At 37.4% G+C, this 144,179-nt stretch overlaps 7 protein-coding genes and 1 long non-coding RNA gene across 18 annotated transcripts; 5 read left to right on the top strand and 3 right to left on the bottom strand.

Moving 5' to 3' along the window:
- Positions 1–15,875: 15,875 nt before the first annotated feature.
- si:ch211-199f5.1 (protocadherin-8) lies at positions 15,876–19,638 on the top strand. The gene is made up of 3 exons (XM_044132257.1): positions 15,876–18,471; positions 18,564–18,762; positions 18,952–19,638. The coding sequence occupies exons 1-3, from the start codon at positions 16,018–16,020 to the stop codon at positions 19,263–19,265; spliced, it is 2,967 nt and encodes a 988-aa protein (XP_043988192.1). The 5' UTR covers positions 15,876–16,017; the 3' UTR covers positions 19,266–19,638.
- An 8,516-nt stretch (positions 19,639–28,154) lies between these two features.
- On the top strand, positions 28,155–34,006 carry LOC122839628. The gene is made up of 5 exons (XR_006372081.1): positions 28,155–28,216; positions 28,578–28,740; positions 29,584–29,655; positions 33,516–33,587; positions 33,904–34,006. It is a non-coding gene; the product is annotated as an uncharacterized LOC122839628 (long non-coding RNA).
- A 1,295-nt stretch (positions 34,007–35,301) lies between these two features.
- Positions 35,302–42,145, top strand: cnmd (chondromodulin). The gene is made up of 7 exons (XM_044132603.1): positions 35,302–35,328; positions 35,590–35,733; positions 36,143–36,283; positions 36,407–36,520; positions 36,631–36,784; positions 37,844–38,019; positions 41,918–42,145. The coding sequence occupies exons 1-7, from the start codon at positions 35,302–35,304 to the stop codon at positions 42,143–42,145; spliced, it is 984 nt and encodes a 327-aa protein (XP_043988538.1).
- A 9,418-nt stretch (positions 42,146–51,563) lies between these two features.
- Positions 51,564–56,838, bottom strand: ednrbb (endothelin receptor type Bb). The gene is made up of 7 exons (XM_044131720.1): positions 55,731–56,838; positions 55,473–55,582; positions 55,057–55,261; positions 54,728–54,868; positions 54,501–54,634; positions 53,083–53,191; positions 51,564–52,484 (listed from the first exon to the last, which is right to left on the bottom strand). The coding sequence occupies exons 1-7, from the start codon at positions 56,145–56,147 to the stop codon at positions 52,329–52,331; spliced, it is 1,272 nt and encodes a 423-aa protein (XP_043987655.1). The 5' UTR covers positions 56,148–56,838; the 3' UTR covers positions 51,564–52,328.
- Positions 56,839–56,929: 91 nt separating this feature from the next.
- On the top strand, positions 56,930–68,262 carry LOC122839767. Its single transcript, XM_044131719.1, has 13 exons — positions 56,930–57,286; positions 57,382–57,433; positions 61,829–61,950; positions 62,064–62,137; positions 62,815–62,910; positions 63,038–63,190; positions 63,359–63,507; positions 64,968–65,014; positions 65,138–65,253; positions 65,425–65,504; positions 65,604–65,759; positions 66,644–66,872; positions 67,038–68,262. Exons 1-13 carry the CDS (start codon positions 57,019–57,021, stop codon positions 67,272–67,274), a joined length of 1,779 nt encoding a protein of 592 aa, XP_043987654.1. The 5' UTR covers positions 56,930–57,018; the 3' UTR covers positions 67,275–68,262.
- Positions 68,263–69,737: 1,475 nt separating this feature from the next.
- LOC122839766 (glutamate-rich protein 6-like) lies at positions 69,738–77,015 on the top strand. Its single transcript, XM_044131718.1, has 10 exons — positions 69,738–69,988; positions 71,097–71,197; positions 71,290–71,366; positions 71,772–71,888; positions 75,126–75,219; positions 75,313–75,446; positions 75,948–76,024; positions 76,105–76,260; positions 76,343–76,571; positions 76,676–77,015. The coding sequence occupies exons 1-10, from the start codon at positions 69,969–69,971 to the stop codon at positions 76,892–76,894; spliced, it is 1,224 nt and encodes a 407-aa protein (XP_043987653.1). The 5' UTR covers positions 69,738–69,968; the 3' UTR covers positions 76,895–77,015.
- Positions 77,016–78,477: 1,462 nt separating this feature from the next.
- Positions 78,478–97,785, bottom strand: cog3 (component of oligomeric golgi complex 3). The gene is made up of 23 exons (XM_044131717.1): positions 97,562–97,785; positions 97,163–97,309; positions 97,016–97,077; positions 96,609–96,774; positions 96,128–96,202; positions 95,813–95,905; positions 95,468–95,593; positions 94,655–94,735; positions 94,521–94,564; positions 94,283–94,409; positions 92,306–92,397; positions 91,975–92,114; positions 85,206–85,366; positions 84,505–84,613; positions 84,300–84,418; positions 84,078–84,167; positions 83,091–83,211; positions 82,713–82,801; positions 82,436–82,570; positions 82,058–82,133; positions 81,793–81,920; positions 78,939–79,037; positions 78,478–78,771 (listed from the first exon to the last, which is right to left on the bottom strand). The coding sequence occupies exons 1-23, from the start codon at positions 97,727–97,729 to the stop codon at positions 78,742–78,744; spliced, it is 2,478 nt and encodes an 825-aa protein (XP_043987652.1). The 5' UTR covers positions 97,730–97,785; the 3' UTR covers positions 78,478–78,741.
- Positions 97,786–100,008: 2,223 nt separating this feature from the next.
- On the bottom strand, positions 100,009–140,745 carry mid1 (midline 1). 11 transcript variants are annotated; one of them, XM_044132206.1, is made up of 12 exons: positions 125,629–125,874; positions 122,653–122,756; positions 118,807–119,528; positions 116,932–116,991; positions 107,045–107,140; positions 106,220–106,327; positions 104,765–104,913; positions 104,428–104,555; positions 103,748–103,891; positions 102,613–102,774; positions 102,297–102,504; positions 100,009–102,100 (listed from the first exon to the last, which is right to left on the bottom strand). In XM_044132206.1, the coding sequence occupies exons 3-12, from the start codon at positions 119,470–119,472 to the stop codon at positions 101,752–101,754; spliced, it is 2,070 nt and encodes a 689-aa protein (XP_043988141.1). In that variant the 5' UTR covers positions 119,473–119,528; positions 122,653–122,756; positions 125,629–125,874; the 3' UTR covers positions 100,009–101,751. The 11 variants fall into 11 exon arrangements, with proteins under 11 accessions (XP_043988141.1, XP_043988139.1, XP_043988137.1 ...); XM_044132204.1 differs by lacking the exons at positions 122,653–122,756; positions 125,629–125,874 and adding an exon at positions 140,604–140,745; XM_044132202.1 differs by lacking the exons at positions 122,653–122,756; positions 125,629–125,874 and adding an exon at positions 129,605–129,921.
- Between the last annotated feature and the right edge of the window lie 3,434 nt (positions 140,746–144,179).

Raw genomic sequence — 144,179 nt, 5'->3', positions numbered from 1 at the left:
GCCCCAAAGCTTTGTGAGGATAAGTTGGCATGGACAATAAATGGATGTTTCATAAATTCATCTTTATTCTTTTGTTATGAGTCATAGCTAAAATGTAACCAGTCTAGTGTAATGTGCATTCCTAGAAAACATTGGGAAATTTGTCAAAAAACATTACTAGCATAGCTACTATTTCATATTTTGCTTGGTAATGATATTATGGGTAAGAGAGTCATGTGTGACAAATCATTTGGTGCATAGAATCACACAGCTTTAGAGTAGGACACTAAGCTGTGACTGAAAACAGTAAATTCACATTAAATTAATGGAACAAAATCAATTCTTCTTTGAGAAAAACAACCGCTATGCTAACTGTTGATGCTGGATTTGTGGGGCTTTCCTCCTGCATGAAGAGACTTGATAGTCAGAAGACAAGACAGTCAAAAGCAACAGGAAGAAAAAAGAAACCACAACATGTCATAATTTTACATTTCTGTTATAAAACTGATATACTTTGCAGGGACAGCCTCCCGATTAATGTAGCTGTTAATTTTTTTTTATACAGATTGATAACAAAACCACAAAGTGGTTATCAGTTTTAAAGGAACAGAGGGAATAAAGCAACCTTCTTGAACTGTTTCTGCATTTTAGATTTAGCAAAAAGCACATGTTCTCTAAGCAAGTGTCTCCACTGTTGTGTCCTCCTACCTGTATTTTCTGAGCACTGTCACAGCCTGTTACCTCAAAATCAACCAGAGAAGTCTCTTGTCAAGCCTAATCTTTTTCTCTGATTCTTCCTCATGTTCACTGTCTTTCTCTCTTGGAAGCTTGTTTCCACACAAACTGCTGCGCGCAGCTAGATGCCATGAAATCTCTGTAGTTTGCTTCGGCTGTGTGGACATGCTGTCAGTAGTGATGTGCCGAATCAAACTGACAGCTCAGATGTGGGCTTGAAAAAAAAAAAGACGTTAAAGATCATGTGGATAAAGGGGCCGATCATCCCCAGGTTTCGCTGGTTTAAAATATCTAGAAAATACTCAAATGGGATTGGACGAAAAGTTTGTATGAACTCATATCTGTGTGCTCTCTGATGTGTTCGCTTGTAGCTTTCGAAGTGCATGCAAATCTTCCCAACACCACCAGACACTTCAAATGAATTCTTTATTGGCCTGTCAAAATGCGTTTCCTCTCCCATCAACACCAGCAAGAGTCTATCGTGATCTTCTATGCAATGGCCTCATTGTGCGGGGCATCAAGGATTCTATGGCTCCATCTCCGGGTGTGCTGTGAACTGTGAATTTCAGATTCAGACAGCCCAGGGCCCAAGGCCATGAGCCGCCAGCACTGCTGAAATACTCTGTTGCTTCACACATTTGAAATTGGCTGACATGTTTAAATTTGCCATACCTTTGCTCAAGCCTTGTGCGATTTCTACTGCGGAAGCCACGCAAAGCTGAGCGACTGAAGACCTACATGTGTCAGGCCAATAAAGCGCTTCCCACCTCCTGTTTTAGGCCACATTTTCTGAACTGCCATACATGCACATTTTGATGAGATTTATAGTGTACACCCAGAAATACTGTTGGACACATCAGCTTGTAACATGGTAATCTCAAGAAAGGATGTTTGACAGAGAGTTTCGCCGTATTCAGCCACTGGATCCGATGGTGCGGTAATCCCTTAATATCTCACCAATAACTATTAAGAATTTAATGTCACTCCTGCTCTTCTGGGAGGGGGTTTACTTGATTCACTCCAGTTTTTTCTCAGCTCAGGACACGGTGGAGATTGACTGAGCCTGTAAAATCTCTAAAGTCTTTTCTCACGCTTCACAGAATCAGCAGAGGCAGCATGTTCAGATCTTGTATAACAAAAAGTCAGGGTGACCATTTCCACCTAAGTTGGAAAATCCGTGTCAAAACCAACCTCCTTTCACTTGTTTGGATAATATTTAAAAACATGTGAGGAAGAATCTTGTATTTACAAAATGCCCTGAGAAAGTATGCATACTTCTTTACGGTTTTTAAAATTTGTTGTCCCCATAAAATCCCAAATCAAATATTTTTTGTTTTTTTAAAGAGTGTGATGAGCATGTATTTAAACTCTTCTTATAGCCTTGAAAAAAGTATAATTCAATGACTCCTCTTAGGTATCACTGAATGAGTTAGTTCTGTACAACTTAAAAAAAAAAAAAAAAAAAAAAAAAAGCTGCAAGAATAAAGTCACTGTCGAAAGAAAGCCACAAGAAGTTTCGATTGCAGTATACCACAAGCCATGTAGGACAGAGGACTCTATCCAACACAATATTGATCTGCTGGTCGTTTAGCACTGGATTACTGGCTAAAAAAATAAATATGTAGAGCGCTGACAGAACCCTATCACCCTGAACACACCTACCTACCTGATAATGACACAGGATTGTCACAGTATCTTGCTGTGGCGATTCTACTCTTCTTCAGGAACAGGAAAGCTGCTCAAAGTTTATTGCAAGATGGAAGGAACTAAATATGGGACAAAGCTGGAAGAAAATGTATTAGAGCAGTTTAGAGGGCAATAATCCTATGCATACAGCCAAAACTATAATGTCAATGTTTAGATCAAAGCATGATGTCTGTTGGAATAGACAGACACTAAAGACCAGGCCCAAATACAACTGTGAGACTGTGGCAAGAATTGGCTTTCATAGTTTCCGTCCAATCTGACTGAGTTTGAGCATTTTGGCAGGTTTGCAAACGGGAAAACATTTATATTTTCTAGATGTGCAAAACTGGTAGAGACAAAATTGTATGTCTATAATGTATTGAGATAGGAGGACTGTCTACGAATGTGTGCCATATAATTCTGATAGGGCTTTGTTAAATGTTAAATGCATCAATTTTCTCACACTACTTAGGTACTGCTTTTTCTTAGCCTGTCACACAAAATCTCATTGTGTTTAGTAAAAATATGTAGTAGTAATGTGAAAAAAACATGACAAAAGTTTCAAGGAGTACAAATACTCCTTTGAAACACTGTCAAAATGCAACCTTAATATTTTCGATTGGAATTAAGTTTTTCTTTTTTTTTTCTTTTTGCGATGTTGCTTTATCGCTGCTGATACACTGAATAAAGCATTTGCAATGCAAAGTGGTTGTAATCCAGACCCAGACGAAAGCCAGTTATAGTGTGAAAAAAATGTGGATCACACTAGGAGAGAAGGATGAAAAAAATATCTTGCGATTTTAAGGCCTCTCGAAACTTCCCCGGTTAATTTTTCATGGCCGTACCTTTTAAGAGACACGTCAGTTTGATTTAACGTTCAGCTGACAGTTATTGGTTTTTGGTGTTTACCTCTTATCACTTCAGCAAACTGGGGAGGCCAATTTATACTCTGGATGCACATGAAGCAGCATCAAAAATTAAGATCTTGACGCCCTGGAAACATTATAAAAGCTTTCTGTAATGCCACTCTGTGTGTAATTGGTGATGCTCTTTCTCCAAGTGTGTGTGTGAGGACGATAGCAGGCTAGTTAAAATTTATCAGTATTTATTTTTTTTTTTTCTGTATTCTCACTTTAGAATGACAGACTGACACTTTTTTTTTTTTCTTGCTACTGCCTCATCTACTCACTCAGTGGACCCCGGACAGTTTGCATCTGAATGATGAAAGTGCAGCATTTTCTATCTTTTTTCTTTCTTTTTTTTTTTTTTTTTTTTTTCTCCATTACTGATCCCCCAGAGTTTGCCTCTGTCAAGTTGGAGTTTTCATGATAAACAACCAGGCAGCAATAAGTGTTCGCTGACACATATTCTGGCACGTTTGATAAAGAAAATCTTTAAAATTGGGCTTACAGTGGAGAAATTGTCTCAAATGGTTCAAAGGATTTGAAGTGGAAGAAGAGAGGATTGATGTTTTTGCTGCAAGCCCCTGAGTAGAACTGGCCCAGGGTCTAATCAGAGAGCAACAACGCACCCCCACTCGGCACCCCCACTCCTTCCCCACAGCCACAGGATTTTCTCTCACTATTCAGAGGCTGATAGATGAGCCTCTCTTTGTATTTCAGCCATGCACTTTCTTAAATCTGAAAAGCCAATTCATCTTGGGCAAAAGCATAAGGAGGAGGGAGTCAGGGTAAAGGGGGGGGGGGCTTCAAAACTCATTTTTTTTCGCTCCTTCCCAGCACTCAAATGTCATTCACAGCCTCCCTAAACACTTTGTCTCCCCTTCATTAATTGTCTCAGTGCCTCGCACAAGTCACGTGCCTTGACTACAAGTGCAGAAGGAAGAGAGATCTCGCCTCGGCCCGTCCCTCCAAGGTAAATTAAAAATGCGATAAAGACACTCAAAATTTGCTAAATTCTTACCGAATTTAGCAGCAAAAGCAATAGAGCAACAGACTGTCAGAAAACTCATTAAAAGAAGCAAGGCAGACATATTGCCATCTTAACAAGATTATGCCAAACTTCCATTTTGCAAATCCGCATTGGTATTTCATCACTTCCTACTTAAATTTTGTAACCATCAACAAACTATTATTTTACTGTTAAATCATTAAATATCAATTTATTGTTCATTATAGTTCAACAACTTCATTATTGTGATAAGTTATGAAAATGTTGAAATCTCATGTAAAACAGCAGTTAATTGCTCTCCATTAACTGAAAATTTAGTGTTTTACCCAACTTTGTATTTAGTTTGGCCTGGATCCCTGTTTGAGCCAACACACTCTTGCAAAATATGACAGATTATATTTCTTGATCAAACCACAGTAACTGTGGCATAGTTTTGCTTTTTTAAGTAATACAATCATATTTCTTTGTAGTCTATTACTGACAGATGGACTCAGCTTGAGTCAGTGGTTGTCAAAGTAGGTACAAAATGTTCTCTATAGCTGCTTATTCTGAGTGCTCATTGGGTGAGAAGCTCAGTAAGCTGTGAGCTCAGGACTCTTTTCCTTTACAGTACCAGCACAAAGACAGACAATCATCCCCTTTAAATACAATTTAAAGTGGAAATCAACCTAAGACACATGTTTCTTTGACTGACGAAGGAGACTGGAAAGGTAAAAGAAAAGCAATACATTCCCAAGATCTTCTTACTGTAGTGCAACACTGAAAATCACAAAGTACCTGCACTAAATTAACAGATGCTTTCTACCTGTTAAATGCTTAACAGAACTGATCGAACATGCTGACTAAACAACTCAGAAATTCAGACTTTCAAATAGAATTTAAGTCTGTGGTTATGTGAGTGAATAAAAGCAAAACTCATTTCATGAGATTTACCTCATAAAATTGGGTGTTAATTTAATAAAAGAGACAAAGCTAAATAAAAAGTATTTTAATTTGTTTTGCTAGTAATGATGTCCCACGCCTCAGTCTTTGCTGTGCAATCTGCCAGTCTGCCATATCCTGCTGGTTTTTATTTGCGATGAATGCACAGTGATAACTATGAAATACGGTGACACTCATGAAGCATTTAGAATGCAAAAGACATTCTTGTGAAGTGAGTCAATCTGTAACCATTTCTAAAACTTCTCATAGATCCACTACAAATATGAAGTGACTTGCTTATGCCAAATAGTAAATGAGAGCCAGTTTCAATGAACAGAAAACAAACAAGTATGCTGCATTTATTCTTCTTGTCCACTTGCAAACAAAACAACTTTCTGAAATGAATGTCTATTTTAAAAGACAAACCAAGATATTTTAAAATTGTTAACAATTACAAAACCAACAGCTGTTTTGACACATGGCTTATCACCCAGAGCACCATCACATTAAGACATGTAAAACATAAAACATCACAGAAATATTAAAAATTTTAAAGGACAAAAAAAAGTGTCTTGTGGCAAATGGATCATCATCCTGTAGATCAAGAAAATGGCTCCTAAGGCAATATTCATGCAAGAACCACCACTGGATCTGGCAACCTACTTCACCTATTCCATCTATCGCTTTCTGAGCTTGAATTCACAGAAGGAGTTCAGTCTTTTTTACAGGCTTTTAAATATCTGCTCAGTGCTTTACCAATCCTCAAAATGCTTTATTGCCAACGGTATATTAGTATCAGGGTTTTTTTTATTATTTTTAGTTGGGTTTTTTTCCAATCAGAGAAAAAAAATCTTGCAAAAACAAAACAACAACAACAAAAAAACACTCTTAAAACTTCACAACATAAAAGCAAAACCTGGGATTAACGGCACACACACACAAAAAAAACTTTGCTTGGCTCGTAATGGACTGAATTAATCTTTCCCTTACAGGTACAGTGCTTTATAGACATTCAAGTAATGCACCATGTCTATGCTTGCTGTCAAACCGGGTTCAAGCAGTTAGTGGGGGCAGACAAATAACCAGTGTAATAAATCATCCATTTTTCTCTGGTGGAGCATCAGAGAAGCTGCTGCACGAACAGGTCGTTTGAAGTTTAGGCACTTTCATTACACACGTCAACAACATGCGTAAAGTTTAATGGTCATGCAGTAAACTTGGGGGCAAATTTTGTTACACTTCATGTAGCAAACTAAAAGCCCCTTTTTTTTTTTTTCCTTTTCCAAGAAGATTATTTGTCAGCCAGCGATGCAATATACATCAGAGTGTGTTTTTAATCTTGCAGCGTCTCCCTGTGCCCATGTGTTGAGGGAGAATGGGTGTCGGGTTTAATTAGCAAATTCTTACAGTGAATGTGGACACCTTGTTGACACATCCATTCCACATGAGCTATTGCTGATTCCTTTGAATGCAATTTACATAATTATACCTCATCCAACCCTCTGAAGCGCGTGCCTCAAACACCATGTTGCTCCCGGGAAAAACCGCATGAGGGGGAAAAATACAGCCATATTAATGCTTGTGGCAAGAAAACACTAAACGCTGCAGCTCCGTTTCTCCATCTGCATTGTATGAGATGTGATGGCCTCGTTGCTTCACAGACGGGACCACACACACACGTGCACGCACGCAGACGCGCACGAGGATATAAGCTCACTCTTTACCGTTAAAGACACACACAAAGACAACACAATCTCACTGCCTGGGAACGATGACCTACATTTTGTCGATGCTTTGCACTTTCTGTACATATTTATGTTGATCTATTTTTCAAAAAATGCAAAACCTCATTCCAAAACATAAATCCTCATTTACATGTACAATGTTTGCAAATGAGACACAACACCAAGTGAGCAATGTCAACGCTTCCCCACAGAACAATAAAACTTGACGCTCCCCCAAAGCCAGGAACCACATTTCCTCCTGAACCGCGTCTTGCTCATCCAATAACTTTGTTTATGTCTGCTGTGTGACACGTCTGGAGAGACACCTTGAACAGTGGGATGCGGCTCTCAGTCCAAACATAAAGAGAGTAATGAAATATTCACCCGCCTTATTGTTTCCAAACTCCTCGAGAAGAATCAATAAAACATAACGTAAGCTTCTCTCCGAGTTTAAGACTTCCAGTGGGCTTTGAAAGCCCCTTGTGACGTTACAGAGCCTTTCTTCTTGTGCAAAAAAAAAAGAAAAGAAAAAAGAAATCACAGCAGAGCTTTAGTTTGATGGTTGAATTAATCAGCAGAGACCATCTTCAGAACAAAAAGACATGATGTTGCCTTTGGGATCCAAGGCCATCTGAGATTTCACAGCCTGTATTTAAAGGCGTGTTTTGAAGAATGCATCTCAACAGCTCGTAATAAGCTACGACAAGCTGTAGTGCCTCCCGTTTGTGGTTTGCAAAACATGGATCCCCCTCAACCCCCAGCAACATAATACAAATATTCTCTATTTTCTGAGTTAGTGAAACTGAAGAACTTCAAAGAGTTGTTTAAAATACATTTGACTCAAATAAAGTTGCAGTAAAACATGTTTTCACATTGAGGTTAATGCATTGTGAAGCGTGTCCCTTCTGTACTTACAACAAGAAAGTTATACCGAACAAGATCAACATTTGATGGCACCATTAGAAGACAAAGGATGCAGATAAATAGAAAGGGGCTGCAACCTTATTAGTATGTTATCTCAAGAGAGTCTGTTTTTCTTCTCACATATACATTGTAGTACTTTCCACACTTACTGGCTCTCCTGTAGAAAATGTGCATTATGCTTAGAAATAAAATAATCCTTTGTTTCAGAAACAAAATCTCAGTGTATATTTTCTTTATGTAAAATGTAAATTGTTTTATGTTTGGCAAACTGATTATGTGGGAGGATAGAACAAACAAATGTAAATGTGTAAATGTCTTTAGCAAAACTTTTGGTGCCAACAAACATTTGCCTCCCAACAAATTTTGCAAACTTTTCCATACAGCATAAAATCAAGGGGCTGCAGAGAATTAAATGATTATAAAATTCTTCTAACCACACATAAAATTTTAAATCTACCACATAAACATTTCCTTCAAATGAGTCAAACTCACTTTACCTATTGTCACTCATACATCATTTCATGTTTTGTTCATTCATTTGCTTAGCTATTATGTTGTAATCAACTAAAGCAAGCTTCCACAACATGCTCAGAAGACACAAATAAGTTTATTTTGTTCTGGAAGTGGTTTGTCAAAGGATGTACATTTGGTACAGTCCTAATTAATACACTTTGTTCAGAGGAGTGTGCATTTGGCCAATAGACTCTATCGCTTTTGGGGTTATAATAATAACATACATTACCTGCTTGACCTGAGTAATGGCATTAAAAAAAGAGGAACGCTGCTATTAGCCAGATAAACTATGTTCGAACTGTCTTTTCCAGACTAGAAAAATGAAAACCATTGTGAAAATCAAGAATTACAGAGCAAAAGTACAGAAACGTATGTGATTATTTGGCCAACAACAACAAATTGTAACCCAGAGTGTTTACTTTCAAACAAAAGTATCAGTGTGATGACAGAGAACGATTTGAATGCATCAACACAGACCAGCTTTGCATCCATGTGAGGTTTTCTGACGCTGTTAGTTTTGAGGAAAAACATCTTGGACTAACTTTAAAATACACATGGCAGTGAAGGGATTTTAAAAATACATCATTAATTTTTAATGAACATTAAATCGAGTTGGTCGGCTGGTTACTGATGGGGCTCCAGCAATGAGTGCGTACACTGGTTCCTGAACTTTTTAAGAAGGGCTCCACGTCTGCAGTTTTTGCTTTACATCTATTAGGAGGTTTTGTGTAGAAAGCCCAGAGATGACCTTAGATACACAAAGGAGAATTGTTCATGTTATTTGCTGCTCTTCTTGTTTATAATAGCTCAGCAAAGGAAGAGTTCTGAGTCATTCCTACAAACACCATTGAGAGATCATGCCATTTCTCTGTAAATGCCAAAAATAATAAAGAACGAAAATTTTTGCCAGTTTCTGGCAAACGTGCACTTTGTGTGACATTTTTGGACATCGGAGCACTCCGCGTCTAATAGTATAAGAGCAGGAAATGCTCATATACTATATCTATTTGCCGAAGAGACTTTAAAGAGAAAAGTGATCAGATCTTCTGTATGCTAAAATGTCGCACTTCCCCAAGTGACCAAGCAACCCGACCCCAGAAAAGCTGAAGAAAATGGATGAATGAATGGATGGATGGATGGATGGATGGATGGATGTCTGTTCTCTCTTAAATGTTTCAGACCATCAGATACATTTTATTTTCAGAAAACGGTGCCCAGAAAAAAATTCAAAACACAAAATTTAACAGGTTTCATTTATTAAGGAAATAAACAAACAACCATCCAAACTCTGTATGAGAAGTTACTTTCTGGAAATGAATTTGCAGGAATTAGCTCTGTTCAAATGCGAAAATTGTGTCAACAAAGTTCACCAATTAACACATTTCTTCTCATTTTTTTTAAAGCACCGCAACAACTAATTAAAATTTCACAGAGGGTCATGTGGCAAACTATTTTCAAACAATGTGGAATTTTTACACTTGTGTGGAATTAGCAAGCAGCTCAACGAGTGTTATTAATTAGGGTGGATTTATTTTGGACAGGTTTTTGTGCTGATTACCTGCAGATTTAACTCTCCTAACTTCCCGGAGGGTAATGAGTATTTTAAAGAAGTCGACTGGAGCAACTCTTCTTAAAATGCAGTGAGAAGAGGAAATACAGCCTTATAGAAAGAGAGAAAAGTAAGGCTTCTCAGAGACACGGAGTTCTTTAAAGCAAACGATCTCCCACCAGGGCAATATTCAGCTGAACTGAGCCCCACCACACAGTAATTTGCCTCTGATTCCTAATCTTTGTAAAAAGAATGCAAAGCTAAATGCCTTGCACAAATTCGCCCAATTGTGGCATTTCTTCAGGCACATTATAGACCAGAGTGATTAGAGAACTTAAAATGCAAAAGCATCCCTTGAAACTAAATGCATTTAGAATCCCATTAAATATGGAATTGTGTCTGTGGGCCAACACTAAATTTGAAATATCTTTCCCTGCCACATTTTTCCCCCCTCTTATGTTTCTTGTTTGCAGCTAACATCCTTCACTCTCTCTGCGAATGTGTTTGAGGCTGTGAATAATTTGCCAGTAACTTTAATGGAAGTAGCTCTGCCCGGCGTAATTATATGACATTAATCACAAAATGTGGACATTTGTTGTGACTCATGATTCCGACAGTTGATTGCTTTTACTGTGAATAAATATAGTTATAAATTGCTACCTGCGATAAGATGTAAATGGGGAGCCATTAATGTAAAATGTAACCTGACTTCCTAGCCTTTCGCTGCTGTCTTCTTCCTCTAGAGGAGGTGACCTTGAGTTCAGATATTGGAATAAAATTACATTCTGGTAGATGGGTGAAAATCTCAGATATCTAGCTGAAATGTGTTATAATGAGTTGGAAATTCAATATTTCACAAAAAATATATATTTTATGTTTTCTCTGAGCAAAGTAATTATGCACTATATGTAAATGAAGCCATGGCAAATTAGGAATTCTGCACACCACAGTGAAAGCAACCATCTGCTAAATAACCCTTTTCAACCATAAACATTTACTTATCATAAATTCACATTAACTCCTCCGTGTCCCAGTTGAAACAAATGCTGCATTGTAGTATCATAATCCATCTTCCAAAACAGCCATTTGACCTGCTTTAATGCGATCGAAAGACAACCCGCCCACGCTGAATCTACAATCACCTTCATACTCATTAAGGAGAACTTCAGCCTGCAGAGCATGCGACTCTACACCATGTTAAAAGAGGCAATAACTGTGCAGCTGCAATTTCAATAAACAATGCTTCATAGTTTTCGGCTGCTTTCATTGCTCCATGAAATTACTTAATCTTACATACATCAAAGAGCTGCAGGCATGTTTTAGGAATAAAGGTAAATGCAATTTGAAAATGATGTTGGGATCAACCAGACATTCAGTAGAGAGCTTATATTTTCCATCTGACGTAGAAACCCAAAAAATACTTTGAGGGAGTAGTGTCCAGTTAATGAAGACATGATGGATGGATGGATGGATGGATGGATGGATGGATGGATAGATGGATGGATGGATGGATGGATGGATGGATGGATGGATGGATGGATGGATGGATGGATAGATGGATGGATTTTCTTTAATATTATTTTGCACCAATGTGATAAAACGTCTGTTAAAGAGTAACTAAACCTATATCTATTGCTTACCACAGCCCCCATTGTTTATTCACATTTCTAGGCAATTATCCCAACATCCAGGCTCATCATTATTGGCATAACCTTTAACAAACAAGAGTTCCCATGCAGTGCTTCAATCTGAACAAGCTGTGGTCTATGTAACCACCTAATGAATTAGAATGAAAAAGGAGGAACAGATAGTTAGATGTAAATAGTCAAGAGATGAATTGTTCTCAGTCTCTTCCAGATGCTGAGTGAAAGATGAGTTTCTCCCCATGCTTCTCAGAGATCCTCTACTTGCTGCGGGAGCAGAATAAAGAGGTGTAAAAACATAATTATTCTGCAAAAACCTAATCCAATAAGGTGCACAGGGGACCTGACAGAACATCTTAAAAGAACAAACTTCCATGCACACATGCTCGATGGAAACTAAATCAGATCCCCGAGAGAAAATCGAAAGATTTGTTCTCTTGATTACTGCCAAAATTCAGTTTGCACAGCCAGTTTCTGATACCACATTTTGAACGAGAGTTGACAGGCATGTTTGCCAACACTTTACTGAGTCAATAGCACAGGGTTATTCTTCTGCAAATTCAACACTGGTGAACCTCATGATACTCTGCTGGAAAAGGCTTTGACTGAAGGCTGGAGTCTTTGGAGGACGTCTGAGGCTGCAGATTGCAGGTGGAGTGCTGTAGTGTTCAACCTGAGCGGTTGAAAATGTGAGCAGAGTACAGTGAAATGTCAATCCGACTGATGGATATGAACGCTGTTGAAATAACAGGGTCTTGACTGAAGACCGTGTGCATTAATATACCACTTTCATTTGATCCTTTTCAGCTGCACAGTTATCGGTGAGGTCGGACACTGAAGTTGAGTGATAAGGCCTATCACTCATCTGACACTCCATATTCATCCCAAAGCTGATGGAAGGGAGGGTGTGAGAGATTTCTGCAGGTTAGAGCTCCTTAATGTGAAATTAAAAAAAAAATAAAATAATAAAAAAAGCTTTTTTAATGCTTTGCAGTTTGCCATCCTGAAAATGGAAAATCTCCACTAAATATATCAACGGGTTTTTAATCACTTTGTTGTTCAAACTGGATGCAAACAGCTCACTCTATCAGGGACACAAAGATCCTGCTTCTGAAACTAAAAAGCTGAGGAAATCAGGGAAAAAAAAAATACATAAAAACCTTTTTGTGTGGTTCTCCACACATTTTGTCACAAACTTTAATGTATTTTATATGATGGAGCAACACAAAGAGGTGCATTATTGTGAAAAAGGGGAATAATTGAAGGTTTTTAAAATAATTTACAAATAAAAAAACAACTGTGTGAAGTCCACTTGTATTCAGCTTCTTTCATACTGTGCAAAATCACATTTTGCAGCAATTACAGCATCATGTTTTTCCCCATGTATCTATAGCTGGTTTACGCATCTATTGTCATCAAATTGGGTTGGGAAGCATCTTTACAAACTAATTTTCGTATCTTGCCACAGATTTCTAGAGTGATTTAAGTCTGGACTTTGACTGGGTCATTCTAATAAAATAACATTCTTCGATGTAAACTATTTCAGAATAGCTCGGGCTGTTTAGGGTCTTTTTCAACTTCTAAAAGTTATTTTTCCCCCCCAGAATTGGCTCTTGTATGTAGCCTCCAAAAAACTCTGACCATCATCTATATCTCTGCAAAAGAAAAGCATTCCCACAGGATGAGTCTGCCATCACTGAGTTTCACAGTTGCTATGGTGTGTTCAGGTGATGTATCATGTCAAGAGATCCTCATAAGTCATTTTATCCAAGTCCAAATAAAGACTTTGATGAGCAAGTGTAAGTCAAGAGTGGAATATTTTGTTCCCAGTCAGAGTCAAGTCTCTGATGACTAAAATAAACATTTTCTCATCCAGAATCTCAACAAAATCACTGCAGTTTGTGGTTCTAATGAGACAAAATATAGAAAGGTTCACATGCTCATTTGAGGCCTTGCACTTGTGCAGCATTTTGAAACCCAGAAGAATGCAATACCCAGATTAAATGTTTGAAAGACTAAAGGCTGTTTATTCCCAAAATATTCTGCAAGAAGCTGAGCCAATCAAAATAAGACTAAGGCAGGACAAGAAAGGGAACAAACGGATACTAAGAAGAACCAACTATTTAGGGGTGCTAATGAATACCACATTGCAAGTATAATTAGAAACAGGATCAGGTGCACAAGAAGAGCAGAAAACAAGACTGACTGAATCAAATCTTGGCACATACTGAGTGATTAGAATAACTTCATAGTAAAGAAAATAAGAAGAAAGACACAATATAAAACACAAACAATCAAAGGTAAAAACAAATGCATAATATTTACAAATATATATATATATAAACTTAAAAAGGTGTAGTGTATTTTTCAGTCCACACTCATAATACGTTTGTAGACTTGTTTGGTATAGAGCATTAAATGACAATATCTATGTTAGTATGGATATCCAAACCAACCCAGATAATTATACCTGAATTCATTCAGCAGCATCAGTTGCAACTTGATTGTCAGGAGACATTTTCTGGCAGATTTGTCCCTTGAGGAATATGTTATTGTCAAGATAACTAAGAGCTCGCTCAGCTCCCCAAGAACAATTAATAGTCCCTGGAGTGCACACATATTAATATACAAAATGCACACATCCATATTTACATGCAGCCTCATCAGACAATAAAACCTACATCAAAGGAAAGGGGAAATAACTTCTGCTAAATAAATCGCTCACACTTTAATTGCTGCAGAAAGCAATAAATAAAGTGGCAGTGTTTGTTCAAGGCGTACAAAGAAATGGAAAAGGCACTCCTCAGATGGGAATCATACTGAACACACCCTCAAATTATTGTCAGAAGGTCTTTTTCATGGGCAATGATAGACCATCTGTCAGATATGGCACAGTAATAGAGGACTTATATTGAAGACTCAAATCAGTGGCATAAAATCAGTAATCCTCTAATGAAGTCCAAGGTCAGTTCACAAAAATCCAATCCAAGCTGAAGTATCCAAAACAGAAGCAAGTCCAAAATACAAGCAGGGTCAAAAAAAAAAAAAAAATCACTGAAAGACAACGTTATGATAAAGGGTGAAATGCTTGACACAAGGGATGAAGACAGCGTGACAAATGAAAGCCACATGGGGCGAGACATAAATAAATAAATAAAAATTTAAAAATCAAAGGAAGTTAATGAGACCCAGGTGGATAACATTAGGGTGGAGCAGATGGTGGTTATGGGAAAGAATCTCAAGAAGTTGTTTGAAGCTAAAGGAAGAAATTAATCCACAAATGAAACAGAAAGTTCAAAAGCCATACAAATTGTGTCAGTGTCTGCTAAATTTCAGCAAAGTCATAGTTTTTGCTATGATTGTGTAAGCCATGAAATGTTTTATCTTATTTTTTTTATTATTTGAATTACTGCTTTGTACCTGCATACAAACTGTAAGCACAACTAAATGACTTCTACTTATAAACATACTATTGGAAAATTGTTGGAAAATTGTAATGAACAGCGCAAAAATATCTAAGGTAAATCGCGAAATTAGCATGATTAAGGAAAAATTATTTCATTTGTAATTTGGAAAACGATGGTTTGTCTAAAATTATAATTCTTTGTTTCAGCAGTCATCAGTTGCGGGGTTTAATATGTGACGGACAGATCCCACAGTTCAAGAAAGGACATGCTATTACTATTGACAAGCAAAAGTAGAAAGATGAACTCTACTAATTCTGCAGGGTTCCCTTCATCATTCTTGCGTTTAAGATTGTATTACTTTCCATTGAAAGTTGTTTTCCTTCCACATAACTTTTCATACCTATGCGTGGATACAGCTGAACTCCCAGCTTTTTTCCAACAGCCAAAGTCCTCCTGCTTTGTTGTGAAGCGTGTCAATAATTACTTGGCAGTAACACTTTCATATCATTGGGTACTCACTTGTATATATGTTTTTATAAAATAAATTTTTTATTGGTCTGACGCAGCACATTGATACTTAATTAAGCCTCATATCAGTTTCATTTTTTTATGAATAACCTAAATTAAATTACTTTTCAATTCTGATTTATTTATTCTGTTAATACAACAGAATAAGTAAAAAAAAAATGCATTTTCCATACCATCATCTTTGTACCCTTTTTTTTTCTGTTGTGCAAAGAAAGAATAAAGAGCTCGGAACATATTTTTTTTTATTATTCACCCTGTGTGGATGTATTTTTAATTCTAAAGCGAGGGATTGGTCACACTTGGTCTCATTAGCATGAGGAGCCGTATAAACCCCGCCACTGCAGAATTTGGAGCTGTGTTGAAGGCGAGGCTGCGAGCATATCTGGCTGACTGGCTGACTGCGCGCACTGAAGGACTAACTTTCACTTTCAGCACAGTTCAGTTCGTAAAAGCGGGGCGCTGCATGGAGAGCTCGCTCCAGATGTGAACCGCACACAATGAGGCTACTCAGCGACGGGAAGACCTCTGCAAAGATGATTGTAACTTATTGGCACCGGTGGATTGTGGTCGTCTTTTTTCATCTTTCTTTATTCGCCTCTCGGACTGAGTCTGAGGGAAATACAGTGAGGTACCAGACCAGAGAGGAGGACGCACCGGGCACTGTCATCGGGAACCTGGCCAAGGACATGTCCTTGAGTGTGTCCCACTCCTCCAAGATCAATTTCAGGATGATGAAACAATTTAACGACTCCTTTATCCGGGTGAGAGAAAGCGACGGGCAACTCAGTGTCGGGGAGCGAATCGACAGGGAGCGAATCTGCAGGCACACTCCACAGTGTCTGATTACTTTTGACGTGGTTAATTTCTCCAAAGACCGCTACAAGCTGATCCATGTCGAGGTGGAAATAAGGGACGTCAATGACAACTCTCCGGAGTTTCCAAACAGGGAATCTTTGGTGGAGATCTCAGAGAACGCAGCGCTGGGGTCCCGGATCCCTCTGGACCCCGCTGTGGATGCTGATGTCGGGTCAAATTACATACAAAGCTATCAGATTTCTGTGAACAGTCACTTCACCATAGATGTGCTCCAAAGAGCGGATGGGGTTAAATATGCGGAGCTGATCCTGATGAAAGAGCTTGACAGGGAGACTCAGCCCTCATATAACATAGAGTTGGTGGCAAAAGACGGAGGAAGCCCCTACAGATCCGGGTCAACTAAGATAACTGTGAGAGTGACTGACTTTAACGACAACAGTCCAGTTTTTGACCAGAACAGCTTCTCAGTCAGCCTCCCAGAGGACGCGCCGGTTGGCACCGTGATCCTGGACCTGAACGCAGTGGATGCTGACGAGGGTCTGAACGGGGAGGTGGTCTACGGGTTCGGGAAGCAGGTTTCTCACGAGATCCGCGAACTTTTCCAAGTGGATAACAAATCGGGCCGCGTGACCCTCAGAAGTCCCGTGGACTTCGAGGACAAAAGCACCTACGAGCTGGACGTGCAGGCCATCGATCTGGGCGCAAATCCGATCCCGTCCGTGTGCAAAATCATAATCCACGTCACGGACGTGAACGATAATGCCCCAGAGATCAGCATCACCCCGATGACCTCCATCGCAACGGGTGTTGCGTACATTAGCGAGGCGGCAGAAAAAGACAGCCTGGTGGCGCTCATCAGCACCCTGGACAGAGACTCTGGCGTTAACAGCCAAGTTCACTGCACTTTGTATGGCCACGATCACTTCAAACTCCGGCAGGCCCACGAGGATAGTTACATGATAGTCACAGCTGCCTCTCTGGACAGAGAGAGGATCAGTGAGTATAACCTAACAGTCATGGCTGAGGATTTCGGGTCACCCCCGTTGAGAAAAATCACCCAGTTCACCATCAGGCTGAGCGATGAGAACGATAACGCACCCCACTTTGCGAGGGCCGTTTATGAGGTGTCAGTGGTGGAAAACAACGCCCCAGGCGCCTACATCACTACGGCGGAGGCCAGCGACGTGGATCTGGGTAACAACGGAAAGATCACCTACAGGCTTGTGGACAGTGTCATCATGGGGTCCCCTGTGAACACCTTTGTGTCTCTCAACTCCGTGTCTGGCTCCATATATGCGCTGAGGAGCTTCAATTATGAAGTGATGAAACAGCTGGATGTACATATTCAGGCTAGCGATGGGGGGTCGCCCCAATTGCAGAGCACGGCCATCATCAGGTTAAAAATAGTTGATCAAAATGACAACCAGCCTTATATTGTGGAGCCTCCACTCTACAAGGGGTCGGCTGAAATTTTCCTACCCAGAGATGCACCTCCAGGTTACTTGGTGACTCAGATCAGGGCCAGTGATGCTGATGAGGGCATTAATGCACAGCTGTCCTTTAAGATTACAGATGGGGGGCACTTAGGTTTCTCCATCAACAAAGACACTGGAAAGGTGCTAGTGAATCGAAAGCTCACGTATGACCTCACAGACAGTGTTAAAGTCACGGTGGCGGTCAGTGACAATGGGTCCCCCCCTATGACGTCCACAGCCATGATTATTTTCAGTTTCATAGAAGGCACCCCACCCAGCCAGCCTTCCTCGGCTCAAAATAGCAACGAGGAGCTCTTCGAGTGGGACATGTCCATCGCCATAATCATTGTCCTGGCTGGAAGCTGCTCTGTTCTCCTGCTGGCTATCATTCTCATTGCAACCATCTGTAGCCGCAGGAAAAAGGAGACAAGCGAGGGGGTTTATGAAGAGAAAGCAGAAACGCCTGATGTGGAGAAAGCTGAAAGTAGTCGTATGGATTCATTGATCGTCAATCACAAAGGCAAAGCATTTGATGCCCACCCATTTCCAGAGGGTCTGCCTCTGGCCAGCAGCAACACAACAGAGACCAGCAGTGAGGACAGCAGGCAGACAACAGGAATCTTTGAGCCGAACACAAGGCCAATGGAAGCCAAGTTAAAGGTAAGCAGATTGCCCCCCCTACATTTAAAAATTATCTCCTTTATCTATTTGAGCTTTCTATTTTAAAATAAATGTGTTTGACATCTTTACAGGGTTATTCCACACTGCCAGGGTATGGCAAAGAAACTGTGAGGCCTATAACAATATGGAAAGGCAACTCGTTCACTACTATCTCAGCGAGGGACCCCCAGATTAGCGGGAAAGACAGTGGGAAAGGGGACAGCGACTTCAATGACAGCGACTCTGACATCAGTGCAGACGTCCACAAAAAGGAATCACCACCAATGAACAGTGAGTGTCAGAGATAATCAAGGAATAAATTAATCAACCCACCACATCTAACTTGTATATTCATCAGTACTCAAGAGTTGTTATGATTGATTCAGATACAAACTAAATTTCAATTGATTACCCTGGGTTCTCCTGTCCTCAAACATTCAGAAGATCCATCCGTTATTTGCTGTGTTTTTCCCTCCTCAGGTCTCTGGGCGTGCACCAGTGAATGCAAAGTGCTAGGACACTCGGACCGCTGCTGGAGCCCATCAGCCACTAGGCCTAATACAAGCTTGGCCTGCGGACCTCACCTGTCGACGTTCTCCAAGACTGCCACGCTTCCCCGGGATGCCAGGAGGGAAAACTATTACCCTCCCCATATCCCTAAAACCAGTGGTCTGCAGAGCGTGTATGAAAAGGTCCAACATCAGGAGTTCGATTACATCCTTGTCGGTCCACCTACACCAGCCAGGATACAGGAAACGGATGAAATATCCATCCCTGAATACACGAACTCTTAAAAGGACATGAAACGTGTCTAACATTGTAATTAAAAGACATTTAGTCTTTGTACTGTACAGATCTTTAATCCAAATTGACTCCATGTTGGATTGTTGACGTGTTCAATAGCGTGTCGTGTGTGTCCTTTGGCTCATATATGACTGTTCATTGTATCATGTGTAATATGCAAGATTTTTTAACGATAATATATTTTTCATAATGATTCAATGTAAAGAGGAGTTTTATTATGACTTTTTAAAAGCATGTGTTACTATTTAAGGGCATGACTTTTAGACATTTAGGCCGAAAAATGGCCTCTCTGCTGTGGAAAACAATCAGCCATGTTTGTGGTAGATTTTATCATGATGTTGCACAATAAAGAGTTAAAATCAACACTGTTTTGTTGTTCAATAGCAATCGAAATGTAAAAAATAAATTGGGAGTTGTTTATGGTAATACAACCTCAATTAACTGCCTGTTTGCAGTTTATTTGCCTCAAAGGCTTGTGAGCTGCAGTAAATATAATGTAGTTCTAAACTGATAGTGAGCGAAAACCAATCTCCTTGTCTCCTCGATGTGCACAATGTGGCTTGTCTGCCGCTCCAATTTGCATGCAAATATGGCACTGCTGCTCAAATTCTCCCACAATTGCATATTTTTCAAAGGTCAAAGAAATCACCTTGTGTGATTGCCTCCAAGCTTACCAATTATCCAAAAAATGTAATTTAATCTGTTCCTAAGCAACCGGAGCGCAGCACATTTGAATCCTTTTCTTCTTTTTTTTTTTTTTTTGCTTTTAGGTTATGATAAAGACCGAGAAAACTTGACCGTAAAACTTGAAATCAGAAAGTTCATAATTAAGCAAATATTATGTCTCTCTTTCCTTCTTGTGTGTAACGTATTCAGAGTGTGTACCATCTTCAGCCTGCTGTCTGAATAAATAAACATAAGAATAATAATATTTACAAGTTTGACTACAGGTATAGTGCCAGTTTTCCTTCCTGCTGACATTTTGGCAAACAACTTAAGGAAATATGCAGCAAGCACATAAAAAATGTATGACAAGGTAGAGCTTTTCACTTCTGCCTTTGTGCATAAATTCCACATACTGAATCGCATTTTAACACAAATCTAAGTAGATTAATTTCCACGCATGTGAGACAAGATTACTAGTCAGTACCTTGCAGAAGTATTAATACCCTTGAAGTTTTTGACATTTTGTCATGAAAGAAAGACAAATTTTGATGTGTTTTATTGGGCATTAATGAGGTAGATCAACACAAAGTAGAGCATATTTGTAAGGTAGGAAAATTATGTGGTTTTTTGTTGTTGTTGTTGTTTTTTGTAAATCAGAAATTTGAAAATTTGTTTAGACCATTTACAGTAATACTCATATTTGAAATCCTGTCTGACCAGTTGCTTATTTAGGCAATTTAATGTGTGCACTTTAATCTCAGTAGAAATACAGTTTGGAAGTTGTTGTGGATCATTAGCAAACAAACAACATCAAAGAGAGTTGATTTTGGATTTTTAGGAAAATTATGAGTGCATTGAACACCCTATGCAATATGGGAAAAGAACTGGATGAGGTGGAATATGGACGTGTTTTTCTGGCTTGTATTGGAAATACCTCAGTGATCCTGCCTACCAGGACCACTTGAGGATCCTGTATTTCTTGAAGAAGCTCTGGTCCTTTATTCTTTGCAGCATGGTGTTGCATTTCTTCAGAGGCTGTTCTAGAGAGTTTAATCTTATCTTTAGCCATCTGTTGGGGAAGCAGCATCGGAGCCAGTGACTTAAATAAAGCCAAACAAAGAAGAGCAGCCCTGTTTTGTGGACGGAACAGAGACAACATGGCATTTTATTCATCCACTGAAAAGAAGGATTGTTTTCTGTAAACCTATGAAGTTAACCTATACTGACAAGATTAGGTGTCATTTTAATGCTTCTCAGGGCATTAATCAGAGAGTTAGCCAATAGCAGACGGTAACTCTGGAGGAGCTGGAGATTTTCAGACACAAATCTGTTGTAAGTACAATTGGTCAAACGCTCTACAAATATGGTAGTGGATTCATGATGTGGGAATGTTTTCTTCAGCAGAAACTATGAAACTGGGCAGAGTGGTGAGACAGACGGATGAAGCTAACCATGCAAAAATCCTGAAAAAATAATTTGTACTCAAAAAGATGTGCAAGTATAATTGAACTGAAATTCTCTTTGGTGACAGTATGCTGAATCCTTGATGTACAAAGAAGAATTATTGCGGGCCCATCCTTGCAGCTGTCAGTCTCTACAATCCTCACTTTGTTTAACAAGCTTCACAGTTGTGTACAGTCCTGCTGTTTACACATTTCTTTACTTTTTGTGAATATTCTGTTGTTATGTTGAAATGCACAAGCTGTCATTTTGTTAAATTATCCCACTCAATTCCACATTTCTCTTTAACATTGAATGCTATTTTTAAGAAGTGTACAGTATGATTGATATATATATATATATATATAAATAAATATGAATATTTTTTTTTTCTATTTTCTTCAATGCTTCTTTGTATTTCTTTTTTCTTTTTCTTAGTTTGGTACCAGACGTTTGGCTACTTGTTGCTTTGGGGAAACCTCAGGACCCAAGTAACATTCTGATGAAGAATTTTGCAATTTTATATTAACCTTACATCATTCACACATACCTGTCGGAAAGCCTTCTGGCGGATAACCCAACTTCCATAAAGAGAAGCAACCAGAGAGGGAATTACAGAGGCACAAGAGAGGGATTATGGAAAAAGTGCAGAATTCAGCTGGTGGATCCTGCTGTGCTGCGGTAAGACAAGCTCGGATTTTTGATCAAAACCATTACTGACATCTTTAACGTGTTTGTTAAGCTGTCAAAGTTATAAAGTCTTAAGTTTTACTCAGCAGTGTTAGTCTTGCCTCAGTCATTGTTCAGCATTTGCTGTGTGTGTGTGTGTGTGTGTGTGTGTGTGTGTGTGTGCGTTGGTATATGTGATTTAGCAGGACATTTCGTCAGAATACACACCACACTAGAAGGACATTTTGAATTAGCAGGACAGGAGCGGTGTCCTGCTAAAACAGAGAAAAATCTAAAAACGTAGAAAGGTTTCTATTGGTCTATTAACCCCAAAAATGCAAAAAAAACGAGATGTCCGCTTAATACACATAAACCTGATTTTGTGTATAATCTGTGTATCACCACAGTGCCCCCTATGGCAGGTTTGTGTAATAGCAGGACCTCATGAATATTCACACAAGGTCTTAATCTGATTGGTTGTTTACCGGAAGGTCCTGCTAATTATTACAGTGTCCTTCTAATTCACGTCTTGCAATTTACACTGGGGATGAGTTGGCAATATGATTACTCTGTGCTATAAGATACAGAAATGAATATATATTTTGGTCAAATATTGTTTATTTAAAATATTATGACTAATAAATGTGTGACATAAGTGCATGGATTAAAAGAAATATAAACCATAAGAGAGCCATTTTTCACCAAACTATTTATACACTCCACTGCTAACATTTTGTTGATTCTGGCTTGCTCTGCATCCATAGAACCAGAACCAAGCATTTTGAAGCAGAATTTAGCTTCAATGCACCACAAATCTTGAATAAAGCTTGAAAACAGCTGAAACAATGAATTCCTTTAAATCAAGGCAAAAACACAACTATTTACAATTGTTTCTGAATCTTAATCAAAGGTACATGTATCATTATATTTGATGTATATGATTTTAATTTTGATTTTACTTTGAATTTAATTTCTTTGTTTTTTCTTTCTTAAGGTGAATGCACACCATGTTCTAAATTATTATGCAAATTGGATTTAACTGTTATAAAGATTACATTTTTTGTTGTGCTATTAAATTTATAGATGGTATTGTGTGTCAGGGCTCTTTTAATCACTATAATTAATTTCGGATTAGTTTGTCTGGTGAGCTTAATTAAAGGAAATCTACTTAAGAAGGATGTTCCACATTATTAAGCAGGCCACAGCTTTCAAACAATATGGGAAAGAGAAAGGATCTCTTTGCTGACCAAAATCATCAGATAGTGTAGTGCTATATGACAAGATATGAAAACATCAAATATTTTAACTGAAACTGAAGCATTATTGTACTGTGAAGAGATTTGTGGCTGATTTAGAACAAAGATGGGTTTGTATAGATAAAGGCAGAATGAGGAAGGTTTCTATTAGACAAATTCATCAAATTAAGAGAGCAGCTGTTAAAATGCCCTTGCATAGCAGCAAGCAGTTACTTGAAGCTGGAACCACAAGGTGAAGGGTCCTCCAGAGGCTTGCAGTGCATGAACCTACTATTTGGCAGCTCTAACCAGAGCTCACAAGCAGAACTGGTCGCAGTGGGCCCAACTGTACATGAAGATTGATTTTCAAACAGATTAGTTCACTGATGACTGATGTGCAACCCTGGATAGTCCAGATGTTCGTAGTGGATTGATGATGGATGGCCACCAAATTCCAAAACAGCTGTGACATCAACAAGGAGGTAGTGGAGGCTGAAATCATGTGGAGAGAGCTGGTCAGCCCCTTCAGAGTCCCTGAAGGCTTGAAAATGACCTCAGCAAAGTATATGGACTTTCTGACTGATCACTTTCTTTCATGGTTCAGAAAGAAGAGCCATACCTTCCATACCAAAATCATCTCCATGCATGACAATGCATCATCTTATGCTGCAAGGCCACTGTGTATAGGCATGAAAGGGGAAAAACTCATGGTGAGGTCACCATCCTCCTCTGATCTCTGACCTCAACCCTACTGAGAACCTTTGGAGTTTCCTCAAACAGAAGATCTAAGGGTGGGATGCAGTTGATATCAAAACAGCAACTCTGGGAAGGTATTCTGACATCCTGCAATGAAATTCAAGCAGAAACTATCCACAAGCTCACAAGTTCAATGAATGCAAGAATTGTGATGGTGATATCAAAGAAGGGGTCCTATGTGAACACGTAACTCAGTCTATTAAGAGGTTTTTGATTGAATTAGGTTTTGATTTTAGTACTTGTGATGCTGCACATTCAAATATTGATTAGTTCAGAGAACTGTTTGCAGTTCTTTATAATCCATAAAATGTTTAGAAAATCTGCTGTGCATATTAATTTGGAACAGTGCATTTTGAGTTTCTTTTTGAAAAATACTGTTCTCCTTGGGAGCTTTGTTCAGTAAAATTTTATTTATACTGTAGTAGTTCTTGACTTGACAATCATACTGACCATCATTTCCATTGACCATTTAATAAATCTGAGAAGATATCAGTTACATAATAATTTGGAACACAGTGTATGTTACTTGTATGACTTCTTAGTTCTGTGTTTCTTTGATGTAAAGCACTTTCAACTGCCTTCCAGCTGAAATGTGCTATACAAATAAACTTGACTTGACAGCAGTTTTCAGATCTTGCCAAAGATTCTCTGTTGAATTTATGTCTAGACTTTGACCTTGCCACTCTAACATGAATGTTTTTAAACCATTCCATTGTAGATCTGGCTTAATGTTTAGGGTCATTGTCTTGCTGGAAAGTGAACCTCCGCCCCAGCCTCAAGTTTGCAGACTCCGGCAGGTTTTCTTCCAAGATTGACCTGTATTTGGCTCAATCCATCTTACAATCAAGAATGAAGAAAAGAAATGTTTGTCAGTGGGGAAGGTGTGTTCAGAGTGATGTGCAGTGTCCATTCTCCACCACAAGTAATGCTTTGCGTTTTGCCAAAAAGTTCAATTTTGGTCTCGTCTTATTGTTTTTGCTGTATCCCAACATGGCTTCTGGCAAATTGCAAATGGGACTTTTTTATGTTTAGGTGGATGGCCTTGTCTTGGTAGGTTCACAGCTGTGCCATTCTCTTTCCATTTCCAGATGATTCGTGGAACCTGTTTATAACCTAAGCCTGCTTTAAGCTTCTCCACAACTTTGTCCCTGAGTTGTCTGGTGTGTCCCTTGGACTTTGTGATGCTGTTTGCTTCCCAATATTCTCTTAACTAACCTTTGAGGCAGTCTTAGAGGAGTTGAACTTATACTGAGATTAGATTACACACAGGTGGACTATTTAGTCATTAGCAGTCATCAGGCAACTTCTGAAGGCAATTGGTCGCAATTAGGAAAGGGGCTGAAGATTTTGTACACTGCACTTTTCAGCTTTTATTTGCAGAAAATGTTTTGAATCATGTATAGTTTTGTTTCTACTCCACAACTATATGCCACTTTGTGTTTGTCTTTCCCATAAAATTCTGTAAAAAATATGTTTGCGGTTGTAATGTCAGAAAATATGGAAAAGTTCAAGGGCTATGGATACTTTTGCAAACTACTGTACCTACAATAAGTAAGGCAAGTCCAATGAGAGAAACAAGGTCCAGCAATCAACAGCTATGCATTGACAGTTATCAAATACCATGCTGGAATGATAAGATGGAAAAGGAGGAAACTCAGTCCACTGATATAAGAATTCAAATGCTGCTGATGATGAATGGAAAATTGTGCCTCTCAAGGTTGTAGCACATTGGAGTAGCCCTGTTCTTTCATTGAGAATTTAACTTTTAAACTTTCATTCCTGCCTTTCTGGGGAAATATAGCTTTTGTTTGGACAAAAGTTCCTTCTTATTTTGGATACTGTGTATTTGGACTGATTTTGTAAATATTTTTTATACTTTGCTATTTTGTTATGATGCATAATCATAACAACAGGGTGTTTACAATAGCGAGCAAACAATACTACCAATGGACAAAAGGCTTAGACTGAAACACAGCACAGAGGTGGTATTTATGGTGGCACACAAGCAGGTGCCTAGTACCGTAGCAATAGAGGCCAATCCACATAAGTGGATGACTTATTTTGGGCTGTCTAGCCCACAATAATAAATTTAGCTCTACATGGGATTGGGTGTCCATATGTTAGGTCATTATTTTATGACTTAGTGGTAGTGGAAGATTATTACATATTACAGGCTAGACCCAAGATGTTCAGTGTTTATTGTTGTGGTGTAAGTTTACAAAAGTTGGCAACTGTAGAGATTTACCATGGTGCTAAACATGGTGATTTAAAAGGAATAAATATTTTTCTGAGAAGAATTATGTCCACATATCATGTAAAAAGATAACTCTTTGTTTTTGGAATCATTAGGGCCCAATCAGCCCCAATATTAAAGATGAATTAATAATGCATGCCATGCAAAAGGTTAAAAAGAGTGTGGAAGGTGTGGGCAACAGTAGTGCCTGTGGTCACTGAAACCCTTGGGGTAATGACCCCTAAACTGGAAGAGTGGCTCAAACAATACATCATCAGACCTCTTGATACAGAGAAGCACACCTTTGGGAACTGTTAATATACTGTGAAGACCACTCACACTCCAAGGCCTGTGGTAGAGGACCCAAGCTATTTTTAAATTTAATTTCCTTTTTAGGATCAATAAAGTATTTTTGAATTTGAAAGAAGGGATAACCACTCATGGAGTAATACAGAATTACAAATATAAATATAAAAAGCATTTATTTAAAAATATTTAAAGTGCCAAAAATATTATGATTACTTATGTTACTGTTAGCACAAAACTTTAGATTGATATTTTGTCATTATCTCAATGTCACTACTCTGCATACATGCAGATTGTCTAGGTAGTCTAATTTGTCTGTAGGCAGGTACATAAGACAACCTTTTTCTGCTGGTGTTGTCTGCCATTAGACAACAGTTTTGTTTTTATGATTTAAAGTGTTTTGAACACTTTATATCATAAAGTGATCTAGTGTGTATATATATATATATATATATATATATATATATATATATGTGTGTGTGTGTGTTGAAATGTGCTATAGAAGTAAACTTAAATAATTGATTGAACAGAAATGATTAAAAGAAGTGACCTTCCTGATAAAAGATTAAACATTGCTGGTGAGAGATACCATCTTACTGTTGTTTCCTAATTAAAGAAAGATGTATGATAAACTATTTAACTTTGAAATATTGAATGAAAGTTACAAAATATAACTCAAATAAATTTGTTTTCTTGTTTCTGAAAAAAAATCTGACCTTGTGTGCTTCAGAAACAAAATGGATTTCTCCTTTTGTTGTACCCCTCCTACTCTATCAACATGGTACAGTCCATCAAGGCCAGGTGCAAGCCATTAGTATTAATTGAACTTCTTTTGCGTGGAAGAAGAGGTAAGACTCATACAGAATCTCTTAAGACATTTAAGTACATATTGATTTGTAATTCTGAAGAATGTTGTAGGTTACTTGATGTTTGGATGCACCAAAGCATCTGATTTGCTTCAGTTTAGCTAGTTATCACCAACCATCTTAGTCAGTGTACCAGAGTTTAAAGGGAAGGTGGCTCACTCCAGAATTAGACAAAACTGTATTTGGACATTTTCTGTGCATCAGTGAGTGATATTCTTTCACAGGCACAAATTATCCTTTGTAATAATCATTACTATTAAGATAATGTTTTAATATTTGAAGGTTTTGAGAACCTGTCAATAGAAAGTCAATTATGTAATACTGTGTACTTCAGTACAGGTTTTTCGCATACAATAAAATCAAATCATATTGTGTACAGCAGAGGTGTCAAACTCAAGGTCTTGAGGGCTTGTATACAATAACTTTTAGATGTGTCTGTGATGCCACATGGCTGGATCAAATGAGGTGGTCATCAGCAGGTCATCAACTTGACTGCCCTTAGAAGCTAATTCAGTCATATAATTCAGGTGTTTTGGACCAGAGGAACATCTAAAAGTTGCAGTACACTGCCCCTCGATGCCTGGAGTTTGACACTCCTGATGTACAGCATCATGTTGTTACTCAACAACAAATTACTCTGATCTTTGCAGGAGATGTCAGCAACAAGGTCTCAGAGAGCAAAAAGAAATCCCAAACATGATGCCAGCTATTATTCTCCTTGGGTGAAGATAAAGAGGGATTTGATGTAAAATACATCAATTCATTTAAAGGTGAGTTGTGACTTTTTACAGGATTCCAGAGTTTATTAAAGGATTGTTTTTGTTTACTTTTGTCTTGCTTTTTGACTTTTAAACTATTTTTATACTGCACATTAGCATAGATCATATATATACTGTATATATATATATATGTATAAAGGAGGACTGTGTTTTGAAATTCCAAGTATAAAAGAATGAGTGACATTTAGAAGCACCACTCAGCTGACAAACAAATGTTCAAGTAACACAGAAAGACCTCAAATTAGATCAATTAACTGATTTTGAAAATTTTTTAATAATCTCATTTGCTACTATTTGAAAGATATGCATTGTTTAAAGTTTATTCAACCTTACTCATTATGTTTACCTGCAGGTCGGGGTGTGTTCAGCTGCCAGTGCTTTCAAAAAGGAGATTTCCTTATTGAGTGCAGAGGGGAAGTCATAAGTAGGAAGGAACAAGAAAACCGATTGAAAATTTACCATGATGCACTCCAGGCTTTTATGTTTGATTTCAAGTTCAATGGACAACAGCTTTGGTATGTGACTGTTTTAATGTTGTTTTTTATTTTATATTTAATCAAAGTGATGTAAACATTTTCAGCTTCATCAGTAAAAGTAGTTTTAGTTGGAGGAGGAATATTCTTCTGACATGCAAACACCAAATATGCAAAATCATTTCCCTTGCATGGTATAATTATTCTTATAGCATACTTAATATTTTAGTGTTGATGCTGCCAGAGAACATGGATCATTGGGGAGGCTGGTAAATGATGAAGAGATGAACACAAACAACAAAATGAAAGTTACAAGGGTGGATGGAAGACGTCATCTCTGTTTGTTTGCACTCAAAGATATTGGTCCAGGGGAAGAAATGACTTATAATTGTAGTGATTCTGACTGGCTATGGAGAAGAAGGGTACTAGTAAGTGTGAAAATACTATCACAAGTCATTCTACTAGCCATCCATCCATCCATCCATCTTCTTCCGCTTATCCGGGGTCGGGTCGCGGGGGTAGCAGCTTCCCCTACTTCATTCTACTAGCATTGAAAATATTTTTGAAGGAAATGTCAAGTTGTAGTACAGAGTTTCATTATAGTTGAAAACAAGAAGTGATTAGCAGAGTGCCTAAAACCAGATTTTGGAGAAAGACTTAACCAGACCACTATTTCAACTTTTTCAGTGCTATCCTAAATGCTAGAAAATGTCATATGTAAATTAATATATTTTGACCTTATATTAATGAACATTTTATAGCAGGAGACATATTTTGCAGTGTCAATACATAAAATGTCTGTTTAACAATCAGCTGGACAGGTTCATTAAATAGGTGGATTTTATTTTTCTATGGACTCATTCAGTATACATCTCTTCATTTCAGATTTCCAAAGATGAATTGTGTCAGGCTGGTGATGTGGAAACATGCGGATCCTGTTCAACCAACCCTCCAGAGGTAATTTTGGTGTCCAACGACCAACATATTATCTAAAACTAAGTCATTGAAATGATATTAAGTACTGTTCAAACACACAGGTATTGTCTAGTACTTGATATGTAAAGCTGCATTAAAAGGTAGGACAGAGGTTTGAAATTACAAGTACAAAAGAATGAAAGTTGCATGTAAAAACGCCCATACACAGAGGTCCTGTGTAATACTCATCATGTAAGGTTGCCAGAATAAGGAGGACATAGTTTTGAAAGAATGAAAGTGACATGTAGAAATGCCTATACACGCAGGTCCTGTGTAATACTCAAAATGTAAGGTCCCTGAATAAGGAGGACTGTTTTCTACATTGGGAACAAACTCGCATTCAATGAGTGTTCTTTACATTTCAGATTTCCAAAGATGAATTGTGTCAGGCTGGTGATGTGGAAACATGCAGATCCTGTTCAACCAACCCTCCAGAGGTAATTTTGGTGTCCAACAACCAACATATTTTCTAAAACTAAGTCATTGAAATGTTATTAAGTACTGTTCAAACACACAGGTATTGTCTAGAACTTGATATGTAAAGCTGCATTAAAAGGGAGGACAGAGGTTTGAAATTACAAGTACAAAAGAATGAAAGTTACATGTAAAAACGCCCATACACAAAGGTCCTGTGTAATACTCATCATGTAAGGTGCCAGAATAAGGAGGACATAGCTTTAAAATTACAAATACAGACGAATGAAAGTGACATGTAGAAACGCCTATACACACAGGTCCTGTGTAGTACTAAAAATGTAAGGTCCCTGAATAAGGAGGACTGTTTTCTACATTGGGAACAAACTTGGATTCAATGAGTGTTCTTTACATTTCAGATTTCCAAAGATGAATTATGTCAGGCTGGTGATGTGGAAACATGCGGATCCTGTTCAACCAACCCTCCAGAGGTAATTTTGGTGTCCAACAACCAACATATTTTCTAAAACTAAGTAATTGAAATGATATTAAGTACTGTTCAAACACACAGGTATTGTCTAGAACTTGATATGTAAAGCTGCATTAAAAGGGAGGACAGAGGTTTGAAATTACAAGTACAGTTGTGGTCAAAAGTGTACATACACTTGTAAAAAATCATAATGTTATGGCTGTCTTGAGTTTCCAATAAGTTCTACAACTCTTATTTTTCTGTGATAGAGTGATCGGAACACATACATGTTTGTCACAAAAAACAGTCATAAAGTTTGGTTCTTTCATAAATTTATTATGGGTCTGCTGAAAATGTCACCAAATCTGCTGGGTCAAAAATATACATACAGCAACAAAATATGTCAATTTTGGTGATGTAGCGAGTTGTGTCAATCAAATTGGCTTCATGTCATGGCCTCTTCACTTCTTCTAAGTGATTCTGATTGACTACAGCTGTTGACTTCTCATGAGCCCATTTAAATAGTGCTCATTTGACCCAGTGATTAGACTCAGCTACAAAAGCTACAATGGGAAAGTCAAAGGAACTCAGTGTGGATCTGAAAAAGCGAATTATTGACTTGAACAAGTCAGGGAAGTCACTTGGAGCCATTTCAAAGCAGCTACAGGTCCCAAGAGCAACTGTGCAGACAATTATACGCAAGTATAAAGTGCATGGAACAGTTGTCACTGCCACGATCAGGAAGAAAACGCAAGCTATCACATGCTGCCGAGAGGAGATTGGTCAGGATGGTCAAGAGTCAACCAAGAATCACCAAGAAGCAGGTCTGCAAGGATTTGGAAGCTGATGGAACACAGGTGTAAGTCTCCACAGTCAAGCGTGTTTTACATCGCCATGGACTGAGAGGCTGCCGTGCAAGAAAGAAGCCCTTGCTCCAGAAAAGGCACCTTAAGACTCGACTGAAGTTTGCTGCTGATCACATGGACAAAGATAAAACCTTCTGGAGGAAAGTTCTCTGGTCAGACGAAACAAAAATTAAGCTGTTTGGCCACAACACCCAGCAATATGTTTGGAGGAGAAAAGGTGAGGCCTTTAATCCCAGGAACACCATGCCTACTGTCAAGCATGGTGGTGGTAGTATTATGCTCTGGGGATGTTTTGCTGCCAGTGGAACTGGTTCTTTGCAGAAAGTAAATGGGATAATGAAGAAGGAGGATTACCTCCAAATTCTGCAGGAAAACTTAAAACCATCAGCCCGAAGGTTGGGTCTTGGGCGCAGTTGGGTGTTCCAACAAGACAATGACCCAAAACACACATCAAAAGTGGTAAAGGAATGGCTAAACCAGGCTAGAATTAAGGTTTTAGAATGGCCTTCCCAAAGTCCTGACTTAAACCCCATTGAGAACATGTGGACAGTGCTAAAGAAACAGGTTCATGCAAGAAAACCATCACATTTAGCTGAACTGCACCAATTCTGTCAAGAAGAGTGGTCAAACATTTGACCTGAAGCTTGCCAGGACCTTGTGGATGGCTACCAAAAGCGCCTAGTTGCCGTGAAAATGGCCAAGGGACATGTAACCAAATACTAATGTTGCTGTATGTATATTTTTGACCCAGCAGATTTGGTGACATTTTCAGCAGACCCATAATAAATTTATGAAAGAACCAAACTTTATGACTGTTTTTTGTGACAAACATGTATGTGTTCCGATCACTCTATCACAGAAAAATAAGAGTTGTAGAACTTATTGAAGACTCAAGACAGCCATAACATTATGATTTTTTACAAGTGTATGTACACTTTTGACCACAACTGTACAAAAGAATGAAAGTTGCATGTAAAAACGCCCATACACAAAGGTCCTGTGTAATACTCATCATGTAAGGTGCCAGAATAAGGAGGACATAGTTTTGAAAGAATGAAAGTGACATGTAGAAACGCCTATACACGCAGGTCCTGTGTAATACTCAAAATGTAAGGTCCCTGAATAAGGAGGACTGTTTTCTACATTGGGAACAAACTCATTCAATGAGTGTTCTTTACATTTCAGATTTCCAAAGATGAATTGTGTCAGGCTGGTGATGTGGAAACATGCAGATCCTGTTCAACCAACCCTCCAGAGGTAATTTTGGTGTCCAACAACCAACATATTTTCTAAAACTAAGTCATTGAAATGTTATTAAGTACTGTTCAAACACACAGGTATTGTCTAGAACTTGATATGTAAAGCTGCATTAAAAGGGAGGACAGAGGTTTGAAATTACAAGTACAAAAGAATGAAAGTTACATGTAAAAACGCCCATACACAAAGGTCCTGTGTATTACTCATCATGTAAGGTGCCAGAATAAGGAGGACATAGTTTTGAAAGAATGAAAGTGACATGTAGAAACGCCTATACACGCAGGTCCTGTGTAATACTCAAAATGTAAGGTCCCTGAATAAGGAGGACTGTTTTCTACATTGGGAACAAACTCGCATTCAATGAGTGTTCTTTACATTTCAGATTTCCAAAGATGAATTGTGTCAGGCTGGTGATGTGGAAACATGCAGATCCTGTTCAACCAACCCTCCAGAGGTAATTTTGGTGTCCAACAACCAACATATTTTCTAAAACTAAGTCATTGAAATGTTATTAAGTACTGTTCAAACACACAGGTATTGTCTAGAACTTGATATGTAAAGCTGCATTAAAAGGGAGGACAGAGGTTTGAAATTACAAGTACAAAAGAATGAAAGTTACATGTAAAAACGCCCATACACAAAGGTCCTGTGTATTACTCATCATGTAAGGTGCCAGAATAAGGAGGACATAGTTTTGAAAGAATGAAAGTGACATGTAGAAACGCCTATACACGCAGGTCCTGTGTAATACTCAAAATGTAAGGTCCCTGAATAAGGAGGACTGTTTTCTACATTGGGAACAAACTCACATTCAATGAGTGTTCTTTACATTTCAGATTTCCAAAAAGGAACCGTATCAGGCTGGTGACGTGGATGCATGGGGATCCTTTTTAACCAACCCTCCTGAGGTACTATTGGTCTCCAAAGACCAACTTATTTTCTAAATGAAGTCATTAAAATGGTATTAACTACTGTTCAAACAAACAGGTCTTGTGTAATATTCATCATGTAAGATGCAGGTATATAGAGGACTGAGTTTTGAAGTTACAAAAAAATGAAAGTTACATGTAGAAGTGCACAGACACACAGGTCTTGTGTAATATTCAACATGTAATGTGCAGGAATATGGAGAACTGTTTTCTACATTGGGAAGAGACTCACCTTAAGCGAGTGTTCTTTACTTTTCAGTTGATTAACCCCATATTTTTTATATGTTCTTTTCAGCACAAAGTAAACACAGATGGTAAGGGGAAAGAGAGAGTCAACAGAAAACTAAAACAGAAGGACATAGAGCCCCGCAGAAAAAGGAACACAAATAAAAATTCTGGTAAATCACCACACCTACACAAGTCTTGAAACACCAAGCTAGTTAAGCTCAAAAGCACAACTGAAGCATGGTCAAAAGTAATGATCTACACCACTGAAAGGCAATAGGGTGACCATGTTCTTCTTTATGCATGATATTTTGAGCAGACATTATCCAATATGTCATCTGGCTTAAATTACCACACACATACCATTTAACTGTGCCTTGTATTAAAATGATAATCTTTCACACAGCCAATGTTCAGATGCTAGAAAATCTAATTTGGTGATCAGTAATGGGACTGTTTATACTACTTTCTCTATCCCAATCTTAATCTGAAATACATTCACATATTTATATTTTTTCAAAATATCAAAGCACCTAATAAGCAAAGTAATCAGAGTATATCTTTAAATTTGGTTAATTTTAAGATATTAACCAAATTTAACATCTAAAATTTGATTAATCTCTGGTTTTAGGAAACCAGAGATCTCAATAAATGGCCCTTTGCTGATGCTGCACCTGTACAGAACCTGTATTTTGGTGGAGTCAGTGAGATGGTTCAGAGGGGGATCTCCTTCACTGGAAAAAAGACTAGGCACCAGCATTAGAAGGAGGAACAAGTCTTTTGGCTTTGGATGGTTCTTCACCAGCTGCTGAGGCCTGTTTGTCAAACAAATGCAATTTTAAATTATGAAAAAAAAAATTTTTTCTAGAATTCCCTCAAATAATTAATCATACATACCAAGCAACCATACCAAGTGTTAACCTGTTTGGCATTTGCAGAAATTAATTTTCATCGATGCAACCTACATGCTCATTTCTGTAGCTTCTCCCACTAATGTATGTTCTTTATGAATGCTTATTTGAAAACAGGCATTACATAATTTATAACCAAGAAAAATTAACAATTGGAGTTGGTTTTCACTAATGAATTATTTCTTTTTCTAGCATCTATGGAAAGTGCTAGGAGAGCAAAAGCATCCATGATCTCCTGGAGATTGCTGCAGTCATGGGGCACTTTGGCGAACACATCAAGAAAGGACAACTGGCCACTATAATAGAATGCCAGCATTATCTTTTTGATTTAACAATAGACCCGTAATTCATTTAACTTTGCCATTCACAGATTTTCCTTTATGTTCACAAACAGAATTGTTGCTCTAGTTCTTAGTGAAGGTGCTGTAAATAAAGTCCACTTTCTGTGTAGCCATATTCCATATTTCCATGTTTGGACTTAATACATATATATTTCATGTTTGTGTATGCTGTGGTCCTGATAAATAAAATTGGCCCTGACAATTACTGTTGGTATCATGGGCGGAGCCAAGCACCTCATTATCGTCTGTCCTTCTAATACAGCATTGCATCAGGTTCTTGTATTTTGAGTTCTGATGTGTGTATTGAAGTTTTCAAGTGAGATCTATGTTGTGTAGCTCAAACAAGATTTTTTACAACTTACTAGGTCTTTCTAGCACAAGTGGAAAGGGGTGACTGTTTAGTGTTGCAAAAAACTGGTTTGAAAAAATTGTCCCTCTAAACCACCAAAACCCGTATGTGCGTGTGTGTGTGTGTGTGTGTGTTTGTTTGCTCTTGAATTTAAGGATCAGGGCACATCCAGCACACCACCTTCTGCTGGAGTCAGTCATGTGCTGAGATTTGGAGTTGTGGCCCTTATCGCTGGTGCAGCGTTCCTGTTGTGCACGTTTGTGGTTTCCCTCTACATGTGGAAAGCCAGTGATAAAAATGTAAGTGAATTGGGATTATATGTTAAAAATGTTGACAAGTGTGCAGCATTTCAAACTGCAAAATTAAATCTTTCCTTCCGACTTCAACACTCAGGCTGCTCAAATTGATTCATTGTGCCCTTCCACATTTTATACGGAACAGCATAATGTTTATTTGTGTTCTAATGAGCTCACATGTGGGGCAAACCACCTCAGTGGGGTCTGCAACAGCATCTCCCGTGGTGCTTTACTCAAATTCTCAGTGTGTTAAAACTACAGAGGATTTTGTTCCATGGAAATGTCTGCGAGGGGGTAAATAACACAAGCAACACGAAGCTTGTTCCTACCTCTGCTGTTTGTGTTTGCCACTTTGAGATTTACATAACTCGACTAATCAGTCATTTTAACATGTCGCTTTGAATGCTGGCAGGTTTATAGCGTTCGCTACAGCCTGAACATCAATGGGAAGGTGAGAGAGGGCTCCATGAAAATTGATTCTGACAACAATCTGCAGAGATTTCAAACTGGGAGTGAAGCTGGGGAGGCTGTGGAGATTCATGACTTTCAAATTGTGAGTAAGTTTGTCCTTGTTCTCACTCCCCCCCACTCCCACAGCTCAGCTGAGACCTTCTGTGTGCTTAGCGAAGTAGCAAAGTTGTGAATGTAAACATGGCATCTCTGTGATTTGGTGCAGGGAATAACTGGAATCCGCTTCTTCGGAGGAGACAAGTGCTATATAAAATCCCATATCAAAGCAAACCTCTCGCTCCTGGGAGCACACAACAAAGAGGCGTTGATGTTTGACCTGGTACGTGTGCAAGTTCTTTGACATGCAATGTTGAGAATTTGGAAAGAAAGAAAGATATTGCAGCATTAATCTGAGTAAATTCAGGGAGACTGTGTTTGTTCTCTTGTCAGACAGATGAATTAATGCCTGTGAGGTTCGATGAGGACTTCCTTGTATGGGTTGCAGCAAAGCAGCCGCTGAAGAGCACCACATTTTTGAGCAACAGAATTCTGGATCTTTGTGGGGAACTTCCCATTTTTTGGCTCCAACCCATTTATCCCAAAGGTTCTTCCTACTTTTTCCAGATTCTGCTTGCGGTCGTAGGAGGGCTTAAGCCGGATTTAATTTGTGGTAGATTTCTGTTAACTGTGATGAATGGGGGTAATAGCAAATTAAAATCCCGCGTTCAGGACATTAAATCTTTTTATAGATCACTAAAAGAAAGAAATATTTTATAGTTAAAAAAATAAAAAATGTCGTAGCCTACACAGTCATGGAGAGACTTTTCCAGCACACAGTGATTGACACCCTACACAAAGACAATAATCCACAAAAGGTCACTGCTAAAGAAGCTGGATGCTCTCAAGATGCAGTATCCAACCAAATTTATGAAGAGGAAAACATGTGGTAGGAAAAGGTGGTCTGGTAACCCCACATCATTCTTCGCTGTCTTTGCATGATTTCTATTTTCTGAGAAATTAGAATTTTGGGTTATCATTTGCCATAATAGTTCAAATTAAAAATAAACGCTTTAAATCTATTGCTCTGTATGTAATGAATCAAAATCTGCTTCACTTTCTGAATTGGACCATTAAAAGAAATGAACTTTTTGTTAATATTCTAATTTACTGGCATCAGCTTAGATATCTGTGTTAGTCAACATGTCCTTTGGGTATTTTTAATATTTTTGAAACCCAGAGGCTTGCAGGGGCCCCAAGGCAGCCACAAAGTCTGACCTGATCCCCCTAAAAGGAAAACTGCTGTTCTAAAATACACTGTAATCTATTTTAAGTTGAGCCATTTTACTTTTTTCATAGCTCATTAAAATCTTAGCTGTGATTGCTTTTCTTATCTGCTGACACACTTGTAATATTTCCTGCCTTAGCTTAGAAGTTAGTGAAACACTTGAACATCTTGAACATACACTAAATTTAGAGTGGAATAACAAAGTCCCGTATTAAAAAAATAATAAAATTGAAACATGCAGCACTGCTTGATATCACTGCTGCTAAGTGAATTATTTAAGACATCTGAGACAGCTCCCGCTATGTAGGATTGAGCTCTGAGGACATGTATGGCATCTTGCGGATGTTGACCCAATACTGTTCCCTCTTGTGGATGGAGTAACAGATGTGGAGAGGAGAAAGAGAGGCATGCGACGAGCCAAACGGCAGTTAGACATGCAGGACATCAAGGCGTCCACTCAGGAGAGGGACCCGGAGAGGCGCGGTGAGCAGGAAGCTGTGGATGAAGGACAGTCAGCTATGGGGTCAGGGTACAATCCTGAAAACCCGTACCATGTGAGTCATCATTTCATCAACAACATTGTTTACAGTGAACAAGTTTCCACACGTGGTTAATTTTTGATAAGGTATCAAGAGGCATATTCAAGGCCTTGAAGCAATCCTTAAAGTGTTGTTTTGAAATGAAGTTTTGCTTTTCACAAGTTACTTCATCACAGCAGTGCTAAAAAGGATGGTTCCAGATGTTGTGAAGTGGGTTTCAGTGAGGGAGTTATCAGCAGTCAGTATTTTACCAGCAGGAGACAGGGGTCTTAAAGTGTATTCTAACTGTAGTCCAAAATCAAAGAATTAGCTTCTGTGCCACTTTACTATGCAATATGTTCCTCATTAAATTAACATAGAAAGCACTATGTTCTGTTTTTTAATATTCTGCTTTATTACACCACAACAAAGACTTTCCAGTTTTCTCTCGAACTCTTTGTTCCATTTGTTAATAACCCAAGCCCTTGCTTTGGATGGCAAGGATGAAAAATCAGAAGGGTTGTACATGTGCTATGCTAACACTGACAACACTGCAAAAATTTGAAGAATAGTGTTGGATGTCATACACTTGCAAAGAAAAAAATAATAATCTTAGGCGACAAGAATATTTATAAGATGCTAGGTAAGGATTGAACCCAGGAATTTCTCTAACTGAGGAAATTGTATTGTCAAAAACATGCAGTAAGAGGAGTTCAGTAGGAACAGGGATTGTTTACTTAATGCAGTGGATCCCTAAGATTTTCTGGGGGGGTTTATTCATTCATACTGCTTCCCACACCCCCCCTGCAATTTCACTGCATCTTTATTCTGGCATCTTTAAAGTGCACTAAAAACTAATTTTTAAAAAAGCATAAATGACATATGTTATAAAGTTATATCTTCAGGATCTCATTGAACTATTAAAATGATTAGAACTGTAACTAATAATGAATGTGCAAAAATGTTACAAAGCCATATTATTTTTTGTAATACGGTACTTACAAATTCCTGTCACCGTATTGCTCATCCAACTTCATTTTCTGTATGCCATCCATTATTACACCCCAGTACCTTGCCCAACTTCCAGTCCTTATTTCAAGCCCCATAGTGGCAACTCTGGATGGTATCTATCTTAAAGACAGTGGAATTAGAAGAAAGAAAAGCTGTCTTTGTTTATTATCATTTGGTCATCTTTAAATAAGCAGGGCATTCAGCACTTTGCATATTAAAACATTTGTATGTCAATATGTTGCTTTTGCCCTTGAATAAATCACATTCAAAGAAAGATGTTGTTTTAGGCTTCATCTTGTGATATTTATGAGAATGACACAACAATCTGCTATTGCAAAAGTTTTACAACCCAAAACTGGAAGACATAATTCACAAATCTTACTTGTAAGAATCATTAAATGATCCAAATTTGTAAAAATGAAAAAAAAATATTTATTTATTTATTTTTTATTCCACTTTTTTCACATTAGAAATTAGTGACCTGATACATAAAAAGTAGTACAGAGACCTCACTCAACACTTTGCAATGTAACCTGGGCTGACTTATAATGCCAAACGAAACGTCATCAGTCAAATGCAAATATTAGCACGTCAATGCTAAATTTAACATGCTAATGTCAACCTTGCAGCTAATTGTGATTGTTAAATAGATCGTCTCCTCTTTAGTCTGAGCCTGAAGATCTGAGAGAGTCTTAGCAAAATGCTGACTGAAACAATCTTCAAAGCAACTGTAACGATTTAATATTAAAGCGTCATGTTGAATTTGAAAACAAGACTTGTAAACCACATCAGGTGGATATTGGAGTTTTTGATAATTTGCATACATGCTACAAGCCAGTATAATGAAAGCAGAAAAAATATATTCTTATTTTTTGAGCCTAAAAATCAGAAATCACTGGGTCATAAAAATCATATGACCCAGCTTTCCACCAGCATTTAGACGCACCACTTACGCACAAATCTGGGCTGCGCTAAAGCGTTAAACGAGTCTCAAAAATCTTTGTGCATTCATAACCAGATCTATGCATAAATGCAGTTTTGTGTGTGTGTACCAGGTGATTCGTGTGTACTTATTTAGTTTGCAGGCGTAGGAGAAGGTTTGGATTCATAATTATCAGATTTGCAAAGTTGTAGTTAAAAGGTTTGTAGAAACTTAATGTTTGCAGAAATTTTAATTTTGTGTGTGTACTTTTTTTTTGTATTCATAATTATGACCACAATTGTGACCACATATTTACAAATACCCAGAGTTTTTCTTTTTAGAGTTTACAAATCATCTTTCAAAGATACAACTATCCAAACTTAAATACAATGATCCTTGCATGAGTTACAAATCCAGTATTACACACGCACAGATACTTTTACACGCACACATTTTTGAGATTATTTTCACTCCTGGACTCAGATGGGGACTGTTTGTGTCCTCTGATGAACACAATGAGTTGAGATGTTGTGAGAATATTTATTTTTCATGCTGTATTACTTTTACATCTGAGTAGCCTTAACATTTGTAAGTATCTCACATGATAATTGGGATATAACAATAAATGAATGAGAATGGAGAACACTATATATGTCACACTGTAAACTGAATGTTACAGAACTAGAGTGCATAAATAACTGCAGTACAGTGGCTCCCTAATAAAAAATAAATACAGTGCATTAAAGGATATGCAATAGCTTATGGCACAAAGATGTAACATTGTAAAACCTGTACCCACAATGCTCTGTTGCTACCATTCAGGTTCACTTGGTTGCATAAGGCAAAACTGTGACGCCTCAAGAAAATTGCCTAGAACAAACCAGTACAAATTTAAAGGCAGTACAATGTATAAATAAGACAAAGTAGGATATGGAATATTTAATTAATGTGTTTGTTTGTTGTTGTTGTTTTATTTTATTTTTTTTACATTAATGTGTTAACTGAGAAATATGACTGTATGAATTTGTATGAACTGGACATACAAATGCATACATGGTGAGCATCCACAGAAGGCATATAACTCAAACCTTCTACTGCTCAACTTAACTACTAAACATTCAAAGAACAACTTGTCTTGAACATCCTCATAACGTGCATAAACTGTAATCACCTGTTGCTTGACCAGCGAAACTAGTCCCAGCTAGACCCACTAGTTCCAGCATGTGTGTGATTCACACAGTGTCTGAGTGAATAGTGAACAGTGTTCCTGAATTAGTTTGCAAAAACCAAACAATAGTGTTTAAGTTACCTTTGCACGTAGGTATTTCAGTTTTCAAGCTGCATTTTTTTTTTTTACTATTTTACAAATTCTTTCATAATTTTTCATGAATAAAAACATTTTTCTTTATGAAAAAAATTGCTAATTGGTGGCTCTTCATGAATACTGAATAATGAATAGGTGAGGGTTCACTGTTTTCAGAATGCTCTTTCATTTAATTTCAACTGAGCAAAAGTTCAACCACTAAATGGCGACAAAAGGCTTCCAATACAGTTTTTGGTGTTTTTAAAACCTGTACTGTCAGTATTGTACTATACTGACAGCGTCTAAAACACCCCACAGAACTCCATTTCAACTAAAAGTCCAAACTATCCCTTTGATATGCCAACTTTCTTCAAAATCTACTTTTTCAAACTGGAACTCAGTGAGAAAATGCATTAACTTCAAGCAGACCCTTTTCTTTGCTGTTGCTGCTGCCATTGTTAGGGCATCAATCGGACATCTGAATTTAAGGTCAAAGCAGCCAGTGTGTCTTGGTGAATTTCTGAACCAATGTAGAAAATTCCCACCTCTTATAAAAATTTACATTTTCCACAAAAAAAAATAAAAAATCTGCTTTCTTGAGATTATTAAAATATTTAGAACTTGTTTGAATTGCAAATATAGATTTAAAAATCTGATGTGCTACTCTTGAACATTAATCCTCTTTAATGTAACCACAGCGCAGCGGAAAGGCCAGAGAGGAAAGCGCCATGACCTTTGATAGCATGCTGGACCACCAGGGAATCTGCTGCTCAGAATGCCAGCGCAGCTACACTCACTGTCAGCAAGTATGTGAGCCTCTGCGTGGCTACTGGCCTTGGCCCTACAACTACCGAGGGTGCCAGGTGGCCTGTCGAGTGATCATGCCTTGTCGCTGGTGGGTGGCACGGATTTTGGGTGTTGTGTAGCCTTGTTGTTTAGAAAGAAAAGTGTCTTTTTTTCTTTTTTTTTTTCGCCTCACCAAAGATCTTAAACCTTACTGCTTTTCTGAGCTACTCTTGACAGCGCAACTTGCATACTGTGAAAAAAGTTTTCAGTAAATGTTAGAAATCTCCACTTCTCGAGACATACTTTTCCTCTTTTGTTCTGTAAAATTTGAATACGTACTGTAGATGCAACTCCAGCATCACAAATAAGCACATCTTTTCGCAGCTAAATGCTAAAGCTGTAGTGCACTGTACTGTGTTTAGTAGAAAGGCTTGGGACCAAATCTAAAATGCTCAGCAGATCATGCCCCTTTTTTCTGACTGAGCAGGCTTTCAATAAATTCTAATTACAGTATGCCTGCTTTGATGTTGATGTTTTTCTGTGTCACACGCTGTTTCCATGGTTCTACCGGGTGTTTTCTTCTTTCATTTTGATAAAAACTGAAGTGACAGCAACAGTTGCCATAACTTCCATTTACAGCTCCGATTCAGTTTGAGGGCAACACAATTTTTGTGTGCCGACATCTGCATTGACATGTGCTAATGCGGGCTCAGTGTTGTGGCAGTGATGGAAAACATTTCCATCAAAATGACAGTTTCTTTTAATTATTTTTTTTTATTTTTTGCTAAGAGGACACTGCAAATAAAACAGGTAGAAATTACGATCCCCAAAAGTTTTCTTTTTTATTTTCTTTAATTTCTCATTTTGTTTTATTAATACTGCTGCTTGTGTTTTCAACTGTAGCCTGAATAGCTCACAATCAATAGTGATCTGACTGTTATCTCGAAAGCCGTACGCTAACTTTTTAAATAACTAAACGCAGCTATGTTGTGATGAAGTTGATTTCACAGCGGGTTATCCAGGCACATCAAATTACAACAGATGTGAAATTGCTCCATATCTGCCTCTAAAGCTGCATTGAAACTCTGAAGCAGTGCGAGGAGGCAACACAAAAGAGATGCTTGTCTTTTTTTCCGCGTGGAGATTTTTCCTGGTTTTCGCGCGGGTAGAGGTGCTTATCACATCTGCAGCGCTGATAAGGCGGCCTCCGTGCTTCCGTAGGCTATATAATATTAATCCGTCTCCCACGTCTGCAGATACACTTAAAGGAAGGTGACAAGCATGACATATCCAGGACCTCCTGATGGCTCGTGCTCTCGAGTGCAGCCGCTAAAAGAGCCCCCAAGTACCCTCAAGTGATGTAAATTTGCAAGGGGAGTCCAATTTCCATCACAGTGCTGTCACTGCCATGGTCATTAAACTAAATCATCCTGCTGTGTGTCACACTGCTCCTGTTTTAAAGGCTCCTCTATAATGGAGTTATACTTGGACTGCAGATTGGAGCACAACAGTAAAATGTCTGACCTGACATCACCTGTAGGACTAACCAGAATATTATATTTTTCCTCAACACTTTGGAGGATGAGGGGAAATGTGAAATAATAAAAAAAATAGTACTTTATTGTGCAGTAGTCATATGTTTAACAAGACAAAGTAATTATAATAAACACATTTACTGTGCTGCTTTGGTCTGGCAATCTGTCCAGGACGTACCTCGCCTCTCGCCCAGTGACCCCTGGAGAAAGGCACCAGACCCTCTTGCAACCCTGCAAGGATAAACAGTAAATGTCCATGGATGGATGGACATTTACTGTGCTGTACTGTCTACTGTCAAACGATAACCACAAATGTGCATATTTCTAATTGTATGTGATAGAGCAATATTAACTACAGTTAAGTAGAAAGAAACTAAACTTTTATACTTAAAACCTTAAAAAAGTGCATTCGTATTCAGAAAGTCTACTCTCGTACTCCTAAATAAGATTCAATGCAATCAACATCAGAAGTCACCTGATCAGTGAGCAGACTCAGAGTATAAACACAAGTGCTCTGTGAAAGCCCCGGAGGTTTGTCAGAGAATATCAATGAAGACAAAACATGGCAGACAGATTGGATATCAGGTTATAGAGAAGTTTAAAGCAGAGTGAGGTTGTAGAACAATATTGCAAGCTTTGAACATCCACTTAAACTCACAGGAAACCATTGATAAACAATATTAATAATCACAAACTTTATATGAATTACATCTAAAAAATTAGAAGGCACAGTGTCTCATAATATAAGAAAGAAGCAATGTCAAGTTGTCATAAAGAAGACATTTTCAATAATGTCAACTATGTATTAAAAGTGTCATGATTTACCAAATGACACTTTGTGACAACAGTCATAAATATTCATGAAGACTTACTCATGAGTTCATAACTGGTGTTATATCATGTTTATGATGGTGTCATGACAGTCTTATTCACAACCCGTCAAATAAAGTGAACCTAAAATTACTGTGACAAAGTTAAATAAAAAATATTGTTAAAAATTATATTTCCATGGAAAGAGTCTCCTTAAAAAACAATTTAAAGGGATTAAAAAGTGAATTTGGCTAAACTGATCTACTCAGGGAGTATAGTTTTCTAAATTGGTGCTCTGACCAAAGGAGCTCCCTTCCTTTTAGTCTTAATACAGGATCGTGGTATAGTCATAAGAGCTTTGTCCTATGACTTCAGATTTCAGCTGTGGTGTTAAGAGATCAGAGATGAATTTGGCACAAACCCAAAGTAGGCCTTGAGGGTTAGCAATAAAATCTTAAATTAATCCTAAAATGAACTTGTGAGCAGTGAGGAGCCCATAAAATTGAAGTTAATATGTTCCTTTTTATGTTCTAATAAGTAGTGTTTTGTACCATCTGTAGTTTCTCAGAGGTTTATAAACTGTAATAATTAATTTGAGAGTAGATTAAATGATTAAATAAAATTAATAATTAAATATTATTTAGAAAAAACTGATTTAACAATACTGTCGAAGTAGCATGAACTATGTTTGAACCACAGAACTGACGTGCTTATCAAGGCTAACGTGGACATCAAAAACCATAAATTAATCAGAATAGCAGCACCTTGTAACTGTAGAGGAGCTGCAAAAATCCTGAGCTCAATTGGAGGAATCTCAACAGATATTTGTCATGCAATCTACAAACCTGCTTTTCATCTAAGAGTGGTTGGTGGTGGCTGCATCCTGCTGTGGGGCATCTTTCTCTAGAGCACAGCCAGGGAAACTGATCAGATTTGATGGGAAGATAAATGAGACAATGCTAGAAAAAAACCTGTTAAAGGCTGCAAACAACATGAGACTGAGGTAAAAGTTCACCTTTTACATGGACAAAAACCTTAAATCTATCTCCAGCGCTACAGTGGTATAGTTTAGCTTCAACCACAGTAATGTAATAGAATGGTCAAGTCAAAGCTCAAACCAAAATTTAATTGAGGATCTGTTGCAGTACTTGAAATATTTTGTTCAGATCCCATTCAATCTGACTGGGCTTCAGCTACATTTCAAACAATAAGAAACAAAACATTCAGACACTTGATGTGCAAATCTAATAACCCAAAACACTTTCATCAAAAGTTGGTTCCTTAAAGCATTTATCTTCCTCTTTATGTTTATAGACTACATTATGCTAGTCAATCATGCAAAATTCTAATAAAATACATACAAGTTTGTGTTTGTTGAATTTTGCTGAAGAGAAACTTATTTGTTTTGTGGATTTCTTTTTTTTTTTTTTTTTGGGCATTCGGTTTCACTCCTAATTTGTTGGCAAAGAAGCACAGAACAAAGAGCTCTAACTTTAGACTAAAGGAGATGGAAAACAAAAATCAGAACGACAGATCCCAACACCACAAGCGAAAACCCAATGTGGCATTTAAACCGAGAAAAAAAAAAAAGAATTCTCAGAACAACGTCAGTTTTCTTTTTCCTTTTTTTATCCCGGGGCCCTGTTTCGAAAGAACTTGTCTCTTTTTGCCATCCCTCTATCTCCTGAAAGGAGAAATGCACCCCCATTGAGTAGAAAGACGAATGTGTTGGAGATCGGCTTCAGTGTGCGAGACAGTGGTGCCTTTTTCTTTGTCTCTCCCTCTGGAGTTGAGCTTACCCTGGGAACCCTGCAGGCCAGGGAACAAACAGAGCTTTGTGAGCACCGACCCACTGTGCCCAGCAGCCACACTGCAAACCTTCAGCTCCTGTGCTAATAAGACGCCACAGATGAGGAATGCGCTCAGCTGACAGAGGAGGGGGCGCTTTCTCGCATCCACCTGTGCTTTCATCATCGCCCATCATAACAAACATGGGCAGGCGGGGTGTGTTGTGGATGCTGAAAGCTCTCCTCACCTATCCATCCTCTTGCCACTAAAACCAAATACGATATATTTAGGAGAATTGATCTTTTGCTGGAAGAATTAGGACTAATCACAGCCATGCAGTCACGAGAGCTCCGTGTAAATATGTCAGTAGTCTGTCATAAATTTGAGCGTTGTTGCCCAAGAGGCACAAAAAGTGTGAACAGGAGTGAGAAGTGAACCACTCTAGCCGACGTGTCCTACATTTGATTGCATGTTTTCCATTACACCCAGACATGAATGCAATAAATAGTACTGACAGTCCATTTTGCACCCTAACGATGAACACAGAAACCCTTTTAGGCTTGCTCATTATGTTTGTCTGTGAAAAAGCACTGCAATACATTTATAGATGCTGGCACTGGAGAACCTGTTACCCGCAGCTTTGCACCAGCAGAAACAAGCCAAGCTAGGGAACATTTGTCTTTTCTTTTCTCCTGAATGCTCAGAAATACATGGCTGGATGAAGGGTTGTTCTGCTACAAGGCTTAAATGCTTTTTAATCCCATGGTTGAGTGACCACTTGCAGTTCTGCCCAGTACTCTGCCTGCCATTTGTAGGTCCCTCTGAAGTTTTTCTGCCACTTGCTCGCCTTTCTCTCCCTTTCTCTCAACACCCCACCTCCTGTTTTGTATGCGAGTCCCAAATGGTTTTTAATCAAACGCCTGCTAGTACTGCAGAAAATAAATAAATAAATAAATAAATAAGTAAATTTTTTTTTAAAGGCGTGACTTGTTTATTTCACAGAGTTAAAACTGCAAATACCAGTTATAGACCTGCCTGACTTCAGTGAATTATTGTCAATGTTATGAAACATTATGGCAATTACTCTGCACATACTGCAGGGATTTTTTTTTTTCTTTCCGCGTATTGCACTTGGTTGCATGGTGTCCTTGTTACACTTAAATAGAAAACCTGTACTGTGGTGTGGGTGTAAATTGGACACAGTACTGGAATTTGCACCACTGCTCTGCGAAGGACAGACTCTGCGTGTGTGACAGTTATTGTGGTGGTGCTGCAGCAACCTGCACTGGATGTCAAGAGTTGTACTAAATAAGGTAAGGCAGTTATATTTAAATCATAACACGAGATGTGGTCTTGGAGAAGATAACGGGAGAATATTGCACATTTGAAATGAAAAATTATGTCCAAATCATAAAATAATGCTAAAAGGGTAGTTCAAGATATTTGACGTTTGTTTCTGATAAAAGGTAATAAGAGGTTTATATAAATACAGATTAGTTGGCCCCAGAAGTGAAAGTCGCCAGCTCATCTGAGAGAAACCAAGACCAGAGGGTCCTTTTAATATACTGAAGCACATTCAGTCTCAAAACTGTCACAGTAGTTAGTGTGAACATTCAAGTCGATGGCAGAGGTTTTTTTTTAAGTGAATAACCAGAATAAAGTAGACCAAGGAACACAGCAGACATCTCAGAGATAAAACTGTCCTGCACCATGCAAGGTGCCTATAGTAAAAGCATCGAAGTGCTCCGGTCAAAAAAGACCAAAGCTGAATCATTTGGTCTTATTGCAAAACATTATATCAGGCAAAACCTCTGATAACCTATGAAAACAGATATCATGTCCATCCGATGTAGGAATGCAACAAATTTGGAAATTGTGCTGCAATTTCTACAAGACTTTTTTCATAATTAAAATCTTCAAGGACTTTTAAATCACTTTTCTACAAAAATCTAAATTTAATTCAAATGTTATGTTTATTGCTTAGCAGTAAGAAGTCAACAAAATGTGTTGATTTTTCATAACAAAAAAATACAAATTTATAGTTGATGTGAGCTTTTCTAAAACTATAGACTATAAATTTGAAAATTATAGTTCATGTGAGCTTCGTTGCTCACATAAACTGTGAACTTAATTGTTTTGGCTTCTGGGGCAAATAGTTTGGGCACCACTGATGTTCAGGTAAGAAAAAGACCTGAACAGCATCAGATCCTAAGAGAAGATCTGGCAAGATTAGAAATATATAAAACAGTTTTCACATAAACCACTATACTTTTGGCATTTTATTCCGCTTCACTTTTACCTCCTTCAACCCTAACGTGGTGATACACAAATTCCTCAGTTGAGAAAATGGCCACAAATTTAGAACAGTGTCTTATGAACATGTATGTTTTTAATGTTTGCTAATATTGTGTTGAATCCCATGAATATGTGTATATCCCAACTAAGCTACTTCAATTGCTAAAATCAACTAAACCTTTTCAAGTTGATGTTAGATTTACACCACTATGAGGTTTTATTTACCTTTCATGTTGATACATAATATTTGTCTGGGACTAGTAATGGAAACAATTTCACAAAAACTCACTTAAAAAAATCCCTTTAAATGATAGAAACCTGACCAATCTTTCCAGCTCTTCAGCCTCTGTGTCCAACCGATCTGGATTTGTCCAAGAGAAAATATATCAATCAACTCTGAAAATACATAACTATCCCTTTAAAACATGCCAAACGAATAACTGCTCTGAGATTCCCTATCAAACGGTGACTTTCATTTCTACTTAAATCCTTCAAGTAGGCTTCCCAGAAGTTACGCATCCTTTTCCAGAGTAGATTGAAATGAAGTTATAGATAGCTCAAAGCAAAATCAAATGAGGACTTCACATCTACAAACTGCTGGGAAGAACATAACAGCTCACTCACAAAGCAATGTCAAGAGGTTTGCCAGATGAAAGTAAAAGTTGCTTTGAGAGTTGCAGGAAGTACTGACAAAGTTTATGAAGAAGAAAGTAAATGTCTTTTTAATCCTCAGCAGCAAATGCAACAATGAGGGAGCCTGCACGCTTAGATATGTCACCCCCGGGGCAGGCTCTATACTTAAGACTTACAACAGCCTCATTATCTCCCTCAACTCACATCAGATCCTAGCAGCAGTTTGTCACAGGCAGGCTCCTCTCTGCCACCAGGCATCAGACCAATTCTCCTGCAACACTACTGTACATAATTGCCATATGGACAGCATTTTGGAGCCAGACAGAAGACTAAAAAGCCCTCCAGGCAGATTCCCCAGATAACTAAATGAATATTTTATCTCATTTCCATCTAATTTGCACTGCATTATAATACAGGAGCGAATTTTTTAATTAATTGATAGAACAGATCAAACATAGGTTTGCACTTTGATTTTTTTTTTTTTTTTTTTGGGATGGAGCTGGTATTTTGATAATTTCCATGACTTTTTTCCCATGCCAAGCCCTTTAATCTCTCGGAATTTCGGCATGTCTTTATAGCCACACTATAATAAAACATACAGCAAATTAATAACTGTCAGTGTGCATAAAATGCCTGTCTTGGTTGTGTGAGCACTTCCAGTGAGAAGTTCTTTTTTTTTTTTCTTTACCTGCCACCCCACTGATTAATTAATTTCACACTGTTTAATTAAATCCACAGTCTGGGGAGCCTGGGCAGCACCACAGGGAGCCGCATGTGAGTCTTGTGCGCACAGAGATTACTAAAGAGGGTCTGAGACTCCTGCTCCCTGGCTGATGTTGACGCTGACGTCACCCTCTGGATACCAGAGCCTGATTGTGTCAATGTCATCTTGCAGTTGTGAGCCTTTTCTGCCGGGGACATGATAGCATGGCTCCACGTGTGGATTTCCAGCTTACATTTCCACTAGCACAGAGAAGCTGAGCATTTCACAGTATCATCCTGAAAGTAGCCTTGAGATTAGACAGTATTTTGAGCTTGTGGTACACGGTCAGCGTACAGAAGCTAAAAAATTACACAGATTTGTTTCTGTATAGATAAGAACCCGTATCAATATCAAGATGGACTGCTGTGAGATTTTCACAGCTTTATGACGAAAATACAAACAGTTCAAGAATAACCAGGAGCTTAAAGCTGCAGTATTTTAAAAAGAATATGCTTCTTAATATTTGTTAAAGCTGTCCCTAAGTTATGACTATATATTATAAGACAGATAATCTGTAAAAATAAATAAATACCTAAAAAATTGAGCTCCTCCATCTCCTCTCAGAGTTACTATTGCTGTTTGCAGAAATGCACCGTTCCCGGTCAGAAACAACCCATAAAGAGCCAGGAAGAAGGTCTTGGCGCTGTGGGTCATGCACACGTACTTGCATGAAAATCATTTATCCAACATCATCTGTGGCCATCCTCACTAGCCTGAGCATTCAAGATAAGCTCAGGTGTTGGAAGAAGCTGAAGAGCTGCAGAGAGCAAGGGTAACAGAGTGAACACAAGCTTGATTGACTGTGCTAAGATCCTCCTTCAGGTTCTGATTGGTCGTTTCTGACTGAGCTGTGTATTTCTGCACTTAGACCAGCGAACACTGGGACAAGGCAGAGGAACTCGATTTTTTTCATAGATTATCTGTCTCAAACTGTGCCGTCACTGACAGTTATAACAAATATGAAAAAAAACTTTTTTTAATAATAATTAAAATTACATATTGCATTTTTCAATACTGAGGCAGGTGTGCAAAATGACAAAAGACCCAGAATAGCTAACCAGAGAGAAAGTGGAACAGGTGTGGTAAGAAGAAAGCAGGGAAACTGAGAAAAAGAGGATAATTATTACAAAGAAAGATGAACTCCAACTCAAAGAATCTACAAAGCAAAGGGGAAAAGTCCAGCAATAATCCGGGAGACATAAATTCACATATACAAGAAACAGAGCATGAGAATAAACTCAGAGATTAAACTCAAATAAATGAACTATGGCAACAACGCAGAGAAATGGACTGAATAGGACAAGACATGTTGAATATAAATAAAGAACAGAGAGTTTTATTTTTTAATTATGTGACTTGTCTCATGAGAAATAAAGAATTAAAATGGGAATGATTTTTACTAAGACGAGCTTGCAGACTTGAAATGGTAATTTTAATCAAAAAGCACTTCAATGCAGTTTACAGTAAAAAAAAAAACAACAGAATCACAAGCCACACTTTTGCGTAAGCATCACAAACATCTCCAGTATTCACACATTTTTATTCAAGCTGCAGAGTTTACTGAGACGTGATAAACTTTTAATCAGCATTCCTGCACGCAGACTGATACAGCATAAGCTCGGGGAGCGACGCGCTGTTTGCGCCTGCCTTGTCCTGTGACAGGAAGACCTATCAGGTGCTAACCCTCCCTCCCCCGACCCCCTAACTCCTCCAACCCCCCACCTCCATCCCTCCTTCTCTCGCTCTCTCTTCTCCTGACCTCATTCTGTCATCTTCGTTTTCCTTCCTCCCCACTCTCAGGTCTTTCGTAAAGTGTCTCCATGCATTACACATTTAACAATGTATTAAAAATAGGCCACCATCAATCAGTTCTTTCAGCGGCAGAGACTGAATCTACTCGTGGCACCAATTTGATATGTTTTTCTCCAGGTTCAAGGAGGAAATGACAGCGGTAAACTTTTCACATACTGCTCATAAAGCTGGAATGAAAGGAGCATTTAAGTAATTAGAGAGCAATTGGAATTCATATTTCCCTTAACGTACACAAAAACATACATACATACATATATATATCTGTCTATATATTATTATTCATGCATGTAAGCCTTAAGCTGTGACAGGATACATGTTGATGGGTGCCAAGTTAACACTGCATCCAAAACAGTGATTTAAGGAGTGTGATGCATGATACAGAAAAGGTACAAGGTGAAGCCTGATGTAATGGTTGGAAGCGAGTCAAGCCTCAGGGGCAAATAATAGTGTGAACAGTCTCACTCCAGGTTGCTCACGCCAAAGCAGATGTTCAGCTGACGACAGCATTACAAAAGACAGTGCCCCATGTTATTCAGAGGCTCCTTGCGTTATCGGGTTGGCATGTCGGAGGCTGTCGAGCTGCAGACAGGAGGCCCCAGTTTGGTATTTGTTTTCAACGCCATACTTATTTATTGAAGAACTATAGACAGGATCAAAAAGTATTTTCTCGGTTCTACAGGACTTTTGTTAACACAGTAAGGTGTTAACAGGTGGAGGCTCCTTGTGAGCTTTGATGTTGCTGCTTTGCTCTGAGGCTTGATCCTGCATTCTGGACTTCAAAACAGACTGTGCTTCATCACCGGCACGGGCTTGAAGAGGCAGACACAGACTGCACAGACATGCCTGGAGGACCACACGGAAAAAAAATTTCAGCTAGCACACGTCAACATCACAGGGAGAACATCTTACTCCTGTCATGTAGAACTGATCCGCAAAACAAGACTGAATTAGTTTACAGAGGTAGATATTATAATAAAATGGATCTTTTTTATTTATTTATCTGTAGTATGATACTAGCAGTGATACAAAAAAACAAAAAACAAATAACAAATGTTAGATGTGAACTGTTGTGGTAACCTAATGTAAGTCAAAATGAATCTGTGAATATTTCCAATATCTTCCTCTGCGCTTGTAGTACAATAAAGAGCTTTAAATGGCTCCTCTTTAAAAAATGCCTGCAAGTCACATTTTCTTCTTCATAGCACGTCAGTTTGATTCACAGGCTATCCGGTAGATTGCCAAGTGACGTTTTTTTTCTCCCTGATAATGTTTTTCCAGGTCATTTTCACTTATTACCCCCTGAGGTGTGCAGTCTAACAGCAGTCTTTACAGACATGACTCCATTACCATGTCTCACACACGCACACGCACAGCTCATTCAACAGACACCTGCAATGTTCTTCACATATAGAAGTCTTGTCTGAACCGTGGCAACACTCACCTTGAAACATCTCTTGAATCTTTTGCTGACGATGTACAATGCAATAGGGTTGATGCAGGAGTTGAGCGAAGCCATGTTAATGCCGAAATAGTCAAGGATGAGGAAGACGCTGGAATGGAATGCATACTTTAGGAAAATGACCTGCAGTACCTTGCATAAGAATTTCATTTCATGTCCCTTTAAACTGCTCCGTAGGTTTTCATACTATAGTCACAAACTAAACAGTATTTATTGAAATTGCACGGGATAAACAACATAAATTACAGAGCAGACATGAAAGAAAGAAAATAGGTTGTTTTAAATATGAAAAGTTTAGTGTGAAAGTGTTTTGATTTCGGGAAATCAAAACACTTTCCTCTTACAACTGAACAGTAGATATTTACAGCTCTTTCAGAGTTATCATGGGTTTCCTGGTTCTTCCTCGGAAAAGTATATTCCTTGCTTGGCCTGTCAGTTTAGCCATGTTTTGGTAGGTTTGCAGCTATGCCATACCTTCTACTTCATCAAATAATGGATTGAACTTTACTCTAAGAATTGTTTGAACCTCGAAACGCCATTTTGTGACCTATTCCTGATTAAACTTCATTGCAGCGTTATTACAGTTTTGTTCCAAATTGTTTGCTGTGATCCTTGGTCTTTATCATACTGTTTCTTTCAGTAAAGTTCAACAGCAAATCTCAAAATATGTGTTTTTACACTGAGCTCAAATAAAACAGGCTATGTTACTTTTGATTGTGTTGGATTTAAAGGAATATCAGTCTAAAGGGGATGCCACACTTTTCAGATATTTACTTGTAAAAAAAACAACTATGAATTATTTACTTTCAACTATTTTGTACTAGATTATGTTGGTCTATGAAATAATGTGTATTCAAGTTTGTAGTTGTTACTGCGAATGAATATTTTTGCAAAGCTCTTCTAAAATAATCAGGTCTCAGTTATGTAGTGAGTTTATTTTAGATTTGTGTAAATCTAAAATAACCCCTATACCCTAACCATAACCCATACATGTGTGGTTTAAAGATGACATCAAGATGACACGGTGGTAGTACCATCATGCTATATGTATGTATTAAATCTGTGGCTAAGTCTGAGCAAAGTTGGGCAAAAAACTCTGTCTAAATGTCTAAAGCAGTGAGAGACAGCTCTAAAGGAAACATTGCATTGCATATTGACGTTTGCCACACCTTTCAGATTTTTATCTGTAACATATTTTGAAAACAAATTATCATTTTTCTTCCACTTCAAAATTAGTCACTACTTAGTGTTGTTCTATCATATAACTGTATATATTTTATTATTTTCATCTTTAATTCTGTGGTTGTGTGACAAAACGCGACACATTTTATAGGTTATGAATAGTTTAGTGAGTTACTGCATTATAGCTTAAGTTTCAAAAAAGTAACAACAATGCTCACCTAAGTAGCTGGCACCTGTTAGGATCCTTCTGATCATATATGGTCCATTTCAGGATTCTGCTGAGGTACAGGGGTAACCAGCACAGCGCAAACACAGTAACCAGGCAGAAGACAGTTTTGGCAACTTCTCGTCTCTTTGAAAGGAAAGATTTAATATAAGTTCAAATTCAAATGGATACTATTATAGGTTACAAAATAAAATTGAAACTAGAGGATAATCTTATAACCTGTTTAATGTGGTCACTTAATGTATTCTCTGTGTTTCTCAGCATCTTTCTGGTCATCAATGTGTAGAAAATTGCAGTCCAGGTTAGTGGCATGCAAAAGTAAAAGCCAAAGAGCCACCAGTCCTTTATAGATTTATAGAACTGTAAATTAAACAAAACACATGGCAGAAAAACCGTCATTGTCCATGGCAATGGGATAGAACCAACAGTACAATACACATATGTATAGGTCAACGGGGACATCAATAAAAGCATACTTGACATTTCAAAGCTTGTATTTGCTAAAATTTGAAATCTTTATTTTGTGCTGCTGAACAGCACGACATTACCTGCATGAACTGTGTGGTTTGGATGGGGTGAAGCAGACATATCCTTAGATGCTTCTCTTTATAGTCCATTGTTATCATATCAAAGCCGACAATTTCAGGGACAGCCAGCAGGATGGAAAAAACCCATATCAGGGTTATTTCAATCATTGTCCGCACAGAAACCCAGATGCCTTTGATTTGATTCCAGGATACAACAGCGCGGTATCTGCAAAATCAATGAGAAAATGTCATGGCTTGGGGAACTTTTTGTCTGCAGCAATGAACATTTTTTTTTTTTTTTATTTCCATTTTTTCTAGCTGAAGAGCATTTCAAGGACTACAGCTGAACAAAATGTGTCTGCTTGATGAAATACAGATTGTAGCCTCAAAACACTATTCTCATGGAGGCGACAAAACAGCGCAGCTTATCTCCCTACCTGTCAACACTCAAGGCACATAAGCACAACACAGTAATCCCAACAGAAGTTTTTTGGATGAAGGGGACAAGTTTGCATATTAAACCGAATGGCCAATCCTCTGCCAGGAGCTGCAACAAAGACGAGGACAATTCGGTTAAGAGAAAGAAGAAGAATATCAGGACTGAAGTCTTAAAACAGAACAGAATGCAGAAAAGCAGCATAGGGAGCAATGGGTTTTTCTCAATGTTATTACACAGCATATGGCAAATAACTCACCCTGTATGAGTTGATTGGAATGTCTATCAGAATGTGGATCAGATCCCCTACAGCAAGGCTCGCAATGATAATGTTAGGTCCACTTCTCATGGTTTTGTTTGCATATATGACTTTCAGTAGAGCAGAATTCCCCACTATTCCAACAACAAACACCACCACAGAGACCATAATGTTGACATATTTGAAGGCGCCTCTGATTCCAGCAGACTCTAAGCACATGGGGGGCTGTGCATTTTTTCCTCCCGTTGGTTGGGTTGGAAGAACCGAGATGTTGGATTGCTGTTTTTCCAGTGCTGAAAGACCAGGGGAAGCTGTTTCATATGGCGTGATTACAGGGAATGGGTCTGAATGCTGATGACTGGCCTGTAATGCTACAAATATATTTCCAAAACACAGAAGGAGAGTCACGGTCCTCATTGTTTTTGATTTTCTTAATAAAATCCTGAAGGGTTTTTTTTTAAATCTGGGCTAAAAGAAGAGAAAAATGCAATAATTAGCATATATTGCCTTTAGATTTGCAGCAAAGCCATTGAGGTAATGGAAAAGGATTAATTTAATTTCCTGATCAAAAGGCAGAAAGAAATCATCAAACGGAGCTGAAATAGTGTGATACAGTGAATTATTTCAGCCTACCTTCTGTTGTACACATTCTGTGTGAAGCAAGTCGCTGTAAAACCTTAAGAAAAAATAGACTTTATATTTAACACAAAAGACAGCGCTCTGTTGCTGTGCCTGTTATAAACGTTCATATCCAACTGAGACAAATCAGGGTTTTATAGACTAAAGTATTGTTGTCAGCATTACTCATCTATCTGTCAGTAGTGACTGTAATTACTCCCCTTGATGCATCACTCTGAATGAAAGGGTGGTGGTGAAATGTACTGTCTGTTATCCAGGAGTGAGATCATTTCAGTTTCCAGTGGGTATATAATTGTACAGTTTCTCCATCTTACTTTTAGCTAAACTTGGGGTCCAATACCCACTAAAATAAAGTTATTTAATTTTCACAAAGTGCTCCAAAATGTGTATTTCAACCTTGTGAGAAATCTGTCCTCAAGCTACAAAGCATTCCACACACTCTTTCAGGTCGTTGTAGATTAAAGTAACGAACAGAAGGGGAAAATAATCTTGTGAAACTATGTGACATTTTTGATGATCTTGATGCACAGATACTGCCAGGCAACAGCGCTTGAACAAAAACAAATAGGATGGGGGATTGGAACTGTACCGCGTTCAGTCAGCTTTCTCTGGAGACTCTGCTTCGTTTGACATATCACGTTTTGAAAACATGAGTCTGTCTCCGTCCCAGGAAGAAGCTGCCTCTTCCTCTCCTGAGAGTCCCAGAGAAGGTGACTTCTCCTCTCGACAGCTTTCTGACAACTTGGAGAGCCTGGAGGAGCATGAGACATGTGACGACAAGAGAAGCCCCATTGTTAATAACGTACCCGACAACTACTCCAGCTCCCCTTCGGAAGCTCAGATCTGTGCTTCGCCAGTGACAAATGACCTTGAGAATGTACGTGGTGGTATTTCTTCCGAGGAGCAGATTGAAGAAAGTGAGTTGGAAATGGAAAAAAATATGACAAATATATTGAGTCAGTCTGTCTTTATGCCCTACATGAATCTAATTTTCTGTTTCTTTGGCGGGTAGGCGACTCGAGAGAACCAGAAGATTCAAGTACATCATTGTTAGAAGAGAAACTGTAAGAAAGTAGTAATATAGAAATGTTTTTTTTTCCTCTCTTTTGCTCGTTGAAGGTGTATTGTTTACTGTCATTGTCTTCCTATAATTGTTGTCAATCACCATTAGATTTATTTTAAACTTGTTTAAAACTTTTTTTATATATCCTTAAACGTCAAACACTTACAGTGAAATACATTCAGATTGTCTTGAATCGTGCAATAAGGGCTTTAGATACCCTTTCTCCAATTTCACATGATCCGAATTCTTCACAACACTTATGTTGCATACTTGTAATCATTTTGCGCTTCTGCCATTAAATGATGTATTATTTTAATGAATCATGGAAACAAATGTTCTTCAAATACTGAAATTTCATGGATAAATGAATTTAGATTTCAAATTATGGCCTTATTTCTCTTAACTGTGATTCTGATCCCAGTTTGGGTCAGGCAACTCATGAAATGTGACCCATAGTTATAGAGCACAAGACATGCAAAAAAAAAAAAAGCCTGCTCAGCCATTTTAACAAGTTTGATTGTTGGAATGCCAATAATGATTATTTGCACAGGTTTCTAAGAAGAATATGAATCAGTAAAAAGTATATTATCTTAAAATTAATACTCTAATTTACATAGTTAATTTACATAGTTTTCTTAATTCTTTGAGAGATCATTTACCATAAAAGAACAAACTTATTGGTGGAAAACAGATTGTTTTAACTCTAACTATCCAAGTTAGAAATCATTTCTGGTTGAACTGTAGATGAGTTGCCATGGTGTTAAATTGTTAATTGTACAGCTGCAAAAATTAGCAGTTGCACTAATGCAAATTTGTAAAAGATTTTAACCATAAATGTACTAATTGAACATTATGGTACAGCACAAAAGAAGATGTGCACCCAGACAGTAAAAATAGACCATAAATTGAAGATGTGTCCTGGAACTAAATTTTCAAACTTTTTAGTAAATGTATTAAGGATACACTGAAAATTTATTTTCAGGAAAAATAAATTATTTTAACAAATGGAAATTTGTAAAAACAAAACAAAAAATTATAATAATTTGAGGTTCAGTGTTTGTGCATTCACCTATTCACAGATTTTTCTTCGGGAATGTGACACCAAAGTATTTATGAATTGCTTTTTTATTATTTTTCGTTCAGCATATCTAAGACCGTTTTTGAATACGATCTAAAATATTCGAAAGAAAATGGGGCATAACACGTATGAGCAATGCTACGCATGCTATTGGCTAACAAATCCAGGAGCGTCATTTGTTTTTCTTTGGTGGTGATTGGCTGTAGCCCAAAGAGCGGAGAATTCACGGTCTGCATCCTTCGAAGGACCCGTAAAATGCCGAGAATAAACCGGAAGAGAAAATCTGTGAATTCGGGCAGGTCTAGCCTTCGGCCCTGTTTACACGATAGTTTCGTGTAAACATAATATGCAAACTTGTCCCCTTCATCCAATTTGCGTTTGTAGTGTGCATTTACATAAAACCACCGAATGTTTTCTCTAACAACGGCACAGATTGAAAACGGGTTCCAGGGTGTAATGTGTCTGAAACGTACCAGTGTCCGTTTTCATGTAAACAAAGTAAATGGATCTTTTCTATCAGGAAATCCCTAGCTCATGCACAGTATGACGCAAAACAAAGCTGGATCCTACAATCCACAGAAGAAGAAGAAACTACTGAGAATGCTGGTGTTACTACAATTTGTGTTTCCCCATCACAAGCGGTTCCCTCGGCGTCTTTTCCCGCACAGCCCAGGTGGCAAAATACACGTGTTCCTGTTAAGCGCTCTTATCTAGAGAACGACGGACACCGTGAAAGCTCAAACAACGTGTTTCAACAAAGTTATCCCACTTTTTTCCAACTGCGCCCTAATCCGACGCACTATGGGGAAACGCTGTTTCTGCTCCTGGGTCAAATCAAAACGAGACTGGGAAAAACGCGAATCGACGTGCTTTCAAGTAGAACTTTTTTAAAACACGTTTTCGATGTGTACCGTTACTGTGTAAACAAAGATTGTAATTAGAACATCTTCATGTAAATGTAATAATAGAAACGGAACAAAAATTCAGTTTTTGTTGGATCATTGTTGTGTAAACAGGGCCGTCAGCTAGCTGTCTAGCTTCCACCGTAGCTCACGTTGCCTAGCAACCATCACAGCGTGAAGCGCAGAGAGCGGCAAAGAAAAACAAAACGGAGGCGTAGTTTGTTTTTCAGCCATATACTCCTGAAATCTGTATTATTCTTCACCTTTTGTAGTAAAGGCTGTTCTATAGTAAATAATAATAATAATAATAATAATAATAATAATAATAATAATAATAATAATAATAATAATCAATATGAGCAAATTATTCATTTTCAAATATAGTCTGCAGATTTCAGATAAGACATTACATTTAAATAAAACTATTATGTTTAAAGACCTAATTTTAATCAGTAAACTTCATTTTGTCAGGAATAAATTAAATACGAAGTACTTGTACTTCGTTACTTCCCACCACTGGCTGACAGCTGGCAGTTGGATGTAGCATTAAATACAAGATTAAATGTTTGATGTGTCTGGTACAATGAAAATTAGTTTTGACAAATTTTCAAATATATAATTATGGTAGTTTTTAAAGATAGTATATTTATTTTTTTATCTTCTGTTTTACTGTAGCATGTATTTTCTCTTCTTCATTTCTTGTACATTGGCTTTGTGTTAATTTTTTTATTTGCCCACACCTGTGTTTTAAGTTGTGAATAGTCCTTTACCAGTGCTTTAGTCATCCCCCCTACTCTACCTGAACTAAAAGCCTTTCTTTGTTCTCTGGTAGTCATTTCCTGCTTTATACCTGTACAAACAGGCTTTTTAGGATTTATTTTTTTATTGGGTATGTGTATAGAAGGCAGGTCATACGTGCCTTCTTTGGCAACCAATGTTTTAACACTGTATCTAATTTTAAATTTAAAGGAGGGTAACTGAGTCCAATGAGTAATATTAACCTTCACATTGGTTAGATCAACGACTATAATATTTTATTTTAAAGAGAAAGGTCCAAACAAGGATCAGAATCTCAGTCAATCTATAGTGTTATATAGAGGGTTAGGTTTTCAAATAAAAATATTTAGAAAGTAGGATAGAACAAAATGACCATCTATTGGTAAAAAATAAATAAATGAATTTAAAAAATGCAGAAACAATTTTGCAAACGTTTGATTTGACCTCAAATTGTTTCATACCTTTTTACTAAACTGTTGGAACTTTGCTGAGATCAACTATTGTAACTAAGAGTTTAATCCACAAATACTCTACACAAATCTTATATTATAGTGTTTGTATTATTAATTAAAAACTAATAATATCTCATATTTCACACACGGGCCTCTGATACTTCAGTGTGATGGACGTAACATATATCTAGTTAATTAATTGTATGTTATTTCAAAAAATTAAATGAAAATGTCCTATTTTCATTTATTGAGGTGCTGATTCCCCAAAGGGAACATTTGAAAATATCCTCCCATAATATCAAAGCAAACTAACACATTTCTTTACGTGTGAAAATTAAAAATAACTTTAACTCTGTAGTTTTTAAATGAGCACAACTCTTCCTTCTCCAGGCATTATAAGATTACACATGAATGCTATAAAATGTCTTGTAGCAATTGGTTTTTTTTTTCATATCCAAGCCTGAGATAAACAGATCAAACTGCAAAAGTGAAAATTGAGATGGAATCCATGTCTAAAAGAATACAATATGTCCCTGAACTCCAATAAATAATGATGACTGATGCCCTTTCTGTCTTTGCACTTTCACTGACCATGCTTCTGCTCCTGGGTCAAACCAAAATAACTTTGACTGACCTCCTTTTGGTGCATATGGTTTATTGAAATTTCGGAAAGGAAAAAAAAAAGAAATATTACAGGAAACTAAGCAGACAAAGCACTTTATATTGTTGGTGGTTTGTCAAAGTTGGTAAAAAAAAAATTTCCAAAAGGGTATGAACTCATGCATAATCAGTTGAAAATGTCACGTGGAAGACATGAAAGAGTTTGGTGTGAAAAGAGAAAAAATGCAACACTTTGAAATCTCCTAGGCTAATAATATATATAGTAGTAAAAAAAATGACATGTAGTTTAGCTTTGTCTCAATTTTAACCAGAAACAATTCTAACTTAGGAGAGAAGCTACTGCAATGTGACCAGACTTAAATGAATGTAGAAAATAGATTGAGTTTGATCAAATACACTCAAGATGTTTTATTTTTTCTGAGGTAGACAGAACACGTCATTAGTGGCCACTACAGCTGATCTGCATCAGCAAAAGATGCACTTTGCATGCTGACATGTTGCTTTAAGTATTGCAGACAGTTGAATGAAACTGTAGCTGAATCTTATCCTTCTGTTCCTCCACGCAGCTCAGACTCACCACATTTCATGGTGGTCTGCTCACTGGATGGAAGATTTATTACTCTGGTGAGCACTGAAACACAGACAGATTGGGAGAAGGTGGAGCAGTGCTTCTCTTGCACCTGTCAAGGTAAGCTGTGTCATCAGTTTTGGTGAGAAAGGGTCACCTGTTCCTACTCCCATTTTTGCCTCCCATGACTTATAGACATCTGTCAGATTCCTAATTATTTCTCCGTGGTGCAGATCAAGAGGAAACAAGGACTTTCCAGATATGGCAAAATGAAATGTACAGGGACGCTGTCGTGGTGTATTTGGAGGTAGGCTGCTCAAATCAAAAGATATCTGGGTTATGTAAACAAGTCAAGCAAAAACGCATGCTTTTGTTCAAATAAACATGCATGAAAAATAAGATCTGCATGCAATTCTCTGTATTTTGAGATCAATCTGTATTATTATTATTTTTTTTGCATTTATGCTGTTAATGAGATACACAATATATGCATTGCATGTTGTTTAATTACCAAATTGTTGGCGTTATGTTTATTTCAACAATTAGCAGAACCACACTCAACAACTTTTACTCAAAAGCAGGCTTCAGCACAACAATCATCTATTACACTTATGCATCAACCAAAACACATAAACCAAGAAAACATGTTGGAAATGTGTTTTAGTGATGCAAATGGCAGGGATGTTTTGATTTTTTGGCTCTACAATGACCTACAAATATTAACATCAGACTGATTGGTTCATTGGATTTAAATATCCCATATTGAGTGGGTAACAATAAAAGTAATTAAAAATTCAAAAAAATAAAAATCGGCAATTTTAGTTATTAAAAATTCTTACAGCTTTGTGGCCTTGATTACTCTCAAGTTGTTGATGGTGACCCACGTTGCACAACATTTGGACGTCACTGATTCAGATTATTTGTCATTTTTGATCAGCAATCGATGTGTGAATTATTTTGTTGATGTTTTTTGTTTCATATTAGGATGCAGGAGAGGGGGAGTATGATAGAATTTGTCTGGGACTCCCTCGTGTTCTAGCATGCAGACGAGAGCCAAAATTCCCTCCTCGTGTTTTCCAGGTGGTGCCAAGCAAATTTAGTGCTTAGAAAAAACAACTACTGTCTCTTTTTTTGTTGTTTTACCTCAGTAATAGTGTGGAGGCTGTAATATCTGAGGTGAAAGGTGATTGTGAATCTGTTCTTCTAGCTGGAGATTCCAGGAATTAAGTTTAGGAGGAGGAAAATTCTTCCTAAAAAAACTCCTGACAAAACTCTGTGTGAGTTCTGCCAGCAGCGTTATCAACATTATCAGTCCATTTCATTCTTCAGATCACTGAAAGAGGAGATCCTCTTAGACAGAGTGAGTGTATCTTGTTTTATTTTACATCAATTTATAAGAAATGATTACATCACAGATAACCTTTCCAAAATGACAGGATCATTTCATTTGTGGTTTGACAAGGTTCACTGGTGAGTAGCACCAGCATTGAAAAATGAGGGAAATAAATGTTGAAATTGTTTTATCCAGGACATCTATTATGAGGAAACTAAAGAATATGAAGACATCCTGCAAAAGGAAAAGGAGAGACTGGAACGGAAATACTCTGGATTGATGACTGATCAGGAAGAACCTGTATCTATGAACAAACAGGAGTGGGAGACTGAAAACGAAGGATGGTGAGTGGTCCAGTACTCTCTTTATACTGCAATTCATTGGATGGTACTGTGTGCAGGGTGTACAGAACCGTTTTTAAAAATATTAATGCAAAATGTTTTTCATTCAGATTTTACCATGTCACAACCACAAACTTGAATGCATTTTTGGGAGAGTTGATGTGATAGGCCAAGACAAAGTTATGAAATATGGGGTTTCAATTTTTTCAAAGGGTGGGTGGCCTTCGCGATGGGTATTCTGTAAAATCAATGTTTACGAGCCATATGTCACAATATATTAATCGCCATAGCAGGGCGTGCATAAACAATTGCAGATGCAAAGCCCCTTCCTTGCTCACTTCTGCCAGACTAGTGGAAGCAGCAACAAGCAAACACCTGGTGGAAATGCGTATCTGCTGAGCTTCTCATGCAATCTGAGTTTCAGTCCCAAGCTCTTAAGAAGAGTTACAAATGGCATAATGGAGAGGCATTGAGCTGAATGGTAGAGAGCGGGAGCTTCTTAAAGAGACCAGAGGGCAATTTCAAAGCAGTCAAATTGCGAAAGAAAGTTATCACACATAACTTTCTTTCAAGTTACATGTGATAGATTGCATCTGATAAATGCAGAGAAAACATCTAAACCTTTGGCTTTAATACATAGAGATCCACAGCAAACATTATTAATTCTCTCCACAAATTCAGCCTTTCCATAACAATGGCAAAAAATATAACTTTGTTGGTTTAGCAAGAAAGACTTGCATTTTTCCACATCAGACCAATATAGAATACTGGGGTGATAATCCATGATGGTGACTGGATTATGCTGTTGTCAGAGTTGATAGATGAAGCTGAGCACAAGGCAGTCCTGGAAGAAAAGCTGCCAGAGACTCAAAAACTTGAGACAGGCACCAGAGATTAAATTTACAACAGGACAATGGCTTTATACATATGGCATTGAATTAGAATAGGTTTCATCAAAACACAATTATGTGTTTAAATGGGCCAAAGTCTAGGCCTAAATCTGGTAAAGGATCTGTAGTAGAGCTTGCCAATCCAATCTCAGTGAGATTAACCTATTTTGCAAAGAAGAATGGGCATAAATTTCAAAGCTGGTACAAGTATACCCCCAAAAGACTGGCAGCTGTAAATTTAGCAAAAAGTGATTCAACAAAGTATTAACTGAGAGGATGCTGAATAAAAATGCACACTGACCTTTTCGGATTTATGTTTTTAAAAAGCAAAAATGTGTATCCTATTCCACTACTAGAGATGTCCAAATGTTGTTTCCACTACTATGCATTACCATGTGTTGATCTACCACAAAACATTAAAAAGGCCATCAAGTGATGGTAAATCTTTTACCACCACCAATCTTTTACAACTACATGTAGTGGTTGTTGTCACGTTTTACACTATATAGTGGTTGCTTATATTGCATTGTTACATCTGTTGTGTGAATAAACGATGTGTATTTTCTAATGTAGGATGAAATATTTGCATCACCAGAGAAGGAGACGATATGAGATCTCAGGTATGCAAGTAAACTTAAGGCTCCTTTAGAAAAAGAAGCCAACAAGATTCTGTGAAGCACATTGCTTACTAAACCTCTTACTGAAGAGATGCAGTAAATGAATGTTCCCCTTTTGTTGCTCAGGCATGTTTACATTGCCAAGGGATGTAAGATATGACCTTCTTGGTACTCCAGAGAAACCGCCTTCATCTACCTTTGTTATGTCAAGGTCGCAAGAAGAGCTAACTGGTGAACCGAAGGTATGTATGTTGTATGTGTGCTACAGCTCTACTCTTTCCAAAACAGTAATCAAAAGTGAAATTGTGGAGAAAAAAACAAAACAAAATGAGGGAAACGGCTAAATATAAAATTTTGATTGTCGTATTGTAAAATATATTTAGGGATATCTAAAACTGTGTATTGTGTTGCAGACAACCGGTGTAATACAAAAATTGTACAAAACTGGGAACATTTTCCTGATCAAGTATCCTGATGGATCAGGTACTGTTTAGTATCCTTTGCATTCTGATAAAAAAAAGAAAAGAAAAAGAAAAGCAGATAAAAAGAAAAAGTTTGAACAGTGTTAATGTTTCTTAATGGGAAAAAAAAGTTATCCTTCTGGGAATCCAGCCATCGTAATATGCCCGGCAGAATATCCTCACTTCATTTACATAATCCTAGAGGACAAGGTCAAGAAGGCCCGCATGACAGGCATCTTCACACCTAAAGGCTGCGCTACGTGCTACAGTTCCAATGGATTGATGGGGTAATTGTTTTTTGATGAATTATTTTGAAACATAAATTAATTTCTATATAACTTCCAAAATGTGCTTTGCTGCCATCTTTTGCTGAGGTATCATTACATGTAAACAAACACTCTGTTACAGAACAACCGCAGGTAAATAAAAAAAGAAAATGTGGCAAAATAAATCTTTTCATCTTTAATGGGTTATGGTTGACGTACCGTTCCCTTATTCTTTCAAATCTGAGGGAATGACTTTTTTATATTTTTATTCTTTTAAATCATGGAGAGAACTATGGGAATATTTATGGGAACCGTCAGTGGTACGTTGATAATGAGGTTAGAGAGGTAAAAATCTAGATATCATCTAATAACAGGTACTTAATGATTATGAAAGGATGTACCCAGATAACTGGTTACTTCTACTACCCAAAACCATACATGATTCACTCTCAGTGGTGTTGTTAATCCTCAGATGTTTCTCTGGTGTTTAGTTGTTGCTCAAGCAGCAGGCTTTGGATTTTTCTGACTTTTCTTAAAAAGGGGTTTGGTGTTGGGCTCACATTTTGATTATTCAGCCATATTTGTCTCGATTCTTTGTGTGCTGCTAATTTGATTTGCATTATTAAAAGCGTAGCCACAAGTGGTGTTTCAAGTACAATGTTTTTATTCCCAAGCCACCAATCAAGAAGTTACTCAAATATTAATTGGGATGTAGGAATTTATGTGAATTTATTTACGACATTACCACGGAAGATAAAAGAATGATGGACATAATCATTGACGTTGTGATATTTATGCTGAACTTCAGAGTAAAACTATAATTGTTAGGAATTTTTGCTCTAGCATTTGAGAGATATTCTGCTTTTTTTTTGTTGTTCTTATTTTTCTTTTGCATGTTTTTAAAGGTTGAACATAACCCCTGTTGGAGGTTTGTGCTTCGACGAGATGGGCGATGTGAGGAGGCGTTGGAACTGGTTGTATTTTGACCCACATGTGCGCAACCTTCCATTCAAGCCCCTCTTCTTCCCCATGGGGTCATGCATCTGTCTCCACGTACTTTCGCAAGAGTATGTGTATGTTCACTTCTCATACAAGGAATGCCATGTGCGTTTCAGCGTCGGCTCAGAGGTTAAGGTGGGTCAGCACAGATGCAAAACGCATTATACATGTTTTGATAAGGTGTTTGCTTCACTGTAAAATGTGTGATGAAGACACCGCAGCCATGGCTTACTGATGAAAAAAACAGTGCATTAAAGAGAAAAGTAGTTTTTTTCTTCTTCTTTTTTATCTTAAATGCAGCTCACTTGCCCAGAAAGCCATGGTACGCCAGGCCAAAGCATTTTGGAGAAAGACATCCAAATACAGAAGACAAAGATTTTCTGTCTGCTTGACCAGATGGAAACCTGCTTGTCCCACCCGTTCGCAAACATGCAGAACATAAAGCCACATTACCGTTTCATCGCCCGGCTGGAACAGCTTACCAAGCAAGTGGAAAAAAGGAGGTCACTCCAAAACATACAGCCCAATGCAAATTAAAGGAGCAATACTAAACCCGGTTTTATGATTTGTGACAGTACTAGAGTTTACAAGATTTCAATATGTTCAATCTTTTGAGGATCTTGTGTTGTGGATTTTCTCAGTAGCGACAAAAGCAAAAATGCCACCAGTCACACACATAAAAAAATATCTATTATTTATGTATTAATTAACAAAATATTTTTGTCTGTCTTTTAAATGAAAAAGCAGTTGTTTTTTATCTACGGTAATATCTGCCCATCTACATTCTGCATTCTGGATGAGACTCACTATTCTGACATGACATGGCATTTTGTTTAATATAATAGTAAAGTTAAAACCAGATATTTACAACTCAGTGTATAATATGTAAATACCATACATACCATACTTTGTGGTAAATAATTTGCTCAATTAATTTCAGCTATCAATTTATCAAGTAATGCTCATTTCTACCACATCTAGACAAAATAAAACCGCTTACAAAATTCAAGTAATTCACAAATTGGCAAGCATCAAACAGTGTGCAGTGAACATTGAATTTCTGATATAGAATTATGTATATTTATTTCTGTAACATGTTCCAGCATACAGTTGCACAAATTGACAACATTATGGCTTAATATGCAAGCAAGTCTTAACTGGAGTCAGGTGAGTTTCAGTTTATATTACAGCCTAGTCTTCAGTTTCAAAACAACAGTTCACATTTTTAGAGAATAAACAATGTAAGACCCAAACTGAACAAGTGATCTCCTTACAGGAGACTGCTGTAAAAACCTGTCATAACCAGTTTTGAGCTGCTTTTTACTGTGTCAGTCTGTTGCAATTTGTCAGTGTAGACATAACCATGATGAGAAATTATTTTTCCATTTTCTTTGCTTAATAACCCAAATGTTTAATGCCACTTTTCTTCATTGCTATGTTTGACTTTTTGTGTTTTTTGAGATGCCAACAATGTCTGTATTTCTTATCATAGAACAAAATGAAAATAAAGAGATTCTTTTGATGACTAAATATTTTATCATATAATTTTATAAAACAGGCACGTCCTGGGTTTCAGCACACGTGGGTTTTTTTGTCTCAATTTGTAATTATATTGTAACTAAAGATTCAGTAAATTTACACTGATAGATTAAGATTTTAAAAGATCAGCCTTAAATTAATTGTAGTACGATTTTAAATTGCCTGAAGTTATTGCGAACATTTGTTTCACTGTATTATATTTTAGTTGTCTGGTTATAGGCAGACTATGGTGATAAGTCACACTCTTGACACTCTTGAATTAATATTTCTACATCTTTAAAAGAAATAAAATTAAGTACCTGATTAAAAAAGCAATTTAAGATGGAAAGAAGCTAAATATGAGTGATATCTCATTTTATTATTGCAGAACTAGTTTGACAAAACATAACTGGCTTTTGCAAATGAATATTTTACATCACTCACTGAAAGTTTGGTAATTAGTGTTCTTCCCAGACTCTTTAAATAATTAAGCTCACACAAATACTGATGGTGGGCATATACAGTAATGGTTAAAAAAAGGACACCCTTGATTAGTTCAAGGATATGCATGTTTAAAATTCTAACCTCAAGTGTACGAAAACCACACACCATGTCATTATTTATTAAACAAAGATGAAGTCCAAATGAAAATGTTTCTGAAAAATTAAGTTCATCTCAATAAAGCTAGAATTTAATTAGGGTGTGCTTTTTTCACAGTTACACGACCTAATTCTAGAGGAAAATACATGAAAGGCACAGTCTGTAAAACTATCCATTAAATCGCAAACAATTTTTCTTTTGAAATCCTTCTGAAGTTTTTTTGGGCAAATAGTAATGTCTACCATTTATATAAACCCACTTACACTTTATACACCTCTTAAATTGTTTGACACACTTTTGGGGACAGATTGCCATTCTTATTTAGACACTTTTCAAAATAAAAGTAAGAAACTCTGAAGAGAAAAAATGGTTGTTTTACTGAAGATTTCATTGACAGTCATGGGAGTTTCAGAGTTCACATGGTCCACTTTAGAGGAACTGATTTTTTTATCCATAACCCTGGTATTTTTACCTCTTTTAGGGTTCCAGTGTTAATGTTTTAGACATTAAATAACACAACCATCTACCCTAACAACCGAGGATGTAGGCCTGATTTACTACATCTTTGTCGTTACAGTTTGAGGTGGATCTCTACCATTGGCAGAAACCTGAGCCCAACCGAAAATAATGAGCAGTAAATGTAAATCCTTCAAAGAACTGAATATACAATAACTTTATTCCAAATGTTTATTTGCCTACATGAAGCTTTACTGCACCACTGGTGCAAAGGTAAGCCACAACAGGATGATGAGATTTCAGGTAAAAGAAGTCTTCTTTAAGGAACCTTTGTGTGTATTTCTCTTTGTGTCTGCTACACACACACACACACCCGCGCACGCATACACGCGCACCCATGCAGCTCCGTTATTGTTCTCTGGTTGCTAAGTTACACCAGGGGGCAAAACAGGCTGTTTTTATTTGACCGTATTGTGCCTGATGCAACTTTTTGTGGTTTCTCTGCTCACCCCTGCTTCACAATGAGTCAAGACTATCACAGACATGATGCAAACACCCGGCTCGCCAGGCAAATCAACTGAGATGGAGAAAAAAACAAATCCTGGAGACGTCTGGAGAGAACTGACCCAAATCTAGAGTTAATGCACACAAGCTAATATGGAGCCAAACACGAGCAGGTCAGATGACATATGATGAGACTTCATTTACATCAATTTATTTATTTAATGAAGCAAAAGTTGCATGTTATGTTATCTATTGTATATGAGTCGCTAAAACAGATATTCACATACACTCTTTAAAGAGACGCCATAACCATATTTTGCTCACTCTCACATTAAATTAGGATAAACTTTTCCTGTCTGCCATGAGTTAGGATAGGCTTTCTAAAGCCTGGAATATTTTTGAAGTTTTTAAAACCTCTTCACAGATAGAAGTTTACATATATTGACATAATGTTTAGTAAAATTTCATTTTAAACTGTACAATATGCTGTATCAAACATTTTTGAATAACTTTAAGCCTCTTAAATAACTTGCTGGAATTTAGGCTCAATTATCTTGACAGAACTTGTCTTTAACAGAGTCGGGAATGCAGGACGTCATTCCCACTCACTTTTTTCAGCGCTGGCCAAACAATTTCTTTTAAGATGAGGACTTTGTGATAGCTACCACAAAACAATTACTTTTGATGGTGTTTGATCGACGCTAGCTTTTGCTTAATATGGATGTTTCGCATAAACATGTTTATCACCCAGACACACATCCAGCCTCCACCCTGAATTGGAAGATGGCTAGACATTCCCAGGGTGTTGATACTTGTGTAAAAAGGTGGATATGGCACCTTCAGTCATGAGGAAATTGTTCCCATGGATGAATAAAAAATTGTGATAGTGTATGGTTTGGTTTATATATATATATATATATATATATATATATATATATATATATATATATATATATATATATATATATATAGCACCACTACCATTCAAATATAGATTTGTCTGTTAACAAATATAAATAATTTTGGTGATACTGACACAAATTTGATGATTTGATGTCAAAAAGTAAAAAAATAAAAAAATAAAAAAATACTAAGGATCATATTAGACAATGTGTATAAATTATAAATATTTGTCTTCAATTTTAAATGCGTTTTATCCCCAAGTGAATTGACTTACTTTGACTGAAACTACAGAATAAACAACTGCATTGAGTCAGGCTTGAGTTATGCTTTGAATGTTGTTGGAGTGATAAAAGCGTGATAACAAAGAACTGGTTTCAGGGAAACCTCACCAGACATTCTCACAATCCTCACATATGATGGGAGGACTGTCACCAGAATCAATGTTGCCACACAAACAAGCAGCAGATTTGAAGACCTCGGTAAGTTTTCCTTTCATTCTTTGTGTTAGAAATCTTATTTGGTAAATAAGTGTACTTTTTTAAAGATGCTTAGTATTTTTTCTTGTCTGCAGGCTTTATGCCGCAATATATTTTTCCTAAGAAGAAAGAAGATCATTATGACAGTTCAGGGCAGAAAGCTGATGATGAGGTATTCAGATTTGTAAAATATGTCTCCTTGTGAATGTCACTGACAGAGTCAAAGATTTGTTTGGACATCCTGAGCCGGAGAGGGTTTTTCTGACACCGACTCATTAATCTAACAAGTAAATAATACTTTGTAGAGAGCCAATAGGAAAAAAAACCTTGGCATAATTGCCCTATCTGAAATATTTTTGCATTGTTTAGAGACATTTCCTTCTTTTGCCAAAGTAAAAGTGAACTTGAGTTTTCACAGCCTTGTCACATTGTAAGTTTTATGTTTTGAAAGCTGATATGACATGGTATCCAGAGACAAGGAGTTTCACGGTTCTGATTTATTCATGAAGCACGAGTTAAAGACCTCAAAGAATTTAATAAATTATGAAGAGTCTTTGTTTTTTTCCTTTCACTTCAGAGTGAGTTGAAGATATCCCCAGATAATGAAATGTTGGATTTGCACAGCAAGGGAACTCCCCGCTCTCCTAGAGCCTGCCAAGAAGGAACAGAAGAGACCTTAACTAATCTTGACAAGGTATAGAAGAAAATGTCACTTATAAACTCCTCATTTTCCTTTTCTGGTTTAAATATGAATCCATTTGTGGAACAAGCAATTAACTCAGATTTGTTTTGTGACAAATTAGGCCTTTCATCACTTATTCATCTACTAAAGAAATGTAAGAAATTGAATTAGATTTTTAATATTTGATTTGCAATTGCATAGTAACAGTTCCATGTAAAAGTATTTATAGCTGTTAACTTTTCCACAGTTTGGGATATTCCAAAAAAAAAAAAAAAAGAGTGTTTAATTTTGCATGTATGTCATCAAAACCAAGTTGTGGGAAAATTGCGAAGGAGAAAGAAAATTACTTGTTTTTTTTCTTTGAATCAATTTTTTAAAATCATCTTTCATTTCTATTTGACCCTCTATAAATAAAATTAAATTAAATCCAAATGATGCTGCCTGATGCCATCTGCAAAATTGTTAGTCTTTTGATAAGCTGATAGAACAAATGTTAGAGAAAGGTAGTTATTTCACAAAATATTGATTCAGACAGACTGAATATGTCACACATGTCAGATTTAATTTGCAAAAAAGCAACTAAAATCACTACTCATTTATCTTCCATTTCACAGAGTTTTGATGCAAAAGTATTTGTGCCTCGTGACTGTAAGTTAAAAGTCAGAGAAAAAGCCTGTAGTTTTGTAATTGTAGATTTTTTTTTTTTTAGTCTTTCACAAATACAAAACAATAGCTACAGTCCTTCAAATTCTTAATTACAAGTTCTTCGAGTCACACTTTAAAAAAATCTTACACTTGTAGATTTGAATCAAGCGGAGTAGAGTAGGAAGGACATGGCCGAGGCTGGCTTTGCACCATTTGTCAAGCTGAAAGTGGAGCAAAACATTTTGTGTCTTGTGGTAACATGTATGCCTGAACTACCAACGTGCCAGTAAGGAGGTATTTTTGCTCAGAGAACAGCCAGCAGTTTATATATAAAAAAAAAAAAAAAAACTCCAGTGACCAGTGTTCTTATAGCCTATAGTGCTGAGCTAAAAGAGGTGAGAGTGCAGCTCAGGCTACTGTTGACATGGAGGCTCACTCGTGTTAAAAGGAACAAAAGCTCCTGTCGGTGTGTGCAACTTGGAATTGAACTGATTTTTAAAACAATGGGGAAAAACGGTCAGCAGTATTAAAATCCACAACACCTGACTTTTTACCCATTCAGACAGACGAAATGAAACTGTCATATATGCAGCAGAATTTATATTATTATAAGGTATTACAACAAGAAATGAGTAGAATCCCTAAAAATCCCAGACCTGCTATTTCAAACCTCTTAGCATTTTGTCCGTGCTTGCAGCACAGCTCCAGGGTATGGAGATGTCAGTTAGTCAATTACTTGCTCCAATCTGAAATGTTTTAAAAGTCAGCAGAGGATAGACAAGGCAGACTTTAAAGATCTCCTGCATTTGCTCCGATATCTTTACGAAAGTAAAATTTGAACTTCACTTTAAATTATTTATACTTTTGTAGTTAAAAAAAAAAGGAGAGAAGTTGCCTTTGAGTTGTTAAAGTTTCTGTGTCACAATCTATTTTAGGAACAAATGTGGGTTAAATTAATAACATTCCTTTCACCCTCAGCTCTACTTTAAGCTGAAATGGTATGTCAGATAAAAATTTTAAGAAAAAAAAAATCCTTTTCATTATTACTGCTGAGACTGTCAATGTGCCCAGTTTCAGTATTTAGGTCACACTGAGCCCAGGAACAGCTTCAGAGTCCAGAACTCAGACAGCTATTTGAGTATTTATATTTTATTTTATTCATGACTTGGCACATTTAGAACTCCAGAGTTCAGGTATTCTAGGACGAGTATTAAATGCCGACCAGAATAAATCAGAATAAAGTTACAGATGTAACTGCATTCAAAAGATGGAAAAGGAGTCCTGCGTAGACTCGTTATTTACATACATTTAACCGAACTTGTTAGATTATTCTTAAAACTGAACAGACACTATTTGTAAAACACAACAAAAAGACAAGTTTGTATCAGTATAATGTATTAAATAAGATAAAATTGTGGAAACACAAACTTTCAACATCATTATCTGTGAACTTTACAGTGCAGAACAAACTACTGTGTTAATATTCTGTAATGAAATTTTCAGAATAAAGGGAAATATTAAAAACACTGAAGAAACAAAATCTTGAAATATGAACCTGGAAAATAAGAATTTTGAAGAGTTAATATGTTGGACGACAATTTTTTTTGTTGTCAGTCACATTAGTTCATATCAAGTGGACATGTTATGCTTTTAAATCCTTCATTACATTTAAGTCATTCAGTTGTGGTCTATATAAAGGTTAACTCCAACTCATTTTGGTACCGTCTCTTTAAATGTAAATGAGACACTTCATCACAGAGCATTCTACTTTGCCCCGTCCTGCCATTTTTGTAGTTTGAAAAATGTGAAAATCTAGCAGTTTAATACCAAATTGATCAAAACATTTCAACAATATTTTAACACAAACTACCAGGTAAATTTTAAAACCATGAACAGCATAACTTAGGATGCTGCCAGAGGGTGACGCTCAATCAGAATCAAACAAATGCTCCATGTTGCATCATAATAAAAAATAAAATGAAATTATACATAGATCTTATTCAAACATCTAATTTATGCATTGCTGGGGAATGTATAAACCTCTTCTGAACTTGAGGTAAATTTAAGTTCCTACTGGCCAAAATGCCAAGAGCGGACCCTAACCAACCACAAAATCTGCTTGTACTTCTGGCCAGCCTTGACTGACGTTTTGCATGAAAACAGAATTTAGAATATTTCTATAATTTTTTTTCTTATTAGTTTTTCTGCAGCAAAAATGCCTCATGAAACTCCACTGCAAAATCACAAATCGCAAGTATTTTTGGTGTAATTTCAAACGCAAATGTCTTAGTACACTTAAGAGTAAGACAAAATTAACCTACAAGTAACTTTTCACCAAGAAACATGAAATTGTTTTTAGGAAATAATTGCTTAAGATTGAGTAAAAGCATAAATTGGCAAAATTGCCAGTTGAGCTACTACTCTTTCATCAGTATTAACAAATTATCAACTTCACACAAGCTCTTGTGTCTTGCTTAAAAGTGACCAGTAAGTTAATTTTGTATTATTTCAAGAGTACTGAGATATTTGCACTAGAAACTAGATCCTAAGTTCTTGGTAAGATTTTGTCATTTTGTTGTTGTTTTTTTTTTTCTTTCTTTCCAGGGGGTGACTGATGGAGAGTCAGAAAAAGATGAAAGGTCAGTACACATCCACAGTGACCATGAGCTGAAGTCGAGAGAGGATTCAGATGGATCAGGTTGAACATACTTTGGATCATATTGCAAGCAAATTAAGGTTTTACCATCATTTCCTTTAATTCATCAGTGTTGTAAAATCTTTAACATTACAGGACGCGTAGAAACCACCTCAAGTGGTTTATCGGATTACGATTCATCCACCTCAGGAGAGTTTGCACTGGAGGGTGAAACAGAAATGAGTTACAACAGCATCTTCTCTTTCAAAGTGAGGAAGGAGAGACTAAAGGTGATGTCACATGTTAAATGTTCAAATCACAGTAAAAAATCTGTAAAAAACCTTCAGGTGAATTTATCTCTTGTAGGACTAACACAATCTCACACTAGGAGCTGAGTGAGGGGGAGAGTTGCTCTGTCAGGCTTGGGTGGAAAAGGCAAGCTTTGTGAAATAGGCGGTGCTTTGTAGGAACAGCCATATAGGCTGCCATGTGAGATGGATTAGTAGTTAGACATTCTGATCAACGTAAACGTAGAATCAAAAATGAAGAAATATGTTATTTGCGTTTACCTTAAAGAGATTGTTAGGAGTACAAACAATTGTGGTACTGGTGGGGTTACAAATAGACGTGCAGTTTTTAACAAGATTTTATAATGCACTCAAATAAGATCTCTTACTGCTCCTGTTCTATGCATCTCCAACTGAACATTAATTTAACCTATGATTTTTCACACAGCGGTATAAACATGAACAAATTAAGAATAAGTGAAAAATCCCTCTTTGCATCAACAGAAGTTGCCGCTTATCAGACGCTACAGAAATGGCAAATTATTCAATTTGGTCTTACAAGATGGAACTGGACAGGTGTGGTATCCTCTCATGTGAGGCCTGATGATAAATTATCGCATTAATACGAGTAGAACATTGTCTCCTTAATCATGCTGGAAAGCTATCCATCGGGAAGACTAGCCATCCTTGTGGCAACATCGCATTCAACCAACTCGTCTTGTGTGGTGGTTCTGGAGAATAAAATCGATGAGCCACAGATTAAGGCGCTTTTCACCAGCAGAGAGCAGACCTGCTTTCATGAGAATGGCAACATTTGGTAGGATTTTCTATTTTATTTGCAGAAAAATCTGCATCCACGAGTCACTAAAATGTTTCAAGCCATTCCCTTTCTACACTAGGGTTAATCTTACTTCAACAGGAGGTGCGTTGTTCAGTGAGACGGGAGATCTGAAGAAACACTGGAAGTGGCAGGAGAATGAGCAACATGTTCATGCTCCCCCCTGCCAGCCCATGCACCTCAGCCTAAGCCCTTTCCTTGAAGTCCACATCAAATCCCAGGAAGACATCAGCATCCTTTTCAACTCCAAAAAACACAGCGTGGAGGTCACCAAAGAGGCTAGTGTGAACGTAAGTTATTGTGTGGCCCCAATTTAAGACCTAAATCACCCCTTCTGCTTTTGCATTTTTTTTTTCTCTTATTTGTATTTATTTATTTTTTTTGCTTTTTGTAGACAGAACATGTCAGAAAGCAAACGCTGCCAGTGGCTGACTCGCTTCATTCTTATCTGAAGCAGAAGTGTCCAGAGATCAAGGCGCTGCTCCAGAACATGCAGTCCCTCATCCCCTATCAAAGCAGCGCAACTCCATCGAAGGTCAGCCCTCATCCTGCAGATGGAGAGGCAGCAGCTGCCAGTGAAACGGCAACACTCTGCCAAGAAGACCCCCCATAGCAGACAATGTCCTTCAATAGGATTTTCTCATTTGCGTGAAGCGACTTGAGCCGTGGCGTCCCTTGAATTTGAATTTAACGACTAAGTGCTTTTTAGAAATAAAGCCAAGTAACATTAATAACCTCTTTTTTTTTTTATTAAGAATGTCCATAAATAGAAGACCTCTACAAACTGATTTACATGGGACAAACCAAAGCATAGAGTACACTGATGACACATCCATTCTTCATGTAAGAGCAAAATATTATACTGTGTGAGAGTAAATGCTGAATTTACCAAGTTATAAAAGAAGTATAAAAACACAAGTTTTCAGTTTTGCTTTCCAAATGTGCAACTAAACGACAAAAACATTCAAAATGGGGGCTGTAGGTGAGAAGGTTTGTGGAAACATCCATCTCTGCTTTGATTAGAGAGAACAAACATGTCAGACCTGACTCACCCATAGTAAAGGTCATCATTTGGCTACACAGATGGAGACTAACAATGCCTTGCAAAAGGATGAATACTCCTTTCACCTTCACATTTTTTTCACCTTGTAACAACAGACTTCGGGGCATTAAACATATTTTATGCACCAACAAAATTCTGTTCAATTGTGAAGTGGAAGGAAAAAAACATTAACATGCTTTGTAAGATTAAATCTGAAATGTATGACAAGCATTTACTTTCCCTCTGTAATTTCTACCAGTAGTGTTCATCTAGATACTGATATTTTCACCCAATTTTTCTGTACAAAGTAGTTCAAGCTGAATCAAGAGAGTCTGTGGACAGTTCTTTTTGAAATTTAAAGCAATAGATTGTACATTGGATTTAGTTCCAGTAATACATGAAGATGCTTTGTTCTAAGCTATTCCACCATAGTCCAGGCTAGATGTTTAAGGTTGTTGTTCTGTTGGAAGACGGACCTCTGCCTCCCCTCTTGGGTCTTCCCACTGCAAGATGCTGCAACCACTATGAGTCATGGTAGAGATTGAATATTTTGGATATTTTGCATGTAGTGAAAAAAACAAAACAAACTATTGTTGCTGTCATTTAAAACACAACAGCTTCTACAGATTTGGTGCATCCCTACCAGGTCTTAAAACAAACTGTACAGGACTTCTTTTGGTGTTTTTGCAACTCCTTTGTAAATGATAGAGTTAAGAAGCAGGTGACAGATTCTCCAGCTAAGTGGTGGATTTTACTGCCTTTTACCATTTTTAAAAGAAAATATGCAGGTTATGTATCATTGTTCCCTCCACTTCACAGTGATGCACTTCCTCGTCTCAGTCTACAAAATAACTGAAGGTCAGTAGTTGCCATGTGATGAATGTGAAAATGTTTAAAGGGTATTAATATTTCTGCAAAGTGTTGTATAAAGACTTCTGCATGTTAAAATAAAGAAATAAAATATTTTTGCAGCATTTTCCTTCCAAACCAAAGAAGGGAACTGGGCATATGACGGTGATTTACTGACCATCAGTTGCTAACTGACTTTAATAAGTCCGCCATGTCCTCGTTTTTAAATCCATACCCTATCTTTATATTACCACCAAAACTGGTCCATATTAAGAGATGCAACGGCGAAAATAAACCCACAACTGTAAGTAGGAGTAACCCTAAGACCCTAATTTTTGCGCAATAGGCTGACCTTGAAAAGTCCTTCTCCTATGTGGAGTTCAACGCGAGTACCCAAACCTTCATCTGATACATTTTTTTTTTTTAAAACATCCATCCAGCACTCCCGTCCCAGCAGGTTAGCACAGATGCAGGATCTTTTCTGGTCATTCCGCCCCCTCAGCCTCCCGGTCATGACTGAAGCGCCGGCTTCACGCCGCCATCGAGATGGTGCATCGATTCACCGAACATTACTTATTCACTGACAGCAGCAGGTTAATCTGAAATAAAGCCATGGAAAGTGATGAGCGCTCGCTGGGCCTGAGCTGATTCACTTTATTAAATGTATCTTTCCTGAAGTTGGCTTGAAGCACTTTTAGAAGCTGGAGCATCATTATTTAAAATATCTAAAGCCCCTAAAGGCTGTGCTAATCCCACAGAGCTGTACCTGCTCCATAGATGGACATGCGATGATTTGAAGGTCTTCTCCACTGTATTCCTCCTGAAGCGAAGTGTGCAGTCTTTGGAAAACCTGCTGGATGTTATTCTGTGTGGAAAAAAAGGAAAAAAAAAAAAAAACATCCTATTACTGAGAGCTGGAGGGAAATTAAACCACATTTCCATCTGGCCTCTGTCCCCTTACTATCCCTGTTTCCATGTCAACCAGTGAATTTTGTTTCTCTCATTCAGCCTCACCTGGCACCTTGATGAACAGTACACAGGCAGCACAAATATTTCTCTATTAGAGTTCAATCACACTGACAAAATTTTTGGCGAGAGGTTCCATCTCTGTGCCACATTAAAACAAAAACAGTTATCCTGAGAGTCGGCAGCAAACAAAGAGCTGCTGTCGCCATCTCTCCAAAAATTCAACTACGGTCCTCTTATCTCTGCAGCTAATTTCCACGAATGAATGAATGAACAAGAACACGAATAAGACCTAGCATTATAAGAGGTTTGTTTACATGACAGCAAAATTTGCACAATAACAGAATTATATAGTGCCAGTAAATACTTCAAAAACACTCAGAATTAATGTCATATTAATTTGTGTGCTCTTAATGATACATTTAAACAGTTCTTTTTTCCCCCCACAACCACCTTAAATAATATCTTTATAGACTAGGCATAAAGACTTGTCTACATAGGACGTTCTTCATTCTGGGTTTTATGTAACCCGCAGAGATTGTGTGTCAAAATTACTCATAACTATAAAAATACATCATTACAAATATTGGAATAAATGTCCTTGAAGAAGGTGTAGAGAAACCACATGTTTTGTAGCAATCATCAACCTTCTAGCCAACATTTGACCATGATTCTCATCAAATCATTTAAATTAGCTGGATTCCTGACATGGTCCTGATTTCTAGATAGAGTCCATAACTTTGAGGTTAAGTGCTTCCACCTCTCTCATAACCCTCTTTTGTGTCAAACTACTTTCAAATAAAGGCCACTAGAGCCAACAAATCCTTTAAAAATAAAAAAAAGTGTGCTTCCAGAGACTTAATGTTATCCTGCTTCTTCTATTCAAAGACCAACTGGGTATTCCTGTTAAGAACCATTGTCCTGTTGGAACACCCAGTTGTGTCCACGTTCCAGGCTTGTGTCCAAACCCACAGTATGATTCTGCCACCTCCGTGGCTTCCTTGACTCCTCCTACAGACATACCTCATGTAACTGTGTCAGAATAGCTGCCTGTCTTACCTGACTAAAGCTTTGTGCACTGGCCCGTTTATGTCAAGGTTGAATGTGTCGATTTAATAGCAGGGACTTTTTTCCTTTTTGGTCAGCTTACTCTTAAATCAAAATCAAATCAAGATCTTAGTCCACACTGATGTAAAACTAATTTTATTGTGGACAGTGACAGTGGTGTTCTAGCATCTTCTAGTTTCTGATAGGCTTGCACCTTTGAGGTTCCTGGATTTACCCTGATCCCTCTGACCAACTGCCATTCTTCTACAGGTAAAATTTTGGACACAAAAGTGATAGACTGTATTATATATTCTTTCTTATGTAATAACAAACCATGTCCTCAGCATGATTCTGCCAAGACCGTGCTTCAATGGTTGCGTTGTGTCCTTAGGTTAGAAAGCCTCACTCTGAATCCCTCCAAAGATAATTGTTGTCATTTCTGCAACAATTGTTTCTTCAAACAAGAAACAAATATACTTGGTTCTTGTCTGAAACTACAGCAGAAGGCATTTAGTTTGCCAATGTAGGGAAGTGTAAATTGCAGTGAAGCATAAGAGTTAAATTCCGATCAGATGCATCTTTTCTGGTCAGCATTTATCAGTTCATCCTGATGTGAAACATGATGTCCTATAAACAATGATAGTGGTGTTTCATCTTAAGATTCATAGACTTTCCTTTCTTAGTTCAATGATGCCTATGAAGCAGGATAAAGTAGGAGGCATTTTTGGAGCAAAGGGATGAATCTTATCAGTTGATGTGCATCAACTGGTGCGTTTAACACACTTAAGATGCTTTGCATTGAAGTGCTTGCAGAAAAAAAAAGAAAAGAAATCACTGGACTCCAGCTTTGGATAGTCCAATGTGAAGCCTCACTGCTTCTGAACAAAACAGCTTCAGAAAGGATCGCTGGGCGCTCTGCCTCATAGCCTTGGGTGGTGACAAGCGACGAGACGCAGCCAAAGTGGATTGTTTGATGGAAAAGAATGGGGCACTTTTTTTTTTTTTGGCACTTTTTTTTTTTTTGGCAGATGACTGACACAGCTGATCTGTGTTGTCGTTAATAGTAATGTTCTAGAATGGCTCCAACCCCAATTGATTTTGTTTAAACGCCAAGGCTATCCCTGGAAACCAACTTGTTTTGAATAACTGTGGCCAAACACTTGAACCAGGACCCAGATAGGCCAACAAAACACCTGTGGTTTATCTTCAATTAACTGAAGGACATTTGCTAAACATTGCTCTGTGCGCATGCACATTATAGCCTATAAGTATGTTTTTGACTGTGTGGATTTAAGAAAATCCACAAAAAATTCTGACTTGTGCATCCAACTGCAGTTGGATCAAATATTCACACTCATGATGAATGCACAATAGTATTCTCTACAATAGCAGAGAGAAGTATTGTAACTTCAGCAATCTGATGACACTCTGTAAATAATACAATCTTATGTAACTAACTGAAATTTAAATTAAACTTGCACTGTGACAGCAGGGTAAAGCCGGACAGTAAATAAGGAAGCAAATAACTTTTTTTAAGCCGTTATAATGACTTAAAAAGAAACCAAGTCATCCAGCAAATGTCAACCCTCTGCTTTTCTGCCACCCACCCGAACAGGCTTAAAAAGGATGAACTCTGTGTCTCTGTTGGCCAAGTACAAGGACATGCTCTGTAAAGTGCTCGGCAGCTTGCTCTTCATCACCCGGTATGTGGCCATCACTATATCGTTGATCTTTGCTGAAAAGAGAGGGGAGAGAAGAAAATAAATGTATATGCTGAAAAAAAGACAAAGAAAAACACTGGCATAACCTCTAGCATTTGCCATATGGGCCTTGATGAATTGCTTCATGGTGTTTTCCTGAGACAAATCTTACCTGGCTGAGCCCAAGGTTGCTGAGACAGGCTGTAGGTGGGACCACCTTGGACGGCCATCGTTTTCAGAGCTGAAACCTGAGCAACGGCACAACAAAACATTACAGCTCGACAAATAGCAGAGCTGCCAACTCATCTGTTTTTGTTTTGAAATAAAGGGGAAATAAATGAAACACTTACCCCAATTTAAACAAAAAGACATATTTAAAAAGGCATTATTTCACATTTTTCACTTAGGTATGAAGACCTTCTGTGGCAAGTGAATAAACAATTGATTACAATATATATATATATATAAAATCGAAAGCTGAAAATAAAAATGAAGGTCAAAATGAGCTGGTTTAGCCTGAGGCTAAGTCTGCCTTCACTCTAACCATTACCTTGGTGAGAAACTCCTCAAGGTTCCCCACAAAGATCTGAGTCTGCTGCTGGATAAACTGCTCACAGCTAAACTTCAGGTGTCGGTCCACATCCTTCTTTGAGTCAATGTAGTGCTCTTTTATCTCTGGTGTTCCCTGGGGGGTCATAGAAAAAAGGATTTAGTGCTATCAAGCAGAAGCTCCCTTAGGCGGGGTGCTATCAAAGCACATAAAATGAATAGTATGTTTAGTATGAAAGGTGAAGGGAGACATAAAAAAATAAAATAAAATACTCTACCTCCAACAGGAATTCAAGTATGGCATTGTGACTATTGAATCGGAAGAATTTAGGAACAGCCTTGGGGTTCAGGATTTTGAAGGCAGCATCTTAGAACAAAGCAAGAGAGATTAAATCTGAGTTGGTGCAGAATTAGAGTGCCATCTAGTGCTGGAAAACGTAACAAGCCAGTTAACGGAGATGAGGGTGATAGGCGGAGCCACTTTTGCCCTGAGAGGCATTGGTTAATGTACGTTATGTTGCTGGATTACAATTTCCACATTAATTGTTGCCACCGGTGCATGTGATAGGCACAAGTTGCTTAATGAGCGTGAAAATGTAATGACTGGCTTTATGGAGCTGAACACCAACGTTCCCCTCTGCCTTTAATTATCTTACCTCGCGTTTTTTTCAGGTCCAGTGAGATTTCCTTGATGGCAAAATCAGTGTGAAATGGGGCAATCTGTTCACGCAAAATCAGCAGGTGCTTGATCAGGAAGAGTTGCCCGTCTATTTGAGTCTGCAGGAAGGGAAAGCACAATGATACATCTGCTGACTGTCTAAGCTACATTGAATACAAAAAGACACAAGAATACAAAAAGACATGACGATAAGCGAAACAACTGATTATTAACTGCTGATTAAACGTAGCCAAAATATCAATATCACTGTAACAAATAAGGAAGTTAAAATCATGTGCTGCTCAGACAGCAAGTAAAGCTTTTGTGAAAGAAAAAAAGAAAAAAGAAACATCAACAACATTGGGTGGGAACACATCCCCTGAGATTGATGTTGCTGCTTTAATTTAAAGTGGAAGGTTTGAAATGCCACTGAGCACTAGATACTGACAGCAAATTTGGAGGTGAGAAAAGCCCATAAATAAATAAGGATGGGTTTGCTGAATTCACTGTGGAGCTTCAGAATGCCTAAATTATTAAATTAAAAACATAAATAATTTCCTTTATATACAAATAATATCTACAATAAAAAAATGAGCAAAACCAAAAAACTAAAAGGTAAACAAACTAAAATATAGTAACACTTAAACAAAATCAAAATAAACAACAATTCTGAGAAAAATATTAAAAAAGCAATAAAACAAACATTTAAGTAAAGTGATATAAGATATGCATTTACCAAAGTACCACATAAAATAACTCAATTTAAAGGATTTTACTGTAAAGCCAAGGATTTCTTTAACTAGTCATAGATTTCACAAGCAGCTGAATTTAAAGGTTACGCTATGAGTGAAACATTCATCATGGATGTCCAAACTTTCAAAGTTCACAGAAAGAAAAAGTTTTTTTTTTTTTTTTTTTTTTGTGAGCTGATGTTATCATTATAAAAACCTATAACCACATAATAAACTTAACAGAACATGCCAACCTTGTTTTTAAGGATGATATCAGAGGCTTTGAGCAGCGACTGGATGCAGGCAGATAAGGCTTCTTGAGATAAACCCTGAAATACTGCTCTCTAGAAAAAAAAAAATACAAAGACTTGGTGTAAAAAAAAAAAAAACAAGTAGATGAAATGGAAAAACTAAAAGTAAACACTACAAATCCCGCAGCACTTTAAATTAGTTTCCCATAAACATGGAAGTCTTACATCAATGCATCTGTAGAGCTTGGACAAACAAACCAGGGTTCGCCTGACAGTGGGGTACCACATGCCGTGCAGATCTGCGGGAGACACAGATGTCTGAAGACGGGAGGGTTCCACGTTGCCTATTTTGGTGCAAAAATGAGAAGACATCAGGTAAATTATAGCAGTCCATGTTGGGAAAATAAAACCACAACCTGAAGAAACAGACCTGCATTGCTGTTTCTTCTTCTATCGGCGTCTTCAAGCTGAACATCAGAAAACACAGCCTCTTGTGACATCTGCTTCATCTGTTCCTCCTTCAAGCTCTGGGCAATTCTCTGTTGTTGACGAGAAGAGCAAAAGACAAGAGTTGATACACCGAATGTAAGAAAATACAATTCTGTAAAACTAGTAACAGCTTTTAAAAGCTAACCAAAGTAAACCTCAGCAATCAAATCCCTGTACGTTTTAGCAGTCAAAGACAGAATCGAAAGTTTTTCTCATGAAATGTGAAGATATTTACTCCTGAGGTTTCCCTACCTAAATAAGGGGTTAGGGGTTTTAAGAAAAAAGGAAATAGAAATAGAAGTTGGAGTTAGAATTTTTCTCTTCTTTCTCTTCATCTTTATGTCAGTTTTTCCACAGGAAAACTGACATAAGATGGAATGCATCTGAGAGAAATAAAACAACAGAGAATAAACCAAGCAGACATCACAATACTACAGAGGCAAGAAGTGAAAATGCTTTGCAGCCCGGCTCATTTCAGAGTTTCATAAAACTGCTTCCATAAACGCTAAAATCATTTATATTAATCAAAAGGAAATTGAATGGACCACATCATTTATGAATTATGTTTGCCTCCAATACGGCCTAAGGGCAAGATGTTTAGAAAAAAAAAAAGGCTATACCATTTCAGAAAACAAGATTCACCTCCATCATTTCCAGTTTTTCAGGATAAGCCAGATCACCTGGAGCTGGGTTGTAACCTGTGATATCAGTCTGGATGTAAATGTGAGTCCTGTAGACCAGCCTCTCCTGAACGTCCTCCAGCATCTGCTTCACCACGGCATCAAAGGCACCCAGCTGGGCAGCTACAAGACAGAACATGGGGTCAGTTTAGCCGATAGCAAAACCGCAACAAATTTATGTGTATGGTTTAAAGTTGCAAAGCAGCTTTGGTTTGCATTAAAGCTTCAAAATGTAAACATAACACATCAGGAGTCAAAAGATTATGCTAAAATGTAATCATTCAGTAACAAACGTAAAATAAAATGCCACAATGTTTCTCTCTAACAAGTATCTGTTAGAAAAGCTGTTTAAATTCCCAAGACAATAGTAATATATTAATTTATTTCTAAAGCTCATCTTCAGAGTCAATCAGGTTTATTGCCATTTCTTCAATACACATGATGCCCAAGAACTTAAAACAAACTGATTAAAATTATATTTAATCATCAAATACACTCCAATAAAATGTTCGGATTTTGATCCCATTACATACAGTACAATTTAAACAATCAAATTTAGTAGACTGTAATGAAAATCAGAAGCGTTCTGCCTAAACAAATGATGAGAAAGAAAGATTTATGAGTGGCATTAACCTTTAAGAGAGCTGTCAATTTTATACATGACCAAACCAGTGGCGGAGCCAGAGGGGTGGCAGGGGTGGCATTTGCCACCCCCAACAGAGCCTTTGCCACCCCTACTGCCACCCCACTGGAAATGGTCATTTTAAAATATAATACTTATGAGATCGGCAAAGATTTGCCAGGAAAACTGTAATGTCCCTGAAGGCAGCCCGATGCAGTAGCAGCTCACAGACGCTGTTCATTGGTTAAGCTGACATGTGGTTCCTGTTTGATCCAAAACACACCCGTGGCTTTAGAGTACACCGTTAAGGAGTTTTGCAGGTATTTACAACATTTTACCGCTCAGCGGTAACCGCTGTGTTACCTTCCTAATGAGAGGCGGCACTTGTCATACATTTCTAAAAAGAAAAAAAAATGGTTGTGCACCGCTCCGTAGTGCCTCGTTTATCATATTAGCCATGCTAGTGCTGATAGATCGCGTTTTAGACAGATTCTTTTAACATGTTTTAGTGCACATGCAGCCCTGTAATGTTTTATTCATTTGGCCAGGATATATCTCCCAGCTCTTGCTTGAAATGTGTGTGGTAAGAATATGTGAAAAACCATTGTTAAGTTTTATAATGACTGAAATGTAAGTAGGCTAGGTCATATGAAAGCTTTGAATTATAACCCAACCAGTTATATTAATTAATTCAATTAATCTATTTTTAATTTAGTATTATTTTAGCTAGCTACAAAAATCAGAAATCCCGCCCGCTCCAAGGTGTCCTGGTTTCCCAAATGAAAATATGGTCACCCTATATATGGACCCCTCTGATAAAGCCTTGCTCACCCTTTGGCCACCCCTTAAAAAAAAAGTCTAGCTCCGCCACTGGACCAAACTGAACTAAGAACAGCTCTTGGTGGCACAGTTAAACAGAGCTCAGCCAAATAGTGAATTAAAGATGTAACTTTAGAACCTTTCGGGATAAATACTAATCTCTTCATGTAGAACCATAGCTGTGACATTTGCCCTCAAAGGTAAAAGCTTGTTGACTGCTGTGTCATTGTGCATGCGTAGTTCAGACTTCTGTTTACTCTGTACATCATTCGTCATTAGTGATGTTCAGCTGCTCCCTGGCTTTAAGCTTCTCCAAAACAATTTCCTATTTAGTTGAACTACAACAACATTAACTGAAAACCTTGGTAAGGGTTCAGTTAACTCCACCTAGTTTCTATTGTTGCAGCACAAAGTATTCTGTTATGGGAGAACCAATGAAGAATGAAGTTGTAGCTTAAGGGAGTCAATTATAACATTAAACTATGACCGTTATAGTTAATCATAGACTAAACAACTTTTGTCTTTAAAATGTGAGAGGTCTGTCAGCACATAAAACCAGAAACAAGATCCAAATTTTTGACATGTTTACAATTAAAACATGGAAATATGTACAATAATCTACTTTACAGCGCATTCTGTGTGAGCAAAGAGAACAGAAGACATTATACTGATATAATTAAGATGGGAAGAACCAGGTTGAAAATGCAGGATATTTAAAAAGAACATGGTTATCAATGTTTGATGTCACAATCCTTGCATTGATTAATAAATAAATTAAAATGTGTTTATTTTGGGACTGAAAACTCAGCCCAGAATATTTAGGTACCTAACAGTGTTTTCTGGACTGTGATAAAGCTGCTGATAAAATGCAAGCTGCAAATTGGTAACGTTATCCAAGAAAATCCAGCCGACTGAACTACCGTCACTGACTTTACAGCAATCTTGAATAAGGACTTGAGAAAAAAATAATAATTTAACAGAAAGAACCTCCAGCAGAACATGGCTCAGTATAACCAGCCATCTCTAACAAATCACAGTCTGGGTTCATTTGAATATATTATGGTAGTCTGTCCTGAGGTTGTTTCTAAAAGGAAAAAAAAAAAAAAAGAAGGCTAAACTGTATTTTTTTTATATACAGTTTAGACTCTGTAGCAGCTGACTAAAGACTCTCAATTTGTTTGTGTATTTGTTTTCCTTTTATCAAGTTTTTACTTCTCTGGGCATTTTGTAGGGTTTTCAGTGCAATCCTGTCAAGAATGTACCTGCTAAATATTTTAGTTGACCAATGTTTAACTTTCCCCCCCCCCGTCTCTGGTAACAGTTTGTTCTCTAGTCTTTAGTCCGACGGATGCAGAGCTCACAGCAGTAAAAATTTATGCCCCTCTCATTTTTTTTTCTGTACAGGTTAAACTAAGACTTTTCTGACAGTAGTATGTCTGGCCTGCAGCCTAATTAATGTTTGTCTTGATTTAAGGTATTTCTAATATAATTGCAACTGCTTAAACTACCAATGATCAAAGTACATGTAGTCAGTAATATATTTGCAAACAGCTGGATGTTTGATGGTGTTTTGCATTAAAATTATATTCTCCTCCAGTATAAAAGCAAATATTTCTATGGAAATCAAAGAGACAAACAGATTTAATTTCTAAATCATGTTTCTCCCATTACTTTAGGTGCTTTACAATGCAGTAAATGTTGAAAAACAGTCGCTTTTACTGAATTTGCCGCAACACACACAAGAAAAATAGGGACAATTTTAAAGATGTGGGTGCAACCATTAAACCGTGTCAACACACACACTCGCAGAGCTTTGAAAACTGAGGAAATAGCTGCAGGCGGAATACTGGTAATTGTGACAGCAGCATGAGAAAACCTGATAAATCTGCACTCACTTACATTTTAGATTCCTCTTCCACAGAGGTGTTTTATTTGAGCGAAGTGTTGTGCAGAGCAAATGTGGAATATGAAATGAGCAATTGGTATTACAGTCTTTATCCTCAGCAAAGTGTAGTTACATATTTTAGGTTAAATGCATGCCACTCTGGCAGGAAGCTGCAACAAAGACATTGAAGTGGCTTAAACAGTCATACAGCTGTCTCTTTTTTTCAATCTATAGTGCCTTAATGGCTTTTAATGGGGGAAGCCTTTGCTTAGACTAATATCTCTAAGGGATGAAACTAAATGAGCCGTTGGTTCTCTTCTTTGAGTTTAGTTCAGCGTCTGTGTAAAAATAATTTTGCTTCCAGGCTCAGAGTTAGAGGGTGCACCAGCAGCAATGTTGTTTAGTAAAAATGAGGTAGATGTAAATCACATAAGTAAATTATATCTCAGTTTTCATGTTAAAGTTGCCATACCCCAGTGAGTAGCTATAACTTCACAGCCACGTTTCAATGGATTTTATCTGAACTTTCATGCAACAGACTAATAACAAAAGATTTTGTAAAATGAAAATAATACAAAACTTGCAATTTTTGGGGGGCGAGGTCTAGAATGTCTTTGCACTGAGCACCTTTATCCTGGTAGATTTAATTAAGATCCAGTGCAACCAACTAACGTCAAGAGCCACATATTAAAAACAACATGATGGTGACGCTATCATGATGTGGAGATGCTTTCTTCAACAGGTCAGTAATCTAAACACACAACAATCATGAATGAATCCATCTATTCCTGAAGTACATCTAATTAAAGAAAAGAAAAAGTGGTAGCAGAAATTTACAGGAACCAAGTAAAATACAGTCCCTTTCATTACCCCTCACTCCTAGGATGGAGGGACTCCCCATGGTAACTATGGGCACCATGTGCTTTCCATGGGAACCAAACATTTTATAAATTAGACAAATTTCACAACACATTAAAATTCTTGAAGTACAAAAGTTTTTACACTGTTCTATAATGGTGATATAGCCATTGCCATATCACCATAAAGCCATTGCTTTTTATTCAGGGACATTATGCATTATTTATATATAAAGACGCAACTGTAAAGCAACAAATCTATAGTTTGTTTTGCATTGTCGTTTGAACAAAATCTAAAAAGAAACTATGTACCCTCTCCTTCCACTTTGAAATAATGCACTAATAATATTTTGTGCTGCTCTGCAACAAAAAATCAATTCAAGTTTCTAGATTTTTTGTGACAATAAAATTGTTCTAGGTATAATATTTATTGGAATATGAAGAACTGGATGAAATTGCGTTATTTTTGTCTTAGCTGTATGTCACAGCAGTTAAAGGTAACTTTCATGTTTGTCTATTCATTATCATTATTACATACGGAATAACGGGTTTTTTTAAATGCTAATGTGTGCAAGACCAGTGCACCAGTGTATCAATTTGCTGCACTAAGAAGAGGGAGTTGCGTCAGAAAGAACAACTTGATCTCCCGGCAGCAGTAAAAAGTCAAACAGGGAAAAGTATTGGGATGTTTTACAGCTGAAATTACTGCTGGGCAAGAAGTGGAATTTAGATGTGTAAAGTATCTCAGCAGCAGTATCATATTCCTTCCTATCGATGTTTTGGCAACAGTTATTCCTAAAATTTATGAAGAGGTATGACAGGGCATTATCAGAACTGCCCATAAATTTTAATCATTTAAATCTTTTTGGGTTGAACGTTCAGAAAAATGGTATTCAGGACGGCAATAACCATTTTATTTTCAAGATAATGTGTTGTTTTTGTTAAAATGAGTACAGTTAAATTTAGATACACTTTATAAATGGCACACTCGTTCCCCTCCCAGTCAAACAACAAACCAAAACATTTCCTGTTTTAGGTCTGTTGCGGTCACCAACATTTAATTTCAATTTACATTCTTCTAATTTAAAATTTTACATGCATTTCCTAAATCATCTTTTAAATTGTGAGATAAACATTGATTATTTTTCCACATGTTTCTTCAGCTAATTTGCCTGAATATAATCAATAATATCCAACCTAATGTAGATCAACTAACAAAAACATTTAAATAGTTTATGGTGAAAAAAGAACACAAAACTATCATTTTGAAACTACAGACCAGACTATTTGTAATCAATAAAAGTTATTAAGAATGGTTGATTAACGGTGGGAACATAACTGAAATAGAAAACTGAAAAAAAAAAAAAAAAAGATTTCAAGGACTGCAGTTTTGAAGAATAAATACCTCTGCTGTAAAGAATGTTTTCATTTTCTGAGAAACAAAATTTTATAATACTAGACAATTCAAAACAAACTGACCCACATATATTGTTTTTTCCCTCAAAGTTGTGTTCTGTTTGCTAAAACCAAAAAAAGCGTTGTAGTAAAGTTTGAAAAAAAAGTCAATTTTCTGCATAAAGTAAAGTAATTAACTGAAGAAGCACAACAAACATATCAGAACTGCCAAAGACTTAACATCACAGCAAAAGTCACTCGTATATATTATTGAATATCCTGTCCTTTTCATTTACTGGAAAAAAAAACAAAAACTTTGGTGTTTTTCTTAGTGAGTGGTCCCCAACCCTGGTCCTCAAGGCCAACTGTCCTGCACGTTTGAGGACTTCCCCTGCTGCCAAACACCTGACTTAAATGAATGGGTGATTAACAGGCTTCTGCAGCAGCTGATGGTATGCAGAAGCCAATCATTTCAATCAAGCATGAAGAGCAAGGTGACCTCTAAAACGTGAAGGACAATGTGCCTTGAGGGCTAGGGTTGTGGACCACTGTTCTAAATTATTTCAGATTCTCCTTTGTTCCAGAATAATGTGCTTTGTACCTGCTGCCCTCAATTCCAGACTCAGAAAGGAAAGAAGAATGTTATCCTATGCAGATGACACTAAGGTTTAAATGTGGCTGTAAAAATGCTAAAAGACTGCCTTTAAATAAGTCTTCATTTTTTTTTATTTCTTTGAAAGAAGTACAAGAGTCTATACTTTTGCTTACCAATGTTTCTTCATGTTTGGACATGGAACCTCCAACACATTAAAGACATTTTAACATCACAAACATGGGTATGGTGGTGATTTTAGCCTCAAAGGTCAGAAAGGTGCAATAGGGAAGCAGTCATTAGAGGCAGTTGGCCAAAATAGGTCAAATCTCTCAGCTAGCACACTTGCAGTAGAACAAATTGGTTGATTAGGTGACACTTGATGCACTGAACACACTGCAAAATATCAGAGGAGGGATAAGGCTGCTTTTGAATGTGATTGGTTGTTTTCCCTCCAAGGAAATTTGTTCCATTTCCTGTTACATGCAGGAAACTAAGTCCAAATCGTGAGCACAGTATGCCTAATGATGAGTTTTAAAAAGAGAAAGAGCTCTAACCTACCGTTGTTTTGAACGTGGTCTTCCAACATCTCATTCTTTAGGATGCTGCACAGCTCAGACAGGGTTTCGAGGTGTATGACATGGATAATCAGCGGCCGGAGAACATCGTACAGCGACAAACACAACTTCTCTAAAAGTTCTCTGTCAGAGATTAAAAATTACATTAGTGAAAGACTAAAACATAATTTTTTTACATTCAAAAGTTGAAACACTCAGTCAACAATTTCAAATTTGTGGAGTGGATTTTAACGAGCTCCCACTCTAAGCAAATACACAGTTCCTGCCCATTTGCTACTGAAGCATTCTGTCCATGTTCAGCTGCTACTACTCACTCTAATTTAGATGTAGGCTGGGTGAAGAACTCATTAAACAGCTGATGTTCATCCTGACACACATGAACCATAAAGGCACAGCCACTTCGAACCTGCAGACACAATTAGCCCATGTTCATAAACTCCAAATACAGGTCATTGCAAAAGCATGCATGCCCTATTAAAATATTTTACAAGCAAAAACATCAATTTATTATAGTAGGGCTGTATCGATTCCTAGAGTGATTCGAGTACCTCGATTTTTAAAACCTATCTGCCTCATAGCTTCGTTAAATTATATTTTATTATTCAACGCACAGTGTTCCGGCCAGGTTATTACTTCCGCCACCCAGCGCTCTGACTTCCACCTGAGTTGTTGACGAAAGCTAAGTGTTAGTAGCATAACATTCAGTTTTCAAGTTCGGCCTGGGAGAATTTTCTTGATTGATGACAATGTCTGGGTCTTTGTCGTTTTTCGGGGGACCAATAAGCATCCTTAAAATGACTGGCGCGATGCCTGGAGCACAGTAGCTTTTCTCCTCCTTCAGCTGCTGCCTGGTGGCGGTTCAGAGCGAACAGCGGGGAAGAGCGCTGCAGGAGTATTTATGGAGGTGAGCGGATAGACTGAATACTGCGGGCGGCTGCGCATTAGATGATTAACTTTAGTGTAGCTTAAAGGACCACCCGGAAAATTTATTTCACATCATCCCGGTCTCAATAAATGGGTGGCGAAGCTCATCGTGGCGGCACGTAGCTGGTAGATGTGTTTCTGTGTGTGATGAACAAAGGTGTTAAATCCCGTCGCTAACATGGACACAAAAGCTATAAATGTCTGGGCAAGGTGAAAGTTAATCTATTAAACTGATTAAAAATGAATACATAAACCAAAAGCTGTAGTATAGACATTTTTTATAAACGTATTTGTGAACCTGCCTCTTTATTATTGAACTGAATATAACTTCAGATTTTTGTATAACCTTTCTTCAGGTTAACTTGGAAAGTGAGCTATTATTGTAACAGGTTAATTTTCTAAACTACAGAAAAGTTCAATAACTTTGAAAAATTGGACTGATGTTCATATGCGATAGTAACACTGCTGTTATCTTAGATTTACCGATGTTTTATTTGATCTTTTTTTATCCGATTACTCGATTAATCGTAAGAACAATCGGTAGATTACTCGATTACTAAAATACTCGTTTACAACAGCCCTATATTATAGCTTGTATGATAACACGTAGTGGTGAAAATGAAGGTAAATAATTCGAGCTGCAATTGGTGGGCTGCCGGTTCGATTTCTGCTCTATCTGAATCTGTTGTTTTGTCCTTGGGCAAGACACTTCACCTGCCTTGCCTGCTGGTGGCAGTCAGAGGGGCCAGAAAGGCCAGTACAAGGCATTTACCATAAATGTGATACAAAATAATGTGCTTTGCATATGTATTCATCCTCTTGACTCAATACTTTGCAGGACCACCTTTGGCATCAAATACAGTTGCAAGTCTACCTGCTCTTCATATCTAGAGACTGCAGTGTTTGCCTATTTTTTTCTCCAATCTATTGTGTAAAATTTCTATAAAATACATTAGAATATGTTGTTGCAATGTGAGGACATGTAAAAAAGTTTAAATAACTCGAGTACTTTTGAAAGGCATTCAGCGCTAAGCAAATTGAGAAAAAAAATAAAATAATTATCTATTTCCGTGCCTAATTCTAGGTCAGGCATATTCACTCACAGTTTGAAAATGAAATATGTTGGAGGATATTCTAACAGGATTGTGTTTCTGCCAATAAATTTACTTGAACGAAAAGATCAACTCTCCTGACACCTGCTGTACACAATCTGAGGTCATGCTAATTTATCCAGCGCGTGGCTTTCTGCCTCCTCAAACACTCCAGAAAATATCCCTGGGGCCGCATGCTGTCCTTTCCACGTAAACTAAAATGTCATCTTCCAATATCTAAAGGGCACCTCTGGCTTTGAACTCTCCATGGCTTACCAGAGCACAGTGGTCTTTGCTGTTTTGCTTGGTCAAGTCAGTAATGGTGGATGTAATGCAGGGACTGAGCAGCTGCTCTCTCTGGTCAAGATAGCACTGATGGATTTCATCTAGCAGCTGCTGGTACCTGCTCAGGTTAGGAGACAGAGAAATCAATTTAGAGTCTCAGGAAAATAAATTTATAAAAGGTAGCATGAAACCAGTGCTTTCATGAAGAAAATAAAATAGTAATACTTACTCTGGAATCTTCTGTGCTCGCTGCTCTATCTGTTCAATCAGAGACTGAAGGGAGGAGATGTAAAAGTAAAATGTAATTTATTTACAGAAAATAACCAAACAGGTTGAAAATATTCAGGAAATGAATATACTCACTCTAACTTTAGGCGCAGCAGCTCTAAATTTCACATAATAAAGTGTAAATGCATTATCTGCATTAGTGAGACCCATTGGATCCTAAGAAAACAAAACAAAGTATGACGTGAATAACAATGTACTAAAACTTGGAGACTTTTAAAAGTTTCAGCAGTGAATATTTTAAGCTATTTGCATTCATCTATAAAAAAAAACACCTTTACATAAGATAAATATTACACATCTTGAGCTGTTTCACTTTCATCGTTACAAATTACATGTAGCGACAGAGTTTGCTAAAACCTACCAAGTGTCAAACTATGAAGACAAGGCATATTTATGCTACAACCTCAAAGTATATAAGAATATACAAATAAATAAAATAAAAAAAAAATAAAAAACATGGTTTACTTTTTTCTACTGAGGACAATAAAACTGGCAACGAACATATATTCAACTTTAAGATGCAAATAAGTAACAACTCTTTAAAGCCTTATAATGAAAATGCTAAATTTGGATTTCTTTAAGATTGCAAAACCTACATATGATTAAAAAAGCAATACTGTGCTTATATGTGAATGGATAACAATAAGGAAATGTCTTTTTATAAAAATAGTCCTTTTTAAAACAAAAGGTGAGGAAACCGATATATTTTATATTTGTTGGCATCATTGTCCACATTTCAAAAAAGGATGACCTTATGCAAGTATAGCAAAACTAGAATGTCTACAAGACAAAAGATACATAATTTAAAAAAAAAATTAGTAAGGAAGGTAAACACACAGGCTGACATTCCAGTCATAAATCACTTTTAAGTTAATAATTTATCCTTACCCTTTTTGTTAACTGGCTTGTAAGAGATTGCATAGTGTTTATGATGTAGACCTTCATGAAGTGCATAGCTTTAGAGAGACATTGTTTAAATTTAGCCAAATAAACTGGATAATCCTTGAAATTAGGCTGTAACAAAAAAAAAAAAAAAAAAAATGATTTAGAATTAATTTGCACAGATCACTTCAAAACAGATATTTTTGGTTAAAATATGGATTTTGAACACCATCACTGAAGACATCTATTATGTAACACAAGACCACTCAAACACCAATTATTGCATGCAGTCATGGATTAAAGCATATGATTCTGGATTTTTATAAATATAAATTGCTATACATTACTTACGTGTGATGAAACATATTCTATGCAATCATCCAATTTGGACAACATTGGTATAAAACCTTCACTATTTACAGATAAAGTTGAAGAATTCAGTTTCTGCAAAAATAAAAATAAAAACAATTAAAGTCATTTAAATGCAAAGTATTTGTACTTTTATTGCAGTTAGTCTTGTCTGTGAGACTAAACAAGATAGGAGGCTACTTTATTTTTTTTTTATTAAGAGTATTACACACCAAATTTACATTTGTAAACTAAAATATGATTCGTGTAATGCAGTGTATGTTTTTGCAATGTGCAGAAAAAAAAAGCCCAGCCTACTGTGTTTATGTTTTCCAGCTCATTAAAGTATGACAGTTTCTGCTGAATGCTTTCTGCCAGGTCAACAAGCTCTGACTGCAAAGTGAAAAACAAACAATTAAAACAAGTTAGGAAAAGTGTTCTTCCTATTTAGTTTGTGCACCAACATGCAAATATGAAGCATGTTAAAACATATATTGAAAACAGATTATAAATAAGATCTCAGAACAGCAGACCAAAATATTTCCCTTTATCCTTTAACCATGTAAAACTGTGGATCTTCACAGCATATAGTACTTTCAAGACTTCTACACAGTCACTTTTGAGTATCATCAATTTATTTACACAATTTCCGCTCAGTTTTATTCATGTGGTAATAAATTTAAAATTATGTTTTTCAAACTTCAAAAACTATAGAAAAACAACTGAAATGCAATTTACAGACACTCTATGGGCAAGTGATCCATCTAAAAGGCTTTAGTGAAAACAGATTTTTCCTTACTTGTTCTTTGAGCAGCTGTTCACAGGCCTCATGCAATGCCCCGGTCTTATTGGACACAAATAGGTACTGTTTCTGGAGAGAATCCAAATGGTCAAGAGCTGCATTCACATCTTTGAGGATAGCATCACATTGTTCTTGGTAGCTGTTCAAATCATCTCTTGTTCTCCTAAATGAAAAAGAACACTGTGATTTTTTTCTGAAAAAGTAAACAAAGTTATGGAGGTCACACTTATTGTAGTTTAACAGAATTTGTGATGTGTTACTTACAAAATTTACAAATACATTGTACTTTGAGAACCAAATGAGAGAATATATAGAATGCACATAAGGACATAATATTTGTAATAATAATGTTTATTATGTTTTTAACGGTCTGTATAAAATCTTAAATTTTTGTATTTCAGCACCTGTACTTTGCGCTCTCATCCAAGTCCATGTTCGTCTGTAATTTGGCAAACCAGGCAAAGAACTGGAGGGAAGCAAACAGCATCATATTACACCATATAACAATATAGGCAATGTTCGCCGGGGAAAGTTTAACTGGCTAAACTTACCTGCTGTGCAGTTTCTATTCTGTCATTTTCCATTTCGAGCATTTGAAAACCTTTGAGTAGGACGTCCTCTGTTGAAGCAGGCACAGCTGCTGTGAAAGGGGACTGCAAGGACCGAGACGACAGGCTGCACAGGTCCTCAATGGGCAGCTGCACAACAAAACAGCACTCACTGACAAGGTTTCGGCTAACTTGGAGGATAGCCTGTTTCAAACAATAACTAAAGCATGCTAGCAGCTAGGCTAAATTAAGCTAAAGTCAACTGAATGGAGCTCTAAAATGCAGGAGAACTATTTCGATCTCATACAGATGCAAAGTAGTTGTAAAGTTAACTTCTCCAGGCATTTAGGAGTGGAGTTAGCATCCATGTTAGCCAGCTAGCTGTGTTGAGTCTCCTCTCACCTCCGAGGGAACAGACAGCGTTTCAGCCGCAGCTCGGATCTCCAGGACAGAGTCCATTTGCTTCTCCGTCAGGGGGGCCGTGGCATCCGTGCGGCGGTCCCATAAAGACAGTTTTTCTCGAGTTTCCTTGTCTGTTAGATCCAGAAGCGACAGATCTGTGGACGCCATCGTCACTGAGACAGCACCAACGTCAGCAGCAACAACGAACAGGTTCCTGTTCCGGGAGTTTGGGCGGGGCTTTGTGAAAGGCTACACCAATAGGAATCGAGAAGAAAGTGGGTCCGTTCTTTTCCAGTCTGTCGGCAAGTGACTCGGTAAAAAGTCGGGTAATGTGTAGTTTCCTTTCCTAAGTACAGAATACATCAACTTAAATCAAGGGACTGCCTGACAGTTGGCATCCGTCACTAAAATAAAAACCTTTGTATTGCTTTTATATCAATCACACCCCTCTACCGACTGCCGTTGTTGAGTGTGACAAAAGCTGTTCGACACGCCGTACGAAGTGCAAACTCCACCTACCGGTTTCGCTCCTCTCCGGTGTGTAAATGGTGCACAGCCAGCGAATGAAAAATAATAGACAGTATTATCAGGAAGTGTGGGCTATCTACTTGACCATTTATTAATTCATCCCGAGCTACATTTGGTTTATACAATTATACTCCTGTCACAAAGTATTTTTAAAGAAAATAAGTTCCTTTCTACTTTAATGCTTACCTGGAGTTAAGTTACAGACTCACTAAAGTAAACAAAAGAAATCAAGATTTTTTCTTTAATGCTGGACATTAAAATCTTCTAAGTAAGAAGCAGTATGTAACATGCAATATTTTTATATCTTTCGAATAGAAAATTTTGTAAATGTTCAAATAACCTTAAAAGTCAGCAGATATTTCTACAGAATCCTTCACTCCAATCAACATTTGCATGGAAATGGGGAAAAAAAGACTCACTTGTGTGGTCACACAATATTAACTATCTGTAATGTGTTCACAGTTTCAAAGTTTATAATCCATTGATTTTTTTGTTCGTTTGTTTGTTTGTTTTAACTATTCAAGGAGTAGCTAGACTTTAATAGATTTAGGACAATAGTTTAGAATTAAACACTGTTCTCTTTAATTATCTGTTATTTTGTCACATTCAGTTGTTCGATTATTCATTCAATCCGTATTTTGAATAAGTTGTTTTTCTCTCTACACATTTTTTTTCTAATAATGTTAATTCATTTTGTTATAAAACTTGCTATAATTAAATAAATAATTCAGTTATAATAAATGACTTGAAAAGCAAAACCACTTTATATCGTCTTTAAATATCTATATTTAGAAACTGGCTTATATTCTCAGACCTAAGCCTTCCTTCTGATTACAAGAGGAATAAAAGCAAAACAGAAATCTAAATATTTTAAACATTCATATAGTCACAGAATTGTTCTGAGAGTTAAAGAGTCTCTCGCCATGTACAGTATCTATTACAAAAATTTTTTTAAATCCAGTAGGTGGAGCCCTGGGAAATTTTTTCTCATCTATTGATCATAGAATTTGGGCCATTTATGTCCTCAGTCTCTGAAAATGTAATTTTAAGGTTTTCTGATATCAACATACGCTGCCCTAGATTTTAAAGCTGCTGAGTCTGTGATTGGTTTGTCTTTTACATTGGAAAGCAAAACATTAAGCGTTTTTTCCTTCATACGGGAACATCCTTTTGTCTCATGAAGAGAAACAAATACTCGACAATAAATACTTTATGAAAAAAGCATTTTTGCACATTTTAAAAACATGTGCAACATAAATTTTGTTTTGTCTGTGCCTCTTTTTTTGCCTCAGAGGCATATTTTCTTTTTAAATGAATATGTAGTGACAAATGTTTTTAGTTCCTTAAAACTAAATATTTCCAAAGCTGTTACTTAAAAAAGGGCTTTTGCAATTTTGAATGTCAAATATAAAAATTAGGAAAACTTAAATAAAATCTCTTATAAAGGAGTCTCAACACACAAAAATGAGCACATCCCCAAATGGAAGGCTGGTGGTATTACATGGATGAGGAGGTGGTGCTTGTGTATTACAGCTTTGTCTGCGGGGTGTCTCTTGGGGAGGTCATGGAGAGTTCAGATACTCTTTTTTTCTCCCTCCCCCTTGTCTTCTTTGTTGAAAGGAGACGCTGCAAAATTCAGGCTGCATTACTCTGGCACAAAAAGAGATGTCAGAGCCGATTTTGTCAAAGGCGGTATTTTGGATCAGTGTGGGTCAGAGAAGATCCTGGTAAAGCAGTAAAAATTGACACGTCGCTCTGTGGTGCAGGTGTTGTGAAAACACGATCGAGCAAAGATGGGAAATCCCACAATAATGGCTGTAAACAATAAGTGCTTATTCCATGAAATTACCAACTTTGTGGGACTCATTTGTAGTGTTAGCTGAGCATCACAAAACAAAAGGATAAGGTCACACAGATGATCGCTTGGAGTAGGTTTTTAATTCGCCTTTATGAGAATATGTAAATGTGAAAACTGTGATGAAGCATTGAAGCTGCTGTAGTGAGGAGATTCTAAACTGTGATCAAGCAACTACAAATAGTAAATACTTAAAAATGTTGAAATAAATCCATTAAGAATCAGATTTTCTGAGTGAAACTGCGCTATTCTGATTAAACCCATCTTTTTCTTAGAATGCAAGGACAACAAAAAAAGTATTCTGACAGAAGTTGGCTTAGAAATTCATTTCATAGTGACAGATTTCTTATCAAAGTGCTGGCATTTAATACAAATCAGTTACACTGCAATAAAATAGTCTGACTTAAAAAAAAAACTGTGGATAAAAAGTTTTTTTTGTGCATGAATGTCCATCAACATCGTCAATGAAAAATAAACAAAACAATAAAAAAGAATAAAAAATTCTCCTGAGCCCTTTGAAAATATTGCCTTGAACTTTAGATTTTAACAAATTCCTAACTTAACCCCACAAAGTATTATACATAATTGTGCAAAGCAAAGAAAAAGTATTCACCAGGGCCTGAAATGTACTTAAATAATTTCAATAAATTGTAACAAAAACTTAATTCAGTCCTGTTTGCTTTTTAAATCAGTTCATCTCACATGTATGCACTTATTTACAGTAGTTTGCAAAATTCACTCCCCTTAAACTTTTCCACATTTCTTTAATATTACAAACATAACACAACTTCAATATGTTTACAAAGAGTCTGTGGAATAGACAAAGACAAAAACGTGCACAAATGTGAAGGAAATGACGCATAGTTTTCAATTTTCTGCCAAATAAATACCTGAATATTTTGACATTCTTTCGTGTTCAGCTCCTTTTCTCCCATAACTGTAAACAAAATCAAGTGTAACTAATTTTCTTCAGAAGTCAACTAGTTTGTAAATGAAGTTCCCTCAGTGAAATTTAATGTATTTATTCAGCCACTGTGGGGAAAAAAAGTAGAATGTGCACAGTGTATCAAAATAATGGAAAAGGGTTTGCAGGTCATATAAGACCAAAATTGAACTTTTTTTTTTCTCACATGTAGAATGTGTACACATTTTATCACCCCCACAATGAAATGATGGTTGTGGCAGACTCATGCTGTGGGGATAATTTTCTAAAGCAGGGACAGAGAAGCTGATCAGAACTGATTGGGAAGATGAATAGAGATAAATACGAGGCAATCCTGGAAGACCTATGAGAGGCTTCCAAGCCTACTTTCTGCAGGACAGCCACTCTAAACATTCAGCCAGAGCTACAACGGGCACTAAACCATAGAATGCAAGCAAGGCTCAATTAATGTCCAGACCTAAATCTAATTGATATCTGATGGAAAGAATCAAAAATAAATGTTCACAAATGCTCTCCAATCCAGGTGACTGAGCTAATCAATTCTTCTCTTTTGGAAAAAAGAATTGACGAAGATTAGACTTTCTAGATGGTCAAAGTTGGTAGAAACGTAGGTCCTAAAAGAGTTGCAGCCATCAAACATTTTTCTAATAAGCATTTTTCTACAAACGCATCCCATACTTTTAAGATTGTTTTCTAAAAACATTTGAAAACCATGTCTTATTTCCTTTCTGTTCACAATTATGCAGTTCTTTGCGTCTGTCAGATTAAACCCCAAGAAAATATATTGAAATTTGTGGTCATACCAAGACAAATATGGACGTTCAAAGGGTATGAATACTTTTGCATAGCAATGTATCAACATCATCAGTGGTTAAAGTCTGTGCTCTCTAAATGATCGGGTATGGGCAGTCCACTGAGGACTGTCAAACATCTATTCCAAACATTGAACACCGGGCAGACTGGATGAACAAAATCAATGTCAAATGTGTACAAGTGCTGCGAGGCCACCGCATCGTAGAAGGAGAGCGATCCTGAATCATAATCCAACAAAATCCCAAGGCGCCGCAGGTGGGGCGAAGGCTCGATGGGGATTTCCTTGCTGTTGTGGCGCACCACCCACGAGTTGTTGCAGCGGGAGAGTACCCAGGAGGCTGAGTTCTTGCCAACCCACTCGTGTCTTGGTGCAGACTTGTAAGCAATCCCCACAGCAAACCTGAGTGTGTGAAAAGTGATACATTAAATTTAATGACTGATTTAAAGTACTATAGTACAAAAGAAACCCTGCTGAACGCTATAATGTGTGCATCATATAAGTATGTTCCTTCTGTCTTAAGACATACTTCACACCGGACCAATCAGCAAGACTCATTCCAAGCTCAGTGATCCAAATCAGTGTAAAATATTCTTACCATGTGCTTCCTCCAATCAGAGCTTCCCAGTAATGGCGGCCGCTGTCTATGTATACATTCCCAGTAACCCCGTAGCTGCTGTGACTGGAGAAGCGCTCCTGACTGTGGCTCTTTTTAGATGATGTCTCATCTCTCTCCACCGTAAGGTTATCGTGGGATACCCTTAGCTTCCGATGAGCAGACTTTGGGTCCAATTTGAATGGCTGACCTTAAAAGAAATCAGAAACCTTGGTAAACTGTTGTTTTATTCACATATAAATTGTTTTACTCATTATTAAAACATATCAGTAAATATTTGCAGCCGATGATGGCCTACTGTTGGTTTTGAGTTTCCCCGGGGCGCTACTGCGGCTTCCAGCCTGGTTTATGGCCTTCACTATGAAAATGTAGTTGGTGCCACATTGGAGTCCATGCACGGTGTATTGATTTTGCTTAATGTTTGGGACAATCATCCAACTATCAACAGAGTTACACAGACCTGCAGTGCAGACATAAAGAAAGTCACTGATGAGGAACAAGCAGTTAATCACAGGTTTAGTTAGCAGAAATCACAGCGGTAATTCAGTCTGTGGGTGCTTCTTTTTTCTTTTTCCTTTTTCTTTTGACTCATCAAGCATAATCTCATTAGCACTCATGTGAGTGTGCAGGAGCACTGGGGCAGACAAGAAAACATTGTTCGATTGAGCATGTTGCAACCACATTAGGGTGATCAATTCCAGAGGTCTGCTGCTCATTTCCAACCTGGCACAATATCAAGCTACTGTCGCCATAAATGTCACACAATTTATATATTTTTTTTTTAGCTTTTTTTTTTCTTTTTTAAACAAATTACTGAAATGAAATTAAACAAATCTAAAAAAAAAAAAAAATCCCAGGTGATAGGGTTAAAGACAAAAGTTTCACTCATCAAAATAAACTGTGGACTTTTATCAGTTCAGTTATGCTGGGTTTCTTCTAGCTTGTTATTGTCAACACAATAATGAAGCACAAACTTTAAATTTATTGAAGATTTTAACCCACAAAGGTCAAATCTGCTCATGCAGAGTGAGTTGTATGCAATGCTCTAATTGTAAAAGACCTATTATTGTTGTACCAACCCTCCAGACCACTCGGGTTTTTATGTATTTACTTACTTACAAATAGCATATAATCAAGGAGGAACTTCCTAAAGGACAATATCAAATGCTTGTGGTCCTGTGGGTTATTGGTGATGTATGTTGTTTGATTATTTCTCCCTAGAGAAAGAATCATTTTAAGACATCATTAAAAGAAGAGCATATTAATCTGATACTAAATGTGACTGACCAGAAGAGCACATCTTTGCTTAAAACACACTCTTTTATTTGGGTGTAATAATAAAGTCCTGGGCTCAATGTTTTTTGTTATTTCTTTTAAGGAATTGCTTTCCATCACACAATAAAGCTCCAATCAATTGTACATTATACACTTACTGACAACATTAGACTGGCTGGTGAAGATGGCATACTGAAGCTCATATGAAATAACAGAAAACTCATCGTCTGATGTCCAGTGAACCGTGATGGTGTCGTACGAAGCTGTACACAGTTCCTCACGAATTGACGGTGGATTTGGTGCTGCAGAAAAGAACCAAAAAGCCTTTTTTTTGTTTTTTATCCAAAGAGACTAATGGATGCGGAGAGGATTTCATTCCGAACACAACATTATCAAAAAAGACAAACCAAACAAATGTATCATAGAAAGCAGTGGAGGATAACCAGCACCATCCATTTGTGTTTTCTTTCAGTCTGACAAGTGTAATTAATCTACACTGGAGTTCCTCCAGCTATTACAACCACAGCCCCCATGCAGTGTTACATTTTCGCTTCACAACAGGGGCTCAGCATAAACAATCAAACCTCTTTCATTCTGCACAAAATAAGGCCACTGCTGCCAAATATAGTGAGCTTTTTATTCTTCTGCCACTTAACATTACAAGTGTTGAAATTAAAACCACCTTATTCATTACAATGCATAATCCATGATTTAGGCCTCAAGAGTGGACTATTTTCAGTTCAGGAAATCAAGACGTTAATAGCTGGTATAGTAATAAACACACAGTCATCAAGCATAGCAATTAAACATTGACTTTCATAAGAATAACTTCACTCACCTGTGAGGTAATCCAGACTTTCTAGCATTTTCTTTTCCCTCGTGAAGTCCAAAGCAAACGTATCGAATGCATCATTCAGGTTAATTTCTGGTAACAGTATCTGAGAGGATGCTGTTGCCATAGAGACTCTGTTATAAAAAAAAAAAAAAAGAAGAGTCATTAATGTGTCATCAAAGTGGCAAAAATGCATCCATTAATTGTATCTAAAATATTTACAGTGCTTTGTAAAAATACAATGAAATGCATTTAGATTTTCGGTGGTGATTTGACAAAACATGAAAAAGGTATGAATTCTTTTGCAAGGTATTATATATTGTTGATGTTTGGTATCTCTTACCTCTCACAGATACTTTTAGCTGTCTGAAGGAAGCGGGCGTGGTCGCTTTCCTTAAGGGTTTGGTCAGCCTGAGTGATGAGGGAGGACGATCTCTCGACGCACTGCTTGCAGCCTGCTATCTGTTGAGCGAGCTTCCTCAGCCTCATGGCCTAGGCAGAAAACATGACACGAACATAGATGATTATTGTTAAATAACCAATAAATCCAGTGTGATGTTTAGCTATGTCAGTCACAAAATCCCCGTGGGAAAACATCTGATTTCCTTAATACTGTGGATTTTCTTTTTTCTTTTTTTTTTTTTTTTTTGTCAAACTGAGCTGTACTTGCAATGGAGGGCATATTTGCAAAGCTTTCCTAACAGCGCTGTCAGAAGCACAACATCCTCCTAACTGGCTTAACAGCCAAGAGGAAATTCACAACCTGTCATGAGGCACAAGGTGAGAAAGGAAAGAGTCCTCAAGAGAAGAGCTTCTCCGAAAGCAGGGCTGATCTTATGCTGACACTGAACAAGGCACAACTAGATATAACTTCTCTAAGGGAGAGGTGATGATTCCCAGCAATCATGGAAAGGAATGTAAACAATATTTTAAATAATTGCAGAAGCTCTGACAAATATATGAATTCTGTTTGAATTGCCCTAACCCCACAATTTTGGGTAGAGCATGTAGTCTTTTTGGCACTTTCGATAACTATTTGGGAAATAGCGGCCTCAGCTCACACAGTTGCACTTAATCAGCATGAATCATTACCCATCTCTCCTTTGTTCTGAATAAAACGCTGACACGCAGTGAGCACGTTTCCGATGTTGACAGCAAAACTCGAACTGCATGTTTTATAAAAAGTGTAAAACAGTGCAAAAATGCTGACAGGTTCTTCTTTCAAGTTTGAGACTGGTATAAATATTTCATTTAATGAAACTGATATGGTTTTTAACCCAAACTTGGGCTACCCATGCATCATCCCAACCTCATCCTGCTTATCTCCAGCTTCTCTGCAGAAACTATGTATTTATTTTCAGTAAGATCTTAACCAAATTTTCATTAAGGCATCTTGAGAAGTAGCATTAAATATATTACGTTTTTTTTTTTTTTTTTTTTTTTTAAGTTTTTATTGGCTCTAGTGGCCTTTATTTGATAGTTAATTGAGAGGAAAGTGGGTAAGGAGAGAAGGGGGAAGACATGCGGCAAAGGTCAACAGGCCGGGAATCGAACCTGCGACGGCCGCGTCGAGGACTAAGGCCTCCTTATGTGGGTTGTGCTTAACCCCTGCACCACCACAGCACATCCCTAAATATATTACGTTTACTGTGGAAAGTCTTTACCATTTCAAAAAGGCTCACACATCTCACTTCTGTAGCGAGACTACAGTTTTTCCAACAACACAATGTTCGTGGTCTCAGGAGGCAAGGTTATCAATGTAAACAAGGTGATGCACATGTACAAAGAACAAGAGTACCTTTCCCTCCTTTATCTTTGTTGCTATTATTTGTCTTCGATGCTGTATGATATTAATCAGCAGGTCACACTCCTCCTGTAGCTTGTTTTCTTGCCGCGAGGCGTTTACCTGGACAGAAGAGAAGTTTGAGATAAGCAAAAGTAAAAAAATAAATAAATAAATAAGTGGTGCTCATGCTAGCATTTGCTTTGACAAAATGTTGTGCTGCAAGCTTCTTCATGAGAAAATCGGAAATCTTTACAGGAACCCTTATGAGGATCACATTCAATAGCATACAAGCAAAATGACGCTGAAAATCAAATGCGATGATTCTTCTTCCGTCTCACAGGAGGCAAGATCATAATAAATTGATTTTGTGAGGGATTTCTCTTCTTGTCCCTTGTGTTCCTCATCAACAACTAGTTAAACTTTTATATCTCTCTGTTTGGTGACAAAAAAAAAAGTTTGGTAAATCAGCAATAAACAGAAAAATTACAACTTACAAAATTTTATGAACTAAGAATGGAAAATAATAAATAATAAATTATTATGACAAAATAAATGAGCAAGTTATTATTATTATTATTTTTATTATTATTATTACTACTAGTATTAATAATATGAATAATAATAAATTTTTTGCTCATCTATGAACCATTAAATTCAGGTTTTTGACTATTTACTCTCCATTACTTTGTAATTAGCAAAATTACATAAAACATTTTAGAAACTATTATTGCAAAAGTTGTAACATAATAAGTGAGTTTTGATGACATGATCTACTTTTAGATCCGGTAATTCATCATGAGTACCGTAAGAGTTTCCAGATGGATAAATAAATCTCACCTCCACATTCTGGCAGGTTTGGATGAGTTTCCCCATCAAACTTTCTAATTCACTGGTCCGTTTGATTAAGCTGCTGAGGTTGGAGTCCAATGCTTGCTGCAAAACATAATAGAACAAAAATCAGCATTTCATTATATACTTTTATATCATCAAGCCATAAAGCAGCTGATCAAATACTGAAGAGCAGGTACAGTATTTATCGATATACAGCATGTCAGAGCCCAGACGTAAAGAATAGTGGACGTAACTGGATCTGGCTGTCCACTTTTAGGCTCTGATTAGCGCGAACCCCCACAAAGTCCTCCCTGTGGTGTGCCAAAGATCCCATCACCCAGCCTGCTGGGGCATGGAGCTTAGCAGAACATCTGTCAGTGATTAAAACAACTAAACCCTGGCTGTGTTAATCACTTACTGAGATCAAAGGCTTAAATCTCAAACTTAGTCTCTTGACTGTAATTGTGTGGCATGAAGATGTTGTGGTCTGATGGGAAAAAATATCATCTTATATGCTGAGTATTATCCCTCTAACATTGAAAGACAGATTTCAAGATGAAATGGGGCACAACAGTTCATACTTTTTTTCTAGAATTTTTCATATGAATATATTTTAAATGTAATAATGGAAAATAGTTATTAACCTGCAACATTTTTGCACTCCATATTGAATTGGTAAAATTATTTCTATGTGATAAAAGCTAGTAAACGAGACTTTTTAGGAGAATTTCCCTCAGTGCGACATGGGTCAGATGTTTTGAGCGACCTTCCACAAGCTTCTCACATGGATCTGAAGTGATTTTTCCCCATTCTCTCTGACAGAGCTGGTGTATCTTGCACATATTTTTTTTTTAGATCTATCCAGCAATATTCTATAGAACTGAGAGCAGAGTTTTGTGATGGCCACCTCAAAATCATGACTTTGTAATCCATACTCCACTTTGTCTCATAATCGACTGCTACTTAGGGTTGCTATCCATTTGTAAAGCTCACTGTACTCTACATAATGCTGCCACTCCCTACTTCACAGTTCAGATAATACTCTCAGGCTTGAAAGCATCCACCTTTTTTTACTCCAAATTTCCCTTTCATCAGGCCTCTGGACAAGTCTCCAAAATCAATGTCATTGTCACTAAGTGCAGTGGCATTTTACTTTTTATGTTGCTTTTGGAGAAAAGCAGACAAAAGTAGGCTTTCAGCTCATTTTGAACAGGACCAGTTTCACTGTGCATTTTGAAACTCTCTGAACAGCTTCAGCCAGAATCATTACAAAGTTGCAAACTCCACAGTGAAACACATTCACTCCTGGACCAAAGGAACAGTCCTAAACTCTCTGGTGGCTGGATGTTTCCCAGCTGTTTAAACATGAATATAATTGTTCAACTAGATGAACATGACTCCATCAGGCATTGAATTAGTTTTCAATGATGAAAGAGAGAATTTTGCTCTCTTCTTGATATCTTGGCTGACATCTCTCTCTCTTTTCTCTGTCTTTTAAAAATATAGACATTTTTGATCACTCCAACAGACCCAAAAAACTGGAAAGGTTTAGTCAAAGGTGGCATCAGACAGTGAGAAAAGGTTATAAATCTTTTTTATACAACATGTGTAAATACTCCAACTCGTTTTGTTCAATCTTCATTTAGTAACAATGCTGGATTGTTAACATGCCAACATAGCTTGAAGATTACCGGTACATATTTCTCTGAACTGTGTACCTATTTATATGCATCATTGGTGGTCATGTGTAAAGTTATTATGCCATATGGTCTAAAAATGGAGTCACCAGCAAGACCAAGTACTAAGTTAGGGAGGTCATTTTACCACCTGGTAAGCTGCCCTGGGACATCAAGGGATACTCACCGGGGCCAGGCGAAGTCCCCACAGCAACAGCTGGGTTAGCAAATTTCTGGGAGCCATAGGATCATGGAAACCCATCCAACAGGAGCTCATCACTCATATTAAGCTTACAGTCTAATTCTGAACAATTCTTCATTCAAAATCGTTTAGTACTTTCCTGTGGTTTTTAAATCGCTGAACCACCACTGATGCAATGCTTTGTGTTTTGTGCTCTTCTGTAGCTTTTAAGAAGTAATAATAACTAGAAACATACTTTTGTAGAGTTTCCTTTTATAAGCATTCAATAAAAGATCAACACCACTCTTCCACTGTTCTAGTGGAGGAGTGGTGTTGCACTACCGCATAACAGCAAAACTGTTCTGGTTTCAAATCCCAGCAGGAGATTTTCTGTGTCAAGTTTTCCGAATTCTTCTCCTGCTCACATTAGTTTTGTCTCCAGTTTTCTACCAAATCTCAAAGAAAAACATGCATGTTAGGTTAAGGTGTGCACATACTGTATAAGAACCAAGTTTAGTGTTATATTTGTTCACGCAATGTAACAAGAATGGGATACTTTATACAGCTCAAGAAACTGAGGTGCAGACCTCTTGGGAAATATTCAGCAAAAGCAAAAGGAAAAAAAAATCTGTTTTTCTCTTTTTCTAAGTATACTGACTTCAAAGCTCTGCAATTAAACAATGCTAGTCTGACACCACAGACGAAAAACTGTCAGGATGAGGTGCTAAGAGTTACATGCAATGACTCCCAAACCAGGGCTGCAGGAAAAGAATACCACCTATCTTTTCTCTTTTCTCCAGGGAGAGAGGACGTACATCAGCTCTTGAGTAATGTTAACAGATTTTAAATTATAGATTCTAACCAGCATCTTATGTGTGAGTGTGAGAATAAATGGTTGTTCTCTCTGTGATGTGTATAACTGCTTCTCCTCAGTGATTACTGCAGGCAACCAACAAATAAAGGTTTTCCAAAATTTGAAATAATGTTTTTTGGTCAAAGCACTACAACATATGGCGTAGAAAAATGAGCTGCAAGTCCTTAAATATAGGCAGTAGATTTTAATTTAACACAATTAATTAATGAAATACAAAGTTAACCTACCATTTTTATCAAGATATGTTGCCACTCTATTTGTACTATGAACCCCTCTTCTCCATGTCCCCACTAAATCCTGTTTTTTAAATTATTTAAAATGTAAAAAGTATACCTTATTTTTTCTACATTGATGTAAAAAAACTGGTTTTGAGGGACCACTCTTGAAGTCTATCTCCATATAATGATTCCCCATGTTAACAGCTGCCTCAGAGTCCCAGTTAGCAGCTATGACAGCAGATCTAATTTGTCATGGTTAAGAGTACATTTAATGAAAAATGACTGAAAATCCCGTTGGTTCACACTGTAGTTTAAATCTATCCTAGGCAATGAGTCTAAGGATTAAATAGAGAACCAGGGCTTTAGGATGCAACACTGAATATAAATAACACACAGGAGAAGGAGCAGTGCTGTTCATTCCTGGTATCCAGCTCAGTGCTACAGAATACTACTTAATCATTCATAACTACTCACAGCAAAGGATTTTGGAACAATGCCCAGTTCTACAGCAACATTGAAATCACTGTGTTATCTGAAAACTGCAAACGAAACATCAGCTAAACTGACCATTGCAAATATTTGCTACAATTTTCTCTGATTTTGAAACTAACGACAACTTGAAAACATAATTTTAGCCTGTGTTAATTTGACAAACCAGTAAAAGAAACAATTTTCTTATCTAAAAAAATCAACAAGTATTCAGTGCTCATTTCTGTTAGCTGATTTGGCATAAACAATATGTTATTGCGGCTGCACATTGAGAAATCTAAAAACAAGGGATCAGAACTATTCCTCCGAACTATAAATAAACATATTTATGTTTGTAATTTTCTTGTTTTTATTCTTTGCCTCACCACACAGTTAGCCTTAAAGCTGCAATTAGTAATAAGCTCCGAAAGTTCAAAGCCTGAAGCAATTTAAATAAATTAAACTTATACAGCCTAATTTATTAAAAATACAAATCTTTAACTCATCTACATTTTCTACATATAGCTATGATTTATTTATACTGAAAAGAGTGTGATGAAAGCCATTCCAGAGTCTGTGTTGCTGGTACAGGCGAGGTGAATTCATAGCTTCAAAAAGTAGAGCATGGAGCATAGCGTACTGATCAAAGTAGCCTAAAATACAGGCACATATGTGTGCTTTTAGGAAGTGTTTGATTATCTCAAGTGAGACGCAAATAAAGTCATAAAGAGGAAATGGGAAAAATATAAGACAGCAGGCAGCATCAGTCATAAAGTGAGTTCATGTCATGGAAACATTTTCATCTGCTGCTTCTCTGAATGTGCCTAAAATATAACTTCTTTGACAACATCAATCTTCCTGGCGTGTTTGAATAACTTTCTCCGAACTGAGAACTCTTTCCTAAAATCATTTAAACTCGATGAGAGTAAAGAGTAGCAGCTTCCTTTTCTACTGGAATGCTTCTGGCTCCACACCTTTGCTTTGGCCAGACGCTCTTCCTTCCTTTTAGAGTCCAAGCGGGTCACTGTCAGGATCAGGAGTTATATCCTGTGTCAACATTAGGAATTTAATAAATTGGCTCCATATTCTTCCTGTGAGTATTACAGGTGCTGTTAGAAATGCATGTAGGACAAAGCAGATGGAGACATTGGTTGGATAGAAGACCATAGATCCAAGAAGAGAGGAAGTATGTAACAGATCCAAAACTTCCAAGTTCTGATCAAGCAAAGCACTAGAGACACAACAAGAAACCTGATGCAAATGGAGCACAACGCGTCCCGCGGGGTTTAGGGGTGGGAGGAGAAACCAAAATAAAACATTTTTGTATTCATTTGATACAGGGTTTTAGTTATTTTCCATCTTAGATTTCTTTTTTATACTGATGCTTAACATTTTTCTGCAGTAGTAGTAGTAGATCAATCTATTGATCTACATCTGTTTTGTTTTATTTTTTTAAATTTACTGGTGCGTTAATTTCTTTAGTCTTTCATTTTCTAATTATTTTAACTGTGACCGTCTTAGCTGTCATTAGCATTTTCTTTGAAGTAGCAAAACTCAATTAAGACCAGATTTTTATATATTTATGAAATATCAGAAGGTTTGTGTGAAAGGACTAAAAATAGAAATCTGTTTTGAATCTAAAGTTTCTATTAAACTTCTGAAGTTTATAACTACGTTGTAATGTTTGCAATATTTGCATATGTGGACTAATGGGTATGATAATGAATTCATGCATTAATAGAGTTTGGGGGTTTTTACAGGTTTTTTTTTAATAAAAATGCACGCTGAAAATTGTTTACCCCATTTTCAATCATCAATTGAAAAACCCTTATTGCAAACAAAACTTTCTTATAACTGCTGATCTGCTTTTTGAAACCTTCCACCAATATTTTGACATCCTTGACATTGGAAGACCTCCTTGCCATCACGCTCATTTTTAGCTTCCTTCCACATATTCTTATCCAAAACATTAATAATGCTTTTATAGAGTAGAAAAATGTTGGCAAAAAATTTAAATATTGCTAAATCTGCAGGGGGGGACAGGGGATTAAATGAATTTGGCCTAAACTATAACAGTGCGATGGAAAGTGTGAAACCACGAGTGCATTGGCAATTCTTAACAAATATTGCAAAAATGCTGAGAACTGATCTCCACCGGGTTACATTTTGCATATGTGGTTTTCTCCAAGTACTCCGGTTTCTTACCATAGTCCACAAGCATCCATAATATTTTATTAAAATCGAAGTTAAGAGAAAATAGAAAGTTGTTGATTCTGCGTCTGACTTTGTCACAAACTAGCCCAGAAACCTTTCGAGGGTATATCCAACTTCTCAAACATTTACTGATGGAAAACAATCCAGGCCCTAATTAGAGCAGGACAGAGACAGAAAATGGACGGGATGCCGCAAAGAATATGTAAAGGTCACAGGCGAAGTCCCAAATTTCAAGTTCTGCTCGGATATCTATGGGATACGTCTCATTATTTGTGATAAAAACACATGAATGAACCACAACCTTTAGAAACAATAAAACCTTAACATCCCAATACTAGACACCTTGCTCCACAAGTTCTTTTTGTATTTCTTACTGGGACAAATTTATTTAGGGTTAAAGATTTATCAAACAAGTAGCGTAAATGCTGAAGCTCACAACTAGTTTTATCATGGTTGACTTCATTTTATGCTGTTTCTCCTTGATTTTTTAAAAATGCTTTTAATTCTAATCTACTTTAACTCAATGACTTACATATTTAGGTTTCTATTTTGTTTTTTGCAGTCTTGGTAGTCTATTGCATATCAAGATTACTGTTCTGCATTTCACAGTATTTCAATTATTTCAGACTTTCATTGCCATATCAGTGTATCAAATTATTTTACATTTAAAAATTGTTACGTTGATATTTTTGATAAAGTAATTACTGTGTACATCAATAAATGTATTATTATTGTTCTTCTCCTTTCTTTTATTACCATTAGCATATTAACAAAATTATTACACAGTTCAGCTATTTTTTATTGTTTCTATTTTTGCAGTTTTACTATGTTAAAAATATTAAGTCTTTAAATTCAAAAAATGTCTATTCCAATTTTTTGTAGTCTGAAAGATTATGTTGTTCCCTTATCACACCTCTGAACGCCGTAGTGGAAAAATCTAAAACCTGAAGAAAATTTATTTTGTACATTTGTAAGTAACCACTATATATTGTGCTTTAAATTGTATTTGTCTATACATCTATTTTTTATTTCCTTCACAATGAGGTAATACTTTTTAGGGGACTTGACAAGTCATGGATTGACTTAAATATCTGCTTAATAGCTTTGATATGCTGTACACAAATATACCGATTGTCCCGCTTTTTAAAAATGATACCTCAATTTTGTATTTTTTTTGTATTTAACTCTAATCTCTAATCAGAAAAAGCATCTAAAGCTTATGAACTTGTAAAGCAGTAAATCCATTGAGAATACTTTTGTGGATCTTCCATTCTGCATCCATAAGAGCATTAAAAATACTAGCATTTAATCCCCCACCTAACATTGTCTCAAATTCTGTGAAATCATGAGGACAAAACTCCAGAGAGCTGGACCCCAGTGGACTGCAAGTTGTTTATTTGGGGTTTCTAAAGATACGTTGGTAACTTACCACAGCCCAAGTTTTTAAGAATATTATTACACTGAAGCTAAGGGGGAGTATCGCTATTGTTCAACCCTGTAATACATCTGACTGGAAATATAACCAGGATGTTCCCAAACTCTAGCACTTTTCATGCCGAAATAAACGCCAGCCACCACTGGCTTTCACCATGTGACCCTGAATCGGACAAAGCAGCTACAGACAACGGATGGATAGTCAGACAGAGGTACTTAAATGCAAAAAAGGACACAGACAATGCATCTGAAATCCCACATTCTGGTAGAACATAGACACTCCATAAGCGCCAGGACACAAAGGCAACAAACCACAACACTCTGCAATGCCAGATACTACAGTTCCCAAGAGTGCTTCCATTCATTTCTGGGTTTGAGTTATTTCTGGTGTAGATTGAAGGTGAACTTGTCTCATAATGGTTAATTATCAAGGGTTGTATTTTATAGATGAGTACCACACTTACTGTCATTCGCAGTCATTTTCATAGTAATTGATTTATTGAAAAATTTATATTTGTAATTATAATAATACTGGCAGTTCAGCACTGCACCTAATGTAGCAATACCTTGAATAATTAATTTAATTAATCTTAGTCTTTTCCCCTATACCTTAAATAATTTCTGAAGTTAATTTTGAACTTGTTTTTTTTTTTTTTGTTTGTTTGTTTGTTTGTTGACTGTCCATTTCTGTGGGTTCCTAAATTGTCCCTTACAGGAAAAAATATGTTTTCCATAGAGAAGCTTTTATCCATTATATCCTTCCAGACGTCTGTCTTTATTAGTGGTTTGCTTTTCAGCTAAAGATATTGTGACCCCTATGAACAATAAAATCAGACTCCAATCCCTGAAGTATTATTCTTGGGACGAGTCCTATATCAAGATATTTCAAACAAATTTTAAATAATGTCATCCAAAAATATGTGGAGCGTTGCACATAGCTAAAAAACCTGACTGCGACTGGCGCCCCATTGCCATCAGGCCTGTTGCTTTGTGCCCAAATGTTTGAATTTATTTTGAGGCATGATAAGAAAACGTTTTCCAGCTGAATTCCCTCCATATTTTAGAGCTGGCTGTGGTCTGCTGTGTCCTGCATGTGGAATGCCAATGATTTCTGAGCAGGGGTAGAAGTGGAAACAAAGGTAGATTGTGACCTGAGAAAAACACTTACATAACCTTTACATTAAACATATAAAATAAACTGTTTTTAACATACAGCTGTGACAGGAATAAGAAAACCAAAATCAGCATTAGGTGGAATAACCCTGATTTGTAATGGCGCCTTTCATTTGTGTCTCAGAATGCTCTCTACCAGTCTTCCTTAATACTTTTGGGTTCAGATAATTACTAATCAGTTCTTCATTAGGCAGAATAATATGTGTTTGCATTGAAATTCAAGAGAAGCTGACATACATGCAGAGATGATGTTTAAAGAAAGAAATGGTTTCCAGAACTTTACGTTTAATTTCCTGTAGTAGTCGACGTCATATTGTGTCAATATTTTTACACGTCTATCACATTTTTTGTTTCAATGTACTAAGCGACGTCGTTATTATACAATGCACAAGGAAATTTACTGCTCTATCTTTTAAAATATGTTAATTCAGACTGGTATTCCTGTAAATAAAAGTTCAATATTTGAAAGTATAATTTTACTGTTTGGAAAATGAGAAGAAAATTTGAGTGAAAGTCATTTCTACAACGCTCTATATAATTCAATTCAACATGGTTTATTTATGAGGCCCCAATTTACAGCAAATGTCATTTCAAAGCACTTTACAAGATAAACAGTTTGAATTCACATACAGTTATATGGAAGGATACAATGATTTCTGTTTACTGCAATTATTGCACGACCACATAAATTAAAAGTGGAATTTACTGTGAATAAGTGTAGCACTGTCCTACTGTCACCATAACATCTGTTAAAGTCTTAACATTATCCCAGATTGTTTGCTTGGTTTTAGATTAGCATCTTCCCATGGTTTAAACAGAGTCAATTTAATTTCACTTCAAAGTTTCAGTCTTTTGCCTGTTTACATATAAGCTTTGGGATTGACTGGAAAACTCGTATTCCTTAAAGCAGCAGTCACTCTCTTTGATCATTCGTAGTGAAATATTGACACAAAAATGTGGCAATTATGATTTGATCTCAGCACATAATGATCCAAATATTCAGCAGCACACGTGCCTGTGCAATGTCACACAATTTTCTTTATGTGGGACATTTTGAAACACTTTGATCAGGAGAAAAACTCTATCAGAGCTATTCATAAGCTCAGCTGAATGCCACCTGGGTCCTGGACTGCATGCCATATGAAAAGCCTATTTTCCACAGCAGTAGGAATTGCTATTTCCTCTTTCACTTCCGACCTCAAACAGCGGAAGTAGCTGCATGTAATGTGAAGTCCATAGGACGCAGAGATAAATAAAAAGAATAACATCAAAAATTACACCCAGCAAGTAAATACTTAACTCTGCAGGAAGATTAAATGGAAAGCCTTTATCTTCCTCTTTATCCGTAACGTCATTAATCACTTAGACGATGTTATTAAGCCACATTAGTGCTCACATTAGTTACTAGATGCAATAATGAAAACACAACAGGCTCATAAAACTGAGCACTATACCTCATACATTAGCAGCTGCCAAGGTCACATTAGCATGTCTCATTAGTCAATGCCTTAGACCCGTGTTAGCTGTTTCAGGAAATACATCACTTTATCTTCACAGATACTTTTCATCCCTCAGGAAGATTACGTTCAGATTCAAGGAAGATCAATAAAACAAATCTGTCCCGATTGTTTGATTAAAGAAATGATGCTGATCACCTGGTCCGCCTCCTGGTATGATTGATCATTCCCCGCACAGAGAAGGCGGCCAGGAGACGTCTGCATGATGACAGCATGATCAGACAAAGGAGAGAAGTTAACACCAATCCTCTGAGCTAAAAAACATCCCAAAAAACTGCTTGCATCCAAATTCCACTGTGACCGGCAAGCGTAAGAACTAGGACAGATGCGGTATGGATTGATTTTATGATAAATAAAAACATCTGTTTGTGACTCATGCATGAACATTGTGAATGTTGGTGAAGAAAGTGGATGTTGTTTTCATGCAGCCGTTCATTTCAAGAAGAAAAGGAATGGTTGTTTTGTTTTTGTTTTTAGAAAAGAATAGTTTCCTTCAAAAAACTTTGACTATATGTCACGTGATGATCTGAAAACTTCCCAAATTACGGAGCCAGGAATGGGTATAACAGCTGCTATTAATTAAGTTTATCATTCTGTTACTGAAAGGTAGCCAAACTAGTTTATGGCGTTTTCTCAATAATCACATTTTATACTGAGAAAACCAGATTTTTTTTTTATTACTATGCTGTTGATATTTGGCAAAATGGGTTAACTTTGATTATCCTCTATGCAAACAACTGAGTTATAGTATTCAGTATTTTGCTGTGGATGATGCCCCTAATATTGCACGACAATGTTAGTATACCATCTGGAGGTTCATCCTGCATCTATTCTTTTGTGTCCATTCTTTTCAACACAAACCTATAAAAAAAGCTTAATCGCATGATTGTTTAAGACATTTTTAAACGATTTTTAAAAGCAATTTAATTTTCTAAATTATAATGAAACTTATATTAATAAGGTTTTATTAAATTGAGATAAAGCTATATTTTACTGATAATCTTGAGGTAAAGGGGAAAAGAATTAAAATGACAAAATAAACTTTTTAAGGTGCGTCATCTGCTGGCTTCCATACTTAAACCGTTGATTATATTTTTGTTTTCCTTTACTAAAGACCATTTTAAATGTGATCATAAAATAAACCCATATAATTCCCGAAGCTAAAATAAATCACTAATAACACCGGAATTTCTGCGAGAACTGCTCATTTAAATTTACAATGAACTGAAAGCAGAGACACCCTTTTCATGCTCCAGCTAACATCATCTCTTATTAATGCCTGCCCTGCTGTTGAAAGTGAGCAGTTCCCCTTAGGGTAAAGATGTCAGTGCCTGGTCCAAGTGCTATTGCGTTCTGGAATTAAAAGCAGAGTAAAAGGTGGTTTTCTTGCATGACATATTGCAGCACAGTTAGTTCTATAAAGTTTATAATGCCTATAAAAATCCCCCACCGTGGACCTGACTGAAAGAGAACACTGACTTCACAACTGATTACCAAGAAATCCAGAACTCATTTCTCATTCAAGGCAAAATACATCTGTCTTTTGTTTATGTAGTTTTTTAAGCCACAACACAGAATCTTATTTTACTGAGAAAGAAGTCGATCACATCTAAGGGAAGACACCGTTTGGTCAACGTTAACTCAGATTAACTTCCTAAACATTATGAAGTACACTTCAAAGAGATTGAGATGTAATTACTCGTTACGTCTGCATGCATCGCCAAGCTGCTGATCATTCAGAAATATTTCATAGGAAGGTAAAGTGCAAAGGACAGTGTTTTCTTTGTCTGTTTTTTTTTTTTTTAAAGAAAATTGCTGATAAACTTTGATTCATGTGACAGTGCATACCATTAACATCATGCATTTGTTGCTTGATGCAAATTTTAATAATTTTACTATCATATTGTGCAATAAAGTACTTCAATAAGTGAAGAGAGATCTGCAAGAAAAAAAAAGTCTGGAATGCTTGAATTTTAAATTATCAAGCATTCTAATAGCAATTCTATTTCTTACCTTGAGTTTGTCGTATCGGTCGCTAAGGGCCGCCACTTGGTGGTCTCGATGTCGGCCGACAAGTTTGCACAAGGCACAGATCAACTGTTCGTCTGTTACACAGTACATGTTGACTTTCTCGTCCTCGTGCTCCAGACACATGAGTCCCCGGAGATGGGAGTCCTGCAAGGGTTCAATCAGCCGGTGGCCCGTGAAGGGTTTCTTATTTGGGTGGGTGGCCTTGAGGCATTCCTCGCAGTACGATACCTCACAGGTAACGCAGGTCTTCACTGCATCCTGAGGGGGGTCCTGCTCGCAGAACTGACACTGCACTCGGTCCGCAGGAGATGTCATGGCTTTGCCTTCTGGGATCACTCGCTCACGACGAGTCTCACTAGGGGAGTTGGGTCCACTTAGAGAGGCTTTCTGGTAGCGGTCGATGATGTTCTGTAGGGTCACGTTGCGTTTGAGTCCCTCTAGGCCTCTCTGGTTGAGAGTAATGACATAGCGACAAGTTGGACACTGGAAGGCGCTGATAGACTGGATAGGCTCGCTGGGGGTGCAGTGGGAGACCAAGATACGATGGGCACAGTTGAAACAAAGACTGTGAGCACAGGGCAGCAGCAGTGGGTCCTCAAAAAGCTCCAGACAGATTGGGCAGGTCAGCTCAGACTCTAGTGTTTCCATTTTCAGGCACAACAAAGAGGGATTGTCAGCGAAATCCAGGGAAGCCGATCAGCTATCTATGAATGACAAAGGAAGAAGGCTCAATAATAGAAAGTTGGGGGGAAAAAAGAGTTTAAAACTAATTAAATAGATGTTGGAATGATTCAATTCAGCTGTCCATATTTAGAAATGAGTAGAGGGGTATAAAGATCAGATATGGTAAAAATTTTTAATCAGAAAGCTTAATCACAAGAGCTTCTAGATTTCACAAGCATTAACACTTTTATGTGGAAATTGGTAGTCAGGGAAGATGATTTGAAAATGGGTTATTTTCAGAATTAGTAAGGTGTTTAAAAAATGTCAATGGAAGCCCAGAAAGGTAAAAGCCAAATTAAAAAGAAAACTGTATTTTCTAAAACATGTAAAGACATGTCTGCAGTTCATTCAGGCTACAAGAGAATGTAGCAAACAGCAGGAAGTTTGAACAGATACAGTTTTTAACCGCAGTCGACTATGGAAGGTGATTGATATCATAATGTTGGCAGTCTTTTGGAAAGTGTTACAGAAGGGCTGCTTATTTTCTCAAGAGAAAATACGCAGCAGTTGCTGTTTCAGAAGCAATGTTAGCCAAAGGCGATATAAAACGTCTTTAAAATGTCTTCTTACTTTTTTATCTGTCATAAAGTATGAGTAAAATAGTAGTTTATGGTGACTGAATCTCCATCACAAACACCATACAATTGTTTCTACTGTTAATATATTTAAATAATGACTGTTTCCAAAAGAAGTGGTAGAAAAAAAGTGAATGATCTGTGAATGATCAGAGCCATGACAACATAAGTCATCTGAAAACGGACTTGAAAATTTACTAAAATTAGTATCAGCAAGGATTCGGGATGGTGCCTCTCTAGACAAAATACAAAGAAAGCCTGAATTAAACAAGACTTTTGCACAACTATGTGTAAGTTAGGATAATCCGAATGTATTAATTCAGTCCCAGCTTGAGTTTTATTTGGCTTTCCTTTGCAAGATCAATTCAAAAACATGCATTGTGTAAATATTTGTGGGACAGTTAGGATAAGCAGGTGCTTGCTACTAATAAATAACCCTTTGCGTATTTGGTCGAGATCTGATTTGCTGAACTTGAAGAATGCAGCTGCAGCTCATTTTAATTTGGCTCAACGGGAGCCTGCATGAGTTCCCCTCTGCACGGTCATCCACTGGGGAACAGAGCAGCGAGGACTGACAGCTCAGCCAAGCAGAAGTCTATTGGCCTGCTTGCTGAAGGCTGGGGCTCCACACAGTCACAGACACTAAGCCTTTGTTCCCTGGTCACTCAGACACCCCCAGCTGCAAGTGGACACACTGGACTTCACAGTATCTCCCTGTGCGAACTTTACCTCCACTCATTAAGTGTGAAGAGGGCAAAAGCTCATTATCAAGGACAGTTGGCCACAAGCAGCCCCTTGAAAATCATGCAGGACGCCACAATCATCTCAGAGCAAGTTTGTGTTTTCCGTTGTTCTCGGATCTCCAGACTTTTGCTAATCTTACTGTGGCTACAACACAAGAAACAATTGTTGAGCATGTCTCTTGTGACTAGGAAGCATCTTCTGGCCTTTGTTAGTTTGTTACTTTATTCTTTACACACAAACCTGCCAATGCAACCAATCAATTATTTTTCTGGTTTAAACATGATCTCTCCTCCACCATTGTTGACAAAAAAAAATCTTAAACAGAAAAGCTTTCATAACACATTTTAAGGGTATTTTATAACATTGTCTCAAGAGACATGCTATATGTCTCAGACTTTCTAATTTAATTTCAGTGGAAATCCTTGTTCTAATTTTACTTTTTAAATATTTTTGACCATTTCATTTATCAAAGGTAACATTTTTGAGTATTAAAACTACAAAGCAATAAAAAATTAAAAACCGAAAAAGAAACAAAAACATTGCAGACTACATTAGGTTTTGCAGGTCTTGTCAAACAGGTTCACCTATTGGAGCATGCAGTCTGTGATAAAAACAAGACAAATAAAGAGCCGTTTTAAATAAGCACAGCATGAAGATGTGACTATTCTGATGTCATCACCAGCCTGGACTTATACAAAAGCTTGTAAAATAACACTGTGGCAAAGAGCCACTCCATACAGCCCCAAGTATTTTCTGCATTCCTAAAAGTGCTCCCATTCATACAAAGTTTACTTTACCCACCGATGGATTTCGCCCCACTTTGCACTGCCGAGACATTTTTGCTTCAGGGAAACCTCTGACCTGAATCATGAAAATCTGTTTCAAACAAATGCAATAAACGTGGAGTCCGGCGTGCAGCACGCATCCAGATGGCACAAGTTTTCCTGACCCCAGTAATCCTGCTGCAGAGCTGTCATTAGGCGAAAGATTGAGCAAGAGGTAGCAAGCACAACAGGAAAAGTTGCCCGACAATTCCAGGAAAGCCAGCTCCACCTACAGCAGGAGCTCCGGCCAGAGCTTGGGAGAAGAGGAGGAGAGCGGACAGCAGTGAGCGGGGAGAGAGGGAGTAAAACGTTGAAAACAAACGGAGGCGCGGGATTGTTGCGGAAACCTCGTCCTCACAGGCAGGTCAGTGTCCTCGCAGCCCTGCCCATTCAGAAATTCAAAGCATCAGGATCAGTTTCAGCTTTCTTTGTGCAACTGTTCCCACTGTTTCATACAGCACAATGCTGTGGACTCTAACTTTTCCTGGCACTTCTATCAGGGACTCAAGGGTAAAAGTTGACAACACAAGCTGAGATGAGAGTTGGCCAGGCTATACAGCAGGGTCATGACTCTTTTTGCAGCCAGTGAACAAGTGATGAGGACCAAATAATAAGCCCTGTTAGAGGCAGATCCTCTCCGGAGTAATTCAAACTCCAGCATTATCGTACAGCTTGCAAAATATCTGCACAGTCTCAAAGGAGAATGTTCAATAAGACTAGAAAATGAAGCCAGACATGACTTAACATCATCGGCAACATCCACATCTGTCATAGCTGGCCCTGATGTGGCGAGTCACTGAGCAGCCATCTGCTTACCATGTGCAACTATTTCCGAACACCCCTGCTGGGTTTCGTTTTGATCCTCCTGTCACTCAAAGTGGTCCCCCGGGAGGCTCGCCGCTCTCAGAGACAGACAAGAAGCTGTAAATATTAAAAAAGCTCTCGCTCAAGTCCAGACAAACCTGTAGGTGCTAACTTCCAGGGAGAGAGAGACGTGAAGGGAATGTGACTGGGATTCCCTGGGTGCTTGCTGTGCAGCCTCCAGCGGGAAATAAATTCACTCGCCCTGGAGCAGAAAAGGGAACTTATCCATTTGTTCAGTAAAATGATGAAAGACAATGTGAACATAATAACCTTTGTTCACATTCTAACTTTAAAGCACATACTAGTCAGTTTTACATAAAAATTGGGAATTTGATTGACATGCCAATACATATTCACTTCACATTAAACTATCTGTGTGCAATTTAATCTCAAATAAAGCCAGCTGTTCTGTGAATCACTTACGAGTTTCTTAAAGCTCATTAATGTACAAAAGCATCATGAAAGGAACACGTCTGACAGCTCAGCGGTAATATTGGAGTGCAGTTTAAAACAATGTCACAAGCTTTGATTATGTAGAAAGATCATGGCACCACTGCATACCTGCCAGTGGCATAAAGAAAGGCATTATTGAGAGAGATCCTTAAATCCAGTTTGCAGCCTTCATGACACACACACATAAGGAACCAGTGACGTGCGGTGAGGTTCATAGCTGGTGAGGCACTGACGTCATCAGAATCAGATTTGCAAATAGATGCATAGATTGACAGCAGTTTACAGGTTATGTTTCACTTCTGCATCCTTACACATACAAACTGTAGCTCACAAAACACACATTTCCTTAAAAAACAAAACAAAATAAATGTTATTACTGTCTTACCTTACCTAAAAAATCACTATCTCTATTATAATCTATCGCTGCACTTGACTTGCTTCCCGAATCGTTTAGCCTAGCTCGCTGTCACTTACTCGGCAGTTGAGGAGAGAACAAGACGAACGTCTGGGATCTTGAGCGCCCCCTGCCATGAGGCAAGAGAACTGCCTGCCTCACCTCGAACCTGTTCTCTGCCGTTTATAATCGCTCATTACACGAAACACGTTACACAAACAGTTGGTGACAAAAAGCACTGTACATTATATACATAAGCTAAATTATTGGAAATAAGTTCACATATTAAATTTGTTTAAACCATTTTATTGACGCCGTACAGCAACAAGCTCTCTCCGCTTAGCAGCCAGCGCAGAGCCAGGGGTTGCGCAATCCAAGGTGAGGCAGAGCTCGCTGCTGCCTCACCGGCATCGCTTCCAAGCATTTGAATGGGAAAATAAGAAAATTCAGCGATTTTGAACAAATAAAAATCGAAATTGGTGAAGCTACATGAAAAATAAATATGTTTTAGTACAAACCACCGGATGAATATAACAATTTAAATTACTTTATGATTATATATTTTCTTTCTTTCCATGATGGCTGGTGAGGCACTGCCTCACCTGCCTCCCCTGACCGCACGTCACTGTAAGGAACACAGTAAACATGTTGGAAAATGGGTTCACAGATGCCTTAATTGTCTCTCCTAAAACACTTACATGCAAGACAAAGGGTCCACGAGGATACCCATACTACAGTGAAATGGTTCAGAAATAAATTGTGTGTTTAAAAGATAACACTCTGCATCTATCTGAACATACTCCACTGTAAAACATGGTGTTGGCAACATCTGGGTGTGGGACCTTTTTTCAGGGACAGAAAAGCTGGTCATAGTTGATGGAAGATCATAACAAAGATCCTGCCACTGAAGTGGTATTCCTATAGGATACAGTAATCCCTCGTTTATCGCGGGGGTTACGTTCCGAAAACGACCCGCGATAAGTGAAATCCGCGAAATAGAAAACTTTTTTTTTTTTACAATTAGCAACTATTACATGTACTGTATACAAATACAGTGACTCACGTGAGGCGTTTCACTGCTCTTCAGACTGCTGCATCCTGACTGACTCTGCAGTGTTCTCTTCTTCAAATTACAAGATAATTTGGCCTTAATGTTAATTTGCCAAGCTGTTTTATGTATACACATAACTGCATAGACGACAAAATGATAGCACAATTCGTATGTTTTGATACAAGCGGGAGTGAGTTTTTAAGCGAATCAGAATGCAGAGCACAATGCAAAAAAAACAAAAAAAAAACAACAAACCATTATGAAAATCCGCGAAATAGCGAATCCGCGATAAGTGAACCGCGAAGTGGCGAGGGATCACTGTAATTGTCCAAAAGGTTGAACTAGAGCTTCTTATTTTAATGTGTAAAAGTTCACTGGGGAAAAAAAACAGACATTTTTCAGGCTGTGTTAAGGAAAGCTTGGTCTAAAACACTGGAATTCAGCCCCAAACGATGAACCAAGATACTGAAATGACATGTGGAGTTACATTTTGATTAGGAAGTAATGGGTCCTTTATAGATGAAACAATTAAAATGTCTTTGATATGAGGGCAATTTCCTGCTCAAACGCTCCCTAATCCTTTTGGTTATGGTCTTTTATCACCCTTAATGATAGTCCTGATCCATGTAGGCTATTCAGACTCTGAAAGATTGTTATTGCTCTCTGTCTTCTTCCCCGGGCTGACACCTAACATATTTATCTGTAATCCTGTCCTGGTAGCATGGCTGTGACCAATGAAGGGGGCCAGGGCTGGAGGAGCAGCAGAAACAGCCGGCTCTGCTCAGTTCTGCTCAGCTCAGTTCTGCTCAGCTCAGCAGCGGCCCACTCAGGCCTAATGTGATTTACAGCTGCGGTGGCACCAGCCAGCTGATTAGACTGACTAATCTACCTGATCTGCAGCTGCACACATTACCCAGATCATCGTTAATGGAACATGTACGGCCGAGACACAGGCTGTAGTTTAAATGATTAAAGAGCGCAACCTAATTACTAACCTTAGCATCTCTGCGACTAGAGTTTAACCTCATCTGTACATGTTGGAACTGGAACGGAGAAGTATAATGGTGTTCCGGGCTAATAATAAGCTTCATGTGAAAACCGTGGCTCTAAATGTATCGTTTCTGGCATTTCAGAAGTCGGGTTGTGCTAACAAGGTCACTTGGTTTTCTGTCTTACAATCTGAGAAACGCAGGTCATCCTGGTCGGCAGAAACTTCTCATTTCCTCTGCGAGGCTTGGCAGGTGCCATCAGCGGGAAAACACCCTATCCTTTCCACGACCACAGGAACTTCAAGGAATGTGACTTTCCAAGCATGCAGCTGCCACCCGCTTCCTCCAAGTTCAAACAGGGTTAAAACTACTCTGATACTCGTTGAGTTTAAATGTCAATGTACTCATTTAAGTTTTGAGTTTTAAGTTTAGAGAAGTCGTTTAGGATTGACGACCTCCAAGTGGCGAAAACACGCAAATGGCGACATCTTGTGGTTGTTTTTCATAACTGCATACAGGAAAGTATTCACACTGTCAGACTTTGGCAATAAATTAACAAACATTGGATCAAAATATGAGAAAATATACCCGCTTTAACGACGGTGACTTTCAAATAACTTCTCGTAAAAATTTAAAAACTTTTCTTACGAGTAAGAATATCTCGTACATTTCTTCGAAAGCTTTAGTTGTTCTTGCTCTGAACTTTGTCTCTTGAAAATTTAACAGCCGTTAAAAATGTTGATGGAAGCAAAGAACACTAAAATTTAAAAAAATAAGATTTTTGAGGTCATACTGTTTTCACAATAAATACAGTTTTACTTCTTTTGAATGGTCCATATTTGGTCTCAGAGACTGAAGGTGATGGACTGGAGGTGATGGCTAGTCCAAGATGGGCAAAGACCAAAATAGATTTTTGAAGCGTCATTGTTTTTCCAGACGCTGTTTTGTCAACATTTGAATATTCATCTAAGTTGCACTTTGTTGGAATAAATTTACCTAGAAAGTAATTAGTTGCAAAGAAAACTGAGGTAGGAGACAGTGTGACATCAATGTACTCGCTGTTTTAAACAAACTGAAAACTTTGAAGAAAACAATGTTACTATCTAATTTAAGATGGCCAAAAAAGTCCGATATAATAGCATTTACATGAACAATTACTATATTGGAATTTTTTTGCACTGAATTTTCTACCAGATACTTACAGTGTCAAGAGATGCATTACCTGTTCTGTTTTCAGAAAATGATTGACACAGGAAGGTCATTGGTGGTGCACCACCAACTTTATCTCCAGTGTAAATGACTTCCTAATTCAAACATGACAATGTGTTTTAAAGTTGTTGTTGTTGTTTTTGTAAATAGCTTTTATGCTAAAGGCTAAGGTCGTGTTTTTGACACTGGAGTTGTTTTGATTCTACTCTGATTTTAGTCCCTCTTAGACTAGCTTTTACTTTAGCCTCCAGAACCTACTCCTCTGGATTTGTACTAAACAAAAGAGAGTTATCTGTTATACTGTAGGTTAGATATCAAGTGCTTATAAAGCCTAAACAGAAAACTAAAACAATTCTTAACAATCCCTTCAAGCACTTCATTGGTTCAATAAACCCTATAAAGATCTCCACATGTGTTGCCATGGGGACAGCTTGTTGTCTACTAGTCACAGTAGTGATCAGAAGCAGTGTGCTCATTTGGAAAGGTGCCTTCCATTTCTTTTTAAAACAACCAGTAATTAATTAATAGGAGCCACATGAAAGTGTATTCTCCTCCTCCATAATGAAGTGGACCGTGACATCTGATAATGATTTTAAAAAAAAGGATCTGTTGACAAAAGCGCAATAGTAAAAGGGAAAGACCATCCTTTTGAAGCTGCACACTCAAAAATAATGCATCAAACTAAAACAAATATGCCAAAGAATATTTCATTCAATTTCCAGAAAACCTGCAGTCAAGAATGTGTTTGAAAATGTCTCAAAGCTGTTGCAAATGACTGTTTTTACACAGGAAGTCTGCTGTAGCCTCAACCCACTCATTTTTGTGCTGTTTAATTCCGGAAATTCCCTTCAGACCTTGCTTAGTCATCACACCTCTCATGCAATCTAGTTCAAAACCTTAGGAAAAATAACATAGCCCGACAACTTTTGCACCTAAAAAGATCCCTGCCTGGAGCTTTGGAAACACATTATGACTCATGTTCTAGCAGGAAAAAACTCCACAATGGCACAGTAACATTACACACTGACTGTGTTCTGAGTGACCTCCTGACTTACCTGCCTCATGGTTCCAGCCGTAAAGAAGCAAGGGAAAGTACAGAGCCACCTCCACAGTCATTCACTGCTGATATTTAGTCTCTGCGAAGCTGATCCACTGCTGCGGTCTGAACTTAAAGAGTAGTGACTCGCCTCTCAGACTCTCTGTGAGTTTCTGAGCTCTTAACCCTCTCCTCTGAGCCTGCGGGAGGATCAAAACTTGCCACCTTTTTATCTACTCTGACTGAGAACCATCCCATCTAGTTGCAGTGGGCTGCAGAATATTGGTGAAGCCAATAGTGTGAAAGGGGGGCAGGACATTTGCTTCTCTGCACTATAACTTGAGGCAATCAGACATAACTTGGAGCAAAGGTTTTCCAAACCCACATAGACGCCTCCAGCTGAATACCAGAAACAAAATTAAACTGTACGATTCCATTACCATCATCCTTAACCTCATTAAGTTTAGTTGAAAGTATTGGAGCTGAAAATTTGCATCATCCTCGCAGCAAGAATAACTGAAGCCAAGCAATATACTGCTACTTTAATACAGATGCTAGCTGTTAGCCATATTTCTCAGATTAAACACAGGAATGTGCTGAGATTTGATACTGCAGACTTAAAAAGTGTTGAAAGTTCTCTCACATTGTTGGCGTCTGTTCACAATTCCTCAGTTGCTTAGAAAATAACTAACATGTGGAAAGACTGACCTGGTTGGCACCTGAACAGTGAGAGAGAGCGAGATCACATCAAGTCCGGTCAGTTTCTCAGCTGAAAATTGAGATGCTGTTACTTAAGACAACTTTGTCACCGACATTGAGTGTGAGGATTTTTTTTTAGAATTGGATCACTGTTCAAGATGCGTTTTTTGTTCTTTTTTGTTAAAAAAATCAAAACCACAGAGGACATAGTTTCACTTGGATTACAAAGCAGCCACATTCCCATGCCCAGGAGTCCTCATATTTCAGCTCAGCCTGCTGCATCCGGAATGGTGCGAAAATAAATAAGAACAACTAAATCACTAAACTTTTGACACAAAGCAGGAAAGACTTACCGGTACGCTTTTGCACTGTTTGAAATATTTTGACTCTCAGCTAATATGAAGTCTAATCAGACATGGAAGCATTTTTTTCAGTGTTTAATTTGGTGAGCCTCTGATTGTGGTCCCAGTTTCCTGCTCTTTGCTGACAGGAGGGTCACCCTGTGTGGTCCTCTGCTGCTGAAGCCAATCTGCTTAAGGGTTTGACATATTGTGCCGGAGATGCAACTCTGCATATCTTGATTGTAACCAGTGGTTATTTCAGCTACTGCTGCCTCTTCTGTTATCACAAACCAGTCTTTCTATAATTCTCTGACCTCTGATGCCTGTAACCTGTTTTTCATCCAGAGAAATGTGACTTTTTGAACCATCCTCTGTAAACCTGAGTAATAGTCTTATGTGAAGATTTCAGTAGATCAGCAGTTTCTGAAATACTCAGAAGCCTGTCTGACACCAACAACCATGCCACATTCAAAATCACTTAAATCCCATTTCTTTCACATTCTGATGCTTAGTTTAAAGTTTAGCAAGTCGTGTTCGCTATGTGTAGATGCCTGAGTGCTTAAATGCATTGAGCTGCTGCCATCTGATTGGTTGATTCACTGTTTACCAATCAATCAAAGAGGTGTATGTAATTAAGCACCCCTTGAGTCAATGGATATGAACAGGTGCAGAAGGCCACTGAGTGCCACTAGACTGCTTGTTCATATTTAACCTCCTGTTCAAACAATATTTGCATCCTAAATGCAAATGTTCACATAATAGTTTGAAGCAGGTTAAATCCGGCAGACCAATACACTGTCAAAGCTTAAACAGAAACTCTTATTCTTTCATCTGGACTTTTTATGCATCCTTCTCCAAAGATACAAAGTGTGTCTTACCTCACAGCCTTAGTCACTCAACCAGACAGTCCAGTCAGGGTGGCTCAAAGATTCATAGAGAAACCAAAGATGAGAGTTTTCTCAAAATTGTGACTTTGCTCAGAAGACTCCCTCTACTTTTTAACTATCTGTCTGGGTGCTGCCACTTCATCTGTTTTCCTCCTGTTTCTGAAAGTCTTCTCACACAAGCCTCTTTTTTCCTAATCCTCTCCAAAGGAAGCCGAAACTGCTCCAAATGGTTCAACCAGGCACCCACTTCTCAGGCTTTTCCCTCTTTGTGTTATTTTGTTGGCTGGGATCATTAACTTGGTCCCATGAGAACACAAGGAGGTAAATAACCACCCCCTCCTTCCCGTGGAAACTGTCAATCACTTGTGATGATGAGGAGGTGAGAGGCTGCTCTTAGCCTCTAAGGAAACACTCCTGATTGGTCACAAGGGAGCAGAGGTACCCGGCATGACAAATGGGAGCTCTAAGATGGATAGGATTGCTCTGTTAGGGTTACATGCACAGCCATAATAGACTTTTACACAACTCACTCATTTGCATGTCATTTAGAATAAAGCTGCAGACTTGTCAGACTTGACAGCAAATGTCTCTGCATCTGGATTTGAGAATACAAAAAATCTTCGTTTAATACGTTGGCAGTTGGGTAAATGCTAGGGTCAAGCTGAAGAATGTTGAGATCTTTTAAATGACACTTTAGTACAGTCTGGGCACTCAGCAGGGGGGACTACGAGGGATGCATTAAGCTGCCGTTGCTATGGTAGTTTGGCAGGAGCAGGGATGCATCCTGCTTCCCGAGCCAAATGCCATTCTAATCTTTTCACTGGCCAACCCTCAGCTCTCTCTTCACAGATTGTTTGTTTCTTCGTCAAGCCTACCACTGTCTGTTAGTTTCCTCTTCCTCCCAACATCCAATGCAAATTTGAAGTCAACAGCATTTTGTAAGAAAGTGAAATGTGCAAAGACACTGAGACTGAAACAATACCTGAAAGAGGTCACTCCCCTCACAGGACCAAGACTAAACGCTTTAACTGCCAAATGACGAGGAACAACAGACACATTAAGCATGGCTGTGAATCTGATGCCTGTGCTTGACTCATTCTGAACACTAATAGATTTGTAAACAGCGCGCAGCAAATCCATTTTCAATGCCCAACGCACAGAAAGCGCTGAAGTAATTAAAGTTTATGTATTGCGTTAAATCAGTTCAAAAAATTGAAACATCCGTCAGATAAAACACCCGCAGAGATATATTAAACTTACTTCTGTCAAGATGATTATGACATAAAATTAAGTAAAAGACAAAATAAGATGAATATAATTACATCAGATGTAATTATACTATGTAAAACATTGTTTTTGCACTCAGTATTTAATGATGGCCCTTTTTACAGGAACTTCTGCATCTATGCGGAGGGGATCACCCTGTGGTTTTGATGAGCTGTTAAGAAAGATAGTGTCCTTTAACATGTCTCCAATGTTGCTCAAAGTTTTTTCAAGTTTAAATTTATTCTATACCACATATAACCATCAGTAGTTGACAGAAATACTGCATGAAATATAAAATCAAAACAGCCCCACCCTCCCAGCCCCCAATAAAAATGGAAATAATTGCAAGTTCTCTTATTAAAGGGCCTGCAACACATCTATGAATTCATTTCGCACACAGAAAATTATTCTTTTGCAACAAAATGACATAAAATCATAGCTATTTACTTTGCTTTAAGAGACAAGAAGATATGTGAGGCCAATGAAAACTGGTTTGTTCCCCTTTCCAAAGGTCACATCCTTCTCAGAACTGTAAAAAACATCAAATAAAAAAAAAAGTCTGTTTTTGTTTTTGTCTTTCCAGAAAATAAAATTTGTCTGGGTTGTGGTTTCCAGTAACCCGTCCCCACCTCTCCCACTGGAAACTGAGGCTGTTCCTTGTTCTGGTTGAACAAAAGAAAACAATGACCCATCTCACATTTAGAAGAATATTTTTTTCTAGTAGACAAGACAAAAGTGGAACTTTTTAGAAGTCATCCTGTTGCATCCTTCATAAGACATGTAACTTTAAAAAAAATATACATAATATGATGTTTGTAGAAGAAATTCTTTGGAACAGGGCAGTCATCCGAACACCAGGAAGTTCACTTCTGAAGGGCTAAAACTAAAAACAAAATGGTGGCTTTGGAGTGGCCTTGCCAAATCCCATTGAGAAGATGTGGAATTACCTAAAGCACATTCTTCATGCTCGAAAACCCTCTAATGTCCCCAAGGTAAAACAACTCTGCAAAGAACCAATATATTTCCACGAAGATTAAAGACTCATTGCCAGTTATCATGCCAGTTGTTGCTGCCAAGGATGTTACCACCAGTTATTAGGTTTCAGAGGCTTTTTCTAACAAGGCCAGGCTGGTCTGGATAACTTCATTCCACTTTCTCAAAGGAAGGAAATTCTAAAGCTGCACTTTGTTTTCCCACATAACTCACAAATAAACACATGTCTGATATGAAAAGTAGTTTAATGCTATAAAATAACAGAAGGAATAAGTAGGGGAGGAAATACTTTTTCACAACACCCTATCTTAAGTGACCAAAGATGCCATAATGTCAAAAATGATTTCTTCCATTTTCTGCATTTGTATCAGTGGCAGTGAAGCTTGCAAATATTCTAGAATAGTCCCCATATAATTACAGCCTAAAAAAACACACATATATTCCCTTATCAATTAATAGCATAACTGTCCACAAAATTATTCCAAACAAATGAATATTCATCTCCATTAAATGAGGCCATTTGCAGCCTAGGGCGGTCCTCTTGATGATGGCTGGCACATCAAGCTGCATTAATTAGAACAAGACCTGCAGAGGGCCAGAAATGCCCTCCTGAAAAGTAAGATAAGTAGTTGGAGCAAAACAGGCCATGAAATTAAATATTACATAAACATTAATAGTTGAGAAAGAAGAGGGAGGACTTTTTTTTCCTTCAACCTGCATAGTCATCATGTCATAAGGTTAGCTATCAATTTGCAGTATAAGCAGTTCCACAAGAAAATCCATGTCATACCAAACAAAGAAATCCTAATTTATGCATACAAACAGAGATGGTGCAAATAAGATTTTTCAAATAACACATTTAAAATAATTAGTCATTAGATAGCTTTAAAGCAGCCAAATATGCTGAGTAAGGTAGAAACAGTTTGAATAGCCTCAAATGCAAATTCATTTATCTTCAGCAGCCGGGAAATAAACAGTAAAATCAACTCACATGCTAAAGTCCTGAGAAATCTTTGAGATTATTTTCAAGCACAAGACAAAAAGGAATCTCCCATTGAGAGCTGAGGTCTCTATTTCAGTAGCACATTGATGAGAGAACAAACAAAACATACAGTAGCATCCTAGCTGCTCTGTTTTCCACACGCCCTCCTTCATTGCTGGATCTCCCCACCCAGCCCCAGCCCCATCCCTGTCTATATGCTCATGCAAGCATAAATCATGACCAGCAAGCATCACGTCCACCAGGCCATTTCATGGATGTGTTCTTCATTAATGCACCCCCATCCCCTTTTTGGGGTTGAGCAGTTGCCCCTGACTCCCCACCCACCCTCACAACAAAAAGACAAAGAGGTAGCAAATGGAGAGACAAAGTGGGGGGGTACACAAACCTTGGGGACCACATTTTGATGAGTTTCTAACTACGAGGCCCGGCCTTGAACAGATGGGACCGTGTCTCCAGGGTTGTGCTGCATCGCTGCGTTTAGCGCACACACACTCACACACACCCACCCCTATACATCCCTTTAACCAACTTCTGCTCACCGAATGAAGCTGTGCAGATTCTACTCTAGATGTGATGGGCAACATAAAAGAAGAATGTCTTTTTATAATATTATGTTTGGCATCAAACTTTTATGTAATCACAGTAATTAAATTCTGAAGGTAAATGTCTAATTAGGTTAGCATGTGCTCACAGGCATTAGGATGGTCTTTTTCAGTACAAGTGCTGATCTAAGCGACTATAATCATTTTTCTAACTAGAACAGCCCTCACTCTGCCAGTGAACAATAAGATGAAAGCAAAGGCTGCCCTCGTCATGGCAAAAGTTCAACTTTTTAATTGCTTTCATGCCTTAAGACACGCTGCCAATGTCTTACCCACAATCAGCTTGAATATTAGCCAAATGAATAAGAATGTTATTGAAAAGCTGATTAACGCTCACAGCGGTTTATCTTCAGAGCAGGTAAAGTTAGTTCAAAGAAATCTAGCATGTTTTAGGTTTATGCTCTCAAAGGACACACCATCTTGTTTCTGCATTTAGCTTGAGGTTAGCAGTGCTAAATGAGCAGGGCTGGTGTGGGCAGCGACCTGGTATTGATCCTTATCCCCCTCAGCAGCGTAACGGTCGTGAAAATGCCACCGTCAGATTTAAGCTTACGGTCCTTTCTATTTTTTCTACTGTAGTAAATTATACTAACTTATTCTGTGCACATACATACAGAGACTTAATTTAGTTTGAAATGTTTATGAAACCTGATAAGCACCACTGCTTCTATTTATGAAAGAGCAACGTTCTAAAGAAACTCTATTAACATTTGTTTTGTTAATTCTATACACACAGTGCTTGGAATATTTACACATTTTGTCATTTCGAAATCACTCATTTTAATTTATGTCATTGGGATTTTATAATCAGCCCAACACAGAGTATTATATAGTGAAGGAAAGGAATAAAAGATTTTAAATAAAAATATTAAAATCATGAATTTTCCTTGAGACCCCTTTACATTAATAGGCCTAAATAAAACGTAATGCAAACGGCTGCTTTAAAAGGTTACCTATTCGGTAAGGTGAGTCCACCTTTTTGGGATACATGCAAAATGCTATGTGAGGCTGACAGCAAACACTGGACATCAAGCTAAACACACCATTCTCCTGGGAAAATATGGTGGTGGAATCATCAGTCTGTGGGTAAATAGAGAATAAAGAGCATAAAATCAATCAGCAGTTTTGTGTGTCACAAAAACAGCCTTTATCGAAGACATGCAGGTGAAATTCCAACTACTGCAAAAATAATGCCAAAATAAATACTGTTTGTATTTTCCCAGAAGGAATGTAGGGAATACCTACAGCAAATATGTGGAAGGAGGGGCTTTGGTCAGATGACACCAAAATAAACTTTTGCTCAAAACCTGCAAATGTAAGTGGCAAAGAAATTAGCACTCCACATCACGCTTAACATATCATCCCCATGAAGAAACTTGACGGTTTGTTTCACAAGGTCAAACAAGTTTATACATGACTATATGTGTCATAGGTCTGTATTTGTATAACAGTGACAAATGTTGCAAGGACATTAAAGATGGTAAGAGTTAACAGCAAGCTGAAAGAAGATAAATTTGGAAATATCTGAGAACAAAATTTGTGAAAGACGATTTAAATAAAATATCAACAACAATAAATAAATTAAACAATAAAGTAAACTTGGCTTTTAAAAAAGAGGTCTTTATGTTTTATATGAAGCACTATACTAAGGGATCAAAAGAAACTATTGTGGTCAAAATAAAAAGTCATTGATCATGTTCCAAAGAAGCTGGTTGTACTTTGTGGCTATAAAAAAAAAAAATTGCAAAATGCTTTACTGTCTGGTGCTTTCTCGCTTAAACAAATATGGGAAGGGATTTTGGAAAAGAAATATCATCTGCTATTTAAAGTCCACACCACAAACTGCTCCTCAGAAAGTCTTGACTTTTTTTTTCTTTTTTTTACGGAAAAGAAAACGTATCTACTTTTTCGAAAGGGTTCAGTGAATGCCTGCTGCATTCTTTCTGCTTAGATGACTCAGTAATTGCTTCCAGCTTGTGTGGGAATCTATCTCAGAGAATTTATCACATCTATATCGCAAATCTCCAGCTAACTAACTTTATCAAAAATAATGATAACACAGCATTCACCTCACCCCCCAAACCCCCTCTGCCCTTTCTGGCTGTACACCAAAACCCCCGGCCTCAGTTTGCATTCTTGCTTTACAAGCAGTAGTCGCTTTGAAAGACAGAACCTGTTCGACAAAGGCAGATAAGAAATTGTTCTCCGCCGGGTGAAGAGTTTTCAGACAACGCTGTTCCTCCACCTCTGTTAAACATTACAACCGTCACACTCGACCAAGTTTTACTGGAGTCAATTTGAACATCTGTGGTGGGGCTGTGTTCACATGTCCAAGGAGGCAGTCAGAGCCAAATGCCTGAGCCCAGCTGTTTGAAAAAGAATTAGATAAATTTCCGTGTTCTCCTAGCTTTTTAAAAAAATCTGTTGGCTTGGTCATGTTGACATTGTTGGTGAGCAGTTAACATTATTGAGATGAGATTTCTAAGACAAACAACAATATATTCTGGATAATCCTAAGGGTGGATATCTTATAATGATGTATTTACCATCAATGTTATCTTAGGGAGGCGCAACTGAATATTCTCGTTTACTGTCCATCAAGATGTGAAAAAACTTCTTCAGGACATTCCTGAATCTTGGCTGCAGAAGCACATTCTCTAAAGTTAGAGAAATGGGTGAAATATTTTTTTTCTGAGATATTACTGACACCGTTGCACTTCATTTCATTTAACATTTCATTTAACTGCATACACAAGATTTCAAACTTGATTGCACCACTAAACATCCAGTTTCTGTGATTAAAAAAAAACAACCCACAATGATAAGTCACTTTAAAAATGTTTTCCAGCTTTAATGCCATATATGTAATACATTATACTTTTACTTTATGTATAATTCAACATAAATGCAGCTGATATTTTGGGGAAACATAAACAATATAAACTCATACTTTGCTCAAAGACATTTTGATTCCTTTTTGTCTTCTTTGGTAAATCACCATTCAACTTGACTTGGTGCTGTAACTTGCAATAACTCCCCAAATTTATGTCTACAGGAAAATCTCCCCAAATTTTCTAGAATTTTTTTTTTTTCTTTGCTCAGCTTTGGTTATTACTTTCCAAATCATTACTGAAAGATGTTTTCAGTAATATCCAGTATCATCATTACTGAAAAATGTCCTTGTGTTAGGATATGGCTTAATGCGCATTGTATTGTAGTTAGAACAGAGAAATTCTGACATCTCAGTAAATAAATTAACCACTGAGAAAGTGGGAGAAACTCAGACGAGCTATTAAAGTCGACTTTGTGTTTCAATAAGACTTCTTCTCGCATCAACAATAGCAAGCTGTGGTGGAAAACTTTACTTTACGATACACATGGATGAACATGTCTAAAATCAGTGTAATATTTACCACCTGCAGCTCTAAACTGAACAAATTTCTGCAGAATTTCTGGAAAGCAGAAACAAAGTGGAAAAAGGATAAGCTTTGGGTGTCATTTCAAATATTAAAGGACTGCTAGCATCACTATCAGGCAGTTGTGAAGGATCATAAAAGGAAATACTTGTCAAATTTTATTTTGTGAAACTGCCGCAAACCTGGTATATTGTTTAAAACTATTGATAATATTCTTAATGTTCCACAAACAGTGAGCCATCATTTGAGGCATGTGAAATGTCTCTACAATTTTGTGTGGATAAGGTGGCACCCCTTACGTCTGTCCCAGCGGTCTTAATTTCCCGCTCTGATATTTTTCGCCAGTTTGAGCTTGTGACTGAAAACTGTTTAACAGAGATTATTGATTATTGATTATTGATCATGTGAATACCTTAGCTTCCTCTATTGATGTGTTCCCACCTATGTTTTTTTAAAGAGATATTTTCTACTTCAGGGCCTTCTGTGTTTGCTGTTACTAACAGTAGTCTGTCCTCAGGTGTTTTTCCAAATGCTTGCAAACATGCTATAGTGCATCTTTTGGTTAAAAAGTCTATTCTGGATCCAACTGTATTGCTAATCTTTACACCTATCTATCTTTATCTATCTATCTTTAACCTATCTATTACCTATCTTTTACCTATCTATCTATTTATCTATAAAGCTATCTTTCCTTTCAAAAGTTTTGGGAAAAATTATTTACAAACAGTTCATAGAAGTTTTAACAGCAAATGACATTCCTGAGGTTTTTCAGTTGGGATTTAAATTACGTTACAGCACATAATCGGCATTGCTTAGTATTTTTAACGATATTCCTGTAGCAACAGACTCTGCAAATTGTGTGATCTTGGGTTTTATTGGATTTAACAGCTGGATTTGATACTGTGGACCACAAAATTTTAATTAATTTTATAATTTTATAATTTTATAGTGAATTTTAATTTAATTTGTCACTGAGAACACCTTACAGGCATTCGATGAACTGCTCTTGCCAGGTTTAGCTCCTTTCTGACAGAGCATCTTCATGTCATTTTTTTCTTCTTTTCCCTTGGGCTCCATCTACATAAAGCACAAATATTCTTTTCATCTTCATGAAAACAAGAAAAAGAAGAGAGATACTCTCTTATTAATGTTTTAATTCCCAGATGAAGTAAAGGTGTGGATGGACCACCTTAAGTTTCTTCTTTTTAATGATAATAAGACAGAGGTTTTGTATTTCAGGGCTTCACGTGTGTCACCCTTCATAGATCTTGACCCTCTGGCACAGTATTTGAAAGGCACTGTCACCAGTCCTGGGGTAAAAATGGACGGTTATTTTAATCTCGACAGGCAGACCACCTCAGTGGTGACGTCCAGTTTTTACCATTTGAGACAACTGACATGTACATTTAAAAAAAGTACGTCTTGATTACTGCAATCCCTTATATCATGGTATCTCACAGACAGTGGATACGATGCCCATAAAATGGATAGAGCTGTGCCAAAAGCAGGCACTGTTCCTTTATCTTGTTTGGTTTTCACATTCTTTACTACCCCATTTAGCGTTGGTTGTTTCACCAAATCAAACAAGTTTATACAAGCAGGCAATCACAGTGAATTGCTGAAAGCTGAACGTCCACATTAATATTTAATAGATTAAGTAGTAAATGGAAGACTCAAGAAGTACAAGCTACAAAAGTGTAATTTGCGTAACAGGGTGTGGGCTTTGCTTTTTCTTTCCTTTTTGGTGACATTTGGTCTATACTTCTCACCAGTTGGTGGTGCTAAGGCTCCATTAAGTTAAGTGCCAAAATAAAAATAAAAAGTAGAAGAGCCATCACAGTCCTAGCAGTGGTGTCAACCACACCTCACTTAGATAGGAATTTATGTTGACTTCTTGCTTAGAGTCGCTCTCAGCAGCTGATTGAATCCCTCTTAAGAAGCTAAGAACAGCCTGTTGTTCTAATAATTGCACAGTAGCTAGCATTAACTATTAAATTAACTAAAACGTTTCTCTAGTCAAGTCAATGACATAAAATTCACACCAGATGTTGGCAACAATGAAAGTAATCAATATAATGAGTCAAAGAAAGTTACGGCTAAAACATTAGAGTGACTCCTGGAATAAGTATCTACTAAAAACAGGAAGAAAGGGATTTTCAAAGAGACAAAGTAAGTAGAGAAACTAGTTGTCAATATTTTAAATTTCTTCCTGGTTCTATGGATTCGTCTATACTCGTGGTCTACAAATATCCTTTCTGATTACCAAATTACTGCAGAGTCGTATGGTTCGTAAAAGCAGAAGTACCTTAAAAAAATCTTACTGTTGTCCAAAAAGAAAACATATAAAAAATATATATATATTTAATAATAATAATAGTAGATATATAATTTATTCAAAACTTCCAATGGGAATGGTAAATTCCCTCATTTGGAATGTTTCAATCAACAAAAACACACATGTGTTCACCACTTATTTTACATCTGTTTATGAAAAAGCAAGACTTTGTTGCAGCAATATTACTATTTTCCAAAGCTTCGCAATGCACTCAACTGCTCCCCATTCATCAGAATGTCATCTGCAGTGAATTAAATTTCCTTTTAACTAAAATCAGTGCTTGATTAATCCCGACCTCTCACCTCTTCATAATAAAGAGTGGCTTCTTTGGGAATATTCAAAATTCACAGTCTTAAAATGTGACCGTGGATATGCACACATAATTCTTAACATCCTGCTTCTTTGTGCTGTTATTGGCCGTCATAATGGGAATGATCCAGCGACAGCTCTTGCCCTGTCACAACAACCAGGCACAAAAGCCTCGCAGCTGCTAATGAAGTTGGCACTGAGAATGCAATGGATACGGTTGTGTTTATGATTTGGAGGGAGGGCTGTGGAAACAGAGCTAAGTGATGAAAATTTTTTTTTACATCCAAAGCACATTTACCAAAATAATCCATTTATCTTGCCAAATTAGGTCAATTCTAGAACGAGGGGAAAAAAAATAACATTAAAAAACCCAACACATTTGCTCAGTCTTTTAAGGAGTAAGAAAAAAATGTTTGGAAAGCTTACCTCATGGGAAAAAAAAAAGAAAATCCAAGTGAGTTCACCAATATTGCATGTCCAGACTTTGCCAGAGCAAGACTGTATTGCTTTATTAAAACAGGAAAGATCGGACGAAACCAAGACTGCTCAATGAAAGTTGGTCTTTACCTTTCTTTCTGTGAGATTGAAATAATACCTTTTTTGCCAGATGAATGTTTTCACCAGCAGCTGTTTTATGAGGAAGCTGACATATCAGAGCTCCTCAGCTGTCAGCAGATGTGAAGCATGTGAAAACAGGGACGTTTTTGTGACAAAGCATCTGGATCCCGTCTGAACTGACTTTGTAACTAAATAACTCAAACAACCAAACTCTCTTAATGAGTTCATAAAGTTCAGTGCTTCTTCCAGCTCTCCTCCATGCACGTGTTTACTCATGCAGACTGCAACATGCCTGTTTCAGTAGAAAAAAACAACAAGCATCTAAGTGCGAGGCTTAATGTGTTGTGATCGATATTCTAAAATCAATAAAGTCTTTCTCTGAAAGACCTGCAGGATTCCCCACTGCTCTCCCTGAGCTGATCAGCTCTCTACTTGATTCAGCCAAATAAAAATTTTAAGTTTTGGAACTCCTTCAGTCCAACAGAAATGCTTCTTAATCAGATCTTACCTTCTTCTCCATGGCTGTATGTGCTCTCTCTGGTGGAGAAGGAAAAAGCAGAGGATTATTTTTAGACAGCTGGCTATTTCCCTGAGGAGGAAGACAGGCAGGAGACAGAAAACTGAAAGGTGTTCTTGCCTGCAAACACTCCTCTTTACTAGGGTGTGTATTCGCAAATACCTCCCTTAGACACACACACACACACACGCACGCACACACAACCTGTCATCTGCTTTACAGGTTTATACAGGATCATGGAAGGCTCTGAAGGAGTATTTAACCCTTTGAAAAGCTGCCACTGAAAGGATCAAGTTTTTTATTCCTTTAAATTACGAGAACTGGCAGAAAATCGACTCCATCAAGAATGGGGTAAAAGTAAATGGCTGCACTGATTTTGTCTTTGCAAGACTCAAAGATGGAGTCTGGCATCAGATAATGCTGATTGAGGGCCTATTTTCAGTGTCACTGTTGCCTGTTTTGTGTAACCAAGCATAGACAATAAAGATCAAGAGGAGAGAGGGAGAGGAAGGGCGGGGAACCGGGGTGTCTTACTGTTGAGCAAGAGAGAAATGGTTTTTCCTCCATCCTAATGAGAATTCATCCTTTGAGATGGATGACTCGCTCTGAAAACAATTTCGTACTTGTAATAATGAGATCATATTTGAGGAATTGGGTGTGCGTCCCTCGAGTAAAAGTGTGAAGAGTTTTACCCAAAACTGCATTTAGTTGTGTGGATTTTATCTGTTGAACTCAAGAAAAGTCTTACATATGAACGTTCATGGTAAATGATTTGAAGTTTCAAGAAAAAAAATAAATAAATAAGTAAAAAAACTTTGGCAAGCTTAACTGAGACAACTAGGGAAAAAAAAAAAGGTTTAAAAGCAGGAACACTTCTGGTCAAAGCAAAACAAGAACACTGATACTAAAACTCTGGAAACCGACAGTGTCAGCTTGTGTGAGATTAGATGCACAGGAAGTTTGGAGATAAGTAAATCCCTAAGTGTTTAGGAGGTTACTTTAGTTTAGATAGTTTATTAGATAGTTTAATCCACTTTATTTCTTTCTAATCAGCTTATGCCTAAGGGACAAAGCCTATTGAGCTCTTCAGAAAAAAAACCTATTTGCTCAGGATAGATATCTGTCTGAGCAAGTATATGTCATCCTCTTTAACCTTGATTTAGGAAGGCTTGGAAAGCAGAAACGGCTCACCTTTAAAGTAATTTTATTTTATGCCCAAACAATTTATATCCACATTAATATGTCATTTCTGACACTTGAATGGGGGAGATGTAAAATGCCCTAGAAGGTATTCAGGAGATTTTATAGCCTAAAATAGAGATTTTTATTTTTAACTCTTCCTTTCACAGTCTACAGCAAAATTAAAGGTCTGAAATCCAACCTTCCTTAAATTAATGCAATTTAAAATGAAATTTTACATTAATTTTGAATTCATGTAAATTTAAAATTTACATTTAAAATTATAATTAATTTAAAATGTAATTTTGCATCACTATCTGATGCAAAAACTCATTTTAAGTTTTTGCAACAGATTAAATTTGCACAGTTTGAAGATATACAATGATAGAATAATAATAGGTTTTCTCAGAAGCAGTTAGGTATATCCTTGGCTGAGGTAGGCTTTAGGATCTTACCACACGTGGCAAGAAAACAGATTATATGTCTTTATTCGACTTTAAGTGCGTGCGTTGTGATGAATGGTAATGATGGTTTGACATCTTGAAAATAAAGTTAAATGTTCTATACAAGATCTACTGGATGCCCAGGTGGTTAAATAATTATTACTCAGAAAAAAAGTCTAACTCCCTTGCCTTGCCATGCGAGCAAATTTAATATTTCAGCCTGTCAAAAACAATGAATCTTCATCAGTGCTGACAAAATGTTTGGCCATCACAACATGAAATTGAGTAACTTTGATATTAATTGCTGCAGTCAATATCACGTGATTTTGTGTATCATTTGTCAATACATGCTAAAAAAAAAAGATATGTGTAATGCAGATGATTGAATTTTGCTTACCTTAAGCTACTTATCTTTGAATACATTTGAAGTGCAAAGGAAATGTGCAGTGGTCTCATAGAGGTAGTCCCATCAATTTAGCTCCATGAAAAAATAGTTAACTTTTTTATTCAGTATGAAGAGAAAGTTTCATTTTTCTTACAAAGAAGCTCAATTTGTTTTGTCACAAACATCTTTATTTTTTATTTTATTTTACGTGCGTACTAGTTAGTATGCCATGAGAAAATTTTTCCAAAGCTACAGATGTTTGCTACCCCGTTTAAGGTGACTTGAAAAAAATCTGTTGAATGAGATGAGAAGGGACTTTTCACACACCTGTGGAGGTGGGGTGATTACACCTTTATAGTTCCTTTGAGCAAAGTAGAGTTGGATGACTTCAGCAAATTTCCAGCAAACAGCAGCCAAACCTCAGATTAACTCACCACATGAGGTTGTGAAGAGGCTTCAGACATTTACAGCAGATGTGCACTGTCAACCCAACGCTGCAAAAAAATAAAAAATAAAAAAAATCAGTATGGGAAAACAGAAAATATAAAATCTATTGTTTCAAGGCAGAATCATGTCAAACTTGTGGTGATAGCAAGGACGAGAAGCGGAGAACGCACCTAATGAACCGAACAGCAATGCTTTATCTGTGGGATTGGGTTTCATACTGCTGGAGCTGATCAACCGTGTTTAGTTTATTTGCTTTCATCACCTCAACAAATATTCTCCAGTGTTACTCCAGAGGAAAGAGAACTCCGCTTTCCCTGAACAAATAAAAAAAAAAAAAATTTACTCAGTTTGTTAAAAAAAAATCTCAGATCAGATATCTGGTGAGAACTACTTCAAACCTCTGGTATGAAGAAAAGGTATCACACGTCTTTCGATTCAATCAATAGTGAAATCAGCTATGGCATTTTGCACTTTCATAAGAGTTTCACAATCTAGTTGATACAGCTTCAGTAGTTCCCTCTGTGTGTAAAAAGTACGGCTCATTCAGGGCAGCTTACAGCTGACAAATACAACTTTTGAATTATAAACTTGGTGTTACATTAAACATTAACAACACTTTCAAAAAACATCTTAGCAGGGGATTTTTTTGTCAGCTAAAGACCTGCTTTTTACTGAAAGCACTTCTAACAATATCAATAGATTTGACTCAAGGATTTGTGTCATTTTCCAACCGTATCAAAGCAAAGTTTAAGTTGAAATTGTGCGTGATTCTATGATCACTTCATCAGTGTCTTTTAGCTGGCAAACATAGGACTGACTGAATTAAGAGACTGTAGCAGTATGTTCAGCATAAATGTTACTCCCGACCCCTACACCTCCAAATCTCCTGAACAGCAATAGCACAATGATGAGTGAAAACAAAACCCCTCAACTCACACAAAAATCATAGATTCACTCACAGCAGCTACTGGGTTATGTCTTAAATCTAAGCTGAGACAGAAGTTGGGTAGCTTAACCAAATATTGGGATAGAAATTGTGAGCTTTATAATTCCCCATAATCCTTCAAAGATCAAAATGCAGTATTTATCCTATGACCCAATCAGCATTTTCCA

This window comes from Gambusia affinis, linkage group LG11 (genome assembly GCF_019740435.1).
Source record: "Gambusia affinis linkage group LG11, SWU_Gaff_1.0, whole genome shotgun sequence".
In the NCBI taxonomy this organism is placed as follows: domain Eukaryota; kingdom Metazoa; phylum Chordata; class Actinopteri; order Cyprinodontiformes; family Poeciliidae; genus Gambusia; species Gambusia affinis.
This window is presented reverse-complemented; position numbering and strand designations above follow the sequence as displayed.

Excerpts from the sequence above, each read along its gene's own strand:
- LOC122839766 (XM_044131718.1), top strand. The coding sequence starts at position 69,969 with ATGGAGCCAAACACGAGCAG. Across the intron at positions 75,447-75,947 it reads TGAGGAAGGAGAGACTAAAG|AAGTTGCCGCTTATCAGACG; the intron begins GTGATGTCACAT and ends TTGCATCAACAG. Across the intron at positions 76,572-76,675 it reads CCAAAGAGGCTAGTGTGAAC|ACAGAACATGTCAGAAAGCA; the intron begins GTAAGTTATTGT and ends TGCTTTTTGTAG.
- cnmd (XM_044132603.1), top strand. The coding sequence starts at position 35,302 with ATGGGCGGAGCCAAGCACCTCATTATC. Across the intron at positions 36,284-36,406 it reads AGATTCATGACTTTCAAATT|GGAATAACTGGAATCCGCTT; the intron begins GTGAGTAAGTTT and ends GATTTGGTGCAG. Across the intron at positions 36,785-37,843 it reads CCAACCCATTTATCCCAAAG|TAACAGATGTGGAGAGGAGA; the intron begins GTTCTTCCTACT and ends TTGTGGATGGAG.
- ednrbb (XM_044131720.1), bottom strand. The coding sequence starts at position 56,147 with ATGAGGACCGTGACTCTCCTTCTGTGTTTTGGAAATATATTTGTAGCA. Across the intron at positions 54,869-55,056 it reads AAACCACACAGTTCATGCAG|TTCTATAAATCTATAAAGGA; the intron begins GTAATGTCGTGC and ends TTTAATTTACAG. Across the intron at positions 54,635-54,727 it reads TAAGTGACCACATTAAACAG|AGACGAGAAGTTGCCAAAAC; the intron begins GTTATAAGATTA and ends TTCCTTTCAAAG.
- mid1 (XM_044132204.1), bottom strand. The coding sequence starts at position 119,472 with ATGGAAACACTAGAGTCTGAGCTGACCTGCCCAATCTGTCTGGAGCTT. Across the intron at positions 102,775-103,747 it reads CAGCCAGTCTAATGTTGTCA|GTCTGTGTAACTCTGTTGAT; the intron begins GTAAGTGTATAA and ends TCTGCACTGCAG. Across the intron at positions 102,101-102,296 it reads CTGATTGGAGGAAGCACATG|GTTTGCTGTGGGGATTGCTT; the intron begins GTAAGAATATTT and ends TCACACACTCAG.
- LOC122839767 (XM_044131719.1), top strand. The coding sequence starts at position 57,019 with ATGAGTCTGTCTCCGTCCCAGGAAGAAGCTGCCTCTTCCTCTCCTGAG. Across the intron at positions 63,191-63,358 it reads AGGAGATCCTCTTAGACAGA|GACATCTATTATGAGGAAAC; the intron begins GTGAGTGTATCT and ends TGTTTTATCCAG. Across the intron at positions 63,508-64,967 it reads GAGACTGAAAACGAAGGATG|GATGAAATATTTGCATCACC; the intron begins GTGAGTGGTCCA and ends TTTCTAATGTAG.
- cog3 (XM_044131717.1), bottom strand. The coding sequence starts at position 97,729 with ATGGCGTCCACAGATCTGTCGCTTCTGGATCTAACAGACAAGGAAACT. Across the intron at positions 96,203-96,608 it reads AACAGCTGCTCAAAGAACAA|TCAGAGCTTGTTGACCTGGC; the intron begins GTAAGGAAAAAT and ends TTCACTTTGCAG. Across the intron at positions 82,571-82,712 it reads TACTTGAATTCCTGTTGGAG|GGAACACCAGAGATAAAAGA; the intron begins GTAGAGTATTTT and ends ATGACCCCCCAG.
- si:ch211-199f5.1 (XM_044132257.1), top strand. The coding sequence starts at position 16,018 with ATGAGGCTACTCAGCGACGGGAAGACCTCTGCAAAGATGATTGTAACT. Across the intron at positions 18,472-18,563 it reads CAATGGAAGCCAAGTTAAAG|GGTTATTCCACACTGCCAGG; the intron begins GTAAGCAGATTG and ends ACATCTTTACAG. Across the intron at positions 18,763-18,951 it reads GGAATCACCACCAATGAACA|GTCTCTGGGCGTGCACCAGT; the intron begins GTGAGTGTCAGA and ends TTCCCTCCTCAG.